This window comes from Parambassis ranga, chromosome 12 (assembly GCF_900634625.1).
Source record: "Parambassis ranga chromosome 12, fParRan2.1, whole genome shotgun sequence".
NCBI classification, from domain to species: domain Eukaryota; kingdom Metazoa; phylum Chordata; class Actinopteri; family Ambassidae; genus Parambassis; species Parambassis ranga.
The window spans coordinates 12967262-13085404 of record NC_041032.1 but is presented as its reverse complement, the minus strand read 5'-3'; the positions used below and the strand labels follow the sequence as shown (position 1 = coordinate 13085404).

General features: G+C 43.8%; 9 protein-coding genes and 2 non-coding genes across 16 annotated transcripts; 7 read left to right on the top strand and 4 right to left on the bottom strand.

Annotated features, from left to right (window-relative positions):
* The first annotated feature begins 2033 nt into the window (after window positions 1-2033).
* On the top strand, window positions 2034-10990 carry ark2ca (arkadia (RNF111) C-terminal like ring finger ubiquitin ligase 2Ca). Of its 2 annotated transcripts, XM_028418420.1 has the most exons (8): window positions 2200-2275; window positions 7832-8132; window positions 8211-8336; window positions 8452-8581; window positions 8753-8857; window positions 9038-9133; window positions 9241-9344; window positions 10321-10990. In XM_028418420.1, exons 1-8 carry the CDS (start codon window positions 2215-2217, stop codon window positions 10436-10438), a joined length of 1041 nt encoding a protein of 346 aa, XP_028274221.1. In that variant the 5' UTR covers window positions 2200-2214; the 3' UTR covers window positions 10439-10990. The 2 variants fall into 2 exon arrangements, 1 of the variants encoding a protein (XP_028274221.1); XR_003671494.1 differs by lacking the exons at window positions 7832-8132; window positions 8211-8336; window positions 8452-8581; ... (2 more) ...; window positions 9241-9344; window positions 10321-10990 and adding an exon at window positions 3219-4408 and having other exon boundaries at window positions 2034-2275.
* Window positions 10991-14837: 3847 nt separating this feature from the next.
* Window positions 14838-33602, bottom strand: loxhd1a (lipoxygenase homology PLAT domains 1a). Its single transcript, XM_028418205.1, has 42 exons — window positions 32900-33602; window positions 31228-31342; window positions 31097-31108; window positions 29763-29843; window positions 28882-29066; window positions 28263-28361; window positions 28001-28149; window positions 27793-27916; window positions 27427-27677; window positions 27212-27347; window positions 26979-27139; window positions 26809-26895; window positions 26433-26568; window positions 26195-26349; window positions 25953-26113; window positions 25270-25346; window positions 24991-25187; window positions 24694-24886; window positions 24460-24620; window positions 24052-24388; window positions 23791-23942; window positions 23366-23499; window positions 23035-23183; window positions 22846-22950; window positions 22643-22771; window positions 22373-22540; window positions 22106-22287; window positions 21883-21999; window positions 21551-21713; window positions 21224-21378; window positions 20915-21124; window positions 20704-20830; window positions 20401-20609; window positions 20133-20318; window positions 19769-19896; window positions 19349-19466; window positions 18043-18220; window positions 16299-16484; window positions 16035-16205; window positions 15804-15942; window positions 15392-15547; window positions 14838-15318 (listed from the first exon to the last, which is right to left on the bottom strand). The coding sequence occupies exons 1-42, from the start codon at window positions 33600-33602 to the stop codon at window positions 14838-14840; spliced, it is 7263 nt and encodes a 2420-aa protein (XP_028274006.1).
* A 1235-nt stretch (window positions 33603-34837) lies between these two features.
* st8sia5 (ST8 alpha-N-acetyl-neuraminide alpha-2,8-sialyltransferase 5) lies at window positions 34838-46730 on the bottom strand. Of its 2 annotated transcripts, XM_028417815.1 has the most exons (9): window positions 46048-46730; window positions 41748-41855; window positions 41381-41476; window positions 39054-39146; window positions 37445-37531; window positions 37222-37366; window positions 37011-37123; window positions 36691-36783; window positions 34838-36618 (listed from the first exon to the last, which is right to left on the bottom strand). In XM_028417815.1, the coding sequence occupies exons 1-9, from the start codon at window positions 46191-46193 to the stop codon at window positions 36156-36158; spliced, it is 1344 nt and encodes a 447-aa protein (XP_028273616.1). In that variant the 5' UTR covers window positions 46194-46730; the 3' UTR covers window positions 34838-36155. The 2 variants fall into 2 exon arrangements, with proteins under 2 accessions (XP_028273616.1, XP_028273617.1); XM_028417816.1 differs by lacking the exon at window positions 41381-41476.
* A 1807-nt stretch (window positions 46731-48537) lies between these two features.
* rpl37 (ribosomal protein L37) lies at window positions 48538-50768 on the top strand. The gene is made up of 4 exons (XM_028417910.1): window positions 48538-48631; window positions 49381-49516; window positions 49723-49807; window positions 50656-50768. The coding sequence occupies exons 1-4, from the start codon at window positions 48629-48631 to the stop codon at window positions 50723-50725; spliced, it is 294 nt and encodes a 97-aa protein (XP_028273711.1). The 5' UTR covers window positions 48538-48628; the 3' UTR covers window positions 50726-50768.
* LOC114444268 (small nucleolar RNA SNORD72) lies at window positions 49227-49306 on the top strand. Its single transcript, XR_003671544.1, has one exon. It is a non-coding gene; the product is annotated as a small nucleolar RNA SNORD72 (small nucleolar RNA).
* On the top strand, window positions 50190-50269 carry LOC114444267 (small nucleolar RNA SNORD72). The gene has a single exon (XR_003671543.1). It is a non-coding gene; the product is annotated as a small nucleolar RNA SNORD72 (small nucleolar RNA).
* Window positions 50769-52688: 1920 nt separating the features above from the next.
* pdcl (phosducin-like) lies at window positions 52689-62297 on the top strand. The gene is made up of 14 exons (XM_028418519.1): window positions 52689-52896; window positions 53020-53103; window positions 54917-55033; window positions 56117-56257; window positions 56342-56485; window positions 56776-56957; window positions 57036-57119; window positions 57194-57440; window positions 57533-57819; window positions 58003-58150; window positions 58356-58715; window positions 60587-60769; window positions 60866-61047; window positions 61272-62297. The coding sequence occupies exons 1-14, from the start codon at window positions 52890-52892 to the stop codon at window positions 61833-61835; spliced, it is 2730 nt and encodes a 909-aa protein (XP_028274320.1). The 5' UTR covers window positions 52689-52889; the 3' UTR covers window positions 61836-62297.
* A 2351-nt stretch (window positions 62298-64648) lies between these two features.
* Window positions 64649-66394, bottom strand: rpl28 (ribosomal protein L28). The gene is made up of 5 exons (XM_028418030.1): window positions 66345-66394; window positions 65775-65862; window positions 65381-65504; window positions 64925-65043; window positions 64649-64784 (listed from the first exon to the last, which is right to left on the bottom strand). The coding sequence occupies exons 2-5, from the start codon at window positions 65853-65855 to the stop codon at window positions 64695-64697; spliced, it is 414 nt and encodes a 137-aa protein (XP_028273831.1). The 5' UTR covers window positions 65856-65862; window positions 66345-66394; the 3' UTR covers window positions 64649-64694.
* A 249-nt stretch (window positions 66395-66643) lies between these two features.
* LOC114443390 (uncharacterized) lies at window positions 66644-69559 on the top strand. The gene is made up of 6 exons (XM_028417346.1): window positions 66644-67027; window positions 67111-67225; window positions 67379-67491; window positions 67589-67688; window positions 67866-67978; window positions 68091-69559. The coding sequence occupies exons 1-6, from the start codon at window positions 66937-66939 to the stop codon at window positions 68198-68200; spliced, it is 642 nt and encodes a 213-aa protein (XP_028273147.1). The 5' UTR covers window positions 66644-66936; the 3' UTR covers window positions 68201-69559.
* A 584-nt stretch (window positions 69560-70143) lies between these two features.
* On the bottom strand, window positions 70144-83192 carry sec16a (SEC16 homolog A, endoplasmic reticulum export factor). 4 transcript variants are annotated; one of them, XM_028417345.1, is made up of 32 exons: window positions 83107-83192; window positions 79441-81732; window positions 78325-78843; window positions 78038-78189; window positions 77815-77903; window positions 77544-77667; window positions 77229-77427; window positions 76913-77093; window positions 76699-76841; window positions 76546-76607; window positions 76327-76465; window positions 75987-76229; window positions 75806-75903; window positions 75634-75715; window positions 75432-75549; window positions 75225-75336; window positions 75044-75149; window positions 74793-74933; window positions 74601-74714; window positions 74223-74424; window positions 73682-74139; window positions 73533-73577; window positions 73177-73341; window positions 73003-73083; window positions 72784-72840; window positions 72563-72683; window positions 72332-72469; window positions 72163-72245; window positions 71969-72040; window positions 71538-71597; window positions 70380-70436; window positions 70144-70297 (listed from the first exon to the last, which is right to left on the bottom strand). In XM_028417345.1, exons 2-32 carry the CDS (start codon window positions 81658-81660, stop codon window positions 70223-70225), a joined length of 6456 nt encoding a protein of 2151 aa, XP_028273146.1. In that variant the 5' UTR covers window positions 81661-81732; window positions 83107-83192; the 3' UTR covers window positions 70144-70222. The 4 variants fall into 4 exon arrangements, with proteins under 4 accessions (XP_028273146.1, XP_028273143.1, XP_028273144.1 ...); XM_028417342.1 differs by having other exon boundaries at window positions 78325-81732; XM_028417343.1 differs by having other exon boundaries at window positions 78325-81732; window positions 83066-83165.
* Window positions 83193-96699: 13507 nt separating this feature from the next.
* On the top strand, window positions 96700-117677 carry notch1a (notch receptor 1a). Its single transcript, XM_028417644.1, has 34 exons — window positions 96700-96939; window positions 98005-98086; window positions 103923-104185; window positions 104275-104613; window positions 105393-105515; window positions 105604-105837; window positions 105928-106083; window positions 106164-106349; window positions 106435-106548; window positions 107089-107202; window positions 107285-107518; window positions 107602-107712; window positions 108914-109106; window positions 109194-109339; window positions 109429-109542; window positions 110082-110201; window positions 110293-110445; window positions 110545-110773; window positions 110859-111060; window positions 111151-111304; window positions 111405-111589; window positions 111714-111846; window positions 111935-112192; window positions 112282-112394; window positions 112486-113057; window positions 113147-113587; window positions 113677-113822; window positions 113918-114128; window positions 114225-114309; window positions 114403-114565; window positions 114687-114985; window positions 115070-115217; window positions 115308-115405; window positions 115508-117677. Exons 1-34 carry the CDS (start codon window positions 96882-96884, stop codon window positions 116744-116746), a joined length of 7416 nt encoding a protein of 2471 aa, XP_028273445.1. The 5' UTR covers window positions 96700-96881; the 3' UTR covers window positions 116747-117677.
* The last annotated feature ends 466 nt before the right edge of the window (window positions 117678-118143 follow it).

Here is a 118143-nt window from a genome sequence, read left to right as displayed (position 1 = left end):
CTTTTCACCCTCGGGGCAGAACATCAGCTGTATGCTAATTTTTACAGGGCAGTGGTGGCCTCACACACACACACACAGAGCAGTGAATGTGCTGTCTCACTCTCTTAAGTAATGAGGGTTCTCCGTCGTGCGGATGTCTTTTTTTAGTCTGAATGACGCCACTTTGGATTCTGTGTTACACATGTGCAGCTTCAGGCTGATCCAAATGGCAGTGAATTTGTTAATGACCGGAGGGCTTTGCAAAAATAACATGTGCTAGAAGAATGCAAATATACTACTAGTAATAAAGTGATAGTTGTGAGTAAATAGATGTGATTACATTAGCTTGGCCTGCTGTGACAGTGAAGCATAATAAAAGGCTCTGTGTGTTTCTCTGCAGGCATAAAGCAGTAGATGGTGGGAACTAGAAAATGTGGACATATTGGACTTTGTGACCCCCTCAGCCTCCCCAGGCCCATCTGTTCCTTCATCCTTCAGGCTTAACACTAAGGGCTCATATGGGTTTTCAGGACAAAGGGTTTTCTACATTTCTGCTGTATAATGAAAGGAATTATGATGAGGATTTAATAATGATCAGTGTAACGGATTATTCAGCTAAATGTCTTGGTTGACTGGTGGCACTACTTAGTAAGAGACATCTGTGACTTATGGTAGAAAAAGATATGCATAAATTATGATTTAATTTATATTAAGGAAGGATAAATTGAACTTATTTGAATATTTTGTGATGAATAAACCCACTCACAGCATCTCCTTTATACTTGGTATTTTCTTTTAGGGGGAAGTCAACCTATGTTTTTGTTTACAGGTCATTGGGAGGAACACCAGAAAGGTCACTAAGCTTCTCTGTGGCTTCAGAGCAAGGCCATAAGCTTTAAAACAACCAGAAAAGAAATGGCTCACCTCTTAATTTTTTATAAACCTGCATAAAGTATTCAAACCACATAAATTGTAGTGGGTCAAGATAAAAGAGTTGTTCCATACTTTCATCACTAGAGGGAACACTGAGTAATAATACCTGCTGAGGGCTCCAAATCAGCCAGAGGATGCTGAGGAAATGATGCAGGGAAGACTTACAGGAGGTGTCAGACAGAAGGAAAGGATTGCAGAGGCCTGCGTCAACATATGAAGCGGGGGCAGCCGGTCTCCTGCCTGCAGCAGACACACTTAGAAGATCTCACCAGATTCACCTGAAATACACAGAAGCACTAGCTCTTCATTTGCAGCACAGCACTTCATAAAACCATGCAGATACAGGTTCATGATAGATATCAGAAAACAAGATCTGTGCACAGCGTAGAACTTAATGAAGCCGGACTGCAGCTAGATGCTAAATAGTTCACCCCTCAACAATAGAGTGTTATAACTGATAGTATAACAGTCACAGAGGGCTTTTATCTGCTTTGAATACTTTCAGTTTAGGTGTATTTTGGAGATATTTTTTTTAAAGCTACAGTGCAGGATCTTTGTCTCCCCCTTCTGGCAGTAAGGGTACTTTCATAAATCTGAACTAGGCTACGCTCGCATTACAAGCCACTAATATGGATCGTGATCATATTACACAGCCATAACTCAGATATCCAATTTAGGACCACATCCTGAAGTGGCGCCAAGACTGAATTAAAGATCTGGATTGATGATAGTGTAATCAAATTACAAATTAGCCTCTAGGATTGAGATAATCCCATATCTCAGGGGTTTCTGTTAGTGGCTGTAAGTCTCAGAGAATGACCTATTAGCTGCTTGTTTTATATATTATATATTTCAATGCACAGTGTGGACATGTCACAACAGACACCAGATATGGAACTACATGGATTACAGAGATGTACCAGATTCTAGCAGCATTGGTAACACTGGTGTTTCTGTTTAAATATAGCACATGAACACTTCCTCCTCTGCTGTTTACAAATCAGGCATGATGGTGATAATAGCTTAGTACGGCACCTCCTGATCCAGGCTCAAGGATCCGGTCACGGAGGGGGCGGTGCTGCCTAAGCATACAGACATCTCCGCCCCGGCGCTTATCCCATTGGTGGATCCAGGTGCCAAAGCCAGAGGGTCCTGCTCGGAGGGATCCGGTGATTGGTTGCTGGGATCCGTGTGTGAAAGCAGCGCAGCCTGTGCGTTTGAATGTGCTGGGGGACTGGAGGGGATCAGTTCCATGGACCATCTGTCTCACTGGCTGCGCACACAACAAAGAAAGGACCCAGGATGGTGTTAGTACACGTTGGATATCTGGTTCTCCCCGTCTTCGGCTCAGTTAGAAATAGAGGTATGACTATTAGCTTTGTGTTGTTTCATCCTAACCCTAACAACTGTCTCGGCGTTTCTTCTTCTTCCTCTTCTTCTTTTTTTTTTTTTAAATGTCCACAGATGATGTAAACAGAGCTGACACCTGCTAGCTAAAAAGCGACCATACAACCATACAACATTAGCCGTCTTTGCTAGCTTTAGCTTTAGACGTTAATTCAGCCGAACCGACACCGGTTAAAACGTACCTAGTGTGAGTAAAGACAGTTAATCTTCAGGAAGCCGTGGAGGTGTTGTGTTTTTTAGGGTGTTTTCCGGGCCCGTTAACTGCACCGAATGACTGCAGCTGTCAAATGGCAGCCCTGCTTTTTCCTTTTATATCCCTCAGCGGCTAACGCGGACCGTGTGTCTGCTTCATCTGCTCCGTGTTTACCAGCGTGTCACCGCTACTACAACTACTATACAGCCTGAACAAAACCAGCAGATTAATACCAGCAACAATTTTTATTAGCCAATTACATCCGTAACTTTAATCATACATTTGGCAAAAAGCACGCAAAGAAGCGAGCGTTTGTAGCTCCAGTGTGACAGGCTCCTTTGTGTGGCTCCTTCTTTTAACCTAAAAGCTGCTTCTATTTAAAATAGGATGATTATACATCAGGAAATTAAGAATATGGCTGGATATGTTGTAAATGTGCGAGAAAATGGTGGCATTATTATTCCCCTTTAAAAAAAAAAAATCCAAATTTTTCTGCATCAGTGAGAAAATATAGTTAAATTTGGCAATAATAACAATAACATCATCCTCCTCCAACACTGCAGAAAGGCTACCTGTGTTGATTATGTAATAATAATAATATAATAATAATAATAGTAAAAGTAGTCATTTGATTGTTAAAACTACCTGCAGTAGCACCAATGATTTCATTGTGCTTTTATTTGTGTTCTTTTTTCTTGTTCCATAGTATCGAGGCTGGCTCTACATTCCGCATTTCTCAGACCTTTGTCCCCCTCCATTGTGTAGCTAACGATCATCTGCTGCTGTCTGCCGTAGCCTCTGCCTGTTCTCTGCATCTAGCTGTATTGTGAACCCCTTCTTCCTCATTTCCTCTTTCCATCTGAAGACGACATTGGCATTAAAAACCGAGTTCCCACTCATACCGTATCCTTCTGTGTAACAGACTAAAGAATAACACTCTCTGTAGAAAAACAGTTTGTCTTTATTTAAACTGTCATGTTGCTCTTTAGTGAATAACCCATTGTAGCGTTAGCCTTTACTACAGACTGCCATTGTGATTCTTCCCATTCAGTGTGGATAGACTACATTCTGCTGTAAATTTCTGTAAAGTGGATACGTTTTGATCCTCCCCTCCATTCGATCACAGCCAGGCTTGATCGAACTTTATTGATTACTGTCTTCATCTCCCCCCCTTTCCGTTCGCAAAGGTGTATTGTAAAAGCCTTTGTCGTCAATATTCACATCCAATTGGCCTACACATGCACGACTGGAATCACAGTAATCTGTGTGATGTTTTTGTTGTCACCTGTAATTGGTCCACTGCACCTGTTTACAGTGGCGTCCAAACTGCTAATCATAATCCTGTCCATGTGTCAAAGCCAAAATCGATTTTTCACAACAAATTGGCGAAGACGTACCTCTAACTCATTTTGCCATCTTTTTTTGAAAACAATCATGCACAGCCCCCTTTCAAAATCTTTCCTCCAGAATGCTATCCATTTTACAGGGATGTGTATATCCTGCACTGCTGTAGAACTCCTTCTAGAATCAAAATGTCTTTTTTATTCTTTGGTTGTGGTTTTTTCTACCTTATGTTCTTGTATTAGATCCTAATGCATGGTCATTTTATACTTTTGTTTTCTCCACATTGAACAGCAGATTCCAATGTAATCTTTGTGTAGAGATGTCCCTGCTGTACTGAAATGTGCTGTAAGCATACACATCTACTCATTGGATGCTGCTTCTGTTCTGTTAACCCTACAGAGAGCATGGTCAGGCCTCGCCTTTGGTCTTTATTTGCATGGTATTATTATGGTTATGTAGGCTATTTTTTTACCCTTATTATTATTATTACTATTATCACACAGTGCCACACATACTAATATTTTCCAATAAAGACTGTAGTTTTCTTCCTAACCTTCAGTGTGCTTTTTGCTGATTTTCCATGTGTTCCTCCCCCTCCTCCCTCCACACTGTGCTGTCACTGAGACGGTCCCCCTCTCACTCTATATGTGCTCTCATTTCTCAGCTGTCTTTGACAGACTTTCTTCAAACTTGCTGCTCTGCTTCCTTTGGAGTTGGGTCAATCAAATTTTCTATCCATTTACAGAAAACAAAGCATGTTTATACCAAAACACACCACCAGCATTAATACTTCCTGTCATTTCCTCCTATTTTCATACACTATTTATAAAACAAAAACCTCCCTCAAATCCACTCATTGGTGTTCGTTGGTGTTCAGTTAGTCATATATGTGATGAGGTCAGGTTTCAGAGTGTTTTTTACCGATTAAACCAGAGAGCAGAATAAATAGGCAATGAATCAATGTACTTCAAAACATCGATGCAAAAATAATATCAAAGTCCTAACACATGGTTTAAATGATGATGATGATGATCATGGTCTGAAGGTGCATCATGATATTGGCCAAGGTACCAAATTTGAATTGTATATTAATTAAACCACTAGGATGTTGTGCAGACGGTGCACGTTTGCCTGTGTGTTATCTACTCGCTCTCTTTGTGATCAGTCAGAGAATAGGATCAATACCACTCTTCTGTCTGTATGAAAGTAGCCAGTTAGCTTAGCACAACAGCTGTAACAAAAGAAAAAAAAGGCTTTGTCCAGCTGTAGCCACACTTACTCCTATCAACACTCACTAAGGGACTTAATGTTTTTGCTTGTAAAATTACAATAACATGTAGTAGTTGCACTTTATATTTTATGACTAAAAGCATAGTCTGTTGTCTGTAAAACACACATGCTAATTAATTAACAGTGTTTGTGTACTAAGCTAAGCTAACAGGCTGTAGAGAGCTGCTGTCCCTGCTGCTGCTGCTGCCCCCTTTACTGGACGTCCATAAAACCTTCTGGAAAAAGTATGTAGGCTCGTCAGCAATGAGCAACTGACCATTTTAAAATGTGTCTCAGGTTAAAGAGAGTTATTCATATGACTAAACATGTCCTGCATGCTAACTTTTACAGCTAGCTGCAGGTCTCAAGTTTCATTGTGCAGTGTAACACAAGACTAACTGGTATAAAAATTGACAAATATATGTGTTATTTTATGGCACAAATCAAACAGCTCATATTCTTTCCAACGTTTAAGAGTTTAGGATGTCTTGGATTCAGGATTCATTATGACTAAACTGAGTTCGGTTCACCTCACACTGCAGGTGCAGATAATGTTTTAGTGCCAACAAACAGTGTTGAATGTGTCAGGCTTTCCTTCATATGTGCTATTTTACTCTGTCTTTAAACACAGCATTAAAAGCCAGTTATAGAAGTTTGAAAATGGGACGTTTGCCACGACACGCAGCGCAGGATCTCCGGTATCAGAAGCGTTTATGTGCACATTTTAAATATACACTCGGAAAGAGAGCCTTACATCTGTTCACAACGTCTGAAATAGTTGGAGTTATTTATGTGCAGACACTAAGGTGTGCCTGAGACGCAGCCCTGTAAGCTTGGCAAGTTCCTCCACCAACTGCAACAACAGATTTAAATAACTCAGCAGCTGCATAATGCATATGTTGCTCCACCGTAGCTGTGCTGGCACAAGGTGATATCTTCCATTCTTTTTTTTTGTTTATATTCTCCCTTTGACTGTGTTTATGTCAGCAGGTGTGGTCACATGATGGACAACCACCAGACAGGCAGAGGCCAGGATTATGTTAGAGAGGAGGTGTGATTTGTAAAGCTGCACTGATGGAAGCAGGAAGGGGGGGAGGCAAGGGGGGGGGGGGGGGTGGGGGGTGAGGGAGAGATAGAGAGAGAGAGAGAGGTTTCATGTCAGACTGCTGCAGTTGCAGGTGGGCGGGGCTTACAGGCTGTCACTCACACAGGGACACCGTGCCGCAGCCACGCGGTGGGGGAGGGGCTGTCTGTGCAGCAGCTCAGGGGTGAAGTGAGTGAGTGTGTGTGTGGGGGGGGGGGGGGGGGTGGATGCATGGGTGGGGGTCTGTTCTGCACCAATCAGGCATTTTATCCCTGTAAGTCATGCAGAGATGCAACAATAACAACATCACGGCTGTTCTTGCTTGCTGCTCTGCAGTGTGTCAAATATTAACGTCAGGACTCTGTGCTGGGAAAGAGCTCTGAGACAAATCATTTGATTTTTACCCAGTGTTCAGACACACACGGTCCCGTCTTACCAGGTCACAGACGCCATACAAAACTGATTTACAGCCTTTTACCGATCCAAACCACCAGTCTGCCATTTCTGCTCTACTTCCCCGGCCAAATGTTGTTTTCAGTTTGCTCGTGGCTTTCTGGGTTCACTGGTTTTCTGTGTCCCAAGGCTATATAAAAGCAAATATGTCATCTCTGCAATAATGAAAAGTATAATTTGACATTCTGGGAAAAATTGGCTTAGCAAAGACTGAATCCAAAGATGACAAAACCCACCCTCCTTTAATAGTGAAGCTCAGTTATTAATTTATTTATAATTATTTCTTACAAGACAGAAATGGAATATTAGGATATATTTTTCACTGTGGTTCTCTGTTAAAAAATCATACATAACAACATATATAAAATATCCTTAGCTGTGTTTCCACAGAAAAACCTGTTTTTACCTGAAATTATTCAACCAAGTGAGCTTAAATATTTCACAAACAGCCATCTTCCCACCCTGGACACACAATATAAACAGGTTTTTACTCTTGAAACAGTCACTTAAATGCAAAGCAGCACTCTATCCAGCCTGCGGATGCTGCTGTCTGCTGCAGAAAGCTGTAATGGGAAGTTGAATGTTTGTCCCCACCTCACCTCATTTCTCTGAGTAATTTGTATTGATTGTTTAATGCAAGTCAACACTGAGGTGATAAAGTGGTACTGCTCTACAATCAGTCTCTGATAGGAAGGGTAGAAGTGGAAGTATAATCTTCTGAGCCCACCATTTATGCTGTGGTGTGTGTGGAGTGTTTTTACAGTTGAATGTGTGTTCCTTAACAGCAGACATACATCATGTAGACTCCAAATCTGAGGCTGATTAGCGACGGAGCACAGGCAGTCGTTGCTGCTGTAGATCTTCTTGGAATTTAACACCTCAGGCTGTTTCCTGCTGGCTGCACTATGGCAAGTGGAGAAGCAGGCCATTGGGTGCAATCTGTCCATGGTACTCCACGGGGGTCTGAGTGTGTGTGTCATCCATCTGCTGTTTTGTCTGTCTTGTCTCTTCCTGTGTCTCTCCCATCATCATTTCCTCTCTGTGTGATTGGTCACTGTGTGTATGTGAAAGCCAGGAAGACACAGATTTGTCTCATGTGTGTTGTTAGTGTTTGTCTGTTTAATATAAAATGTGGCTCAGTGCTGATCGCTTGCACTTATTTCCCGTAGGAGCGCACTTCACCAGGCATCAGCACAGCCATGCTACCTCTTGTCGACACTTTCACCTGGGCGCTCCCCAGGCACCCATCTCAGCTGAGTTCCCTCTAGGACATGCCAGCCAGCCCCCGCAGACGGGCCTGGCCACCCACCTGCCGCCCGCACATCATCCGCCCCTCACTGGCCTGCCTGCACCCCCTCAGTTCCAGGATGTGCCGGGGCCTTCATTCCTACCTCAGGCCTTACACCAGCAATACCTCATCCAGCAGCAGCTCCTTGAAGCGCAGCATCGCAGGATTCTCCCACACTCCAGGTAGTAATGATAACACACACCTACAAACACAGATGCAACAGATGCACAGATAACAAAATTATGTATCTGTAATTGCAGAAGAACCCAGGATCGTATTCCCCTGAACCCTCACCGGCTGCGTTCAGGCTATGAGTACTCCCCTCCCCTCCATGTTCCTCAACCAATGACACAGCAGCCACGGTACCTGGCCGAAGGCACTGACTGGTGAGTCACAGTTGGAGATTAACGAGTGGCCTGAAGAGTTGGGAAATTATCCTTTTTATCTCTGCACCCATCTGTCCGTCTGTCACATTTAGACACATGCATGTGTTTTCTGCAGGGATCTCAGTGTAGACGCTGGCCTCCCTCACCATCAGTACCAGCTGCAGCAGCTTCCGCAGCACTATCAGCATTACCTGGCTTCCCCACGGATGCATCACTTCCCCCGAAACACGTCCTCTGCGCAAGTGGTATGTCAGTCAGAGGCTGTGCTATCCTGAATTTTGATAATGATACTGTTACACAATAAATAGGGACAAAGCCAGATTTTTAAGAATCTGCAGAGTTCTGCCCATTGTTGGTCAAGTTTTCCAGTAAAATTCATTTGTAAATAAATAATTGTATTTTAATCATTTTTCAAGGTTGTGCATGAAATCCGAAACTACCCGTACCCCCAGCTGCACCTGCTGGCACTGCAAAGTCTGAATCCTTCGAGGCACGCCACTGCTGTTCGAGAGAGTTACGAGGTAAATTATTAAACCTTGGAATGTCTTACACTGTCACTGGGCCTTCCTGTCTGTCTCTAATTCACCTCATGTTTTTTAGAGCAGCTTTCTGCAGCTTACATGGTCTTCATCAGCAGCAGATGTGTGTGTGTGTGTGATTTGTTGTTGTTTTCATCCACTCATCCTTGACTGTCTCTGCAGGAGCTGCTGCAGCTAGAGGACCGGCTGGGGAGTGTCAGCAGAGGAGCCGTCCAGACAACTATAGAGAGATTTACCTTTCCACACAAATACAAGAAGGTAGGACAGAACACAAGAGAAACAAAACAAAGACAGGCTGGACATGTATTGATCACACACTTCACCTTTTTATGACCCTACCTCCATGTAATCTGACCTGTCAACAGAGAAAGCCCCTGCAGCTGAAGATTGGGGAGGAGGAGGAGGAAACAGATGTGGATGAGAAATGCACCATCTGTTTGTCCATGCTGGAGGATGGTGAGGACGTCAGGTGAGAAAAGATTTGCAACCCTAGAAAATGTTGATGTTGGGAAATACAATTAAGATAAGAAGGTTGATGCGGCAAGTGTGCAATATATATGAAACTGAGTAAATCAGGTAGCACAATCATTCATTTGCTCATTGATTACGATGCTATAAGAGTAAAAAATACACTTTGCAGAGGACTGCATCTTCAAGCTGAACAGTTGCTAGGCAACTAGGGAGACTCCAGGAAATTCATGGCAATGACACAGTAAAACATTCCTATTATTTACACACTTAGAAATATCAATGGGTGGTGATGTAGTGTAACGTCCTCTAGAGGTGCCCAGATATGAAGTCCCATAAACTGAAGTTCCTCTATAGGACCTGTTTGAGGGCAGACCTCCATGTAAGAATGTCCAACTTTACAGGAGAAGGAAACATGTTTACAGTTTAAATAATTTCCCCTTTCATTACAACTGCACTGGGATGTCATCTGCCAGCCTCAGCTCCACTTGTCCTCCACCTCTTTGCCTATTTTTGGATTAGCTCAGTTAGCTGAATTCCCCTCACTAAGCTGCCAAAAAACCAATAGGTCCCAGAGGATTCCTCCATCTTTACATGCAGACCATGGTTCACACCTGTTTTTTTGTGCTAAGCTAAGCTAACCAGTGGCTAATTCTATATTAATGCACAGTTTTTAAACGATATGTCAAAATCTGGATCTGCTCCTACAAACACTGGCTCATACACATGGACTCCAAACTGAGTTGGGGAGTGTGTCTCAGGGAATTTGAGCTCTGTGCCCTGGGATGAGTGAAGCGGGTCAGTTTGCAGCATATGGAGTCTCAGCTGTCTGAGAGGCGTGTGGGACTGATGACTCAACAGAAGTTTTCTTCAGATGCCTGAATGAACAGAATTAGGAGTTACGTGATTGTCCGCAGTGGGAGAATCGTGTGAACCAACACTGACTCCATATATTCCTCTGTCTCCTTGTCCTTTAGGAGATTACCCTGCATGCACCTCTTCCACCAGGGCTGTGTGGACCAATGGCTGGCCACCAGCAGGAAGTGTCCAATCTGTCGAGTTGACATCGAAACACAGCTGAACCCCGACAGCTGATGAGATTCGACCCCTTTCGTGATTCAATCACCCTTGTGAGGTTTCTGCTTACTTCCACCCCGGCTTGCCGGCCCCTCCACCCCTCCACCCACCCCCCCCCCCCCTCTCCTCTTGTTGGGTGCTTTGCCAAATGTCTCCAGACTTCATGTGACATCACCAACCTTCTGACTCACGCTTTACTGAGCCAAGCCAGGACAACTAACTGCACGAGAGGCCGCTGAGGGCTCTCTTTAGATAGAAGCACATCCTTCTGGAAGCAAAAGACACGCAAACACACACACACACATATAATACTCATGTACACAGGGTTTACTTGTAGCTTGCTGGTCGTAAGTGGGGTGTTGTTGCTGTTGTGGTGTTGTTCTGTAGGTAGCCCCGGGCTGTGTAGCATGTCCTCAAAGCCATGACTTAAATGTCCTGAGAGTGGAAAAATGCATAACCCTACACTGAGCTGGCTACTTCTCTCTCTACTCTTTCTCTCTCTCTTTCTATATATATATATATATATATATATATATATATTTCCTCTTTCGTCAATCAAAATGAATATTCTGCCACATTAGAAAAGCTTAACAGAAACTAAATGCTCTGATGCCATGTTTACCTAAAGATCATTTGTGGTTGTAGTAGAGTAGCAGTAACCAACAAGTGATATCTGGTGCACTGCCGCCTTCTCCGGTGCCAAGCACCAGTTAGCTGAGTGTTTTAATTCTATCATGCAGCTTTTGACATTTTTGCAATACGGTTGTACATTTACCTTGGGTTGGTGTAATGTGAGTAGGCCTCTTTCACTGCTGTGGACGCACAGTGACTTGAGTTGTGTTTAAAATTTGAAAAAAAAAAACAAAAAAAATACTTAGAAAGTGTTTTACCAAAATGCATTTTTTTTGTCTCAGTGTAGCTTGAATCTGCACACAGGTTTCATGTGGTGTGCGATTGTGTGTGTGTGTGTGTGTGTGCGAGTGTGTGTGAGACGTAAAGAATGTGTCTAACAAAGGTGTGGATGTTGATCATGCAAATATGATGTTTGAGGTAACACCTAGACTTTAACTCGCTGTAGGTTATTAGCATGGCCACTGGAGTGCTTATACAACACAAAGCCAAAAAAAGAAAAAAAAAGAAAAAGTTAAAGGGATGGAAAAAAGGAAAGTATCGTGCACTGCAGAGTGAGGTGGGCGGATGAAGCCACTCTGGAACCTGCATGTTCCTGTCGGTGCAGGGCGAGTGGCAGAACATGTACTAAAAACATGCATGTTTAGTTGTGAACTTGGGCTGTTAGCTTTGGTAGCGATATTTAAAAAAGGTACAGAAGCGCCTGTGCATGACTTAGTTAATCTGAGCTGTGACTATCTTCTCAACACTAACTAACAAACAAACAAACAAACAAAAAAAAGTCAGTCAGTGGTTGCTCCCCTGACTCGTAGCCTGTGTTCATCCTGTCCCCTTTGGTGGCAACGATGGGATCCTCTTTTTTGATGTTTACCTTATTGCCTAAAGAACAAGCACATGTGACAATAGTTATAGCAACAAGAGTTTTTCCTTGGTAATTGCGTTTGCGTTGGTTTATATTTAGGAGTAGATTCATGCAGTGTTTCAGCTGAGAGAGGAGCTTGCGTATTGATCTTGTGTTATTTGTGTGACAGACCTCCCCTCGTGGTTGCTATGCTGGTTGCTATGCTGTATTGCTAGAACATGTAGAACGTCGTGCGACGGAGGCAGCCTCTCTCTCACAGTGCACACAGACTCGAGACGACACAACAGCAGGAAAAAACATTCAGGCTGTTAAAACTCGACTCCTTCACACCACCTCTCTCTCTTTTTTTTCTATTTTTTTAACCCTTTGTGTCAGATTTAGCTCCACTGAGCTGTGTGTCAAAGGATGCCTTTAGGACTGTCCTCTGCACTGTGATAGTAAAAGGATAAGACTCGGCCCTGAGGATCTTTGAACCTCGTGGGCGGAGGATCAATTCGAAAAGGATTACTTCTCCTTGTCTTGTGCACTGCCAGTGTTGACACTGCCTCCTCCTGTAGTGGAGTCATCTGTGATGAAGTTTTCATAGTTTACACAGGGTGTTGTCAGTTGAGATGCCTTAAGTATTTAACAATCATAATTTATTACTAACTGTAGATATTGTGGGTATGTATTTAATTTTATATAGTTTTTTTTGTTTGTTTTCTGGGGTGGGCGGGTGACTGAATCATAATTTATTTATTTAGAAATAACACAAAAACGCTATGAAAAAAAAACTATTACCTCATTTTTGCATTGTTTTAAATGGGAATGCTTTGCATGCAGTTGTATTTTTTTGGAACACTAAAAGAAAAAAAATATATATATATCCCTGCTGTTTGATCTCCACAAGCTGGCTGTGCGATGTTTACTGTCCAAGGCTGAGCTACTGAGCCTGCTCTCTCTCTCTCTCACTGTCTCTCTCTCTGTCTCTCTCTCTGTCTCTCTCTCTGTCTCTCTCTCTCTCATGTGGTGCTGTGGATCTTGGTTACATTCCATTCAATGCAATTTCTCTGATCCCCCATGCTGTGATGTAGTGGTCAAACTGCAATGAAGTGAACTGGTTTTAGTTTGTGACTTCTTCCTTTTTTTTCCGTTTTGCACTCACTTGTTTTAAATAATGGGAACCCTCTCACTGGCAAAAAAAAAAAAATGTAGATTTTAGATGATTGAAACTAACCGGCGTCGTATTTTTTTACGCTCTGCGTCTCACACTGCACTCTGGGTCTTAATGAAGCATGTTCGACGTGACCTTTAATTTTCATCTTTTTTTTTTTGTAGATGTAAGCATAACAAGTGCCTCGCTTTAAGTGTTAGGAGATATTTCCATATTACTGAACCATTAACAGCAACAATCATGAAGCCACCATGCCTTATTGGTTGCATAATCAATTAAAGGAACGGGACATGAAGGAGCTAATATTAGACAGCCGTCTATAAAAGCCATTACACACACACACACACACGAGTCAAACGGTCCAAAGTAGCTGCTGTGATTATTGTGGAAATAGTTCTGACAATAAAGAGGCATGTTCCACTGTGGGCTTTTACTACAGTATTCTCTTTTCTCTTCATTTTCTCTGCTGTGTTTGATTTTTTTTGCTGTCTTCTCTCCAAATCTATCCTCTTGTTTCCTTTCACTGTCTCAAAAAGGAAGGCGAGGATTTTAAAGCACAACCTTTTTCTAAAAAACAAAACAAAACAAAATGCATGTTTTCTCAGGTTTCAATAGAGTCTCAATGGTTAAATAGTATATGGTGAAAATATATACAAAGAGTATAACAGAAAAAAAATATTAATTTTGTTGCTGCTTGAATCTGAAAATCACAACTGAAGAGAAAATATCCCAAACAGTGCCAGTGAAAGGGCTGCCGCCATCCTCGTATGAAAATATGCTGTTTTAGCTGTGACTGCGCAATGTTTTTCAATATAGGATATTTTATCTGAAAATAGAACTATTTATCATTAATATTAAAGCAATAGCGCATTAATGGTGATGAGTGTGTTGACGAAGAAATGGATGAGCATATTGTGGGTAAATGTTAGATTCACATGTGGTGGAATTTTGTACTTTATTTATTATTACTAATAATAATAATACTGATCTCAAAAGTTGCATTGCTAAACCCAAACTGATTCTGTTTTTTTTTTAATTTAATTTCATGGCTTGTATATTATCCTTTTATATGTGCTCTTTTTGTAATAAACCAGATAAAATTGAGATTTTTGTGTTATTATTTTGGTCTCTCAGCGACTTGTCAATGCTCTTTTTTTAGTATTTGCATTTGTTTCTACTAAAATGTAACCATTTTCACATCATTTTGCACATGTAGCTACAAGTAAAATGAAGTCAGAGGAGAAAGCAGATAGTATAGAGTTCTATAGACGGCATGTTGTGAGTGGATGCCCCGCTCTGCCGGAGAACTTTGACTGACTTTAAATGTCATCTTCCGGTGCCTCCAAGTGAGAAGAAATGCTATAAGTCCTTTATCTACACCATGCTAAAATGCTTGTGTCGAATGTTGCTTTGTCATTGAAACAACTTTCACACAACTCATAAATTCTTTGATCCATTTCGGGTATAAAATGCAATAAATGTTTAAAAAGAATGCTTTTGAAGTCAGACAGGTTTGAAAACTGTCATTCCGAGTATTACAAAGGACTTTAATCTTTTATAAAAAACCTCTATTATAACAAAACATCAAAACAAACCATCCCTGACATATGAAATGTAAAAAGAATGGCACATCCTTTTTGTATCTAAAAAAAAAAAAGTAAAAATCTGTCTCAGTTCCTGAGCGTTACAACTCACCAGAAGCAGAATCTTTTTGGTCAGTCTGTTTAAAAATAAGGGAGATGTGTCTGCAGTGGGAGTTTTTAGGGTTAACGTCAGTATTTTGGGTAGAGGACTCTGGCGATCTTCCCATCGGCCCTCTTTGTGTCGAGCCACTTCCCACAGAGGAAGATGGTGGTGACACCATTGGCCGTGTTGGTGACTTCCACCCGATCGAGCAGCCAGCCGGGGCTGATGCCGGAGTTGTCGTGCTCCACTCGAACTTTCTGCAGCTCTCCCATGTCCAGCATTTCAAGTAAGAAGCGGTCCGTCTGCTCACGTTCGAAAAGGTTCCGAAACTTTTGCCGCAGCTGCCGGCGGCCTGAGTCTCCATTGGAGCCATAGATAGTGATGAAAACGTTGGCATCTGTTCCAGCACCCTTCTCGTCACCAGTGATGACGATGATCTCGTACTTCACGGGCACCAGGCTTCGAGCTTTACTGGCAAAGCTCTCGATGGTCTTTGTGCACTCAAAGGTCAGGAAATCATCGCGCTTAGGGGAGAGGGGGATGTGGGCGTTGCAACTGAAGATGTATCTGGAACGAGGAAGAAGTCTCACGTTTTATCCAAATGATTTAAGTATGGTGAAAAAACAGGATAAAGTCTTACTTGTTTCCCAGTTCCTTCTCAGTCACACCAACCTCCTCCACATGCCAGTGAACCTCCCCCTTCACTTTCTTCCCATCCTTGGGTGTGTGACCCAGGCAGATCCCGGCGATATCGCCCAGGTTCTTGGAGGAAAACTCAAACCTATCAACGTTTCCCCTGAAAAGAAAACTCTAAGTGAGTAGCTATTCTCCTAAATTGGCTCACATACTTTAAATTCATGTCAGTGCCAATTTGTTCGGTGTCAGGCTGTCATGTCACGATACTCAAGTGCAGCATTGGTCTGAGCTCGCTTGGTGGGATTATCATGATAAGTGTAAGGGGGAGAACTAGAGGGAGAAAACACACTTTTCCCTGAGCTTTGTCATGCAAACAAGCTGCAGCTGATGGAGTTAATTGTGCAACAAGTACCTACCGCAAAAACCTCTTCTTCTTCGAGGAGTTCTCCATTACAAATTCTTTTGATCGGCCCTTCTTCCCCTCCAGTACAATCCAGGCGTTTTCTTTGGTTTCAGCTTGATCTGTGTCTCCAGTTGTGACACAAATTTCATACTCTTTCAGAGCAAAAACAGACGCGGTTAATCATCTCAGCAGCACCATTCCCACGCAGTAATATAATCATACACAAAAATTTACAAAGCCTTACTGGTTTTCTCATCGAGGTCTAAGTAGTCATTGTTAGCGCAGGCTAGCTCCCTCATTATCTGTCCGTCATCTTCATTCTTGGCCAGCCAGCGGTCGCAGGGAAAACGAAACGTTTTGTCCATGATCTCATCCTTCACATCGACGTACTCTAAGTGCCATCCAGGAGCAGGACCTGGGAGAGCAGGATCAGAAGAAAAGAGTGATGCAGAAACCTAATCTCAGACCTAATCTCACTGTCCTTCATCATGTTGTGTTCATCTCTGACCTGTGTTGTCATGCCACACTCGCACTTTGGAGAGCTCTCCCAGACTGAGGATGTCAGAGAAGCGGAATGAGTCCACCTGCTTGCGTTCAAACTTGTTGGACTTGCTGGACTCTTTCAGCGCCAGTGTCCCCGTGTCTCCGTTCTCTCCAAAAATGATGATCCACACTTTGGCATCGGTGCCAGCCCCTGAGGAGACGAGACACAGAGATGAGAGAGTCGCCCATTAAATCAGATCAGATCCAGTACAACGCTTGTCTGCAGCACACTTTCAGTGTCTTCACTTTAATTTTTTTGCTGTCACCTTTAAATAATTATTGTAATATATGTACTTTTCTACATGCTCTTCATACCTCACAGGTTCCAGAGGACCCCATTACCTTTTGCACAGCATCAGCTGTATATAATACTATTTGCATCTTTGTGCTTCAATGTGTGTGTGTGTCAGCCTGGCTCATTATTCCATCCAGAGCCTCAGCGGCGGTGCAGGGCTACATCTTAGCTTGCGGTAACTGCCGGGGGCAGAGAGCTGGTCTTTGAAGTCGGCTCAGACTTCTCGCCACGCTATCGTATTGATCAGCGGCGCTATACTGAGCTGCAGAAAAATGCAGCATGAAGTAAAGATGGAGGGCTTCTGAAGAGGAATCCTTTCATTAGGGTGTGGGTGATAGAATGTGAATTATTCCACCGGATAAACCCCTGCACAAGGATGGGTCAAATGAGGATGAGGACACTGAGGTTTTGGATGGGATGACAGAAATACAATGCACTGCTCTGGTGTTAAGGTCCCCTAATAAAAAAAAAAAAAAGAAGAAAAGGGGCTAAAGACACCGAGTGTTCTACATTCAGGATACCTTCAAGTGCATCTTTCTGAAAATGAACAGCCTCAAACCAAACCAGACACATTTGACAGAGAGAGCCGGAGGACTGATCAAAGAGGATGTGTGCACAGACCGAGCACCCCCTGATCTGACCTCATGCTGACCCTGCTGTAGGCATTGACTTAAAAGGGCCTCCTCTGTTAACTGAGTTTGAACCTCTCAGTACCTTTTCCTTACGAGTTTGATCATAACATAGAAGGTGTCACTAAAGATCAACGTTTCATGTGTCCAACCTTGAGCTCGGAAAGATTTGAGCTCTTAAAGCTGAGTATCAGGATTTTAAATAAGTGCTTTTTTGCTTTCAGCTTTTTATTACTGAATGATTTCAGATCATCAGGGCTCTAAAAGGGCTGTGATGATGATGATGATGATGATGATGATGATGATGATGAGGGATTGCAATTATAAAAGCTTTTAAAGGTAGGGTAGGAGATTTTGAAAACTCAGTGAGAGTCAGCCAGATTTGGAAAGTAAACACACGCCCCTTTCTCTCGGAGCTCACCCCGAAGCCACGCCTCCCAATCACATGGACGTGCATTACCTGAAGACGAGCTGAGGTCTGTGACTTCGGCCATTATGCACGTACCGCTCTGGTGCATGCAGAGCAGGAAGAGAGTGACAACCAGACAATACTCCGCGCAGGGTCCACCCGGAGGATTGGCTGATGTTTTTAGCGTTTTATAGCTTCCACAGATTCATATTCTTCGTTTTAATGTGAAACTGCCGAACTAATCGGTTGCTATCGGATTGTAAAGAGAAGAAGTTACACTAATTTAACAAAAAGTGCATCAGAATGAAATCTCCTACCCTACCTTTAAGAGTTCAAACTCAAAACAAAATTATGCCTTCAGCTCAAGAGGACCTACCGGCAACATCGCTGGTCTTAACCTGGATGATATAGGTTGTGATCTCCACCATCGTCTCGCCATCCACCACAGCAGCCATCTCACAGATCATGGTCCTCTTGGGTCCACGTGTCCTGGACAGCCACTCCTCATAGGTGAATACTGACACTTCCTCTGTGGTCAGGTTACGCGTGATCACCTGGAGACATAGAGTTAGCTCGGTAATAGGACTCTGAAATCTAAGCCAAACACCATGACAGTACATCTGATAATTGACATATTTCAGCTGACATAAATGTCAACCTGCCGTCGCTGCAGGTCAGGGAATCATCAGCAGCAGCCATTATCTGCACACCAAGCCTGCGAAGTCTGTTTTTGTTCAGCCGAGCTCGGCTCAGGCACTCACACTTTGTATCAGCTCTCCATTCTGCATATTTATTTGGGCAGATTACTATGCTGGCAGCCTGCCCAGTGCACTGTTGTGTCCATTTCAATACACAGGCCCCGGCTATCCATAAAGGCAGCATGTCTGCTTGTGATGCCGAACACACAAGGCTCTGTGCGGGGTCAAGCCAAGGAGATGTTCACAGTTGCCGAGTCCCAGGCACGGACAGACAGGGCTCGGTATTGTTCCTGACTGCTGTGCTGCTCTGCAGGCATGGTGTCTTTACCAGAGAAGACATTTGCATAGGAAATGTGTTCTGTTTTATCAGAGCTCAGGGCCCGACACTTCAGACTGAATTTGGAGGTGGGCAGTGATGCTGTCCTCACAGGGTCATTTTAAGCTGAAGCTCTCTGTTTGGTGCAGAAATACACATAAACGTGTATAAGGTTTGTGTGTGTGTGTGTGTTTGTGTGTTATGCTACAACAGCATGATGAATAAAATGGGTCAATATGTTCACTCCAGGAGTTCTGGAACCGGTTGCGTGTGTGTGTTGGTCTTTGTGGGTGGGTGAATCATTGACCATCCTCCTGCATGCAGGGCTGTGTGTGTGTGTGTGTGTGTGTGTGTGATATAACAAATTGAGTGATCCTGTGACCTACAGCATACAGTGGTGCCAAGATAAAAACACAATCCTGTGACTGCTTTGTGTTATTGATTTCGCAAGAAGCTAGCAATTACTCCTCTGCTTTTTATGCTGCTGGTTTGATGTTTTATAGATGAGATACGTGGTTTCTTCTTTATCACCAAATATACCTGAATAAAGAAATCGGCCTGTTCTTTAGATCCGAATGTTTACATCTCTTTCCTGTAGGTTTAGCATGTAAATACATGCTGAGTGTACGTGTTATCTATGTGCACGAGGTCGGGTAAGGTGAGCTGACCTTGTCAAGAAACCAGTCTGGTCGGCTGCCGGAGCCATCGATGCGGAGCCTCATTTTCCTCAGTGGGGCGATGTCATCGATCTCCATGTTGAAAGTGTCTTCCTGACCTCGCTCGAACCTGGAGACAGAATTATGCTTTATGTGATCATAGTGACTCTTGGCCACTAAAGTCTACTGCTAATTTGACAAATGAAACCACATGGTGCTCCTAAAATCCTCTGAACATGTACCCTAACCAAGGCAGGATATAGCACCACAACAGCAGAGACACTCTGCTGAGATAATGATCACGTCCACAAGAAGCGTGAGATCACGGTGACCTCGCCATTATTGTGGAGCCTGGAGTCTAAATGAAGTTTTGCACCTCGTTTCTGAAGCTGTTACACTCACAGGAACTGGACAGACAGCATGTGTGCTTACCTGTCCTCATTCTTCTGCAGCAGCATCTCCTCTGTGCTGCCGTTAGCCCCAAACACAGACAGGAAGATGTTTGTGTCTGTTCCTGCGTTCTGCACATCTCCCGTCACCACTGTCACCTCGTAAATAATCTGAAGGTGAAAAGGTGAGACAGTCAGAGGATGCTTGATCACTAATGGATTAAAGATATCTGATCTGCAGCGGTGTTAAGTGATGATTTAGAGAATCATCACATTAAAATATTTTTATGTAAATGAGTGTAATAAAAATTCATCATTATCACTGCTCAGCTTTGATTTGATGTAGCTGTGATGTGCGTCGTCTGCCATATGGCTCTGATTGCTCTGACTTGTCCTCATTTACATACCTTCTGAGAGATAGAAATGGCTTCTGCATCCAGCACATTGAATACTCGAGCAGTTAACCCATCTCCTCGATCTTTGGCCAGCCAGCACTTACAAGCAAATATATATTTGACCCCTTTGGTTGGCACAGCAACAGACAGCTCATCAACCAGCCAGCAGCTCTCCGGAGTGGCCCCATCATGGCCGAGCTGCAGGAAAGGAGAGAAACAATCACTTCAAGCAGCGTGGGTGTATTTTACTGAAACTCTAAAAGCTTCACCCCTGACTCACCTCAACCTTTTTGATCTCCCCCACATCTGAACCATGAGACTCGAAGCTCTCCAGAGAGCCGGCCTCAAAGCCCTTCCTCCCGTCCGGCATGTCCAGCCACAGCCTCTCTGTCTGTGTGTGATTGGCCCCGATAATGATCATGTAAGCCCTGCTGGTGGTGCTCGCATCTCGCTCCAGTCCAGTGCAGATGGTGATGTGGTACGGTATGACTGCAAATGGTGAGCCGGCACAGCACTTATTAAAGCATCTGATTATGTAATTAATGAACATCCACAGATCATTCTGAGGAGTTCTTTCTCTTACTGGGCAGCTCGATTTTTTCCTCCTCCTTCTTCTTCTTCTTTTTGTTCATGTTACTGTCGACACTCTTCACTGTCAGTGCAGAGTTCTTCTTTTTACTGTTTAGGCCTTCTCGGACGCCTTCATAACCCTAAAAGAAACACCCACAATCCATCTCCCTAAAGATCTGTGCACTTCATAGAGCCTAATGAAAATGTTGGCATCATGTTTTTACCTTGACATAGAAGACTCTCTTGATGCGTCTGTCCTCCCTCTTCCTGGACAGCCATCGTTCACATAAGAAGAGGAAAACCTCCTCAGTGTCAGCATCAACCACCTCCACTTGATCCAAGTACCAGTCCGGGTTCATCATGCTGTTATCATGGCAGACTTTTATCTTGAAAACCTGACCAAGGTCCACTGACTCTATTGTAAACTTGTCCACCTGGAAGATAAAACAAAGAGGAAACAACATGAACATGATTATTTATTATTATTATTATTATTTATGGTGTGAAGATTGTTTGTTCATCTTCTGTCCTACCGATCCGCGTTCAAACTTGTTGCTGTTTGTCTCTGACTTGCTCAGTTTTCTCTCCCCAGTGTCACCCAGGTCCCCGTAAATCGTGAGGAAGACGTTGGCATCGGTCCCGGCTCCGTACACGTCTCCTGTCATCACTGACACTTTGTATGTGTGAGCTGCAGTGGGGATGGTGATGATGGCAGACAATCACACGGCGGACCAGAAAATAGATTGGAGAAAGAAAGAAAAAAAGCTATTTTGTGCTGTCATAACAGAGACTCACAGCAAGCACACATTCCTTGCCAATCACTGAGAATATTAGTGTGTCTAATAATGAATCTAACGTACTCTCTAAGGCATCCTCCACCTCCACTTCATTCACTTTCAGGCTTCCATCTCGTGAAAGTTTCTCCGTGATGATGTCAGAGGGCACCAGCTCTCTCACTGTCTCTCCATCATCCTCTGACTTGGCAAGCCAGCGCTCACAGGGGAAGATGACGGTTTCTGAACCCTACAAAGAGACAGAGAGGCGGTCAGTGTGTTTGTGTATGGAGAGTTGGAACTTAACCCCACAGAGCAGCAGTGCTATAATTTATCTATGAAGGGAACGTCTCCACCTACTGACCAGAAATAGAGTTACTACATGATGTGAGGGCCTGAGATCCATGCCTAACTTGTACCTTTCCCTTCCTGAGCAGACGTCTGATCTCCACCCGGTCCAGATGCCAGCCTGGGTTGACCCCACGGTTGTCATGGCCGATACGGATCTTCTCAATCACATCTCCCACATCTTCAAGCTGCAGAAAACAAGGGAGTGCTGATACAACACGTAAATGTAAAACACACATGTGGCTTTGCCGCTGTGGGTCCCCTCTACTGTGCATTCCTTTTTTTTTTTTTTACCTCAACTATAAACATGTCCTCAGCTCCCCTCTCGAAGTACATCCTCCTCTCCCTCTTGTTGACACAAAGACTCTTCTGCTGGGTGCACACTGCGTCTCTCCCATACAGGACAATGAAGACATCTGCGTCAGTACCGGCTCCAAACACGTCACTCGTGAAGGTTTTAATCTCATAAGGAACAACTATTAAATAAATAAATAAAACAAATCAATTGATTGGAAATCTAAATCACAAAGTGATGCAGGTCACATTGCAGAAGTGATTTACATGGTGTGTATAACTCTGTCTCGAGACTATTAGGGAAAAGATCCCTGACGATGGCTCCGTCATCCTCCCCTCTGTCCAACCAGCGGCCGCAGGGGAAGCGCAGCTTCTGCCCCAGAGACTGAGCATCAATCTCCACCCAGTCAAGAAACCAGCCTGCGGATCCTCCTCCTTAAACATGAACACAAAGGATGCAGTCACACATGTGCACGTATTATGAGTGTTTAACACACACGCAGGGATGGAGGGGGTGGGTGAGGGATTCTCATGTACCACAGTTATCATGTCCAATGCGTAGCTTTTTCAGAGGTCCGATGTCCACAGCCTCCACGGTGAACTCATCGATCAGACCCCGCTCAAACTTGTTCTTATGAGTCTTTGACGCCTTCAAGGTAATTATCCCTGCAGGTGTACACAACACAGACTCATTTAAACACACAAACAGACCAACTTAACTCAACGGTCTGTAGCGTTACCTGTGTCATCCTTGCTGCCGTACATGATCATGAACACATTAGCATCAGTTCCTGCGTACTTCTTGTCACCAGTTTTTATCCTCACTGTGTAAGTTGTTGACATGGCTGCAACAAAACCAGAATAACTTTTACGTTTTAGCTGTGTTTTAAAGCATCTGTGGTTTATTTATTGATTTTTTTTGGCCCCACCTTTTTGCTCCAGACCAAGTGTAGCTTCTGAGTCGTCTTCATCATCATCCCCCTTCTTCATAAAGGCCTCGTCCACAGGAACCAGCTCTCTGGCAAGCTGTCCGTCATCCTCATCAACAGCCAGCCAGCGCTTGCAAGGAAAAAAGTACCTAAAGCACAATGTGAAGAGTGCTAGTACCGTTTCACACCACACAGTGGAGCTCACAGACATTTTATGTGCAAAGATCTTCTCCACTATGTTTGATGTTGCGGATGTGTGTCATCAAAATAAACCTTTAAAAAAAAAAATAATTCACTAAAACATATGAGTGATTTAATCTCCATGACTCACGTGGTGTCGTCTTTGTTGTCAACAATCTCCACTCTGTCCAGGAACCAGCCGGCACTGGCCTGGCTGTTGTCATGTCTGATCCTCAGCTTCTTCAAGACGCCCAGGTCCACTGCTGTGATGTCGAAAACGTCCTCCTGGGTCACAAACACACAAACACACGGGGTGACGGCAGGTCAATAAATGTCACGTGTTAGCAGTCCCTGAGAACTTCATTATTTATTCATTTGATCTTCATTTAACCTGCAAGGCTGCTGCCATCGAACATTTGCCTGACGAGAGGATTAGCAAGGATACAGTGTCAAAGATAACCATCTTGACAATGTGAGCAAACCAAACAAAGTCATCTACAGTACATTATGAACTGTGATAAATAATGGCTTCCTTTAACAGAAAAGTTCATGTTAACGCTCTGTGTTCAGCTCTACCTGCCCCTTCTCAAACTTGTTTATCTTGTTGGACTTCTTGAGTTTTCGTTCCCCTGTGTCGCCCGTCTCTCCGTAGATGTTGATGTACACGTTGGCATCAGTCCCCGCTCCCCACATGGTCCCAGTGAACACGTGAACCTCATATGAGTTCACTAGTAAGAAAACACAGTAGGCCATCAGTCACATTATAATAATATAATATAATAATATAATGGCATGCCATGCATACATAAACATATGTTTAAGTCAACACATGCTTACTCTCAAGGTCTTCATTGTTCTCAGTCAGCAACTCAACCACAATCTCCTTGTCCTCCTCGTCTCTGGCGAGCCAGCGGTTACAGTTAAACATGAAGGTCTCCACCACCTCCTGCAGCTCCTCTATGATCTCCACCTCCTCCTCCTCGTCTTTCTTCTTCTTCTTTTTGTCCTTCTTCTTGTCTTTCTTGGCCGACTCCTCTTTCTTCACCTCAACCTGCACCATGGCCATCGTCAGACGCTTGATGTCCACTGTCTCCAGGAACCAGCCGTCTCCGATGCCACTCCCGTCATGATAGATGCGGATCTTGTAGATCTTGCCAACATCCTGAGCTTCAATCTGTTGGGGGGAGGACACAAGTGTTAAACCAGGAACCTCAGTCTGCAGGAGGCATAAAGGTAAATACAGACCTTGAAGATCTCAGTGGTGCCACGTTCAAAATTGTTGGAGCGACTCTTCAGGGCGAGCACTTCAGTTTTTCCTTCATCTCCGTAGATCTGACAGAAGACATTGGCATTGGTCCCACCTGCGCGTACATCACCTGTGACCACTGTGACTTCATAGTTGATCACTGTTACAGAGAAGACATGGCAGCATTATAAGGAAACATGTGGAAGTATACTGTTCAAATTTCTGTCACTTACATTTTTCCATGTCCAAGATCTCACTGGGATAGATCTCCACCTCCACTTTTCCATCTGCCTCATCCTTGCAGAGCCAGCGGTGGCTCGGGAACATGTACTGCATCCCATGAACTGGCACAGAAATCTGCACACTGTCCAGAAACCATCCAGCCCGCAGGCCCTCGTTTGTGTGTCCGATCAGAAGACGGTTGATCTGCCAAAAACAAGAATAAGAAAACAACAAATACAATAGTGGTAATAATTAGTAATAATAATAGTAATAGTAGTAATAATTCCTGTTTTCTGGTAAGAACTTACCTGTCCAATGTCAAAGGTCTCAAGGGTGAAGATGTCAGTGCGTCCAGTCTCAAAGTAGTTCCTCAGGTCATTGTCAGAGACGGCCAGTATCACCTTATCAGTGTCGCCCTTCTCCCCGTACAGCTTGACAAACACTTTGGAGTCAGAGCTGGCCCCGTTCACACTGCCTGTCTTTATGGCTATGTGGTAGCTGACATCTAAAGGACAAGTAAGGATTTAATTTAATGATGTATGCAAGAGAAAATCTTGGATTAAAAAAAAGAGTCTTTATGCACTCACTAAAGAGACGCACGCCTTCTCCAGCTGGAACCAACTCACGCACAATCTGTCCATCATCTTCATTACGGTCCAACCACCTGGAGGAAAAACAGTGTAAAAACTGACACACAAAAAGAGGCACACCCCTGCCCCACCTGCAGTAAGAATTGTTATTCACTTCAATAGATACAGAGGTGTCATGAGATTCAGGCCTACACCGAGAAAAAACGCTTTTAAATTTAAAGTACCGTCTTTGATTTCCAGGGTCACCACGAACCTCAAAATGAAATAACAGAACAGAATATATGCAGAAAACGTGACAGTACAAAGCCTGTAAACAAAGTAATTGCATGTTCTACATCGTTTCTACACAGGAAGCTACCAAACCATTTAGAGACAGACAGGAAAAGCCTCTTTCCAGAAGTAACACTGCACCCCAGGCCTGTGGTTTGGCTCCAGTTTCAGAGGGAGAGAGCTGGCTGGCCGCATGTATTTAGTGTCCATTTGTAATGGCACACTCATCCATCAGCTGCCTAACTACTTAAACACATGCCACTGGAGAACTAGTGAACATAAGCGAGGCCAATTTACATCACTTAAGAGGGTTGTAGAGCTGTCCACTAGGAGGTTTGAGACTAAAACTGGAGGTTGGAAATATTTTCTAGCATGTTTCCAGAAATGTTATTTGTGGATTATTGTCTTGCCTGAAACATGGGAACTCAATGGCCATACTTTCTGGCTGGCCCTCTTCTCTGACCATCACCTTATCCAGGAACCAACCACAGCCTCCACCGCGGCCGTCATGACCCACACGGACCCGGCGCACCTGGCCCAAGGTCACGGACTCAATGAGAAACTCATCATGCTGAGAGGAGACAGAGAGACAGCTGCTTACAGGACAGTTCAATAAAAACAATATTAGCATTTGATTCCACTTTGCACTCACGTTTCCCTTTTCAAACTTGTTGACGTTGTTTTTGCTCATAAACATGAGCCTCTCCCCCGTGTCACCCAGGTCACCGATGATATTGAGGAAGACGCTGGCGTCGGTGCCACTGCCGCTGACGTTGCCGGTGCAGATGGTGACACGGTACTTTATCACTGAGAAAAACACACACTTTACACACAGCAGCTTCAGAACATGGAGTCTGAAAATGTGTGTGTGTGTTTAATGTGTTTCTTACAGGGCAGCGGCTCCTCGATGAGATCTCCTGTAGCCGAAAGCTCTCTGACAATCTCATTATCATCTTCATTGATGTCCAGCCAGCGGCCACATTCAAATGAATATTTCTCCATGGTTAGTGTCTTGAGTAAAGTGACCTGCAGAGAGTCAAAGCTCAGCGCATGCACATCTTTATCTGAATCTCTACCTTATGATCAAATAAAGACTGCTAGGTTAGTGGAAACATTAATACGGCAGAAACTCATCAACATGATTTAGAAGTGTTCACAGGCATTGCCCTTCGCAGTGAGAGACCATTACCTCACAGCTCAGAGGTGACACTATACAACAGAATTAGCAGCTTTCACTGACAAACCAGACAGAGCAATGAGCTTCACCTTTGCTAAATGCCAGCCAGCGAACGGATGCCTCTTCTCATGCCAGATACGCAGTTTCAGCAGTCTTCCTATGTCCGCCATTTCAATCTATGCAACATACAGAACAAAGATGTGATCAAAATTTGATTGAGAAATAGAAGAAGCTGTAATGATGTGCAGACGATAATTACCATGAATTTATCAAGCTGCCCCTGTTCAAAGCTGTCAGAGTTGTTTTCCAGTTTGATCTCCTCAGACTTGCCCTTCTCTCCATAGATCTGCAGGAACACCTGAGCGTCTGTACCTGCCCCCTTCACATCGGATGTCCAGATCCACAGGGACCATGGGTACTCTGGAGCAGGTGTAAATATAACGTGACTTAATGCGTTATTGTGTGATTAATCATCATTACTGAGTCACCCACTTTTGTGTTTTTTCTGCCTGAGAGAGACCATCTCATACAGCTCCCTCTCAATCAGACCGTCCCCCTCGTCCTCGTCCAGCCACATCCCACAGGGGAATGTCTGCTCTATGCCAGTGAAGGGACAGTATATCACGACCTGCAGGAGGAAGTGGATGCTTGTTGAGTCGAGTAACGCTTTGAGAATCACTCTGTAACTGATAAGAAGCGCTTCATACCTTTTCACAGTACCATCCGGCACCAACGGCACCGTTGTCGTGCCCGATGGTGACCCTGCTCAGAGGGCTGATGAGTTCACAAATCTCCACGTTGAAAATGTCAATGAGACCACGCTCGAATGCACCACCCTCCAGGAAGATTTTGCCGCTGTTTTTTAAGCCCTTGGCACCATGCATAACCATGTGGATCTTAGAGTTGGTCCCTGCACCTCTGACATTTCCAGTCATCACTTGCACATTGTAGATGATGCCTGAGTAGATTCAAAAAGATAAAGATAAGATGTTCTGAACTGAGATGTTATTCCTTTTTGCAGCTGTGGCTAGAATTAACACCAGAGAGAGGAGCTGCTGAGTGTCTTTTCTCACCCATTGGCTGCATGGATCCCACCAACACGTCCCTCTGTATTTTCCCATCACATTCGTCCATCGCAAACCAGCGATTAACTGGGAACTCATATACTTCTTTGTTGCCCATGTCATCTATCATCACCTGCAGAGAGACGATAAGAGCGTTCTTATACTATGTCCACATGTGTCATGATTAAATGTGCACATATGTGCTGGTTGCACATGCCTTATCCAGAAACCATCCAGCTGATGAGCCTCTGTTGTTGTGGCCGATGGTGATTTTCCTCAGCCTTCCAAGGTTGGGGGCTTCTATGGTGAACTTGTCCTCTGACCCGCGTTCAAAGTTGTCTTTGTCACTGTCTAGCCGTCTTTCTCCTTTAAATTGAGAATTACATATTAAAATCACAAATGCCGAACATTTGCTGGTTCCAGCATCAAAACTGTGAGAATTTACCACTTCATACAACTCAAAGCTTCAAAAATCTTACCTGTGTCGCCATTTTCTCCAAAGATATTTAGAAAGACGTCTGCATCAGTGCCACTTCCCTTCATGTCGGCAGTGAACACACTCACTATATATTTATTCACTGCAAAACATTGGAAATAAAACACTTCTGTAAAGGCCAAAGGGTAAAAACAGCTGATTGTGTGACCATATTTACACAGACCTGCCCCGGGCTCATTAGGAAGGCTCTTTCCTAATCCACCCTCAGATAGATTCCAAGTTAAAAATTCATAACACTGTGTGTGTGTGTGTGTGTGTGTGTGCGTGTGAGTCACAGCTTGATATTAGTCTAACCACTCCCTCACAGCACACACGGGCTCACGTCTTTACCCGAGCCTCGGCTCCACAGTGCTCTGCCTGATTGACTGCAGGTGCTTCAGTTACACCATGAAACTTTAGGACAATCTGTAGACCAGCAGGAATCAGTAGTACTGGACAGACACATGCTGCTAACTCGGACAGTTCAGGACAGTCAGGATTAGAACTCTGTCCCATAGCTGTTGGTGCATTGTTATGTTGACTTCTCTAAAATGTGATGATGTTTTTGGAACAATAATCTATGTTAGTTTTAACCTCCATAAACCTTTGGGGGCGTGACGTACATTTTGGGACGTCCATGGGGTTCATGCTGCCCAGCAAGTCCCTCACGATCAAGTTGTCGGCCTCCTCCCGACTCAGCCAGTTGCTGCAGGCGAAATAGAAGCGCAGATGGGGCCGGTTCATGTCGGTCACCACCACCCTGTCCAAGAACCAGCTGGCGCTCATCCCTGTGTTATCATGCTCAATTCTAGGGGAAGTCAACAGAGGCAGAGTCGGGGCATGACATGAGTTCACCCTGCAGGTAATCTCAAATGAGCTTGTCACATCACTAATGTCTTTTTTTTTTTTTTACATAGAGGCTGGATCAAATGATAACACACATGAGCAGATAAAACTGTATACTGCAACAAGGAAGGGAGATATCTTGATAAGTCTTCTCTTACTTTTTAGGACCTGAAAGATGAGTGAAAATATTCAAAAACAACTCTCCACTTAGGACGGCTTTGTTATTGTTATTTCTAAGAATGATTGAGCAGCTGTTGTGCCTGAATGTCAACAGATCCATCTCCATAACAGCTGAGAAAACTGTCGCCCCACCATGACTCTGAGATGACCGTGCTGGTTGTGTTCAGCAAAAACTATCAAAAACTCTCTCGAAGCCCTCCTCTTATTTTAGAAACCACTTTTTAAAAGGTATATTCAGCACAGCTGCTTCGTGTCACTGCTCATGTCTGTTGGCTGTGATGTAACTCCAGTGTAAGACACTAACTCCCAACAACAGATGGAGCTTAACCTTCTGTCACTGGATGAAATCCTTTGATGGCCAGCGGGGCAGCTGGAAGGGAAGTGAGAAAGGTTCGTGTGGGATCCTCTCTGTAAGCTGCAGTTATCCTGTGTGAGGTGTATGAACTGTGTGGCTGTGCATACAGTGGATTATTAGTACCTGAGTTTGTTTATAGGTCCCACGTTGTGTGTTTTGACTCGGAAAACGTCGGTTTTATTCTTCTCAAATGCTGTCCGGCTTCTGTTAATTGTGAAAAAAAATATATATCAGAATTTGTGAGGAAGATGCAATAAGCACATTCGGCTGCTTTTAGAGGATCTCTAGATTTTAGGGTGCCCTGGTGGTCTGGTGGTATAATCTGAAACCTTCCTGAGGCTTAGCCACTTCATTGCTCCCTCCTCCTGTTCTTCTTCTACCCCTCACAGAGATGGATGAGCACACCAGACCCACTCCGTGAATCAGACACCCTCCTTTTCCATTAACAGATACCTGCCTTTGTGTCTGACCCACATCTCCATCTGTCCCCTCCTGTCTCCCTGCAATATTCAACCCACAGACAATGCCACGGCTCACATAATCACGGTGTTTTATGCTGGAATAAAATGCTGAGAGTGAAATACTGTCCAGCACACATGAGTACATGCCCTCATTCTCCGTGTTCAATCACCTGCAAGAGATTGACGGGGGAGACATTGATTATGTGAAATGCAAACCCACTGCAAACTTTGGAATTCATGCAATGTGATATTATTACACTGAATTTCCAAAGAGTTGCATTTTTAATCTGCCTCGACTGAGCAGTCGAGGCAAATATGCCTGGAGACATAGTAGCAACCCTCCCTTACCTGTATCATGTTGTAGTTTCAATCAGCCATGACACAATACAGGCAGGACCTAATGTATATCGGAGTAAGGTGAAACTCCTTACTGCTGTATGCATCTTGTTATAATATGATATGACAACTCATTATGTCATCAGCTGAGCAACAGTCACGCAGCATGCAGATGCTGAATGCGAGGCATGTTGCTGCAGTCTGAAGCGGATGAATGAGACCACCACGAGGTGTGGGTGACACGATCCTGAGTGGCTGACAATAAGGTGGTATATCCTAGACGCTGTGCAGGTAATCCTATCTGTCAATCAATGTGTGCCGAGATAAAGGGAGCCTGCTGCTGATAAGATCCCCCGAGAGTCATTTGATCATCCACAGAAATGACATCGTGGTCTTCTTTCATTTGTCTCAAAATGGAAAAGAAGACCGGCCATGTCACACAGTTCCTCCTTACTCCAGATATTCTGTGTCCAAGACTTTAACTGTATAGAAGAGAGATTCCTGCAACATGGCTGCATGTTTGTTATGGTCTGACGGTTCATTTCCTTATTTAAATCAGTCATGCTGATGCAAATTGCTGAGGAATTCTCTGGTATACAGTGATACATACACAACTCAACACAATCATATACATCCTTTTGCAGATTGATTAGTAAATACCTCTTTTCTGTGCTGAAGGATCAGAGAAGAAACAAGAGGAGTTAATGAAAAAGTTAATGACCTAGAGAATGCTGTTATATTATATACATATTTATCAATCACATTCATTGATATCCACTTCTTAAACTCACTTGCTTGCCAGGTGAACCTTGGGCGTGACGCCAAAGTCTCCAAAAAGTGTAACAAACACATTAGCATCCGTCCCAGCTCCTTTTACATCACCAGTGACAGTGACTACCTCATACACTGGAGGACACAGGGAGAGAGAGACCGGAGGGTTAGATACACCCAATACAGGAGCTCATTTCAGGAATAAAACTTGATCAAAGAGACAAACACCAAGTCACATCCTCGGACTGTGTCCGATAATCTATAAACATTAGAGAGCATTGAGTTTCCTTCCATGCACAGTTGCCAGGGAATTCAATGCGCCGAATCTGCAGAGAATCCATGTCTGGCATCATACAGCAGCCAAAGCTCGCTCACATTTCACAAATGTGTCTCTCTGAGTAAGCCACTGAATGCATGAGGAGGTAAATAGGACGAAGACTCAGCCGCCTGTAAAACCTGACACAGTTTGTTATAAGGTGTTTACACAGCAGCAAAGTAAAGGGAGTTTTAATACTTTTGTTTTATGTGTCAACATTACATCTTCAGAGATTAGTGCATACACTATATATTTATATATATAGTATACAATAGTAATTTGATAGTTATTTCATGATAACATTATGTAACAGTGAGCATTATGCAGTTTAAATCTGAATTTGGGGTCCATTTTCTTACAGATGTGGAGCCTGTTTTAAGGACTTTAAGGGTAAATTATATGGACAAACATTAATAAAGGAGTTCAATTCATAAAGGACAGAACATGGAGCACAGGATTAGAAGAAGAAATATAAGCAGGCTGGAGACAGATGACAGAAAAGATAACCTGAAAACCTCCAGGAGGGATTGAAAGGAGAAGCAGAGACCTGATAAAGAGCAATTTGACCAAAGTCAGTCCAACGGAGACACATATACCTAATTAACAGTGAGCAGAGCTATTAAAACCAGATTAAAGTGAAAGAGAGACACCTGATAAAATCAGAGAGACAGTGGCCTGGTAAAACTGAGCCTTGATAAACTCTGTGGAGTGTCAGAGAGCAGAGAGGTCCACTGAGGACGACAAAGATATAGGCACGCTCTACTTGGCCTCACACTCATTTTGGCACATAAACAAATTATTGGATTCATAATCTTAAATCAAACATTGATTTTGCAGCTGTATCTGGACATTTAGATTGACAGGATGATAATCCCAAAATCTGCTGGGGCCATCTGAAGGTGCATAAAAGGCTCTGACAGACCTCATCATGCCCACACTGTGTAGACGCCAAAACCACAACAGGTGCTCATATGGATGATAATCAGAGGATATTCACATCAAGAATACATCAAGAATACAAAACTGAGATCCTCTGGTCTCTGTTAAAAGAAGCTCCTCTGGCTCCCAGCCCTGCCTCTGGCCCGGACTGTGATCCCTGGCCCTGGGACTGGGACTGCACCCAGCACCTGTCTGCCCCTGAGCCTCTGTTTGGCTCCATTCATGTGGAACATAACTGAGCTTTCACCCAGACTAATCACAGAGGGATTCCCCAGGCGGCCCAGCTCAGGGCTGAGGGGACCCGTGTGCTGACCTGTGGTACCCAGCAGGTGTAATGTACTGTATATATATTGTATGTCGAGGGGGGGATGAGGCTTACCTACTTCAATGACAGCATGTGAGGCTCCCCTGTCCACACTACAGTGTCATGCCCTTACCTTTCTTTTTGTAGTACTCGTCTTCATATCCATCAGAGGAGTCCGTGTGGTAGTTGAGCAGCTCGTCCTGGTAAATCGCTGCATAGTCCACCTGTTTGCTTTTCGATTTTTTACCCTTTTTCTTCTTATCTTCATCACTGTCAGCTGATCCTTTCTTTGCCTTCTTCTTCTTCTTTTTCTTTGAGTCCTCCTCTTCCTCCTGCTCTTCAATTAAAGGCTCCTCATCATCATTGCTGTGAGATTTCTTCTTTTTCTTGCCTTTAGACTTTTTATCCTTGGACCCCATCTCCTCCTCTCCTTCTGCGGAGGATTTCTTCTTCTTTTTCTTCTTCTCCTCCTTGACTCCCTCAGTCACTTCCTCTTTGAGCTTCTCCTTTTTGGGATTAGTGGTGGGATCATTGTTGTTCTGCTCTCCTTCTTCTCCATCTTTACCTTCAATCACAGCACCAGCTTCATCGTCTGGTTTCTTTTTCTTCTTTTTTACCTTTTCGCCTTCTTTTTTGGTCTTCTCTCTCTCGGGGGCCTCCGGATTCTCGGAGCTCTTGGGGCTCTTGTGTTTCTTGCGGCTCTTCTCTTTTTTTGAGGTGTCCCCGCGGGACACACTGGTGCTCCTCTCTTTTAACTTTGGCTCAGTTTCCTCCACTTCGTCATCAACTTCTTCGGTTTCTTCTGAAGCTGTGGATTTTTTCTGTTTCACCGGCATCTTTTATTCATCCACAACTTTGGCCTTTAGTTTCGTAAGTGCTGCCTTGAGTTTCTAACAGTGTAAGACAATTCATTTGACCCTTGGCTGCAGAGCAGTTTGTAGGATCATTGAGTTTGGAGCAGCCCGGGTGTGCACAGCTGAGGATGCAGTGACTCAGGACACACTGCATGGAGGGACGGCTGCCTGGACGCCCCCCCCCCCTCTCCTCTCCTCTCCTTCCCTCACACAAACCCCACCCAACCTGGGCAGTATATGGTCAACCAACAAACACACTACTCATGAAAAATTAGTGTCACCTCAGCAGTCACGTGACTCATGGGAGAAAGCCCTGTGAAAAAGGAGCCTTGCACAGAGAACTTATCCTCTCTGCCACGGCACTCTCCATTATTCATGGTGTCAGGATCGCTTTACGGGCCGGGGGCGTCTCGCTTTTACCTGCACCTCACACACAGACAGACACACACACGCTCTTACAACTGCTTCTCTTTGTTTATAGTGACTAGATCGCATTCACAGTTCCTGAGAGAAAGAATCTCATGAGTGGCAACAACCCGACTGCGTCTCATTCATGTAGCAAAGATTCATTCTGTGAAGCGCAACTTCACATTTTAGGAAACATGTTGTGCACTGTAGGATGTAAAGCTACAATAAGTAGCTTTTGTTTCAAGACTTAAATCATCTTATGTATCAAACATATTGTCCTGCAGTTAATTACTTTTCAACATCTCCTCTGCCCATTTTTCCTGCAGACCCATCACATATCTGCACCTGACTTTATGCCAAATCATCCCATTAGCTTTATTGCTGCCACCTGACACCTGATCATGTAGGCATCAGGGTGAAGGGCAGAGTTTGGTCATATTGATCTTTCACCATCAGATTACTTAGCCTGTGGATGATAGTAGAGTCAAACCTCATTTGACTCAAGAGAAATCAGCCCTCCGACATAAAACAGAGCTTACAGGTGAACATTGGTGTCCATATTTGAGAGGTGAATTGTTACCTGGGACAGCAGTCTGTTTTCTTAAAGATCAACATGTAGCAGTGTAAAAATACTTTGTCATCAAATAAAGAAAAGAAAGTTCCATAAACATCCAGCTGAGAAAATCCAAACAAGTTTATTTACAAACACAGTTCTGGTATAAAGAATGATCCAGAGTCAGATAAGAAGCACTGTGTTACATATTTACTTCCTTTCAGCACACAGACCAATTCCAGTCCTTTCCCACTCATCAATCAGTGCTGACAACTGCAGTGAAGCTAAAACCTTTTTGGTGTACACAACTGCTGAACTTAAATCTAATTAAAACACCCAAAGACTCTATGTAAAGAAAAAAAATCATTAGCAATGAATCCGTCTGAAAGTATGAATTAAAAGTCTCTTTTCTTTCAGTGTACAACAAAATAAAGTGAAACGCACAATCCTTTCAGGAGTGCAAACTGAAAGCTCACAGTTCAGAGTGGAAGGTGAAACGATACAGCAGTGATGAAAGTGTCATAGCACTTCACAGAGGGGCAGCAACCGTCACATCTTTCTGTGAAAAGGTCCGTGCGTACATCTCCAAAAGCACTGTGAGCTTCAGTAGAGGTGTGTAAACATATTTCAGTGATCATTGAAGCAGGCACACACAAAGCCAAGTACAGAGTCATGCAGATTATTACATGGTTGTGAATGAAAGCTTAGAGGGAGACATTCCAATAGAATATAAGCTTAGCAGGTCTTAAATGTCCTTTAATTTAATAGAGAAACTGAGATTTGAGAGTAATGTGTTTGCAAATGAGCAAAACACGCAGGTGAATATCATACAGAGGGGTATGATACCTCATAAGGCAATATGGCTTAAGACATGAATGACGGCGAGAGGCTGGGTTGTTCAGCAGTGCTTCACAAACTGGAGATGGTGTCATTGGGAAATATATTCAGGAAAAGGAAAAAAAAAAGTCTTGCCTCTAATCAGAAAACCGCTTCAGCAGAGGATTATTTTTAAATGGGAGAAAGTGGGCCGCTGAAAACAGGCCATTTCAAAAGTGTGTTAAAATATTCACCCACTGAATCTGGTGGTGAATAGGAAATAGATTACAAAAGTAGACAACTGCATGTTCCGTTTTTTCTTTAAATAGTAGCTCAATATCAAGGTTCAGGCTTTGTTTTACACAAACATTAAAAGCTGCCACACCCACAGAGTGTCTGAGAGAAAGAGAAGAAGAAGAAGAAGAAGAAGAAGGACAGTGAGAGAGGTGAGGATGAGGGGGCACAAAGACACCCACTGCAGCCCCGTTTCAGCGTAAATATCTGTGCGGTTGAATAGAAAACAATACCTCTGTACAGCAGAGCCACTAGAAAACTTCACAGAAACAACATCACTATGAAGACCACTGTTCACATTAAAAACAAGCATCCTATGTTTGAAGTGTCCCAGATTAACCCTAGTGTTTTGACTGGCTGTTGAAAAGAATGACGTGTTGGCAAATAAAGTGAGTAGTCATCAGCATAAGAGCATATAAGTGTGTGTTCTCTGTAGGCCGACTGAAAGAAACCCTGCCGAGGGATCACCTGCACGGCCCTGTGTGCACGTTAAGGATCCCACGTGTGTGCATGTGAATGAAGTTGAAGATTTCATGAGGCATTGCGTGAAAGCCGGGCCGCGGCTTGACGTTGTCGTAGTAGTGGTGAGTGATGAAGATGCCAGAGGGGTTCATGGGAAAGGCCCAGAAACCATAAAGGTGGACCTCCTCGCACATCTCCAAGGCGGCGGTGACGAGCATCAAGCCGCTGCTGAGGCGCTTGGCCCGGACGCCCTGCACAGCCCAGAAGCGCTGCACGTTCAGCAGGTACTGCGGGTGGAAGAAGAAGACGCCCCTCTGGGAATCGAAGTCATCCAGCATGTACTTGACTCTGAACGACACGTCGGTGTTGCGGGTGTTGTAGAAGGCAGGTAGCACCACAGAGGAGTTCTCGTAATTCTGCAGGACTTCATAAAACGGTCGCCGCCATTTCTCCAACTTCTGGAATCTGCAGAGAAAGTGAAACATAAGAACAGGAGAAGCAGAAACAGGTTCTGGCTCAGACTCGTATTTACAGTACCTCTCAGTGATGATGCTCGGATTTATTGTCACCAGATCTGTTTTAGTGCCGACATCTGCAGAGTACTTCTCATTTATGGGCGGTATGTTGCACCTGCAGAGGAAGACGATAAAAGTTTACCTTTTTTTGTAAAACAGACGAGCTGGTGATGTAATGAAGGGCTGCACCAGGATCATATATAAGGAACAATCTGCCATGTTTGTAGCAGTAAATTATATTTGTGGTTAAGACTCTTCCTCAGGATGAAGGAGGAGCTCAGGGGTATCACATATGATCATTGTGCAGCCCTCACACAACAAAAACTGAAAGATACCGTGTACCTAAAAACAAAATCTGCAGAGTCTATTTCCTTTCCACATTTGCTGTTCTTGATGATACCGCCATTTCCAATGACAGCACACTTCTTGTACTGTGATTTGGAATATGGCATATCCTGTATAAAACAGACACAAGTCAGAGAGAAGGGCTCATTAAAGCAAAACGACCGCCCAATGTGTGAAAAAAAGGACAGAAAAAAGGAGATGGACTCACATCTGGGAACATCTTAAAGACCTCTGTGGTAATGGGAAGGATTCCACTGGTGTCCACCTCGTACCTCAGCTTGGTCCCTGCAGGAGTGTTCCTCTTGGTGGTGAACAGAAAGGAAGGAGCATTACAGCAGCGAGACAGCGACATCCTACAAGGAAGACGTGGAAGAAGGAGTCAATACAGAACCAACTCTTCTTTTTACACACACACACACAGATGAACTTACTTAAAGTTGCTAGTCTCTTCCTTGTTCTGATCCCACCTACACACCTGCAGGTTTCGCCACCTCTCAAAGAGCTCTGAGGTTTTCACCCTGGCAGATGGAGCGCAGAAGAAGGCTGTGTTTTCACATTAACTCAAAAAAAACAAGCTGTAACTGCAGCCATTCCTCTGTGATAACAACAGATTTAGACTTGTTAGCAGGAAGACAGCGGCTTCATCGAGAATGTCTGTAAATAGCTGTCCTTGAGTTGACATTTTTTCTTCTGAGATGATTGGGTGAAGTGATTTGCTCTGGGAGGCAGCCATAATTCTGCTGGCTGGCAGAGTGACAGCAGCTGTTCTAAGCCACAGTCAGGCGGCCTCTTCATCAGGCGCCTAGGATGAGTCTGACGCTAATGTTTGTCAGCCGGAGGGACATGGCATGCATAAGGTCACTGGACAATGTTCATATTCATAGGAAGGGAAAGATGCTGCTCGGATTGCTGTGAGCACAGCCGGATCATCGATGAGTGTAATGAATCTGGCCAGAGCAGCATGATAAAAATTTTCTATTTATAGTGTGCTGTGGTGAAAGTGACAATAAAAAGATGAGAGCAACAACTTGGCTGTAAAGTGCTTCCAATATAATGGACGTGATGATGCGTTTGCAAGAATTTGAGCATTACTTTCGTTCACTTTTAGATCATAGTCCTGTCACAGACATCAGAGGGAAATAAACCATTTATGGGCTCTAACCCATGTATGGTTTCATCATTAATTCACCTCCTTACCCAGACTGTTTTTGGGAAATGTGTGCAGCAGAATGCATCATGACCCGACAAACTGAACTCCATAATCACTATAAATAATTAAAAAGAAACTTCAAATTCAAGGTTTGCTGTATCTGTCCCTGTCTGCACCACCCGCAGTCATGAGTGTCATCACAGAGCTTATCTATACTTCTTGTTGTTTGTGTTGTTAGTCACACTGTGTGTGTGTGTGTGTGTGTGTGTCAGTGGCTGAAGGGAGGCAGTGTTTGTTGACTTTTATGATCCCATTATGATTCCTCCAGTATCGTTGTGTTTACATGTGTGCTTTTGAGAGAACTGTCCCAATAACTGTTGGGTTGGTACAAACATTCATGTTTACCTCGAGATAAAGTGTACAATACTATACTTGTACTGTTCAGGTCCTGTTTTATTAGCATTAGTGGTGCTTATATTTTGCTAATCAGCAAATGTTAGCCAATGAACACTGGTGGTTTGTGGGACTTGTCCACCAACTGTAACCCTGGCTGTATGTTGCTGCAACACCTGCAGTTCTTTAAAGGTAGGGTAGGAGATTTCATTCTGATGCACTTTTTGTTAAATTAGTGCAACTTCTCTTTACAATCCGATAGCAACCGATTAATTCGGCAGTTTCGCATTAAAAAGAAGAATATTAATCATCTGTGGAAGCTATAAAATGCTAAAACCCTGCCGCAGAGTATTGGCTGGTCATCCCTCCCTCATCGCTTCATTTTTCTCCATGTTTAAATACACACTAACACATTAACATGCCAGATGTTGGCGTTAGCATTTAGCTTGTTGTATTCACATCAATTTAAAAAAAAGAAATCCTCAGTGAACACTCACATTGTCAGGACTTTGACATCCATAATCTCCTGTCTGAGCTCCCTGCATGCAGTGGAGTTGTAGTCAAATGTTCCATCATAATTTTCCAGATACCTGGAGGGATAAACACAGTCATCCTCTGCCTACACCACTTCACACACGCACACAAGAGAATTAACAGCAAACTGTGGAGATAAAATGCAGAATACATACTTAACAGTGTTTCTGTAAGGACACAATAAAGTACAACATAATTCATATTTACTTGGAAATGCCTAGGATTGGACTTTATGACATAATAGAATATCAGTGTAGCATTGTGGGATGACAAATGACAGAAGTGATGTGACTGACGTTAGGCGTCACAAACAGGGTAGTAACATGTTAACTGGACACTTGCACCAGATTCTGTAACATCTTAGTCTAAATCAATGTGATAAAATAATAACACCTCTCACATTTTAACTGGTTATGATGACAGCTTGTGTTTGGTCACACTGGTGTGTAAACGTGCTGTGTTTTTGTCGGGGTTAATTCCAGTGCTTGGCTTGTTAAAATGGTGGATATGAGCATGAGAGTGTCAGTGCTTCGGTGCTGTGTCGGCTGTAATAAGGTGACATTTGGATTTTTGGTAACACTGTAAACATGAACACATACATCATGCAAACAAGTACTCATAACATGGAGGTCATAACAAGCAGGATTTCATATTTTTTATTAGCTAGAACTAAGGACTACTTTACACTGAGATGACAACAGCAACACAGAAATACATAAAGTTATGATTTCAGTAATCTGAGTGTGGAAAATGTGGGAGGATTTAGCCCTTATATTAGCCTGCGTGTGTTTTAGAGCACAGCTATTTTATAGGCTGAATTTGAATGAATGACCTTTAATGGTTACTGGTCTGTTTTTAAAACCAATTAGATGCTTTTTGATTTGATTATTGTGAACATAAAATGATTTTAAAGTAGCCTAAAGGTCGATTTCACAGCCTGGCCCTACAGGATTAGCTTGTAATTAGCACTTCTGCTGCTCAGTTATATGTTTTTGCTTTATGGATTGTCTAATTTAGTTTATATTCATAAAGACTAATCACTTTTTATATAGAAGAAATGGTTTTTGGCTGTCTTTGGTTCAGCTGCAGAGGAGGTTAGATAAGAAGAAATGATGCCAAATGTCTCAGTTGTAAAGAGTCTCGCCCCCAGAGAGCGGCTCTGTTTAACCCTGATCCAGAATGTTCCTGTTCGTTTTGGAGGGCCACAGAACTGACAGTGTCATCTCAGTCTATACATAAACTATATGAACCTCTAGTGTTTACATTTTGGAGGGCACTTTGTAGTGTATTGTGCAATTTGTTAGAATGGATCGGTCAGGTGTTAAATGGAGTTTTGAAAGATGGAGAAAATTGCAATACATTACCTGTGGCTGTGAAGGAACATGAGATGAGTTTTAAAATGAAAATAATACAACAAAATGATGTTGATAAAAGAACAAGCCATACAATGAAGGGATGCATTAAAAAGCAACAAGATGCTGGGATGAAACTGTACAAAGAATTAACGATGAAACTGGTTGTCTACATCCACCTGATGATGCAGTGTATTTCTGAGAGGAGCGCCTGTCTTGATTTGGGCTGCTGGTTCTTGTTTTAGCTAAGATGATGAAACCTTTGCAAGTGTTCTCTGTTCAGTACTTCACGAGATGACTTGACGTCTCTCGTGGTTGTCTGAGATTAACTGTACAATGCTGGTTCAGGACCAATCCAGGATGAGAACCAGCATTTTGATCACAGATACGAGCTTTTAGAGGGGAACGAATCTGGCACGTTCCTGACGTCTTGTAACAGGGAAAAGGTAAAGTGGACAAAGGAGGCGGGGGAGGAGGGGTAACTCCAGGTCGCATAAAGAGACAATGCAGATGTGAGAAGGGGGAGATAGGTAGGGGGGGGCGGGAGCAGAGAGACGTGGCATAAACACAGAGCTGTGCAGAACACATGAGACACAGGTTGAGGAGGACAAGGCATTAGGAAATGGGTGCTGGATGGGGACACAGAGGAGAAGCCAGTACATCAACAGGAGACCGTGGGTGGTTCAACCAGCTTCTGGAGGGGGGGGGGGGGCGAGAAGTGGGGTGGTGGGAGTAGTGGTGGTGGTGGTGGTGGTGGGGAGGGGTTCAGGGGTCTGAGGGTTTGAGGTGGACGGGATCAGACAACATGCAAGAGCAGATCTGAAGTGCAACCACCACTTAAAAAAATATGACAGTATACCTTTCAAACTAATGAAAAAGAAAAGAGGCATTCTTGGGTTTCTGTGAAAAATACTAGAAATGCCTTCAGACTGGCCTACCTTTGAGGGCGTTTTTTTTTCTTCTTAATATCGGATAGGCAGGGTGTGACTATAACGGAGATCTGTGAATCTGGCTGAAAATTCTGACGGAAACATCTGTCAACATGCAGACAGGTTAAGTTAGAGTTAAATGTGATGTAGTAGTCCACCCCCTGCTAACTTCCTAAAGCTACACATGTGATCAGAGGAAAAAAAAGTGTACATGTGCTGCGGCATCTAAGGACAAGACCCATGGGCGTTATCAGCGGCCCAGTCCACACATGCAGGGCTGGGTCGTCAGCTATGTGTTTCTCTTTCACTCTAGCTTTCTTCTCTCACACTCTCTTTTCTCAGAGGTGTTGTGCAGTCAGTCACGTTGGAAAAGTACCTTTTCCTTCCATTTCTGGCAGGCTTCAGAGATCCATCATCCGAGAAATTAACGGGACCGGTCCAATTTCCTGTCTCGTCCCCTTTGAGTCGGCTAAACTGTTGCGCACTAGTAAGAAAATGAGTCAGTTTATTCGGGATTTATTGTCCTTGTTCTGCAAACACAAACACTGCCACGCCCATCACAGAAAGTTCATACACACACATACACAGATACATTAAAGGGGGCACCAGCTTTCGGGCTCAAGAAAAACAGTGTGACATTAAAACATGGTTAGAATGGATTTTTTTATTTTTTCATAGTTAATGACACCATGATTTGAATGGTTAATTTATGCTCTGCTGGGCTGATGCCACTATCCTGAGTGTGATTCAAACATTCACACTCTGCAATATTGGCTTGCACAAGTGTTAGACTTGTAAGTCAATGTATTAAAGTCACAGTGATTTAAGGGAGGAACAATAATGGGTGCCAGTTTGCTGCGAATGTCAAATTATATCTGAGGAGGAGATGCCAACGGATTTGCCAAGCGTGCTGTCGATGCTAAAGCTGCCACTGTGGACCATCTTTCAAGCCTGATATTACTGATAAAAGGTAATGATCTGTTCATCCCTCCTGTCTGTTCTGGTGATGGTAGGTTTCCAGACTAACATCATGCCATACTTCAGAGGTACTACAGTTATCAGATTAGCCTCTATTAGCCTCAAACAGTGTCTACAATTGATTAGAGGGATGCTAGTCACACAATCTCTTCTACCCTGGAAAGAATCCATTCTTGGAAACTGTTTATTTGTGATTGGATTAACCAATCAAACAAATCAACCTAAAACATGGCTGCATCTGCCGGTGGTTCCATGCAGTCTGAGCTGATTGATCTGCACCGAGTCGGTTCAGATTGTAGACTGTAAACATTATTGCACGACTGAGCAGTATGGATCCTAAAAGCCATGATACCTCCATTGTTAAATTCACAGTGAACTGTCAGAGGAGGCCATTTGGTGCAGCTAATTCTAGAGACATCTACGGTAATCCAAATGGAGCCGTGCTTCGGGTGAGATTCCATCAAGTTTGTTTCCTTCTAAGTGGCTTTCAGCTACAATCCAATTGACTCCAATTGAAAAAGCCAGGCACAGATATGTGTTTTGCTTTTAGTATTTTTCCTAAAACACCCTGTACCTTCTAGCAGAACTCACTCACAGGGTGATATTGTCTCCGGTTGAATGGTTACTGCTGGTGTAAAAGCATCAGAATGGTGCATGCGGCGTTCACCCGGTGAAACAGTACATTTCTTGTTAAGGCTCTGCAGCACAGAGGGGTATCCAGCTGTTTTTAGAGGAACTTCAAAAGACAATGAATAGACTTTTGTTCCCAACTTTAAAAAAATGCATGTGCATTTTTGCACAGACTAATCACTTTCCATACATCCAACCATCCGTGGGCGCCTTCTCCTATTAGCTGACTGATTATTATACAAGTAGTCATACTATGTGACTCACTTCTGTGAGTGCTCTGTGGGTGTTGTGTGCTAATTTCATTTTCTGGGTGCATTATGTGATGGAGCATTTATCATCTGAGGCTCATGTTGATGCAGATCTGCAGGCACATCTGAGTGCCACTTGCAGCATCTCCAAAAACACTCTGCAAACCTGAGTGCCTCGCTTCAGGATGTGCGCCTGAAAAAAGGGACGAAAGCTAATCAAAGCAGCACAATGTGAAACCATTATCTAATCAAAGCCCCGTGCCCACTGAGGCCAATCAGAAACACACACTGGGATGATCAATATCATTTTCAGATTATACTAAGCCGATATTTTCCAGTATTGCAGCCACCATCAATAAAAGCCACAATCTGATGTCTGACTCACAGATTGGTTTAAAATCAAACATTAAAAGCCGGGTTGACTCAGTTATGACCACAGTTCAGAGGCATTAGTAGACAAACAACAACAAAAGGTTGCTCTGCAGCACAAATGTGCACTGATCCTATCCTCAGGCATGGCCTCCATTAGGACTGAGAGGTAGGACAGACTCTTATGTGTGCTATTGGATTCTGCTTTTTTAGGGCAGGACAGGAACATTGATCCATGGAGTGCTGTCTGTCCGGGAGACTTTCCTCTAATGATTAAGAGTGGCCATTAGTTTACAGTAGTGTAAATCGCTCCTGTAATTATCATCCAATCCAATGGCCATAATCAGCAGTATGTAGACACCCTCTACATCCACCCTTGTGAGATAGATAATGATGAATACAATCACATCCATTAGGTGTTGGAGCCATAATTATGGCAGAGACAAAGAAATGGCAATTTTGTGAGCTTGATAAATGAGGAATGTGCTGCTGTGTTACATAATGCATCCAGAAAGGTTCATAAACCGAGCATGATCATCGCCAATGATGCTTTGACAGCTAATAACTATCCATTTATATCTTTTAATCAAGCAAACATGTCACATTTGTGCTTCTAAATGTGCATTCTTGCACTGTACACTTTCATCTGTTTTCCTTAAAGGTAGTGACAGTGAGTGTGCAGCTCATTTTTCGATGGTTACTAACCAGTCCTGGCCTCCCTGGTGACTTTGATGCTGCTTTTTCTAGCTAAAGTAGCCTATTTTTAGACATCACACAGAGTTGAAAGTCTTCCTCCACAGAAGTGTGTCACTCATTGTGTTCATGCTTAAACGCCCCACTGCAGGCACCTGCACAGCCATCTTACAATCCTAAACAGCTCCATCCTGCTGTCAGTGGAGACAGGCGAGTGACTTGATTTATGTGACACCATGATGTGGCCCCGGTTGGAAAGTCCATCTCAGTCCATTTCATGGCCAGATTTATCAAGTACTACAATGTCCTCAATGCTGTTTGACTCTAATTAGTGTCCTCGTGCCCTTTGGCCATCTGAGATGGACGTATACACAAAGTAAGCTGGACTGAGAGTGATGATACGTCTAAACTGTTTCTCCCTGAGCTTTCACTCCGGCACCCAAATGTCTCCTCTGCAGCTTCTCTGCTTTCCTTTCTGTGCCGCCCTAACAGTGTGGTAATCATCCTGCCAACATGTTGTCAGACCTGGGTGTGGTTAGACCCATGTGGACTTCTGATTGTTGATGCTTGGGGAGCTATCATAAGATGACGTCTTCTCTCTCTCTCTGCCTCACACTCACTCACACACACACACACATTTATTTTATCCCTCCCTGTCTCCCCCACTTGCACTGAGGTGTGTGTGCAGACAGACTGTAGCAAAATGGCTGCCGCTGAGCCCACTGGTTTCTGTTGTGTGTCTTGTTTCCTCCTTCTCTCCTAGGCTGAGCGCTAGGAGTAAAAGTCAGGGCAAAAAGAGGTGTGTGTGTGTGTGTGTGTGTGTGTGGGTCTGAATTCATGCATCTCACTGCAGAGGTCAGAATGCAATGAATCCACATTGAGTATCATTAGACCAGCCCAGCAGGGTGGCAGGGGAGGGGTTAGCTGTGGGGGAGCTTTCAGATTGCAGCACATGTATGTTTCCTGTGAAGTAAGCATACATGTGCTGTCTGTATGGGTATTTTTCCTCATTTTTGGAGTGAGAGTTGGTGCTCTTCATTTTTTTTTAAACCAACTAAAGATCAAATATCCCAGCTTCTCAGCATCTGCTCGTCTCACGCTGAAATTTGCTCAGAATATAAAGAAAACAAGTGGATCTAAGCAGGGTTCAGCTGCAGAGGTATTATAAAACTCTGCAGTGGCTCTGTGTGCACAGTCTGGTGAAGATGATTTATTTAACAAGGACCAATGAGAAATACACATCATCTTTAACATGTTGTTATCTGTCAGCTCCGGTAGTAAGGTTTTTGGGTGCAGTGTGATAATCGGATGCCTCTGTAAGATGTAGGACTAGGACCAGTCGAGAGGAAAAAAATCAAATAAAGATCTTTGGGAAAAGAAAGGGAAAACATTACCATACACAGCTGGAACACTGTGTATGGTATGAATGTGATGCTTCATTTTCAGAAAATATCAAAAAAAGAAATCCAATGGAAATTGTTTCACTGGAAAAAAAGATGGATGGTTAATTGCTATTGTTCTTTTCAGCCACTAAAGCTTGTTTACCCCCCACACCCCCACCCCACCCCCCATGCGTCCTGACATCTGTATCATCCAACCCCACAGTTTTTCAGTTTATTACTCATATTTTACCTCTCAGCATTCAGTCATTTATATTTATAAGACATGCTTCTTTGTGTTTATTATCATTACAGTGTGTTACAAATAGCAGGACCTGCGCTATAATTGACCAATAGGAGAGAAACAATCAGCACTTACCTCTTAATGTAGTTTTTTCCATAGAGAATCTGTTGCAAAAGTGTGACGAGTCCAAATGCGCAAATGAATATGAAACAAAGAGACCTATTGCCGAGTATGTCTTTACCCGACGAAGGGTCGGAGTATCCCATCTTTCGGCGCAGCATCCAGGGCTTGACGGTGACACCCGTTTAGGTGTCTCTCTCCGCTGCATTCAGGGCCAGGATAGCAGGTGCCTCGTACCCGCTGGACTGGACATTGTCCATCACCTGGTTTTTTAGGCTGTTTTGGTGCTCTCTGACCACAACATCATTGGTGGTTGAGGATGCACATCACTATTTCATAAATATAGATTTCAATAGGAGTTAATGTGTGTAAATTTTGCGCCCAAATCCGATTTGATTCCTTTCCTTTCCTTCCTTTGCAAACGAACGCAGGAAGAAAAACGTGAAATATCCCCAGAGAAATCTCTCTACTCGCCTCGTCGAGGTGCAGTCGCTCGGTCGGATGCAAGCATCGCAGATTTTTTCCCCCCCCCTTAAAAAAAAATAACGCGCTCAAACGGCTGCTAGTCTACAATTAATCCCGGAATATGTGCAAATGCATCGATGTTAAAGGCTGTTTCTTTTCTATAAATTAGCAACGGAATCTAGACAGGATCAAATAAACACGCATCATCTCAAATCTGAGCAAAGCTGCGTGACTGAAATGTAGAGGAGGAGGAGGAGGAGGAGTTGGAGGATGCGCCTTTTCTCAGCCCTGGCTGCCGGGGGCGCGCCGCGCTTCATTCAGATGCTCCTTACTCAGCCAAAACCCAAGGTCATGGTCTGTTTTTCAAGGATGCACCTGCGCAGGCACCGCATCTGCAGACAGTCAAAGCACCTGGCCCCCCTATAGGCTGGTACAGGTTATAGGCTCGGCCATAGGTTCCTTTAGAGTGGATATCTTGGATGCAGTTCTTCTAATGTGGTTGTTTGCGCTGCTCCTGGCTCCAGTAGCTGATTGTATTTGCCTCTGAAATGATCTTTGGAGTAATGGGGAAAATAATTGCACCAATCACTGCCTCTAAGTGCCATTGATTTCTATCAGAGTCCACTTCAGCTGCTGCTGGCGCATGTCGTTAGAGTCCATCTGGTGCAGCTTGGGTTTGTTTTAACAGTGAAAACAGCAGAGTTGTAGGTGGATGTGTGAAGAGCGGCCTCCAACCAAACCAAGGATGCCAAATTCATCCAGAACTTTTACAGTCATTTACAACCAGTCGCTGTGAGGCTGCTTCCTTATGATGATTTATTCTACAGCATGAATGACATGATAATCATATTGACAGTAAAATATCTTTTTATTCCTCAACCTGCTCTCTGGTTCAGTTCAAGTCGTGCACAGTAAAAAAAACATTTCAAAATGTTTTGTAGTTTTCTAAACAGTTACTGTTGTTTAGCACACTTTCCCTGTTTTGTTTAATTATGGACTATAACTTGTCAAATTAATTTTGGGCAATTGCATCTTTTGTGTTGTGTTGTGCATGTGTTGTCTTGGTCTAGCACATTTTATGTAACATAAACATAAACAGATCTGAACTTTTTGTTACGATTTTGTTTTTTACAGTGTATTGCCAAAAGTACAGCCAAAACAACCCTTTTGCGAGCCAAGGCCTGCAGCTCTTCCAGTTCAGTGGAGGATATATGTAGGCGACTGTATTCCCTCCAGATCCACTATGCTCTGGGTCTGTCCTGGGGGTCCACCCATGTTGGACTTACCCCGAAACATAGATGAATGTCTGAAAAATGGCAGACATCTGAGCTCCTTTCTCAATCTGTGCCCCCAGTGCATCATATCTTTTATTATCTTTTCTTTTCTTTGTTTTTTTTTCTTTTATTTATTATCTTTTATTATAAATCATGAATTAATTTCGTATACATCACATCTAAGGACTAGGTTAAAACCTACCCAACTAGTATCAAATACACACAGCAGTACTGGCGTGAAGGCTTGAAAGTAGGCTAGTTTTCTATTTCAGTACTGCCCCCTTGTGTGGATTTATGCACCAATTACTGCAATAAATTTAGCTGGAGTCAGTTAATTAAGCTTATTTGGTTGGTATAGCAACATGGAAGCCTCTTCTGCCTCAGTGCAGCAAAACAGGAGTACTGGTTCAAACACATTTTAAGCTCATAGTGCCTTTATTTTTTTTACATGTTGTGATATAGTTCAATGTATCAGATTTTTTTTAGGAAGCAACACCCATATTTTTTCAATCAAATCTTCAATCAAATTTTTCTATAAACACCTGAATTGTTCAAAAAATAATGTTACACTGTTGTGAAAATACAGATTTGAATTAAAAAAAACAATAACACACATAGAGATGTTGAATTAAAATTAAATCTCAACCACAGATAATCTTTTTAATACACCCAATTTAAGTTTAAGGGAACTATATATAAATAACTATATCAATTTCACCTCTCATTTATGATTTTTGGTGCCATTATTAACGCTTCGCGGGGACACATTTGTGTGTAACACAGGAGGCAGCACGGATGTAATTTGACGCGACGCAAAACCCTCTTCCGGCCTCTTTTCCCTTAGCCACTGGACGAAAATGGTAAGAAGCAACCCCGGCAGAAAGAAATCTCTTAACATCTGCTTTAAGTGTGGTTTATTTGATAAAGCGTTTTGGTGTTTCTCTGTCGGATAATCATCGTTGCCACTTAGATGAATTATTTTTAAGATGGAGCTTTATTTTAATAAAATTGACGTTGATCATGTCTCACCCATCCTGCATCTATTAGCTGCTGTTAGCATAGAAGTCCCGCGTATCAAACGTGGCTTTCTTAGGCAAGGACGTACCGTACAACGTCAGCTTTACCGAAAACGCTTTCTGTTAAACGTTTAATTTACGAGACTAAACTTATATATGTTATATAGCATGTAAGCGTATTCGTTAGCCAAACGGCTAGCTAGATTTCCCCGTAGCATGTAGCATAGCTGACCGGTCTCTCCATGTATTGACTGTTAACTGTAGCACAGTGTGCTAATTCTGCATTTTGGGTTATGTAACTGAGTATTTATAAAGATTTGTTTGCGGTGCTGTCAACAGCAGGCATCTGAGTAATTCTGCTAAATGAAACAACAAGGTTGTTTGTTGCTGCATCCCTCACATGCAGCATGAAGCAGTGTTAGCCACCACCTGAGCTCAAGTCTTGTCAGTGATGTTTCAAAACACAAATGTCTGAACAAATGACTTACTGTGATTCATTCTTTTTAGCTGAGACAAGACTACCAGGGCCATAATGTAGACTGCATGCGTATTTGTCAGTTTTTTTTTTTAATTCTTGATTTCTCGCCACTCAGACCAAGGGAACATCATCTTTTGGTAAGCGCCGGAACAAGACGCACACCCTGTGCCGTCGCTGTGGGTCCAAAGCTTACCACCTGCAGAAGTCCTCCTGCGGCAAGTGTGGCTACCCTGAGAAGCGCAAGAGAAAGTGTAAGTGTCTCAAAGTGATGTTTTCATTGCAGGGCACTGTCCTTAGTTTTAAATTATTCCATTGGAAGGAATTCGAAGGCTTTGAAGTAAATACAATAACAAAAGTGTCTGGGTAGTTTAATAGTCTACAGTTAAATAATAATGCTAGGATGATGTTTGGTAGTGCTGATGTGACTGCGCAGGTTTTCACAATATTTGCTTTGCAGACAACTGGAGCGCTAAGGCCAAGAGGAGGAACACCACTGGAACTGGCCGTCTGAGACACCTGAAGGTCGTCTACCGCAGATTCAGGTGAGATATGCTAATGTGAAATACTCGGCTATGACCATAGATGGGCCTCTTGTTACGTCGTTCTGCAAAGAGAACATGCAAGCTGATTATATGATAGTGTAATTATCAGTGTTGTTGGTTGTGGTTTGTGTACGCACAAATATTTTCAACAAGTGTTTACGTCAACTAAAGATGTCATTGCTGAAGTACTTAAAGGATATTTGAAGTGAAAACGCTGAACTCTAAATCTTTTTGCCAGGATACTATAAACACACTGCTCTGAACTAAATGTGCCTGGTAATATGAGCCACTGATAATGCAGTTGGGCCCAAACTAGAAGATTTTTTTTGTAACCTGCTGAGGTTATTGCAGTAACCAGCCTGTTATCCTGACTTGTCAACGTTGCTTACCAGTGATGGTTTTAAAAAAAATGTCTGAACAAATGATCTCACTGTGATATCAGCATATTCTCTGAGGTAAGCTTCATTGCAAGGCAAGGATCAGTCCAGGTACTGCCCAGGCTAGCTTTGTATTAAACATCTAAGTAGCCCTGAATCATAATTCATTGAAAATGCCCATTAACTCCATTTTTCATTGCTATTTCCTCTGAATGACATTTTCACTGAAAGCACTGTAAACATTATAACTTTCTGTGACTTGCTGTTTATTCATCTGTGTAAACAAGCTCAGTAGAAATATTTATAGTTTAGAATTAGTCATCAAGTTTCTACCAGGCCAGTTTGATAACCAGCCTTTAACTGACAGCATTACGTTAAAGATCCAAGATGTGTGTGTTTTTGTGACTTTTCTGTAGGATTATCTCTGAGTCACATACATCAGCATCATTTTGTTTTTCTTTTATTTCCCAGGAATGGTTTCCGGGAAGGTACCACCCCCAAGCCCAGACGTGCTGCAGTGGCAGCCTCCAGCTCATCCTAAAAGACACATTTTTGGTTAAATAAATGTGACGTTAAAAACAGGAGTTTCAGTTGTATTTCTTGATCTTTTAATCATCTATCTCTCAAAGACAAATGCCATGATTTATATTGTCAACAAGATAAAATACTCAGTGATGTTATTTCTGCTTCGTTCATTTGTATAAACCTGCAGTAAAAAAGTTTGGGATGTTCTGTTGAAAGGAAGAAGCCAAACCTGAAATAAAAGGTTTTCAGAAGATTCTGTGTTGGAAGATGTTCTGGTTTAAATATGAGCTGTATATTATAAATTCAGTTCTCACACATTTGAAGGCCCTCTTACTAATAACGCTATTATACAAAAGTGCTCATAACAGTTTTACTGGCAATGATAACTTTCCTGCTGTGTAGCAGTGGGAAGGTTTATATTAGGAATATGTTTTTGTCTAGCTTGTGATGCAAATATGTTTTTAGACCAAAGCATCTGAGTGCTTAACCATTCATTGAAGCCAACAGCTGAACAGCAAAATGCATAAACACACAAGCAGTGAAATATAAGTTGTATATGAGCAGCTTCTGTGTTAGCTCATGAACATACCGGTACCTTCATTTAGTGCAGCTGGAGGATAAATGATCTTCTGTGGCTTCAAAACGTCCCCAACAACAAAACTAGTCTAAATATTTATCAGAAGCCAAACAATGATGAGATTTCTCAGATGATGCCTGCAAGAGAGTTCGTTTACAAATTTGTCATAAGATTTAATTTTAGTGTTACACAGACGAGTGAAGAAAACCAGCAGTCAGCGGTGGTGGTCGTGTCAAAGTTCACGTTGATCACCTTCCCACTAACAGAGATTTGATATCTGCATCATAAGATGTGGGTGTGAAATACCACAGAAAATACTCGGAGGTTTTTAGCACCGTGTTTTCTTTTCATTCCAGTATTGTGTATAAACAAATATTTTATCTGTGTGAGCATCTGGAAAGCTATTCAGCAGCAGAGGGAGTGTGGCTTCACTCAGATAAACCTGGACGGTTTTTCTCAACATTCCTGTTGATACTGAAGCAGGGTTTCTCCTGTAATACTCCACCTTTCTGAGACCGCTGTGCTGGTTTGATGCAGTTCTCACATGCATGTCCACAGCTCGTCTCTTTAATTTTCTATATTAATAAGTTGGCTACAAGCGAAGAAAAAAAAACATGTAACAGCAATAAGTCCTTTAATTCCTTCAAAGTGATGGTAGCACCAGGTGCAGCAGAGGCTCCCAGGCCTCCCTGTTCACACAGCAGGCTGTGTACGAGAGTCATCTACAGGGAGAACTGCCCATTACACACTCAGATGTTCTCATATAAATGGAAATCAGATCGTGTCTGAGAGGCACTTTAGTCACTTCCCCTGACCTTTCCAGGTTTCCATGATGCCTCCATTATGTGCAGACATTATATTGCACTGATCATCAGAGGATGGATCATTTTATATTTGAGAAATCGATCAGTTATTAATAAACAAATGAGAACAAAATAATTCATAATTTGGACTATTACTCATTTGGAGTCAAAACCTCAGCTTACTTACCTTGGTATGTAACCACTTTTAAAAATGAAGGCTTAACTGTCATATTAATTATGTATTGTGGAGGTTGATTATACGTTTCTCCATGCAAACAAGCCATGTGGAGGTATGATTAATATTAGCTGGCTGCACTTCATTTAATTGTGACTCAACAATTCCTGTAAGTCTCTAGCATCAGTTCAGTGAGTTTCAACTGTAACTACAACATTTCACACAAAAAATAAAATAATTAACATAAACCACATGCAGACCACTTAATACATTTATATAATTGTTGTCTTGTGTTTATTTGTTGTATCACATCCTGCAGCCAGCAGGAGGCAATAGAGAACTGAAAACTCTGGACTTGGCAGAAGTCCCCGTCCCACTTTCCCTTTTCCCATCTGATGGAAGGTGAAAGCTGCAGTGCGGCGGGGCTGCAGCATTCACACACAGGAGTCAACCTGTTGAACAGACCGGTCCTCTCGCTGTCATCGTCTCTGTGGGTGAGTGTCAACAGCTGCAGCTCCTCTTCTCAGCTCTGAAGCAACGTGTGTTACCTGCAGGAGGATTAATGCACTTTTTCCCTGTTGTTTTCTGAATTGGAATGAAATTCTCCTGAAGTGAGGCTGCTGTAATGAGAAGTAAGTAAGTCTGCCTGATTGTAGCCCCTGTTTGTGCCTCTCATTCGTGGGGGTGGGGTGGAGCGCAGGCTGGGACCATGACTGCTTTGTTTTCAATCTGTCTGACACAAACTGTGGTTGAAGCCTCTGTCCTAGGATCGGTGTGTGCTCTTCTCTTGCTGTTGCGGGAGCCTGTGTGCCGCGGTGATGAGGTTACCTCCAGCACAGGTAGGTCACTTTGAACCTGTAAGTAGTCATGTCAGGTGTGTGTTGTACTCACTAATCCCTGTGGTTTTTTATCATGGCATACTAAGCAGACATTCCTGTAACCTTGATAAGAAAGACAGGCCCTGGCAGGCTGGCTCCTGGTACATGACATCATTTGTTAGTATAAAAGCCTATTAGGGGTCATGCATACCACTTTATCTTACTTCTAAAGCTCACCGTAAGATGAAAAAAAAACAGTATGGGGGGTCCTGAGGTTGGAGTTTTCACGTGCACCCACCTCTTTCCTTTAAATTAAAGCTGAAGAATCAGTGCATTATTATCTTTAGTTCCCTTAGAGATAGTTTATTTTATAACTCAGCACTATTTTTTTAGAATGGTTGTAGGTTAGTTTTTCTTGTGCTGAAGACCCCTGAACAGATTTTTCCTGCCTGACCTGTGCAGCTAGTCCCACCCACCCCTTTTTACACACATCAGGCATCTTGCCCTGAGGCGAAATGTATCAGCTGTGACACCTACCTCACCCTGATCATCCTGATTTCAGCTTTTATGCAGCGCCAAGTTGCAGCAGCAGTCTGGTATTCAAAACGAGTTAGTGTCCCCGTACACTGTTGACTCAGTCTCACAGATCCTTTCCTAAAAGTTTAAATGCTGTAGATAAGGTCTGTGTAGTTTACATAGCTGTGAGTGTGCTCTAGGGAAACAAAAGGACGGGAAGATTGCAGGCATGTCTCCGCATGTGCTGGGGGACGGAAACATACCTTCTGTGAACCGTGATGGGTTTCTTCAGAGGAGCATGGATGATCTCCACAGCTTATCAAACATCTGCAGTGTTGTACTCTGACTTTATCCAAGAAATGATCTTGTTGTTATCCAAGATAAACCCTGCAGTGCAGGAATGTCTAATATCTCTTCATCTGTCATCACAGCTTGACTTTACAGCCTTCATTTTCGGAAACCCTGAAACTAGCATGTTGAGGCATGACTGCTGTCTTGTCATTAGACACCCCTCCTCCTCCTCCTCCTCCTCCTCCTCCTCCTGCTCTGAAGGAACAAAGGCCCTTATCTGTTTGTTCCCAAACTGTGAACAACTAGAAATATACTGACAAAAGCTCAATGATGCAACTCATAGACTGAGTAGGGTAGCTAGCTTAGCATAAAGACTGTACCCAGCTGCTTGCCCATAAAAAGTTCACATTAAGTTCATACAAAAACTGCTCATCCTTTTATGTCTTAAGATTAAGATTGTTGTGGAGAGGGTGGGAGGGATTGTCCATGATTGACAGCAGTTTAGCCAGCACTCTTTCCCTCGCCGCCTCCTCCAGGTTGGCAAACTTAAAGCCAACAACAGCCCCTGCCTTTTTGATGAGTTTGTCCAGTCTGTTGGCATCCTTTGCTTTAATGCCTGATCCCCAGCACACCACAGCAAAGAAGATGGTGCGCGCCATGACAGACTGGTAGAACATGTGGAGCATCCTGCTGCATACATTGAAGAACTGTTAGACTGTTTATTGGTCGTGACAGTTGCCAGGTAACCAGAAGCGACTGTCACTGTGGCTGGTTTGGAAAAGACCTGGAGTGCAAGAACATGTGGAAAACAGCAGATTGTTGCTAAAACAAACAAAATGTAAAAGTGTGAATTTCAGGTCTATGTCGAGCTAACATGCAGCTGGCTGCAGATTTACACAGATCTGTCTGGCGCAAAGTAGAAAAGCGCAGAGGTTTAAGATCTTTGATGGTTGAGATCTTCTACAAGAGTTCCTGTAATGTGCACCAATTGGTGTTTTACATGAGTTTCTCTTCTGGTTTTCCACAGTGAACCCATGCTGTTACTTCCCCTGTCAGCACTTGGGTGTGTGTGTTCGCTACAGCGAGGACAAGTATGAGTGTGACTGCACTCGCACCGGCTACTATGGAGAAAACTGCACAGTCCGTAAGTCCAGGCGTCTTTAACTTCTCCTCATCCCCTCCTCCTTTATTTGCACTTTTCAAAGATTCAAGATTGAAAGATTTATTTTCAATTCACTCTATGTGTGGAATATACAGATACAGATCTGTGTTGTGCCTTCTTGTTTTGAGGAATTTGAAAGAAGAAAAAAAACAGAGGGGGTCAGACAGACCAGGGAGAGGGTCAGACAGGTTATGAAACTGTTTCATGTTGTTGTTGTTAAACCAGGAAATAGTGCAACATAGCTCCTGGCCCACAGAAGTAAAATGTCTTGCCCAGACCCAAATATTTGTAAAAACAGCTTGTAAGAACAGCTGGATCCGGGCTGTCTCTGCTCATATCTTGTGACTGAACCACCTACTGCCTCTGCTGGCCTGCTTCTCAAAGAATCCTCATAGTCAGTGGCTGACAGTTGCGTAATCCAGATGAAGACGATGGAAAGACAACCAAAGGCACACAGGAAAACTGGGATTGAGTGATAACACATATTTTCATTTCTTACATAAGGTTTGACAGATAAAGACGCGGGGCTCTAGGGTCAGCTGTAAATTTTCTTTATGGAGCCCCAGGCTACTAGTCTTACATTCCTTAGCCAATGATGTGTGCATGTTTATTTCTGCTGTAATCTTTTGGCATTTTAAGATTAAGATTAAGATTAAGATTAAGATTTATAGGGATTAACTCACATTTGGAGCCAGCTTCGAGGGGTCATTTGTGGAACTGCACTTCTGCTTTGTCTTCATTTCTCAGCTTAGTAGTTTGCCACATGTATAATTTAACATGTCTTAAAGCTGACGCACAGTGAGCCTGCAGTTTTTGAGCATGGGAGCAGCCTCGCCATTGGAGCTGGAATTTTCCTTCTAGTTTAACTCCTCTTGGTGAAATGAAAGAATCCAGAGATGTGGGTGTTCAGAGGTCTAAACCCTGGCTGTGAAAGCAAGACATAGCTTGCACAGAGTCCAGTTTTATGACATAATTGCTATGTGGAGTGATTTCCACTCTAAAACCCCCAGCTGCCCCCCACTGCCAATAAAAAAACAAAAGTTGCTTTTTTTGTGTGGTCTCCAGCCGAGTTCTGGACCCGGGCACGTCAGTTCCTCAAGCCCCGTCCAGATGTGGTGCATTACATTCTCACCCATTTCCAGTGGCTGTGGGACATCATCAACTGCACCTTCCTACGGGACGTCCTCATGCGGCTGGTTTTAACAGGTTCAGGCACTTCCTCCTCCAAAGAACTCATTCAGCTCTTTGTTGTGTTCACTAGTATCTGATTACACCTTTTTTCTTCAACAGTGAGATCCAATTTAATACCCCACCCTCCAACCTACAACTCAAAATATGGCTACCTCAGCTGGGAATCCTACTATAATCTTAGCTACTACACCAGGGTCCTGCCACCAGTGCCGGAGGACTGTCCAACACCTATGGGAGTCAAAGGTTAGCATGAACCCTTCTTTTAACCTCAGGACAAATGTTTCTTCTAAAACACAATGAAAAATGACTTTTGTACTTGGTGTCTTTGAAACACTGGATCAGATCCAGATAAAGCTGCAGTCACACGCCTGCACTGTAATGACCTTGAAGACTTCAGAGGCGCAGTGTGATGTGTTAACTGTATCAGTGCTGTTTTCATTGACGCACTGCTTCGGTATTATGACTCGAGGTGTGGCATATCTGTGTTTTTTTTTTCCCCTTTGTGTCATGTCGGATGTGCTGTTTCTGTTCAGGCAAGGCAGGCCTGCCTGACCCTGAGCTGCTGGTGGAGAGGCTTCTGAAGAGAAGGACGTTCAGACCTGACCCCCAAGGGACCAACCTCATGTTCGCCTTCTTTGCGCAGCACTTCACCCACCAGTTCTTTAAGACCTACAACCGCATGGGCCTGGGATACACTAAGGCTTTAGCACATGGGGTTAGTACAGAGCTTTACAGGTGATGGTTATTGTTACCATTGGAAGGAGCCATTTTTTTTATCCTGTGCTTCATACAGGTGGATGCAGGGCACATTTATGGAGACAATCTGAAACGTCAGCTGAATCTCAGACTTCTCAAAAATGGAAAACTCAAATATCAGGTACGACATGTTGTTTAGGGTTAAACAAACATAAACATGCAGCTGTCCTTATTCACTCCCCCGCCTCCCACCAGTTGATCAATGGAGAGATGTACCCTCCCACTGTTGCCAATGCAGCTGTGAAGATGAGCTACCCTCCAGGCACTCCCAAAGAGAATCAGCTAGCGATCGGACAGGAAGTGTTTGGACTTCTTCCTGGTTTGGGTCTGTACGCTACGCTGTGGCTGAGGGAGCACAACCGAGTGTGTGACATCCTGAAAGCGGAACATCCCACCTGGGATGATGAACAGCTTTTCCAGACCACGCGGCTCATCATCATCGGTGATCTGGACACACTCCGCTGTCCTGTTTTTTTAAACTGTTGAGTTGTGTGTGTCAGTGTGTTATTCTGATCTGTTTTGTGTTTCTCTCAGGTGAGACAATACGTATAGTGATCGAGGACTATGTGCAGCACCTCAGTGGATACTTGCTGCGGCTGAAGTTTGATCCCACCCTGCTGTTTAACTCTCAGTTCCAGTACGGAAACCGCATCGCTCTGGAATTCAGCCAGCTCTACCACTGGCACCCACTGATGCCTGACAGCTTTTTTATAAATGGGGATGAGCTGGCATACACACAGTTCATTTTCAACACATCCGTCCTCACACACTATGGGGTAGAGAAGCTGGTAGATGCCTTCACTCGGCAAGCCGCCGGCCAGGTAACACACCAGAGAGGCCCCCCCCCTCTCCCACACACACACACACATTTACAAATTCATGTACTAGTTTCTTCAGGTTGTTGCAAGCACGTCAAACTGCATTCCTCGATGACACCGAGTTAACCTGCACACGGATGTAACAAAACTATAATCAATATTTAGTTCCATGTCTTTGTCCTGCAGATCGGTGGAGGCTACAACATCAATGCTGTTGTGACCAAAGTAGCTGTGGGGACAATAAAAGAGTCCCGACAGCTCCGCCTGCAGCCTTTCAACGAGTACAGAAAGCGTTTTAACCTCGAGCCATACACATCATTCAGACAGTTTACAGGTGAGATCTGTTCGCTGCCCACACAACATGAAGTGATTTACAGTTTTTACATGTTTGTGTGAATGGCTGAACGCACATTCTTGGAATAAATGCCATCTGCTCTGCTTCCTAAAGACTATTCTCCAAGTCAGTTCCAATCGTGTAATGTCAATAAAAAGACATGAGTGCTGCAGTACTGATACTTTTTAATTGTTGTATTTTACAGATAATGAGGAGATAGCTCGAGAGCTTGAAGAGTTCTACGGCGACATTGACGCTCTTGAATTTTATCCAGGGTTGATGTTAGAGAAAACACGAGCAGGTGCCATATTTGGAGAGAGCATGGTAGAGATGGGTGCACCTTTCTCCCTTAAAGGCCTCCTGGGAAACCCTATATGCTCTCCAGAATACTGGAAGCCCAGCACCTTTGGAGGAAAAGTCGGCTTTGACATAGTGAACACAGCCTCACTGAAGAAGCTAGTCTGTCTGAACACCAGGACGTGTCCTCATGTGGCATTTAATGTACCAGCAAAGGAGAAATCCCAACCGGGCAATGATGGCAGTAAAGTACAGACTGATGAGCTATGACAGCAGTTGGTGTATGTAACAAAGGTGGCTGCTAAAAATGTTAAAATGTTTAAAAAAAAGAACCTTGTTTGAACAGCACTGGAGAAAAACAGAACTATCAAAGTCACATGTGATTCTTGTTAAATGTGTCAGCTGAAGTACTATCAAAATGTATGTTTACACTGTCTTGTAATAAAGGAATTACTGTCTGTACATTTATTTTTGAGAGGTTACTGCAATGCAATATACACGCTTACTGAAATAAAACTACAGACACACAGTTGGTTATTGTAGACTCTGTACTGGCCATTGTTCTGTACCTCTTGTGAGTATTTCCCGCATGTTCTTTCCTTGCATCCTGTGTTTCCTTTGGCTTCAAGACTGAATTCTGACTCAGCTGAAAAGACTCAGCCAATAGCTACAACCTGTGTAGGTTTTTTTCCACAAGTTTCACAGTGAGGCGTAAAACCACACCAATCTCGAGGTTACCTCGTAGCTTAGAAGTGTTATAAAGTAGGCTATATAGTATAATATATATTAGATATTATTAATATATATTAGTATATATAGCCCATATATAGGATTATTCATGGTCATAAAAAACAATAATCTGAGGACATCTTTTGTCAAGATCTGTGCTATGCTAAGCTATTTCCTGCACCTTTAGTGAAAATATTTAAAAGAAAGGAGAAAACCATAAAGTTAAAGTAACTTTAACTTGACACATGTGGTGCTGCCCGCGTTGGATACAGCCACAGCACTAGTAAGCATGGACCATAGTACATTTTATGGTTTTATTGCACTCTAGTGGTGCAAGTGAAAACTGCACAGAAACACTTCCGGCATCTTCACCACAGATTCCATACGTAACAGTTGTTGCATTTAAGTGCGCTCCGTAAAGTCCCGTTTCCCTGCGAGTTTATCACACTGTCGCATATTGATAACTTAGAACGTCAAAAAATATATATGTTTTCTTCTAGAATGTCCACGTCTTATTCATATGTTGAATCAAGTTAAATATCTATTTACTGTTTTTTTTAATAGTGGCGGCATCACCGTTTATTTAGAATCTATCACGGGTCTTGTGGGAGTGGCTTGCGGAGGCTAAACTAGCAGCAGATTAGCAGGGGAGCGAACAGTGGGAGCTGGTGACATTTTACGTGGCAGCAAGTGATAAAATTAAGGTAAGCAACCAAATAATTTACAGTAAATTATATATTGTACAATATATTAAATGGCCGTCGACTTGAATGCAGCGTCATATCTCCTAATTGATACAGGAAGTCACCGTAAGAACACTAGCTAACTTGCTCAGTTGGCTAAAGCTAACCTAGCTCACTTTCTAATCGCACCTGCTGTGTCGGCCTGTGTCCTACTTGCATAAACAAGCTAATTGGATTCTCTAATTCCTTTGGTATCAATCCACCTGAGGAAACGACAGTGACACCCAAGAACCGTCTCCTAACGACAGGTAGCTGTGTTAGCTAACATCGCCGGAGATCTGTTTTGTTAATATGTCATGCGTGTAGGCCATCGCTCCGTGCTCATGTTTACATGCATCGGATACTTTTTACACCAAGAACAAAGAAAAGAACTGCTGCACACTGTGTGAGGGATTTGTCTACCCTCATGTCTTTCCATCTGTGCCCATAGGCAGACTTATATACGGATCAGTGCATCATAAAAGGTCCCTCAGCCTATGTTTAAAACTGGCACACTTACCATAAGCTGTGTATATGTCCTATTTTAAACATAAGCGCTTTCTGTCTGACCTGTGACAGCTTGGGTGGCTCTCACTCTGGCAGGATTATTGTTATTCAGTGCTTAATCAAACACAATGCAGGGTTTATGTTATAGTGGTGTTGTGTGTTTTATGCTTCCCACAGTGAGGCGTTGCCATGACTACTTTGGATGACAAGATACTTGGGGAGAAGCTGCAGTACTACTACAGCAGCAGCGAAGATGAGGGCAGTGACAATGAGGACGAAGATGGGGAGGGCAAGACCATACGGGATGCCAGTGTCAATGAACCTGAGATAGACTACAGTGCAGACGGGACCGCTGTCAACACAGGTACCATAAATACAGATGCACACACTGGTATAAACAAATATGTAACATAACAATATAAAAATAATTACTATAATGACAGTGGATATTCTATCTCAGGACCAAAGGGTGTGATCAATGACTGGAGGAAGTACAAGCAGCTAGAGGTGGAGCAGAAACAGGAGCAGAAGAATGAGATGGAAAGGCTGATCAAGAAGCTATCAATGACCTGCCGCTCCGACCTCGACCTGGAAAAAGACAAAGAGAAACAGAAAGAGCTCCAGGAAAAACTCAAAGGCAAAGTATGTTGAATGGCAAATAAAAAATACTGTAAACTGGGAAATAAAAGACCCTCTTCTATTGTTTATACCTCCTGGCAGTACACGAGCGACTGACTTCTTAATGTGGATTATTTCGAGTATTTGCTAACCTAAACAAGATGTTTCCTTACTGTATATTTAATAGTTTGAAATATGATGATACCCAAATGCATAATTGTGTATTTTCTTCTGTGTCTGCTTCACAGATGACCATGCAGGAGTACAACATGCTCCAAGAAGGACAGGATGATGAAGACTTCCTGCAGCATTACCGTATGCAGCGCATTGAAGAGATGCGGCGGCAGCTCTGCCGTGGCAAACGCTTTGAACAAGTCCATGAGCTCACCAGTGGAGAGGACTTCCTTGAAGCTCTAGATAAAGAGGATAAAAGCACGTTGGTTATGATCCACATCTACGAGCCAGAAGTCCCGGGCTGCGAGGCCATGCGCGGCAGCCTGATGTGTCTTGCTCAGGAGTACCCACTGGTCAAGTTCTGCAGTGTACGCAGCTCAGCCATCAGCACCAGCGCACTGTTCAGAGACAGTGCACTGCCTGCTCTGCTCGTTTACAAAGGAGGGGACCTGATCGGCAACTTTGTGCGGCTCACAGACCAGCTCGGGGAAGACTTCTTCGCTGTCGACGTGGAGGCTCTGCTGCAGGAGTATGGCCTGCTGCCCGAGAAGCCGCCCATTGTCACAAAGACGGTACGCAATGGAGCCATTATACAGACCACTGTGAGTGACGAGGACTCTGACCTTGACATAGACTAGAGCCATAATACCTATAATGCTTTATATGCTTGGGAAATGTATATGCATTCTGCATGGAGTATAGATGATTTATATGTATGTGGACCCCCTGTAGTGATGAAGGACTGAGCCAGGACCGATATGTTACCACTCACAATGCAACATACAACCAGCATTGAACCAAAAGTAAAGGCACATGCAGACACATCATCATATCATTCCATAGAGAACATTATTAGGAGTAAATACTAATGTGATTGCCATGATATACATAAGTTGAGCTGTGACTGTAAACTATTTATTTGTTGTGTTAGGAAACATTTCCTTGTTTTGTGTTTGTTTTTTTTCTCCACTGTATTCTGTGCATTTCACTCTGCAGGATATAAAACCTTCTGTCCAAACTGACCTTTAGTTAATTTTATAACTTTTATATGTGCTGTACCATTTCAGATAGCGGGAACAATAAACTGCAAAGTGTTTGGACTCATTGCATGTCCAGTTTTTATTTATCACAGTTATACAAGGAAAGCTGAGACCACAGTAATCAATATTTTTGGCTAAAGTACTGACACCGGTTATCAACAGTTCCTCTTAGCTTTACAGACCAGTTAATCCTCTGCCCTGTTAACCCTGATGACAGATGGATATACATACAAGGTACAAACAGCGAACCCACAATGTCGGAAATAAACTACAATTTTAGAAATTTCTTTTAGCAGAACAAAAACCTGATCATAAATATATATAAATTAATAAAGTTTTAATGTTTGCTTTTTCAAAGTCAACAAGTCAATTTAGTAGCTGAATTTCTCATAATTGTAATTATAGAAACACTTGATGGTCTAATACAGATTGGTAGGTCAACTCTTCCAATCCTGTCGGCTCAATAACTCACTCTGACCAGTAAAAGCCAGAGCAAGGGGGATGGGACTGATCACTGTCAGCACCCAGCGTCAATATCAGCACCCAATGTTCAGATTAAATTACACAACACAATTGTCCTCCCTGACCATGATACACACAGGGGCTAATGTAGCCTACAGACAGCTCATCAGCAGCAGGGTGAGGCATGATAACACCAGCAGCAAGAGGGCTGTTTCTTCATGAAGGGGAGTAGAAGAGTTGTGCAGGTCATGTCCACAAAAGACGTGTTCCAGCAGTAGATGTGTTTCTGCATTGATGTCTGCAGGGAAAGGAGAAAATCAGCCACATTATTACCTTACGCAGGGGAGAATGCAGGTCTGTGAGGTCACTGAAACATACCGTGTTCTGACCATTCATCCAGCAGATGCTGAACCTCCTCACTGTGGTGGTCATGGTTGTCATGGTGGTCTGGCTCTGTATTAAAAAAACACACACACACAGACTGGATAAGTTCATATTTCCTGCAGCTTGTGGTTAATGCATGAAAAAGATAAATGATAAAAAGTGGGTGGATCAAATGCAAAGACAATAAAGTCATAGTAATAATGCTGAGCTTGAATGAAGGCAGCAGGGGGAGGATTAAAATGACACAACACAAACAAAGGAAACAGCTGTTTTGACCTTGAAAGGTGCTCCTGGCTCACATAATACATCCTATATCCAGTATTCATTTTTGCCAGTTCATGCATTTACTTTGTCCATATCAGGGAATATTTAATACAATCATTTTGTACTTTAAAAGTAGAAGAAATGAACTAAATCATGAGGCTGGACTTCATATTCTTAGCTGAGGTTTTTTAAAATATGCAAAACAGGATGAATGGCAAGCTGTCCTTGTATTTACACTAATGAGTACCATTTGAGTGATGCCACAGCATCCGTTTGAGCTCCCTGAGGGCCTGGGTGAGGTTCTCCAGCTGGTCATGAAGGTGGATATTCTCCTCTATCAGAGCATGGATTGTATCCTGTAGTTCAAAGCACTGACTTTCCAGTACAAGCAGAGTCAGGGGCACGAAGAGAAGGTTCGGTCCTCTCATAGCGACTGCCTGCACACAGCCTCAGTTACATCTTCACACACGTCCAGCCATCCTGTCGATGTGACAGTGGCGTACTTCACTGCAGGAAAGACCGGTGCAGGATACTCTACCAGCTTAAGCTCAAAAGAGATGGTGTGGTGGGGAGGGGTGACAACTGTTAGCTCTTTCTTTCCAAAGCCATGGGTGGAAAGCTGCCAGTGGGCTGCTTTAAAATCTATCAATTTTTTCCTGCATCAGTGACCACAGCAGCAGAGGCCCAGTTTGCTTGAATATGATCTTCGTCAAATGAAAATGATACATTTCCTACATGAACAATGTTTACAGGCATAGACGTCTGTGTTTACTCCTTCAGGGATTCATGCAAAACGCTGTAAAATCTGGGCTCAAACGAATAGGACGTCCTGAATGAGAGCAGAGCTAATCAATACAGTCCCAACACCCTCCTGGCATTTAATTATTTGCAGCTCATCTCTGCCACGTTGTACATGTTAACATTTAACTGGGGTAACAACTAGGCAGTGAGCCTCAGAGGACGAGCCGGAACAATGTGAGATTCAAATATAGAACACACATCTGCACATTAAGTCCCTAAAAAAACTAAACTCAACTACCAAACTTTGATCTGATGCTGCAGATTAAGATTAGGAAACCCTTTATTTGTTCCACTACAGGGAAATTACGTGTGGACTACAAAGATGGAAATAGGTCAGTAAAACTAAGCACCCACTTACTGACCCATTTCTGGTTCCAACAAAACAGAAAGGAATTCTGTATCTCTGTAAATTGAGGCATCTCACCTGCAAAATCTTGTACAGAAAAAACACCAGCTGTAATAAAAAGTCCTATTTCAAGTAAAGACTCAGAACAATGTAGTGTTTTTTGCAAACAAAAAGTTTATTTATTTATCATGTGTATCACTTTATGCTGTCTTGGTAGCCCTGGTGCGCTTCTTTTTGACCACCACAGGCTTCTGGCTCTTCAGAATAGCACTTGCACGACGCAGGGCAGCCTAAAAGAAAAAAAATTACACTTGAATTATATTCCTGAAACTTCCAAAGGATAGATTGATAGATACTTTATTGATCCCTAGGGACATCTCAAAGTGTCACACTAACCAACACTATGCATAAAAATACAAATTAAACTCACCATGCGCAGGTCCTTCCTGTAGTTGTTCTTGCGAATGATGTGCCTCAGGCTGTTAAGGGTGGCACGGGAGTTCTTGTTGATGGTGATCTTCTCATATGAGGTGGCAGGTTTGTGCTGGCCTGTTGAAGAGGAAATCACATAAGCATTTCAACATATGCACAGAGCCGGAAACAAAAATAAAACAGAATTACTCTACATTTCTCTGTAAATGCAGTGCACCGTGCTGCACCGAGTCACAGTTCAGTGTCAAGATAACCTGATGTTCCCCCAAATTCAAAGAATGCACAGTTTAAATTCTAGCATTTTAAGCATGAAGTCCTTATCAAATAAGTGGGAAATGAGGCATACTGGTTGAGGAGCATGAAAACTTTTCATCAAGAGGACAAATGTAGTTTCTTGAATTCAGTATTTACATTTGAAAGGATGTACCATTTGACAGGAGCATTAGATATTTACCTCTACGCTTCTTCAGCACCACGACCACACCCTTGCCATCAGCTGCTGGCTGAACACCCACAGTCTTCTTGTGCACCAATCCATTGTAGCGGAAAGAGTTCCTGGACTTCAGGTTGTTGGGCTCCTGTTATATAAATAAGTGGGGAAAAAACATGCTGTCACACAATCATGACTCTGCAACTCATGCATCTATCTAAAGGTTTAGTTCCAAAGTGACCCTTCTAACGTTAACAAAGTTCTTAAAGATTTTATCCAAGTTTAGAGAGGACTTCTTTGTCTTTGTGTGGTGCTCTGCTGACCCCTTAACATTACTTAATGGACGTGCATGTTATGCTTAATTTGGTGACTTCAGAAGTGTGATTCCTCATGTCTAGGCTCTCAGCAGTGTACTCACAGTGCTGTAGGTCTGTCCGTTCCTCTTGACGAGGAAGCTGGAGCAGTTCCTGATGATCATCCACTGCAAATGGGACGACATGATGAACCTAGACAAAGGAAAGACGAAAGTGTTGATTAAATACCTTACAGGACAGCTGAACGCTCATTTTAACATCCGAATGACAAGCGCTATATCTACCATGATATAAACGCTAGCATGTTAGCTAGGCATGCTTGCCAAGATTAATGATTTGAAAAGACACCGATTCAAATATGTAAGGCAGCGAAAAACGCAGCATTTTAAGTGACAGCGTTGTTATTTACAAAACACGCCGATAGATTTTAGCAGTTTGTTAGCTTAGCAGTTCAGCCCGGGGGAGCGACGGAGCACGATGAGGCCTAATCGCTGCGATGTACTTACAAGTGTATCTTTATATTTATACACAAAATAGACACTTTTACGGTCTGGTATGATATGTAACAATAAATATATTACTAATACCTTACTATATGATTGTAAAATCAATTTGAAGTAGAAAACAAATCTATTTTAGTGACCGGCTATTAGCAGCCGAAGCGACCACGTTACCTTTTAGCAGAGGAAAAGGACCAGAGAGAGCGGAAACCGCTTTACGGTACCTCTGTCACAGATTCCTGCGCGCTCAAACCTACCTTTTGTGGAACCGTTTTGATCTAAACTACAAGTTATACATATAAATACTTTAATTTAAAATATGCATTATCTTTATGCATTTATCTTTAATGACGTGCTTTGATACATTACGGCGATGCTGCCTAATTATGACTCCGGTTTTACCGGGTACTAGTTATTTGCTACAGTGCGGAGGAACATATTCTTTGCTGTGCATGAAAAACCGACGTCATCGACGTGCGCCCATGTTTACAGACACCCGTCGGAGATTATGCATGAAATATATCTTCTCCTTTTAAACGCGGAATACAAAAGGGTTTTCGAATTAAACTAAACCTAAAACATAGCGAAAGCCTGAAGTTTGTGTGCTGATTTTACGAAGTATTTTGTCGATATATTCCTTTCATGAATGGAGGATGTGAACACAAAAAAGTTGCCAGAGAAAGTCATCTGGAATTTTGCTCTTTTGAAATTACAAGCTGGTTTAACATGGCAAGTGGAATCAATGTTTTAATGTCAGAAGCCAGGCATGGATGAAGAAGAAGACCTGGAGACAGTTGGTGAACAACTGTACGGTCTGATTTACCCCAAACACAAAGAAAATGCTGGAAAGCTCACAGGTAAAGTGTTCCTTCGTGATATTAAATGTGAGGTGTTTAGGGGTTGTCATCAAAGTTCTCTTCCATGCCTTTGTGTTTTTCAGGTATGTTACTGGAACTGCCGGGTCCCGTCCTGAGTCAGATGCTGCAGGATGAGGCCATGCTCACTGCAGCCTTGGATAGAGCCTTTAGAGCCCTGCAGATGGCACAGGCGCCCAGGTACAGAGATGAGCAGGGGGTAGCAGTCTTATTTGATGTGCAAGAGATTGCTAGATGTTAAACAAGAAGTTCCTATAGGAAGTTCCTCAACCCATGTTGTATTATTTTATCTTTTCAGATTCTATATTCATATGTCACTACACTTCTTTTCAGTGAAATAACATGCAAGGATGAGGATGATGTGTCTGTGTCGTCTGACTCTTTGGGAGAGCAGCTGTTTGAGCTTGTGGATGTTTACAACACTGGCCACTCACAAAAAATTACAGGTCACTATCACTATCAAATTCAACATTATAATTTAACGTTAGAGTTTAATGGATGTGGAACTGATATTGTAAGTAATCCTCCCTTGTTCCTCCATAGGAATGCTTCTTGAGCAGCACAAAGATGCAGTTTTAAACCTTCTTTCAGACCCCAAACTGCTGGAAGAGCAGGTGGCCCTCGCCCTGAAGTCACTGACAGAGTATGTAGCTAATTAACACTCGAAGAATATAATCTTATATATACTCATATCTATATATAAACCCTAAATGTACATTTTTATATTACCATTCTATGTTCATGTTAAATGCACATAGTAAAATATTACATATGTACCCCAGGACCTTTCTTAATAAAAAATGTTCCTGGTTTTCTTCAGGCTGAACGTGGAGGAGACAGACATCAGTGATTCATCAGAAGCTGACGACATTGGAGAAAAGCTGTTCTTACTAGTGGAGGGGATGGATCCATTACATGCAAATGATATTACAGGTGACATGATTTTATAAATACTAAAGTAAGTGATGTAAATGTTTGGAAGTACAAATTGTAGATAAAGACTGACAAGTCATAAGACTGAATGTATCCCTGCATCTGTATGTAGGCATGCTGCTGGAAATGGAGCCGGCTGCTGTGCAACAGCTGCTTAGTGACCACACGATGCTGGAGGTGGCTGTTCAGAAGGCACAAGCGGCACTGGATACTCCGAACTGAGCTTCTTCTCTTCCAACAGAAGAGAACGACACTGCACAGAATAACAATTACTTTAATGAACTCAGATAATATATACTGCTGGGAGGAGCTAGGAGATGTTCTGGAAGATATTGTTAATACAAGTTACCTGTTTCCCAATAAAACCCCTTTGTTTTAATTGCTGTAAGTCGACCAACTGTAAATAACAAAACAGCCTCTGTCAAGCTGAAGAAAGAGGGTTGACGTTTGCTCGCTTTGCTAAAATCTGGTTGTCTTTCCCAGATAAATTAATTAAACATGTGCCAGTGTCTGCTGAACAATATTCATCCATCAATATTACTACATCTGGGGGCCAAAACCCCACAGGATGGCCAAATGTTTACAGAAGACAAAGTTTTGTTCCAGGTAATTGCTAAAATATACATAGGCAGCCATTATGCTGTAACCTTTTGCACATTTGTAATGTTAGTGTGTAAATGTACTGACTGATATGTGGGGATTTTGTTAAAACTCACACCTGCAATTCCCTCTTATTATCATAGATGGCACCACAGATAACAAAGCTTCTAGTTAAAATCTCCTTAAATGTTCCTCGGCTACTTAAAAGCCTCTTGGCCATATAATAAATTTGGCTGAGGGCATTAAAAATGTTTTTTTCCTCTGGTTATGACAGATGGAACTTTCCTCAGTCACTATAAAAATGAATAAAACCAATAGACAGCCTGTTCAAAGTGCTACAGAGCGCAAAAAATAACTTTATTACTATTTGTTTCTACCTTTTATATTTGCAATTTTATGTCAAGAATTTTACATGAGGAATTCTTAAAATATCAGGGAGAACAACAGCTCTGAAACAAAAGGGGGACCTTTTAAATGGTATTTAACTGATGTCTACAAAAATTACTGAAGCAAAAACATCTGGGAGGACAAATGAATTAAATACCACATCAGTGAATTAAAATGACAATAAGTGCTTAGAGTACAGTTATCTGCAAGTTCACAATTTAGAGAAAGATTTATTTGTCTGCAGAAGCGGCCAATACAAATGATCAGAATTGGGAGTCCTGGAATCTAATCAATCATAAATGCATGTTGTCAAAGCCTATCAGAAAAACATTAGTTGCTCTCTCCACACACACACACACACACACTTTTATGCCTACAGCTCATAAATACAATCAATCTGATATACAAATATTTGGATAGATTCATTTTTAGACATTTAAAATGCAGTTTTAATCCTGCTATTCTGAACATTGCCCCCTATAATTCGATCATGTTTGAATCTTGAGCTCATCTTGGACGAAAAACCCTGACGCATCTTTAAACGTGAACAACAAGGTGGGCAGGAGGATATTTAAATAAATATCTGAAACAAGCAACACTGCACAATTTCTCTTTCCTGTGTCATCTAACATGCTTCCTTTACTGAAGGGCGACGGGAAAACAAAGCACGGTTGACATGATTCTTGCACAAAATGCTATCTCCAGTTGACAAAGGAACGCAGAGAAGCTGCATCAATACAATATGAACTATAAAAGGTGCTGCTTCCTTTTTGTGCATCACACGTACAATCACACAGACATTTGGACTTTAGACAAGAAAGGGAACCTAAAACAGGATGTGATCTTTCCATTAGCACTGTTATAGCTGAGGAGAAGCTGGGCAGCTTTAGAGGTGCAATGTATTTATTGTACACTAAATTATGCCTACGTGAACATACAGTCTGAATGCATCCACAGGTAAGAGTGTAAGAATCTATGATACAGTTGTCTGGTTTCTGTTTGGATGCAGAAATAAGCCCTTCAAGGAAACACCACCCCTGTTAAAACTCACCATTGAACTAAAGAAAGAAAAAAAAAAACAGTGGATTAAGCTGTTGGGACGAAGACAGACACAGGAGACGGTGATTATGCTCTTTTTAGGGAGCAGGCAATAAGAACAGTCCTTAAGACAGAGAGCAGTATGTCCATGTGCTTCATTTACTTCCAGATTGAATCTATTCAACAAGTCTGATACACAATCTCTCTGTGGGGCGACGTTTACTTCATCACAGGGTACTGGCGCTGACCGCCCAAGCGGCCAGAGCGTACTCCGCCTCCTGACGGTGCACTAGTCTGGGAACAAACAAAGAAAGAATTAAAATGGGATATAAAAATATGACAGCTACTTTACAAGAGTGTGTTTTTAAGTTCATACCTGTGCAAACTGAGCAGGGTTATAAAAGGTGACTCCTCCAATGGGTGCAGGATTACTCTGGATAAGAAGAAGCAGAGTTACTACAGTGTGCAGTGTTCTGGTACCGTTACTGACAGGAGAGGAGGAGACTAGGAAGACACAGAAGGGTTGGACAGTAGCCAAGTAAAGATGGACAAACAAAGACGACTATGATCCACAGTGAGGCAGTGTTGCAAACCACTGTTACACTTATTTTAGTAGCCATGCAAGCTTTATGGCAGGTTAGTGAAGCAGTGAATAACAAGCAAGGAGTGGGGTCCTGTGACACTCCAGCACACTTCAGACTGAGCTAATTTTGATCAATATTTGTATATATTTGATGTTAATCCATCCAACCAATACTGAGATAATTCACTCAAAATCACAAATGGCAACATCATGGTGGAGTAAAGGCTGATTTATACATCTGCGTGGAATAGACGGTGTACCCCCACGTAGATCTCTGCGGTGACACAGAGCCCTACGTGATGTGCACCTCCGAAAAAAAATGTAACGACGCGGCAAGGCGACGCAAACAGCAAGCGCTGTGATTGGCCGGCTTGGTGGCGGCAGCAACGCATTTCCACTATTTTGGACTAGGCGCACCTGTGCCGACAAAAAACTTCTTGTTAAAGACGTACGCGGTTATGGACGATAAGGATATTAAAAAAAAAGAAAAAACAAACAAGATTAGCTATCGTTCGGTCGCCATTGTTCACTGAAACAGGAAGTGGCGAAAGCTAAACAATTAACGAAAGACTTTGAAGAACGAATCCCGCCTCTACCGCTCTAGCGGTGAATTGCACCGTGACAAGGAAACCGGCGTTTGGAGCATCTTCGACGATTCGACGCAGAAGTAGAAACCAGGCTTAAAAAAGCAAAAGTCAAGTTTGCAAAAAATATCTGTATTTGTTGACACCCCAATTTACAGTCACACTGTTAGAAGCTTTTAGTTGTAATTTGTTGACAAGAAACGAAGCTATTAACTATTAATGCTAGAGGCAGCAGGCAGGTGAGTATGCAGACATTGGTGGCAAAGCTTCAGGTGGAAGGGATGAAGTGTGCTGCTGGTGATGTGGTGAGCTTAGTGAGGAAAGGGTCGGGGTGAATGTGGACCATTCGAGGCCCCGCTAGAGGTACCTGGTTTAAATGCTGACTCACTTCGCGTGATAAAGAACTCATTGAGCTAGAACGTGAGAGCTAAAAACAGCAGAGGGGAAACAAACAGTAGACACAAACACACAAACCAGAAACCCATATTAATCATCTCCCATGCACTGGATTAGATCAGGTTCTGCTTTCCACCAGTTTAGAATGAAAATGAATAAATCAGCGTTAGAAAATTATGGTTCTTGGAAAAAAAATACATGGAAAACTTTTGTTATATAAGGCATTTAGCATGATTATGATGAAAGACTTCAAAGTTGACATGCAAGCATTCTCCTGTTCCTTCATTTTACATTTGTTTAAGTCATAGCAAACTGCACAAGCTGGCCGTTAGCTGTTGAGCAGCATCACAATTCAGTGGTGGCGTGATAATAGCTACCTAACTGAGATGAGACTTGTCTTACCTCTCCGGACTGTGAGCCATCAGGCACAGGAGGACCTTCAGGGGCAGGCGGTAACAACGTTGGGTTGAACATCTAAATCAAATACAACCAAGGAGATGATGGATGAGTGCTTTAGCTTTGTACTTTATGTTTAGAAGTGAAGGTGTGATAAACTTAATGACAGGGGATATTTATAAATAGTAATTTTTAGATACCTGTGGAGCCGTGCTGGTGTTCGGTGAATTCTGCTCCTGATTTCCACCTTCAGTGCCCTCCAGAGGTTGTTGATCGTCAGGAGCTGCGCCAGGGAAATAGAAAAATATTTAATTACTTCAATCTACCTTTAATTAAACTCCTATTTTTTTTTCAATAAATAACACACACCTGAACTAGGCACAAACAGGTTAGCTGGCATAGCCATTGGTGCCAAAGGAGCAAAGATGTCTGCAGGGGCAGGGGCCAGTCCACCTGGTTTTGATGTCTTACTGGGGTTCAGAACATCCACATATCTGCTCTTAGTGCCTGAGAAGAACAGAAAATACACCGAAGTGGGTCTTCAAGGTGAAGCATGGTGTTTGTATAGCCAACAGCCATAGTGTATGACCCTTTTCTCACCTGCCTTCCTGGAGAACATGTTGAGAGGACGACCACTACTTGGGGGTGCAGCAGGGCCTCCAGGGCCAGGCATCGGAGCCATCTTAGGGAAGCCAGAGGGTGGTGGTGGAGGAGGTTTACTCTATAAGATTAAAATAGAACCTCCTCAGAATGGGTCAACATTTCAGGCTTGCTGAAAATAATTATTCTGACTTGTAGACCAAATTTAAACCATAACTGACCTCCTCTTCGGGCTCATTTAGGTCAACCCATCTCTGCTTCTTTTCATCCCACACAATCTGACAATTAAAATCACAGTACTCTCGTTAGTACTGGTCAAATAACAAATGATGAAGAAATAAGATGTACCCATTTAGAATACTAAGAACATTAAAGAATTCCCCGTCAGGGATGAATAAAGGAATTTTTATTCAGATTCTAATTTAGGAGCAACAATTTACAGATTTGTTTTTGTCATCTGGCAAGTGAGCCTCATTCTTCCCCTTCCTATAGAGCCACGTCAGCCAGCCACCACCACCGCCCTGTGTGTAGGGGGAAAAAAAAGAAAAATATGCAGCACTGAGCGTTGCAGGTGTGCCACCTGAAGGTCTGAAAGGATTTGTGTAAATATGAACCTTTTTGGGAGAGTCTTTCCTGACTTTCTTGGCCTCTTCTTTAAAGGGCTGTTCGGGAATAGAGGGAGGAGGTGGGGAGACCTGCTTCACAGCCGAGTTGCTCCGCTCTCTGCCAACAGAGTGACTGGACGACTCGGAGACAGTGCGCGAGCGGCGTCCTGATGGCTACAAAACAGAAGATTCTGGTAAGTCTAAAAATATACATGCTTATAGGGATCACATTTGCCTTTTGACTGGCAACTATAAGCTGCAAAGCCTGATAAACAATGCCTTTTTTCCAATGAAAATAGTGTTAATACAAACAGCACTACACAGATTAAACTGAAGAATGTGTTGGCCATAATACACAAACACACCATAGACATTGAAGATTGTGAGGCAGTCCGTGATCTTCCAGGACCCTGCAGCATCACAAAGACAATGTAGTTAGAATTTAAGGAAGCATTAACAAAAAAAAGTGTCTAACTGAATAGTGAAAATGCAAAAAAAGGCATTATATGCTGACCATGAGAGCCATGTGGTCATAGAAGTCGTTCCGAGGTGTGATGGAGCTTCTGGGAGGGGAGGATGATATCGGTTGACTAGGCTGCATCTCTGGTGGGGCCTCTAACTGCTGCTCGAAATGTGGCATATGCCCAGGAGAGGGGGGCATTTGCTGAGGCATCGGAGGAGGCGGGTGGTTCATCTGCACGGGAGAATGCGGCATCTGAGGGTGCATATGTGGTGACATTTGGCCCATTTGTGGAGGGGGACACTGCTGCTGATGTGCTCCTGGATACATCTCTGATGGCTGAGTTTGAGGCTGGAAGGGGGGAGGATTGAAGCCAGGATCCTGCAGAGGATAACCAGAGATGGGGATCTGCCCTGGTGGTCCAGTGGGTGGTACAGGGTAGAACTGAGGGACATCACTGGGAGGCAAGAGCTGAGAAGGTGCCATTCCATCTTGGAGGATAGAAGTGGGAGCTGAAAGAAAGAACAAACGGATCAGGATCTACTGGATTTTTAATTTCAAAGCTACAAGTTTAATCTCCTCTACAAACACACACCTGGAGGCATCAGTTGTACTCCTTGAGGTGAAGGACCAGGTAGTAATGAGCTCATTAGTGGGTTGTCAGGGGTTGGGCCCTCCATCCCCAATGGCATGTTGTAAGGCTCAGGAGGACTTGGCTGGTCCAAGTCAGAGCTGGGACTGCTGCAGTCAAACTGTGTAGGAGTTGTTCTGTCTGCATTGTATGTAATCACACCTGTCTAAAAAATAAAACACACATGCATCACATCAAATCTCAAATCTTATAAACTTTAACACAAACAAATCAAAAAATATTTGAATAAGTGACTAATTCATTGCTTGCCGCACACACACTCATTTTTAGTGTGCACCTAGGAATTCAGCATGACTACAAAAACCATTTCTTCCTTCTCACCTTGATCTGTCCATCAAGCTGTCTGAGATGAATCAGCCATTCAGGCTCAATGAACAACTCCTGCTCTGGCTTCTCCTTCAGTTGCGGATCAAAGAATCGCAACTTTTCACACATCTGTCAACAAAGGCACACAATGTCACAATGCAAAATAAATGCCACACATTTTTATAGACACTTTGGATGAATGCATACCTGGATGAGCTGGCTGATAAAAACAGGAGAGTAGTAGGAAGGCTGCATGAGGACAGTTTTTGAGATGACTTCACAGTAGTGGAAAGCCTGAGCACTCAGGCCCGTCTCAGCCAAACGGCATGCATAGATCAGCTTAAACACCTAATAATAAAGAGCAGAAAATACTTTTATTTTTCCACTAATAGTCCACATAGAATAGCAAGTAACACATTACGTTTTATTAGTAATTTGATGAAACAATAAAAATCTACCTGAAAATTGGGCAGCGAACACGGCTGGGAACCCAGAGATTGAGCATACTCATAGGCCTCAGTTCTCTGGATTGCTTCATTGGTTGCAAATTGGTAAAAGGGAAAACTGAAGAGACAAAGATAAAGTTGGTTAGTTTCCTGAAAACTAATATCGCACTGTGTTTGTGCTTCATTAGCTAACCTGTGGTTGGAGCCAATCAGAACCATCTTGGTGCTCTTCTTTGTGAAAACTCCCAGACCAACTTGAGCCATCAAATAACAGAAGTGTGCAGCATCGATCAGTCCCTTAGATGCTGTGACAAATCAAAACAAGTGTGTGTTGTGGTTAAAAGTACCAATGCTGTTTTGTTCAGTACTGCTGGTTAGTGGATTTCTGAAACTATCCTACCGAGAGTGTCGCCCATGGTGGTGATTGTTCGAGTATCAAGGTCCAGGGTGTGTGTGAGGTTTGACAGCACCATGGCCAGGTGAGGCCGCCAGTCACCCCACTTCTCCTCTCCACAGCACTGAAGGTAAATAAGAGAAGTGCCCTGTGTTACGGCTTTTTTGGAATAATATGATTAAAGACCGATGAATGAAGCAGTGCTTACAGTGGCTGATGCAGGCATTCTTCCTGACATCAGCTGGTAAACTGTCTGGAGTGGATCGTTGATGGGCAGACTGTTGGCAAATCTACACCACACAGACCAAACAATGTGTCAAATAATTGCACAATAAAGGAGCACCGAAGCTGATAAGTTGCAGCCTTTTATATTTCCTTACCTTGTCATGACACGTGCATGTGTTCTGTTGTCCATCTTACTGGCCAATAGCAGGGCATGGCCCCAAAGACCTCCCTTCATGGCTGCCTCTAATGCATCCTATTTCACAGAAAAACATGTACATATGGCAAATCTCACCAGTGTAAATTTATTGACTATAATAAACGTATTGTGTGTCTTACTTTCTTGCGGCCAAACAGTAGCAGCTCCCTGAAGCGTTCCGTTTCCTTGCCAACATTTTCTGGCACAGTCATGAAAGTGTCTGATAGAAGGGATAATGGTCCAGCACCCGGCTCTTCCTCAGCCCGTGCCAGCGGCTCATTGTTAAAGTCAATCAAGTTGGCCTCATTGGGACACTTTCCCGGTAGCCAGACAGAGCGATGTTCCTTTAGCAAGAGGTCAGCTATGTCTGTGCCCACAACAGTCTTAGAAAAAAAAAAAAGAGTTTGACAGTATGAACATTGTTCTACACAAGTATTTTGGCTTTTAGTTTTGTCTCACAGATGCTCCGTTATATCTCACCCCATTCTGTCTACACAGCAACATGATGAAGTCCCAGAGCAGGCGGGCAGAGTCCCTGTCCAAGAGGTTGTTGTCACGCGAACACTCCAATGCTTTGTTCTGGGAGAACTTTATAACATCCACCTTATGGGTCTCTTCCCTGAAGGCACAACGTAACATGTGAGACAGGAAGGCGCTGACTGTTAATAATCATGGAAAAAGAGGGCAGAACACACTTACTTAACAAGAGGCCCAGGGAACGTTCGTAGTTCTGCCTGATCTGGTGTATCCTGCAGCATGGTCTGAAAAAAACATTTATTATTAACGTAATACACATAATTATTAACATATTAGGACATGAGATGTGTGTGTCTGTGTGTTCAAAAAATGCACCTCTAAGTTGTGGATATCAACGAGAGCAGGCTGTCCAGCTGAGGGGAGATTGGGCAGAACCTGGACCAGATGACCACCAGGTCCAAAGCGGGCACAGCGGTGAGGGATGGTGAACTTCTCTGGGGTTGCAGGACGAGGAGGAGCTAGAGAGAAAAAGTAATGTTGAGCAGCTGACAGAGAAGAATTGATGACATTATATGGCTTGCACACTTACGCTGTTCGGGGGCAACCCAGGTGCTGTCTGCTGTGTTAGTAGGGTAGAAGTACTGGCTGTAGTTCTGAGAGGCATCAGTCTGGTTTGGGTACTGCCCATAGGAAAAGTCTGCACCCACTGTGGACAATGTGGGGTCATATACTGCTGACACCAAGTCAGGCTGGCTCCTGTACACCTGGCTCTGCAAAAGAAAGAGTCATCAAAGTGTTTCTTTCCAGGAATACCCAGAAAGGAGCACCACAGCTCTAAAATTTGTTCCATGATGCCTTATTCTTTGATGTGCGGTACTGTGTTTAAGCCAGATTATTGCTTTTACCTGTTGTGATCGTGAGCTGAAGCTGCTTCGTCTGCTGTGGTGGCTGTGTGAGCTGTGCACACTGTGTGCCGACTGCTCACTGTGGACGCTGCGACGGTCAAAGTCATCACCATACATGTCTCCTCGACGACGGTAGTCATCATCAAAACTGGCATCATAACCAGGATAATACCGCCACTGATCGTCATAGCCATCTTTCCTGAGTGGATAATAGAGCACTTTGAATCACACGGCACACAAAACTGCCTCTTGTGACACCTGAAGTTGTCTTTTAAATCAAATTCACTGATACATGCTTTTTTTTTTTATTTATACCTGGCAGGATACATGTGTTGATTATAGTAGTTGTCTTTGGCTCTGTAGGCGTCATCATAATTAGCCCAGTAGGACTGATCGTAGTATCCCCTGTATCTTGGATCATACTGTCCATAGTTGTATCCTTATCAAACAGAGAGAGATTTATACATATGAGATATATTTCCTGAGACACTGACTTTTGTAAATTATCTTGCACATACATTTGAAAGGGAACAAGAGGGGAAATATGTTCATATTCACATAAACAATGTACAACTGTTTGTCATACCTGTGTAATCATAGTGCTTGGAATAATCTGCATAATAGTCACTATAGGCACTTCGGTGTGCTCTGTGGTAATCTTCAGGATAACCTTGCCTTTGGGAAAAGCAAATAAAAGCAGAGCTTTACAGGTCAAGTAGTAGAGCTTAAGTAATTTTCACCAAACTCCCCACAAATGATTATTTGTATGTAGTGCACCTTGTGAGAGGGACAGAAAAAGTTTCAGTAACCTGGATGATGGTCTGTCCGAGTACTGGCTGGTCCTAGAGTTGGGTCGGTCTGGTTGCGGCTCTCTATACTGGTAGTTTGGATCACCATATTGTGCAGCCTGCCCCTCATATCTGCCGTACCAAGGATCTGCTCCTCTCCTGTATGGGCCATCCTTGGAAATAAAAGCAAATAATTGATCTCTGCTTATACTTTTACGTTTCTTGACAACAGATTAGGAACATGTTACAAAAGAAAGTGGCAGATCAATATTCACATGGTAGGACAGAAAAGAGAACTTTGCACTTACTTGATAATAGGTTCTGTGATCCCCCACTGGAGGGGGGTACTGGCCCGGAGGATAAGGTGCTCTGCTATCTGGGTATTCTCCATAATTACCATAATAGCCACCATACACCTGCCCTGGACCAGGGGGAGGGGGCCCATAGCCATGGCTGCCTGCAGAGGAGGGTGGTCGAGGTGGCTCTGCAGAGGCTGGGTGGGAAGCATCCGGAGGTACTGGTCCATGAGGTCCTGGGGGGTATGCAGCAATAGGAGGAGGAGCAGTCCCTACAGGAGGTTCCGGTGCTGGAGTTGGATACTGACCACGAGAAGGTGGTGCTCCACTGGTAGGAACAGCAGGAGCATCCTTCTGTCCCTGCAGTGCAGCTTGAGATTCTGTTGTCTTAGGAGGTTCGGTTTGGGGCTGCTGGGTGTTTGCAGCTGTCTGGGAGGGTGCTGGCAGTACCTGTGGGACAGTTGAAGACACTGTGGTCTGGGCAGAGGCATTTGCTTCCACTCTTGCCCCCTGTTGAGCATCTTTGGTGACCTGTAGGTAAAATCCATTACTAGGTTGTGGAGACTCATGTAGAGAGGATGGATGAGCAGGTGCTTGGCTTTGGGCTTGTGATTGGTGCATAGAAAAATCAAGCAGTTCATAATTTGAAGGCTGATTATGATTAGAGACAGGAGTAGTCACAAGAGAAGATTGTGGATTAAGTTGGAGAGCAGGGTGGCTGTCTCCACCCAATGATTGGCCCCTTGCAAGAGGAGGATGAACAGGCTGAGATGGCGGTGGAGCTGTGATTTCTGATGTTGGTGCTACTGTGTGGTCTCGGGTCAGATTGAGCGGACCTTGGTTAGAAGCTGGAGAACTGAAACTCGTGGTTCCAGAAGCAAAGAGTGGATTTTGATTAGACGTTACTGGAAGTGGTTGGGAAGTACTGGCACCCTGCCCCTGTGCAATAGATTTTACAGGTGGAGCAGTTTCTCTAGGGTGAGTTTCTTGAGCTGGGGTACTGGGGGGAATCACACTGTAATTGGAAACTGGCGGAGCAATTAAAATAGGCTGGTGGAGCGAGCCAGCCACAAGGAGAGACGCATAACCCAGGTTGCTCTGAGAGTCAGCTGGTTCTGCCTCACTCACCTTTGGTGGGTTCTCTAGGTTTTCAGAGTGCGAACTTGGCTGAATCCTGTTGGGGGCCTGCAGGTCGAGTGGGCCATCCTCTGGAGGCTGGATGACGTCAGCACTGGGCTCTCGCAAAGGGGCAAGAACTGTAGGGGCAGCAGGGGCGAGGAGGATGTTAGCGCCCAAGCTGGCAGGATCATTCTGAGCCCACAGGGTTGTAGCAGGGCTCTCACAGGGCCGATTGGCACCAAAAGCACGGGATGAAGGTCGAGAGTGAGAATGAACCACTGGGTGCATCTGCTGTGATGCACCACCTGTTGCCCCAACAGGGAGGGGGTGTCCTGGGCCATAAATATTTTCCATATTATCTGGTGGCTGTTCCATGTTTCCAGGTGTACAATCTGCACTCCCTTCTGCTACCATTTTAGCCCTATCAACCTCGACCGGACGGACCCCAACACCATGTGAACGCACAGGTTCAAAAGAGCTGTTAGCACTGGCCTGAAATATACCTGTGGGTTTAGGGGGGCTGGGTGTGGGTGGCCACATCTGCTCCACAGCGCTCTGTTGTGCACCCATATCACCAGCTGGAGAAGTGTCAATCTGCTCAAAGTAGCCTCCAGTGGCAGCAGGCAGACTAGCGTCATCTGTTAGACGTGGACTTTCCTGCTGAATGAAGGTCCCTACTACTCCCTGCTGCCGACGAGAGCCAGTTCCACTTCCATGGCTCATATTGCTATAGTTGGATGACACACTGGCAGATCTCATTGGCCTTGGAATTGAATCAGGAGTCTCCAGGTTAGGCCCAGTTTCAAACTGGTCAACTCCAAGGGATACAGTAGCAGTAGGGCTGCTGTGGGTTTCACTTGGTAATACTTCCTGGTTGGGGACACACTCCAAATTCTCTACATGGTCAAACTGGGAATCAGGTGGCTTCTGGGTATTTACCTGTGATGGATGAGTACCATCATTCATATAAGGTACATGTGCATTATCTTGAAGGGAAGCTCCTTGGTAATCCAAAGAAATTTCTGCTTGGCCACTGTGGGCTTGTGGGTTGCTGTGATGCTGAAAAGATCCTGCAATACCATTCACAGCCTTATTTCTCTCCTCAGTCAATGTTTCCTCATTTTCCACATCGTCTTTAAAGAACATAGACAGTGTACCAGACTCCTGAGAGTAAGGGACTGGGACAGAGCTAGGTGCAGGTCCAGTGTTGGACGCAAGTGGAGATCCAGCAGGTTCAGGAGGAGGATGGCCTATGCCAGCCCCCATTTGGTGGTAGCCTGAGTCCTGTGGAGGTTGATTAAACAATGGGTCATGGGGGGCAGAGCTCTGACTGAAGTAATTCTGGCTTTGGAAATGGGAATTATGTTGCTGGGGTCCATTTGGGTCTGGCCACTGAGAATGAGGTGATTTTGCAGGGTTTTGTGGTGGAAAAGGAGCCTGATTCAGGGGGTGTCCAGGCAGAGTTAGAGGCGTAGGTGCACTATGATGAGGTGATGGACTGTGAGAGGGATACATCTGAGTTTGTGGAGGTATATTAAAAGGCTGTGGTGGAGGGTCATTGGTAGGCTGAAAATAGTTTTGAACCGATGGGGGTCGACTGCCATGATCATGGGCCCACTGGGAAGAGGAGCTTGTGGGTGGCAGTGGCTGAAACGGTGCAGTTAGAGTAGGAAACTGTCCTTGAAATTCCTGGTTAAAAGGCATCTGGCTGGGTGTTGGGGCAGCTGCCACAGGTAGTGACTCTGTGGACATGGATGGTATCTGTTCTCTTGAATTAAAATACCCCTGTTCAGTATGTGAGGATGCATATCCTCCAGAACTTGGTGGTGGGAAAACACCAGGGGGCGGTGTACTGTGAGTGTTGAAGAGGGGCACACCTGGCAGAGAGGATGGTGGAGCACCAGGAAGAGCAGCAGCAACATCCTCCAGTGTTTGCGGTTGTGGTGGCAGCCCTGAGCCTGGTTGAGAGTACATGGCATTAGGTGGAGTTTGCACAGTTGGAGGGTTGCTGTTAGGTATTGTAGGGAGACCACCTGCAGCCATAGGAGGAGGACCTCTACCAAAAGCAAAAGGGTCTGTCATCGGTTGGGTGGCAGGCGGCATTGTTGCAGCAGCTGCTGCTGCTGCTGCTGCTGCATGCTTGTGAGGCCTTGTCCTGCGGAACATATTGGGCCCAGAAGGGGGAGGACCAGATGCTCCTGGAGGTCCAGTCCTAGGAGGGGGCTGCATGTCTGCAGAGCTAACAGGTCCGAAGACCAGGTCACTCCAATAGTAATCACTGAAAGGACGAGTCCGGCTTAGCTGGTTAGAGTAAGAAGAGAACAAGGTGTTAGCGAAAAGCTACACATGGACTTACCACACCTTTATTTGTGTTTTAGTCTATGGTTCCATTACAACAAACTTGACAACGTGGCAATTTCTACATCAGCTCTAAGATGCTTGGGCAAATAAAATACACACAGAGTAACATAACTGAATGACTGCTATTCATAATAGTTTTAAGTACATCCAAGCTGAGTCAGATGATTTGTCAACCACTTAATGCTTACTTTGCTCAAACAACAATGATCATCTTAACATGTTTGTAAGTCTGAAAAACAATATTAATTACAGGAATATCTGCATAGCTTAGCAACTTATTAACCTTCTTTTGCAATGAGATTATACTGAATATGTCTGCTTCTAGAAACAACTAGCAAGACAGCTGATTGCATTTGTATTTGCTTCTGCTTTTGTTAACTATGAAAACAAATCTAAACAAGAACTGCATTTGTTCCAAATTGTTCCATTAACAGATATTTGAGAAATGTTCTTGGTTTAATGGACGGTACACCTGAACATACTACAAACACAATACCCCCCTGCCCTGATTGCTCTCTGTTTGAGCTAACTGTCAGTTGGACGCTCAAGGAAGCTAACTCAGCCTGACAGTGAGCATTTGAAATATTAGAACCAGGCACACGCAAACGTAGAAGTCAAGCTGTCTCAAATCAGCTGTACTGACCGTGATCCCTATTCTGTCAAGCTCCGGGGTTATAAATTCATCAATAGCCGTTACCACATCGCAAGCTAGCGTTGACGCCGCAGACCTGCCTAACTTACAAAAGTCACAAAGTTAAGCACCAAACTGAGGGAATGAACTATCGAATTCCATCCAGCATCTGACGATATTTGTAATATGATCGATGTGTAGCTCACTTTGGTCTGGCACGACGTTAAGTTACACATTAAGCTGCCTAAGAGGAAAGGTCCAGAGTGCTTCGCTCAAGAGCTAACGGGAACGCTACATTGCTCTACATGTCTTAAATGCCATATGTAGCAAAACACAAATATCTAAAGTCGTTTGATTGTGTCCAAAAATGTCATTATTTTTAAAGACAACACAAAGACGTATCATTTTCGTACACATTCTGCACTGACTGGGACACACAGTGATAAGTTACAGATCGCTGGCCACTCGTCGAGCTTATTTAACAGGTTCACTGCCTGGTCAGCTAGCGTTAGCATTGCTGCTCAGTTAGCAATGGTGGCTAGCTAGCCTGCACTAACTGTAGGGTAACAGTTTAATTCCTGCTACAGATACAACGTTTGCTTGTGTAGAATGTTGTTAATGATTATATAAATTCACTCTTACCGGATGTAGGAAATGTGTAAAGAATATGAATAAATTCTTACAAATATGCGGGACAGTGAGTCTGACACACCGCCACCATCTTCAATGAACACATCCTACTAGGCTACGTGTACAAGCAGCGTCACGGGCCAAACAACTGTTGTGTCACAACGGGGCGGGGCTTATTAAAGGTACCGTTTATGTATTTATTATAATCAATTTACTCAAAGCAACAGCTGGTAAATCGATTTACGTTAATGTAATTCAAGTAAACCACCGGAAGAAATACATTGTCAGTAAAAATGGAACCAAATTGGAACTTCCACATTTTAATAAAAATATTGCTCATTAAGTGTCCCTAAAAATATTGACTTTAGGATACATTTATAATGTTAACAAAATAAATATTCTTCACTGACTCACGTAATAATGAAACAATAGCTTGATATGTTCATATTACATATTCAAATTAAACATTTACAAAGTTGATTATTATGTATTTTAACAGGTTGTTAAATACCTATTTTACATACAGAAGTAAACGCTTATTTTTTCCGATTCTGGGTTCCCAGGGGGAAATTGCTTGCATTCCAGGTGCTCCATGTATACTCAAAAAACAGGTTAGAAATATAAAATAAGGTAAAATAGTAAGAGCAGAATAAAAATAAAACCTAATAAAATTCTAAACATTAATAAACATTCAAGTTAAATCCAGGCAAGTGAAGACTTATAGTCATATATAATACAACTTATATTGTTTTTTTATTTGTTCTGCACACAGTATATTTTTTTATTATACTGTGTGCAGAAAAAATTTGTCTACAATAAATCCAATATGGATATAATTACAAGACAGTGTGTTAGATTGTCTGATCTCAGAGGGAGGAGTTGTACAGTTTTATGGCCACAGGAAGGAATGACCTCCTGTGGCGCTCAGTGGTGCATTTAGGAGGGATCAGTCTGGCACTGAAAGTACTCCTACACCTCAGCAGCCTGTGGTGGAGAGGATGGAAGCTGTTCTCCAGGATCCCCTGGAGCTTAGACAGCATCCTTCTGTCTGACACTGCTGTCAGGGAATCCAGCTCCACCCCCACAACATCACCGGCCCTTCTGATCAGTTTATTGAGTCTGTTTGTGTCCACTGTTTTCGGTCTGCTGCCCCAGCACACAACAGCAAACAAAATGGCACTGGCAACCACAGACTCATAAAAAATCCTCAGCATAGTCCGACAGATGAGACCTCCTCAGAAAATAGGGCTCTGGCCCTTCTTGTGGAGGGCTTCAGTGTTTTTAGTCCAGTCAAGTTTATTGTCCAACACAACTCCCAGGTATTTGTAATCCTCAACAATGTCCACACTCTGCCCACCGATGGAAACTGGAGCCGCGTGTGTCTTGGTCCTCCTCAGGTCCACAACCAGCTCCCTTGTCTTTGCCACATTGAGCAGCAGATGGTTCTGCTCACACCATGTGTCCACCACAGTCTTGTACTCAGACTCTGCACCTTTGCTGATACATCCCACTATGGCAGAGTCATCAGAAAACTACTGAAGATGACATGACTCTATCTGGTAGCTGAAGTCAGAGGTGTAGAGCGTGAAGAGGAAGGGAGAGAGGACTGTCCCTTGTGGGACAGTGGTTATATGTTGTATGTACACACTAATTACTAAGGCAAATTCCTAGTATGTGAAACCTCTTCACTTACATGGCAATAAACACAATTCCCATTCTGAATCTGATTATAATACCAAATTGTAACAATGTGGACAAGCAATGTGTCCACCAGAGGGCACTGTAGTATCATCTAACCCAGTGGCTCATTGAAGGTGGGACATGCCTTGAAAACAAAGTAGAAAACCTAGATGTTCTTTTTCTATTATAGTTTCACTTCTTTGCTAGTTAAGGTCATGAAAACTTTAACATGTTACATTGTAAGTTGGTTATAGTTACTGTAAGGCACGAGGTCTAGCAGTGTATTCAAACGGGTGAACCCAATTTAAGGTAAACCACTGGCTGCTAATTAAATAATTTAGGAATACAGGGGTATCAGTTTGGTGTTTGGTGGAGACGTGAAACATGTTTTATTTGGAATGTACTGCAGGGTTGCTGTCATTGTGTTTTCTAGATAACCCTCTAGCACTTACGTGACATGTAAATGGAAAAGTCCACCTTTAAAAGTTGTGGTCAAATAACACAAATGAGAGAAACCACACGTTCTCACTGCCAAGTTCACTAACACCCACTCCTCTACTTTCGCTCAGACTTGTCAACCGAAACCTACCCTCCCACTAGACTGTGTCAGGAGGCGACGGGCCATTGGGCAGGTTGGAACAGACTTATACACCTAAAACCTCCTGGCATGTACTCACAGTGCAGGAAAAGTGTGTATCCTGAGATTCACCTGTGCAAAGACCTTAAGTGCTGATAATGGAGTTAGCAAGTTTTTTTTTTGGTGCACATAAAATGCTAAATGTCTAATCACATGCATATACAGACTTGTTTCCTTGTAGGTGTTATGTTACAGTCACTTGTCTTCTCACACACTCCACAGACCCACCAACCACACACATCCCTTCTCATTTCATGTTTTAGTTTCACTAGTCTAAATGTGAAGCAACCCGTTTTATCACCACTGTCATACAAAGATACAAAGTGACAATAAAACTAAATAAAAAATGTTCATACAAAGGGCAAACACCCCAAAAAAGAGAACAGAGAATACATTTTACATTAAATTAAATTTATGTCATAATGAAGTTGAATTTAAAAAGCATCTGTACATCCTTTCACATCATCCTCTGCCGCTGTCACTGCCAGAGCTACATACTGATTGTGGCACTGACACTGTTAGTCCTCAGAGACTCTATATACCCTGTCATTAAGGCCATGTTTGTAGGAGAGTGGTTAATGTTTGGTTAACCACGGTCTAAACTCCTGATATCAACCTGAGACCTGTGGTCTGTTCCCAGGGTCTCCAGATAATAGCTCTGCAGTGAGTTCATCCTTGCTGAAGCATGTATGCTTGTATTCAGCTGCCGTGTTTGGCAGGTGTGTGATGACTCAGATAGGAGCTATAAGCACTGAGTAGGAAGATAACCAATATTTAGGTCCAGGGTCCCCATCCTCCATCTTTGTTTATCTCTCTTTCTCTCTCTCATCACACACAAACACAGCTTTTGTAGGGTGATAGAAAAGATTACATGGGCAGGTGTGGGCCTGGGTTTATTCTCCAAGATGAAGGATGATAGAACGTCACCTATCAGAGCATCTCTCACATCCCTCGAAAAATGAAGCACTGTTCTGGTCTAAGCTAAGACTCCACTTTTCCACATTTGCACAAAAACACTGTTCAAAGAGGAATTTAAATAAAACGGCATATCGTCAGAAGGTAGAAACTGAAAGTAACCTATAACAATAGTGTTGTATTCTCAATGTGCAATGTCAGTTTTATTTATATAACACATTTATAAGGGCATCGCCCACCCAAGTGCTTTACATTAAAATACATAAAATAAAATCAAACTAATAAAATACATAAAAGAGAAGATACAATAAAAAATACAATAAAACAAAGATACAATCATAAAACATAAAATTCCCAAGAGCTGCAAAAACTCAGGCAAAGGCCAAGGTGAACAAGTGAGACTTAAAGGTAGGGTAGGAGATTTCATTCTGATGCACTTTTTGTTAAATTAGTGTAACTTCTCTTCACAATCCGATAACAACCAATTAGTTCGGCAGTTTCGCTTTAAAACGAAGAATATTAATCATCTGTGGAAGCTATAAAATGCTAAAAAATTCAGCCAATCCTGCGAGGCGCCCCTGCGTGTATAGTTGGCTGGTTGTCACTCTCTTCCTGCACCAGAGAGGTACGTGCATGATGGCCGAAGTCACAGACTGGTTGGAAGGCTTGGCTTCGGGGTGAGCTCCGAGAGAAAGGGGTGTGTGTTTACTTTCAAAATCTGGCTGACTCTCACTGAGTTTTCAATATCTCCTACCCTACCTTTAAGTAGATATTTAAAAGTGACGGGGCCATTTGCCAACCGCACGGCTAGAGGCAGAGCATTCCACAGAGTGGGAGCCACAACTGAGAAGGCCTCCAGAGCCATTTGGTTAGCAGACCTAAGAGCTCTGGAGGGCCGATGCACTACCAGGAGGTCTGATAAATAATCAGTTGCCAGCCCATGCAAGCACTTAAAAACAAATAAAAGAATCTTAAAATCTATTCTATGCTTCACCGGTAGCCAGTGAAGTGAGGAAAGCACTGGCGTGATGTGCTTGCGCTTTTTTTGTCCCAGTGAGAAGGCGAGCCGCTGCGTTTTGGACCAGCTGCAGACGCTGAAGCTCTGACTGTCCAATTCCAATGTAGAGGGAGTTACAGTAGTCTAAGCGAGAAGTAATAAAAGCATGGATGACTTTCTCTTAGTCACTCTGACTAAGGTATGGCTTTACCTTAGCAATAAGCCTTAGTTGAAAGAAACTAGACTTGACCACTGAGCTCACCTGCTTGTCTACTTTAAAAGCACCATCTATAATCATTAACAGATACACCAAAACCTCTTCAGTAACTGTGTGCCAGCACCCACAAAAACCTCCAGTAGTGTGCTTGTAGCACAGAAGTATTGATCAGTCAGCAGCCAACAGGCTCTACAGCTCTTGAAAACACCACCAGATAGGGGCGTTGTTGTTTAGGTGATTAAGCACAAAGCAAAGGTGTATTCAAGCCTTCATAATTTTTTTGTATGTGTGGTAGAGTACATTATTGAGTGTGTATGTTGTGTGAAATGAAATGACAGCTTGAAGGGCACTTATCAGATTAGCCCTGTATCACATTCAACCATAAATTAGGATTCAATTACAAATTATGGATAATTTTGTTTTCCTGTTGATTAAAGTGAGAGTTATGGGAGGAGAGATTAGAGGTGGAAAGTAATGTTTTTACAAGTGGAAGATGGATTGTTTTACAAGCAGCAGAGGGAGAGACTGAAGGTGGGAGGGGCAGGCAGAAGAAGTGGGGGAGTGTAGACGTCACATCTGTTCCTGCCACTCCCTTGGGGGCCACAGGAGCATGGGAACCTTCACCAGCTCCAATGTTTGCAACAGGCTTTTAAAAGTGTGTTTCATTTATCACTTTAAAAGGTAGAGGTCGGGTTTCTTTGCATAAGAAGATGAACACTATATCTAGTTGTGAGACGAAATAATCTCAGCATGGTTAGGCTTTGGAAAATAAAAGCATCTGTCATCAGTATTTCATGCATGTGGTGTGTTCAGTCTGTGTAAATACATTCAATAAAAGTATCTCTGGCTTCCTGTCTGCGGCTTGCGTCCCGCAGCAGTTTGCCAAGAAGGGTTTTAAGTTTCCCTCACTGTCATACACCATGTTGCCCCCCCAGAATGGTGACCACCACACTTTAATAAGCCATTTCACAGGGGTCAATTCTCCTTTCTCCACGGCGTCAGCTGGGTTGCCCCATTCACCCTCTTCACCCTTTCCTCACCCATGCTCCCCCTTTGGCATGTGTTCAGCCCAGCGTTGTTTACTGGACTGAGCATTTAGAAGGGTTAGCGTTTCACCATGGCAGCTGTTGGCACCATGTGCCTCCCCCTCAGGCGGCTGGCCGACGGCACGCAGGCCACTGCTTCACACACCCTCCAGCATCCCCCAGAGGACCCCACCGACTCCTTCCTCGCGCCCCTTCGCTTGGCCTTGGTCAAGCACAGTAGCCTTGATCGGGTATCAGATACCAGTTTAATGCACATACATGGTTCTGGCTTTAATTGATGGCTCCCAATTGGAACTCTAAACGTGGCTTGAGCCTGGAAACGTGAATTCAGTGTCAACAAGGAGCATCTATGTGTGTCAAATATGTGCAGACTTTGTTCATTCCAGGACAACAGCGACTGTCATGTCTGTCACTGGTGGGATTAATGGCTTCTGCCACTTCATTTTCCATGTCACCTCTCTCATTGATTGGTTACACAACTGTAACCTCTAGTGAAACTCAAAGAAAAAAAAACTCAATGTATAGTACATCTTACATTTACACATCTTAAAGGTAGGGTAGGAGATTTTAAAAACTCAGTAAGAGTCAAAAGTAAACACATGCCCCTTTCTCTTGGAGCTCACCCTGAAGCCACGCCTTCCAATCACATGGACGCGCATTACCTGAAGACGAGCTGCGGTCTGTGACTTTGGCCATCATGCACGTACCTCTCTGGTGCACGCAGAGCAGCAAGAGAGTGACAACCAGCCAATACTCCACGCAGGGTCTACCTGGAGGATTGGCTGATGTTTTTAGTGTTTTATAGCTTCCACAGATGATTCATATTCTTCGTTTTCTTCGGATTGTAAAAAGAGAAGTTACACTAATTTAGCAAAAAGTGCATTAAATTGAAATCTCCTACCCTACCTTTAATGGACACATGAACTTCTTTAAACCTCCACAAAGTTGTCTACAGGAGCAGCAATGAATGTCATTAAGACAGAGCTCATAATTTATCTTGAGAAAGAGGTTGGTCTGTAGCTCATAAATCAGGTGCTAGATGAGTTCAAATCTATGGCTGCCATCACTGCTGTGGGCCGGGAAGCTTGTTGATTTATTCCCTTAGCTGCTAGGTCTCACTCACAGTTTTTGGTCTTCAGCTGTACTCGACTTGACTTAGAAAACAGGGGCCATAGCACAGATTTGTCTCTGCTTAAAAAGGTGATTGAAGTCACAGAGGGGTTACAAATTGCCTCAGATTTCAGATTTTCCTTTGACAGGCCAAAACTGCTTCTGAGGAGTCTTCACAGCAGAAGTCATGTCAAAGTATGGACAGATGATGAAATGAAAATGAAGATACAAGACGGATGAATGGAAAGAACAAGATGTAGAGTGAAAATAAGAAAGTATGTCACTTGTCTCTGTGACATTTAGTAGTGGCAATCTGCTAATCAGCCTTTAAACCAGTCAGCAATTTCTGGCAGATGGATTCCAGACCTTCTGCTGTGATTCAAGGTGAATTACACACCAGTATCTTAAATATAAACCTACTTGAGGACATACTTTGAGATCCTAACATGTTAGTGCTGTCATGCTTTCAGATACACCATCATGATTGCATCTCTGTGACTGGCAGATGGCTGTGTTTTTGGAGAGACAGGGGAGATTGTGAATGTTGGTAATCTTGTCCCACCCTGCCCCAGAGCCTAGAGAGTCTTGGGAGAGTGGTGTAGAGAAGCAAGGTCAGGGTGACAGTTGTCAGACCCCCATCCATACCATTTGGATGGAAAGTGATACCGCGGACAGCTGAGGCCACTTCTGTCACTCTCTGGGTTAATTTGGAGTGTCTTAACATTCACTTTACTCTGGACGGATTTGTAATGAACGTGGAAGTGTGGGGTAAATGGAAATCTCAGCATCTGCGTCTGCTTTCCCTGTCTCACACACATGCACACACGCAGTCACCACCTCGAGGCCACAGTACAAATTCCTGAGGTTGTCTTGCAACCACAGAGTCATGCGATGCCCATAACTCTTTCAATCATAATCAACGGGCCACGGCATGACACGTTGCATGCATCCCACCCTACCCAACCACTTCTAAGGCCTGAATTGTTATTAGAGCCCCTTTGGTGAATGGTATCCTGCTTTTCCACAGACTCACTGCATATCAGGTGGGCTCAAAATAAAGAGATGGAAAATGGAATGCTGGAATGAGGCTATCTGGTCACCAGATATTTCATCTCTAAATGCGACCCAACAACTTCCACAGATGCCCTCCGTGTCCCATTTGAAGGATCCCTGACGTCCAGTTTTGAGGGACATTTAAGCAGCAGTCATCTTGTCATGCTAACATTAGTATTTGCTTAAAGATAGGGTAGGAGATTTTGAAAACCACGCCTCCCAATCACATGGACGCGCATTACCTGAAGACGAGCTGCGTTCCGGTACTTCGGCCATCATGCACGTACCTCTCTGGTGCACGCAGAGCAGGAAGAGAGAGACAACCAGCCAATACTCCGTGCAGGGTCCCCCGGGAGGATTGGCTGATGTTTTTAGCGTTTTATAGCTTCCACAGATGATTCATATTCTTCGTTTTAAAGCGAAACTGCTGAACTAATCGGTTACACTAATTTAACAAAAGGTGCATCAGAATGAAATCTCCTACCCTACCTTTAAAGCACTGCTGTGAAAGATCTGCCATGTCTGGTGTGTTCATTCTCAGTTTTACTACTACCTCAAGTAACTTAGATAATACATCTGAAGCTGCAGCTTGTTTACAGCCTCCCTGTTTGTGTCTTGCCCTGTTGGACCTTGCTGTTGTTCTGTGTCCAGATCTTTGTGTTCTGACATTCTGCTGGGTTCACTTGGTCTGTTCACACAGCATCAACTCTCTCTCTCTCTCTCTCTCTCTCTCTTTGTGTGTACCACCAACACTTGGCTTTCCCTCAGAGAGAAAGCATACTGGTATCCATTAGTGTCCATTAGTACCAGCATCAGTGATGTATGCAAAAGGATGGGAGGATCATTATTCATTGTCACTGCTCTCCAGAGAGTGGGACAAACATTTGATTAGTTATGACAGAGAAGAAAAGTACGACTACACTCTTTCAGGGCTAATATACAGTCCAGCTGTGCCTCAAGTAAACCATTCTTACTATAATATACACTACAGAGGTTATTGTGGAATGCTTTCCAATTCCCTTGTCTTTGTGTGCATGTGAATTCATAAATTCAAACACATATGCTTGCCAAAAACCTATTAAAGTTAAGACATTGTGCAGGGCCTGGTCTCTGAACCCCACTTGTCTTTGGAACCATTGAAGAGAGGAGAATAATAACGACATGGTGGTGGTGGTGGAAGCAGGGATGAAGGGGCGGGGGGTGTGGGGGGGGCTGAAACATCTCCTAAAGTCTTTCTTGCCTCTTGTTTACATTCCACACCCCCAAAAGCCTCCAGCATCTAATCTCATCAGTAAATTTCCTGGTTGAACAAATCTCTGCTCATATTCTCACTCTTTGTGTTCATGTGCCGACACACACACACACACAGACAGCTGATTGTCTTATGTTTAATCCTGAATCAGGCATTGGTTCACATGTCCTCTTCTCTGGATGAGCAGCACGTCTTCAGGAAATGCATGCAGAGGTCATACTTTCACTTCTCTCTGTGTTGACTTCTCTTTTGTTTCAGCTGTCTGACTTTCACCTTCATATTCTCATTATTTCTCTGCATAAAATCAGCTGGCAGACACGTCACCGGTAACATCACGTGACTTCTGAAAAAGACTACAGGAAGTAGTCGAAACATGTCAAGGTAAAAACACTGATAAAAAAGAATACTTGTAATGCTATAAAAAATGAAGACCAAATGAATCTTGTTGAAATATTATCTGTTTCAAGTCTAAGTCGAGTCTCAAGTCATGAAAACCAAGTCAAAGTCAAGTCGAGTCTTTTATTAGTGTTAGTCAAGCAAGTCTCAAGTCCTCAAATTTACGTATGGAGTCTGACTCGAGTCAAGTCATGTGACTCGAGTCCCCCACCTCTGCAAGAGACACACACTAACACTAACATGTTGGTCAGAGAGAGACCTCAATATGTGGATATTACTGTAAAGTCTGGGCAGACAGACAGGAGGACAGAAAGACAGGGACTGCTATGTCATGCTTGTAAACAGAACATAGACTTCCCACTGTGCGACCCTGACCCATTCGTGCAGCTATTAAGGTTCGGATCAGTGGGCCTGTAAAGACCAACTGCCTGGCCTGCTGCACTGCTCCAGTCCTCAGCCAAGGCAGTGTCCCTCTTTAGAGACTGTGAATGTCTGCTTATCGGAGCAGCAAATCTAATTTATGTTCTTTTTTGGTGTTTTGCTGATACAGGTGATTTTATAAATCTGGGCCTGTGTGGTACAGTACACTTGAATAGTCTATCTTTGTGAGGACCAGTTGGCATTTTGGACCCTGACTTGAAATGAGGATGTCCTAAAGTCACCCGCTCAATTTGGGACAAACATTTAAACCCCTCAACACTTACCATGTTAAATACATGGCAGTCAAGAGGACACAAATGACTTTTCATGCTTCCTTTATAAGTACTTTAACCTGTTGGTGGGACCATTCCGCCTTGTTAAATGTGATTAATGTTCCAAAATTGTGTGTGTTTGCAACACACTTAAAGTCTACATGTGTCACACAACCAGACCATTTGACAAAAGAATGTGTGAAGATTTGTTGCAGAATGTTGTCTCTGGTGTGTTCAAGTACACCTTTTTGGTCTGTTAGGTGACACCACAGTTAGCCTTCGTATCTTCCGGTTCTTTGATGTTGGTTTAGTGTTTTTTTTTTTAGCCTTTAAGAAACACTAGCGGGTCTGTGTCCTTGTCTTTCTGCAGCTGTCCTTTCTGTTACAGGGTTGTGAATTAGAGCCCATTTCCTGGACTGTTCTCACTCTCCGGGCTGTTTAGCTGGGGGAAGGACTACAAAAACAAAAACTGTGTTGTAGGTAGGTGTCGGTCCCGTGCTGTCTATGTAGACAATACCTAACATGTCTACATGGACATGGGACCGACACCTTCCTGCTTTCCTTTGTCCTTCAACAATTGTCAGCACAAAAGACCTTATCTTATCTTATCTCTTCTCCATTTTAATGTCTAAAGTCTGTCCTAATATTTCCACCAGAAGCCTAATTTAGTAGATAATAGTAAAGCTGTAATAGTGACCTTATGCTGTCACCTCGATATTGGGCCTGCCTTCATGTGCAGACCTGCCACTGGGCATGGTGCAGATGTGGCAAAGTGCTTGATCTCCTAACACTCTTCTCATTGCTAAGTGTCTGGGCATGTTTAACATTAGCATAACTTATGTGTGAGCTAAAAACTGAATGAAGAGGCCATCAGAAGAAGGTGATAATTGGGACACCTGAGGACCTCTGTTCTCTGATCCTGGACTGTAATCCTTCTGAGAGACACAAACAGAGGCTCCACACCACAGGGGAGGGGAGGGGGGGAGGCAGTGTTCCTCTCGATAAAGTGATGTGATTTTTCCAATCACTCATCAGCAACTAATTAACAATGGGATTGTTTTGCTGCAAACAGCAGCCAAATCAGTCAGAGCCCTTCAGTAAATGGTAAATCAGACCGGCAGAGACAAAGGTGTGAACTACTTTCAGATACAGTAGATTAGGCCAAAAGTCTTTGTTTCCAAGAGCATTGTTTTTAGTTGTATATTGTGTGATTAGTTTGTATAAAATCTTGGTAAAAAAAATCTTTATCTTTGCTTTTAAGTTCTTAAACAAAACAGTTTATGTATTAACTGTACTTTTTGATCGATTTTCTAATGCATTTTTGTTTTTTTTTTTTAGAAAGTTGCTATTTAAACAAAACCTTTAGTTACAAACTACACTCACTAAATGAAGAACTGCAATTTTAAACCAGTATATGTTACTGTGCAGTAAGGATAACTCTGCTGGATTCTATCTGCAGGAAGGAAGTGATGAGATTTTTCTCTTGTGTCTTTTTTCAGACTAAGGTGCAACAGGTTGGATCTGAACCAAGAGTAACATCTCCAGCTCTGGTCAGGCTTTAAGGTCTGATAGTAGGATGACATCATGTAGACCTTGTCAAAAAAGGAGCTGCTTTTTTATCACACCTCCGGCCTCACTACATTCCTGCTCCCACAGAAGGAAGGAAAGGGAGTCAGATCTGGAGCTGAGCCCACTCTCTTGAGCTCTGAGCTGCCAGGGTTCATACTGCAGAGGGCAGTCGCATTTATATTTAATCTCAAAGAAATTAGTGTTTTCTTGCACTTTGTGCTGACCTCACTACATTTTGTTTCTATATTAAGCTTTGATATAGTTTGTTTTCTTTGCTTTTGGTCTTCCCCTCTTCAACCTTGTGAATCCATTACAGAGCATGTTCTCATGGCCTCAAATTTTAGCCCCAAACAAACAAGCATCCAGAGTCAGAGAGAGACCCGTATATAAACAGGAGCTCTGATTTCAAGGCAGATAAAAAGCCAGTGCTTCTGAAAATTCAGCACTTTATAATTTAAAGGACAAAATACACCTTTCACTCTGTGTGGAGAAGATGCAGGAGGGCAAGTGTTAACACTGCAGCCACGGCTGTGGCTGAGCGTGTGCCTGGTAGATTTGACGTTTCTCACGGTGGGTCAGGTGTTTTGCTACTATCGCCCTGCATGTCCGCGCACATCTCCTTTATTTCATACATCCAACAGATTCCCTCAGCACTTCACATTTATTTTTTGTGTTATGTAATACATTTGTAGATGATTACTCACACCCCCTCCTTGTTTCTCCCAGTGTTTCCCACACTGCACGCACCTCAAGAGACCTAGCCCCTTTTGGCAATGGTCCATTTGGCAGTCACACCAACAGAAGGACCAGCATGTGCGTGGGTTTCATAATAAAATAATCTTTGCCCTGGGGTGCTGAAACTCTGCAGCTACTCCTTGACAGTTTCACTTGCCCCGAGAGAGAAGGAAAAAAAAGGAATAATTAGAATCTGGTGTAGACATGTGCTCTCACTGTCAGTGCAATGCTGCATGTTGTAACTGAAACACTATGAAATAGTGTTGTTTGCACTGATCATGACCACTCATGTGCACAGAACAAGGAGGATGTAGGCAGTTAGCTTTGGTGTGAAACTGAAACTGCACCAAGAACTGAAAAGTATCATTATTTCATGTGGTTTGAACTCAGAATATCACATTTCAATGAGACGGAAAAGAATTGGGATTCCTAACATGTTGAAAAGTTGGTGGCCTGAGGTAGATGGGAAATGAGTTTCACCGCTCCTTTTACGTGTGTGTGCAGCTGAACTTAGCACTATATGTTAAAACTAAACCTGTCACAATCTTGGCAGCACAGACTCCAGGCCACTCAGGTGTTTATGCCAATACATCATTTAAACAGGTGAGCTGTATGTATGTTTGTACCGGGCAGTAAAGTGGAGCATTTTAACATGTTTTTTTTTTTTTTTTTTTTTGGCACTTTCAGATCCTGCTTTATTTTTTTTAAGTCATGGAGGTTTACAGTTCATTCAGGAATCACTCCACCACAGAGTTGCGAAGAAAACAATTCTGCCAGTAGGGGGAGAAGTTCTACCCTGCTACCTTAGGTAAAATGTTATATATGTTATATGTTTAGCAAAAGTAACAAAAAGTAAAATGCAGGGGGAAAAAGTCATCAGCATCATGGGATGTTTAAAACTGTTGCACATACATGAGTAATTTCCTTAGTTTTAGATTTCACAGCTCATGATTCTGTTGATTCATTCATTTAAAAAAAATTAAATTAACTTGACCCCATGTAGCACTCACCTACCTTTTAGTTGTATTTAAATTCAACCCTGTAGTATTTGGCCCAGGTGGATATATTGGGCATAATAATGCAGAATCATAAAAAATTGCAATACTTTGCTCGGATTGGCTGCAGATAATTAAATATAAATACTCCTAAGCTTTACAATAAAATAGTGCCTGGAAGCACTCTCATACTAACTCCAGCAGACATTGAGGTGGATGTGAGTACGAGCAGAGAGGGAGGAAGCTTTAATTTGGTCTGAGGAGGAGGAGGAGGGGGGAGGAGGAGGAAGAGAGGGGCAGTGGGAGGAACTTGTAGACTTGCCTCTAGATTTCATTGAGAACTCGGAAAGCAGCAGGTTAACATCTATGAACTGATTCCCGTTGAAGACTTTCCTTTCTCTCTGTTGGATTTACCTTTTTCCCCATTTATCCACTGAGGATATTTATTTCAAGCCAACATCTGGAGTATCAAACTGGGGATCTATGCGAACCCAACGCGGGAGTCACCGACATTTGTGAAGTTGAAGAGGAGGAATGTATCGTTTCTTTGTGAAACTAACATTTCTGATTCCAGCAATCGTCATTTCACAAGGTAAAGTGTCCAAAATGAGTGAGTTGCATTAGGAGAGAAAACTGACTGAGACTCAGGAGGGAAAGTTAAATAGGTCCTAATTAAAGTTACTTTTTGGAGAAGGTGGTGAGAAAAAGACGCCGCGGCTTCAAGTTTGTTGTATTAGCAGCTTTAAAGAAGTCTGAAGGATTAGAAAAGGTTCTTTCTTAAAAAAGAAAAAGTTAGTTAGAAAGTTACTAAAGTTGCTTTTGTAACTTTTTTATTCGTGGGGACGAAATCACAACAAGTGAAGGAGCCAGAAGCTGCGGTGCGCTTGGCTGCTGCTCTCCAGAGGTGGATATTGTGGACAAGTTTGCGCATCAGACCAGCCATAGCCTAAGTTTTGGAACTTTTGGGACATGCTTTTACCAGATTTTGTTCTTTAATCACGTTTATTTAAAGGTAGATGTGTGTGTGTTTAAAACTTTTCTCTATTGTTCTGAGGGCCGGTTTTAAATAACCTTTGGAGATAATGGAAGTTGGTGCGTGCGTTGAAGCAAGGGGATGAGGGGGGCAGTGTAGTTGGGGGAGGGAGGGCACCTTTTGTCTGCCCGTGTGGGAGAGTGTTGTGAGGGGGGTGGGTGTGGGGGGTGGAGGAGCTGCTGTTGTTCCCGTCTGCCGGTAAACAATGCCCGAGGAGAGTGTTTTATGGCTCGTGCTGGACTCTGATTTCTTTTGTTCCGCTCCTGAGCCCCGCAGCTGCTGCGCTCTCTTTGCGCAGAAAAAAAGCGTGCGCTCCCAAAGCCACGCACCACGCGCCCTGGCCTCACCAGTGTCCACAACAGGCTTCCCAATATCCCCCACGGACACTTGTGTAACAAATCAATTAAAAGAGCAGGATGTGCAAGCGCTTGTGTGCATTAAATTCCTGTGAATTAATATGATTAAAAAACTCACTCTCAAAATTTCACCAATAATTCCAACTCAGCATAATCCTCATTAATCCCAGCAGGGCAGGCTTCACTTCACTTACATTGTGCACACTGTGAGAGTTCTCCTTTTCTCCTTTTGAGGGTGTGTTTTAATATTTTTCGTGCACCTCCACAGGTCTAAAATGCTCCCTGCCCACTGAGTCGTGCCTGAATGGAGGAAGATGTGAAGCTGCCTCCAATGGAAACGGAGAATGCAAGTAAGTAAAAGCGGCACCAGCATCTTGATGCACCAGATTCTGCAAAATGTAACATGTAGAGTAATGCTGTCTTTCTTGGAATCTGTGAGGTCGTATCAGTGCAGTGTGGGGTAATTCTGGTACTTAAAAGTGCTTTTTGGTGAAAGGGAAAAGGGGCCACACATTCCCCCCTTTTCATTCCGGCCTTTGAGCAGGCCCTGTGCCCAGCAACCAGAGAGGCCCTTGAGTTTCTTGTGGGCTGCTGTGCTCTTGTAGCCCTGCAGGAGCTCTGAGCACACATTCTCTTAAAAAATACTTTAAAAGAAGTGGAGAAATTAAAAAAAAAGAGCAGAGACAGGGGTAATAGCACAAAAGCCTTCCAATTCCAACCCCCACCCACCCACACACAGCATCAGCAGCAGCCTCTGATAATGAATGCAAGACCCCTTCGCCAGCAAAGTGAGAGGACGCGTCCAGTCCTAAATCTTGTTTTTCTGCTCTTTCATGGGCGACAGCTGGGGCTCGCCCGCCGCCCGTCACCCATTGTCCTGCAGTCAGAATAATGCTGTGTGACTAATCTGAGTGGGGCTTCCCATCATGCCACAGCCAGCCCAAACACCACAACACACACACCAAACTCCTGCCATAACCCCCCTTCACTCCACCCCCCCCCCCCCCCCCCCCCTCCAAAAGGCTTGTCTCCTTCATTCTGAATGGAACCCCCCTCTTCACTCCACCCCCCACCTTACTTGCTTGTGATCTCCATTTGAAAGCCAGATGGCTGTGAAATGTAATTGGATTGGATGTCGAGAGAGTGAGATTAATTGGAATAAAGTGCAGAAATTTGAAGGCAAACAAGTGGGAACAGACTGAGAGGCAGATTGTGGGCTTGTTTGTTTAAACTATGGATTGATGTTAGGATGAGACATTTAATATGCTAACATATTCCTCTTAGCTGACCTCGGTGTGAGCTCGCTAATTTAATCTTGTGCAGAATGACAAAATATATGAGGGTGTCAGTTTTCATCTGTGGACAGTCACTAGGCAGACACAGATGTGTTTTTTAAAGGTTGCATTGTACATTTCCAGTTGTGGCACAATTTTTTTCCCTCCAGCTCAGAGGTGGCCTGGTTTACCCTCAGGGCATGTGGTCATGGCAGGCGCTTCTCTCCTCTGGTGGGACAAGAGGGAGGAAGCTATTGAAAAGCTTCTAGCCCAGGGCTGCCAATTCACAATCTCCACACACACACGGACCTCTGCACGTGTGCACACACTGGCATAGAGGAACTCTCCCTCCGCCACCCCCACAAAGCTTGTATTGTGGCCCCCAATCTCTGCTGAGTCCAATTAAAAACAGACAGGATAAGAGCATCACTTCACCCACCCGCGCTCTCGCTTCATCCTTCCTCATTAATCATTCATCCCTGCCAAGCCAAGCACCCTCAGAATCTCCCAGGGTGCACTGGGAGATACAGAGGTCAGAGTGTAGCGTCTGTAGCAGGGGGATGGTTTTAAACACCATTTGAACTTTTGTGCCGCTTGGCAAATTTTCACTTTGATTCAGTCTCCATGACATGAGGGGAAAGTCCAGCATTGACCCAGTAGGGCTGAGCTGAGTCCCGTTACAAGATGTGATGGCTTCAAACCCACTTGTATGAGCTATAGAAGTTACCAGTGAGTCACGATCTGCATTGTGGTTTTATGCAACTGCATGTGAGCATATGGTGACATAGATTTGAGTGGTAAGATAGCTTTAAATCCTCTTTCCCACAAGGGTGAGAGTGAAATCACATGCTGGCATAGAGAACAAGGTTAGGCTTGGTGTAAACTGTGGTAATCAGATGTCTGAGACTGGCTCATACGGATTGAGTTTAGATAAAATTGGCATTCTGGCAGAGAGGACGTTTCCCCTCTTATTTTAAAGCTTTAAATCTTTCTGGTTTGGACTGGGTTCCTTCTTTTGTTTTCCAGTTACCTATAGCTGCCCTACAAGGTGACATTGCAGATAATATCTTAATGTCTTAATTCATGACTTATATACTGTACCAAGAAAACTGACAAATGGCTTTCACAGGAAGTGAAAGTAAAATTAGCTTTGTGGTCGTCTAAGCAGGTCTTTTACTGTGTAGTTCAGAACTGTTTAGTTTGATTTAGGTGGCAGATGCTGTTTTATTCAAAAATATGTGACAATCACTAATGTTTTATGTGTAAAAACAAGCATTAGAGGGCAGAATTTGACTATAACTCACATATAACTATGCTTGAGATATTTGAAATACTAAAAATAGCAGCTTTAATCATCGAAAGTGAAAACTTTCAACTTGATTAAAGGTCACACTTTGGTGGGAAATCTTGTAAGTACGTAAACTGTTGCGGCGCACATTGTGCCACTCGGAAACAACAAGCGTCCTCAATGGGGAAGCTTTCTGTGATTATTCTGTGAATTGAGAGGTTATCTGAAGGTCTGGGGCTTCCTGTTTCCCATGGTGGTTCAGTCGTCTCGTTATGTAGGCAGCTCAGAAGCATGCAAGGGGCATAGCATAGAGTGAGTCAAATTTAGTTTCCAGTTGTGAGATAGTAATGAGGTCATAGCAAGGTTGAGAGGTTGTTGCCCTCCACCCCTCCCACTCGCATGACTGGCTGAGTGTTGATGCTGCTTTGCTGAAATAGACACTGTTTTGGTCAGAGGTAGCTGTTTAAAATAAACCCCGAACATCTCAACTGTCTCCCTGCGTGTCTCAAATACTGCAAAGACGTCTGAACAGGAATAGAAACGAAAAGAGAAAAAATGATTGAAATTCTTGGTTCAAGTGGTTCAAGTGATCATACCTCTCTGACCTTGCATGGAACTGTGTGCTATTGCATATTGATGATAAAGTATCTCGCCTGTTATCATCCAGCAGCACTAAAGAGATGTTACACTCTCCTTCAAGGAATGCTGCTCTTCATTTGTCCTCCTATAGGATTACCAGGCACATCTCTGTGAAGGCTCAGCTCCGTGTGGGCTTAAGTGAGTCAGGAGCATACAAGTACATGACGGGGTTAAGTGTGCCTGCTGGTGTTGGGTTTTTATTGGGGTTTAAGCTTTACCGGGCTTAAGGCTGCCACTCCCCTGGTTGGGGCCCATTCTCTAGATGCCTGAGCCTCTGATGCAGCGCTGAGCATCAGAGGGAAAAGGTTTACTGTCACACTCTCACTAGGGCTGCACATTCAGTGCTGGTGTGGTCTCTCAGAGTCAACTGATCTAGAGATCCTCAAAGTAGGGCTATCAAAGCTGCACTGTCAGAGCAGGCAGATAAGAGGCTATTTCACTCTAGTGGGTGCTGAAAGTTCACATCCACCTGCACAGGCTGTAAAAAAAACTCATCTGGTAGGTCAATATACATATGAGTGGAAATGTTACTAGGAAATAGTTAGCCTGACTTGCCTCTTATGTCACCATAAAAGTTAGTATTTCTTGTGATCAGATGTTGTTGTTGTTGTTTTACCCACTTGAATCTGAGTACTCCGGGCTAGAGGTTATCTGCTCTCACTGATAAGCATCACAAGAAGTAAAGTGGCAGGCAGGTGTTTTCACTTGGAGGTGGGATGTTGGTGAGTGAGCACAGTCAAGTTATGGCGAACATGAAAGTGATCTGACCGTCGTTAGTCAAGCAGGTGCTCAGTTCGTGTCAGTCTGAAAGATCCTCATAAACCCGGCAGACCTTTCAGAGAGTGAGGCAAGAAATAGTTTCACTACAAACACCATAATATATTTAGAACTCTCCTTTTCCCACATTTACGCAGCAATTCATATACATATGAGTCCATGCAACACATGGACTCCATGTTCCTCTCTCTGGTAGTCTGCTGTCAGTCCTTTTTAGTTCAGTGAGCAACTCCGATCCAGAACATTTTTCATTTTCTGTATCTAAGCTGCATTTTTCTCATTTTTGTCTTACTAACAGATGTGAACCCCAGGGGTCAGATCTTGGCTAATGATTAGACACATTCAAGGGAACATACACTAACCAGACAGAATGAAAGAGATGAAAGGGCAGAAACAAATATGAGAGGGACAGAATGAAGTGATGGTGTAATACTTTCATAAGCAGCAAAAGGGGAAAGCAACAAGAGCACTTCTGCACCCTTACTGTATGCCGCCCTCTGTGATTTCACATAACATTTTCCACAGCGGTGGTATTTCCACCTCACAGTCAGGCTGGTTTTGTGTCAGAGGATAAAGTCACCCCCAGAGTGACAGATGGTAGATCAGGCCCAGCAGGGAGAGAGGAGAGAGGGGAGAGAAGGCAAAAGAGGCCGTCCCACAGTCACAAAAGCAGTCAGGTCAGAGGTCGGGGAAGCATCTGCTCCGGCCTGAGGGGACATTGCATCGCTGGGAGAGACCTGTTGCCGTGGTGTGTGCTGCTTGTCTTTTCAGCATGTGTGGGTGGATCTTTATCTTGCATTGGGCTTACTTCAGGACAAAGAGGATCTATTACACTTAGTTAGTGTGGGGTGACACACACACACACGCACACACACACACACACACTTTAGCTTCATTATACTGAGTGAGATTTTTACACTTAAACATTGAATTCTCTTTATGGTGAAGTGAAACAGGAGGCATGGAAACTTCAAAGATGCCCCAAATGCTTTTACAATCTTCTGCCAATTGCGACTGTCTGGGCTCCCTGTGGTGGCACACAGGTCCTGTGACTGGTCTCACCTAACTAAGTCAACAACACAGTTTTCAGCAGTCCCTTGCGACATAAGGGGGAATGCTGTAAAAAGCAAACTGCTAGGGCCTATAAAAAGTCACTCCATAGGAGAGAAAGACAAGACAAAAAAGAGCTTTAAAAAGCTGCATGTGAGCAGAAGTACCTATAAAACTAGAGGGTTGTATAACAGGGGAAATTAAAGGGGAAACAGGTAAGGAAGTGAGGATTTAAGAATGGTGCAATGGTAGAGCAGAGTTGAGGAGACAGAAGTTGCAACAGCTGACTTCACATGGGTTCTTTATGTCCCTGGAGGAGAGGTTGGCTTGTCAGCACCCCCATCTGAGAAGGGGACCGAGGGGAGGAGGAGGGATAAAGCAAAAGGAGGAGGAGAAAGGAGGATGGGGGGAGGAGGAGGAGTCCTGTCCAACAGCTGCCTTCATTAACATGCGCACCTGCTCCCTCTGGAGATACTCAGAGGCCAACAGATGCCCTCCCTTGCACATAAACACTCACACACTTATGTGCACAACTGCACACTGCTGCACAAGCCCCAATTCAAACATAAACACTTTTCTTGCTCACATTAAATGCTTCTTCACATGACAGATGGGACTGTTAGGTACAAGCTGCATGCCAAATGAGCAGCATGGCTATTCTTCATCTTTGTGCAACTTCTAACCTGAGTTTTATGTTTCACTGATCAGCTAGTTTAAGCTGTGTGGCTGTCCTTGGTCTGGATGGAAGGGAAGCAGCCGAGGGCTTAAGGGCCTGAATGCAGAGCTTCATATGGTACATCCATAGGCGGCACAGTCCCCTTGATCTCTTTAGTCATTCAGGATGAGTGTGGACAGCGTGGGGGTGAAAGGTAGATGGGAACAGGCTCCTAGGGCTAGACTATTTTCTGGTGTCTGTTGTCCCAGCAGAATGTGTTTTCAAGGTTCTGAGGGAGTCTAATCCAGAGAGACACACTAGAACAACATGCTGTCCCGCTGCAGTGGGACTCTGCTGGGCGGGAAACTTTCAGTCCCCCACCCCCCTTTTCCTCCCCACGCCTATTATTCCCTTTTGTTTGGATAGTTGTTCCCATGATTTGAACAAAAAAAAATCCTGGTTTTCTAATCATGGCTGCACCCCATCCTTATTTCTTTTCCCAGATGCCCCAGTGACTATGTAGGTAATCGGTGCCAGTATCCAAGCCCCTGCAGTCCTTCGCCATGCCGCAACGGTGGCGAATGTCGTGCTGTTTCCCATGGCAACACGTTTGATTTCCGCTGCGTGTGTCGCCTGGGTTTCACTGACCGGCTATGCCTGACACCGACAAACCACGCCTGCATGAGCTCCCCCTGTCGCAATGGAGGAACGTGTGACCTCATTACACTCTCTGTCTACCGCTGCCATTGCCCACCTGGGTGGTCAGGTATGTAAACAACTTTATGAGTACTATTGCCCTGTCCTTCATTCACCATGAACCATAATGATTAACTCTGTTATACTGTTATTTTCAAGGCAAAACATGCCAGCTTGCCAACCCCTGTGCTTCCAACCCATGTGCAAACGGCGGCCAGTGCTCTGCCTTTGATTCCACCTACATCTGCACCTGCCCGCCCACCTTCCACGGTCAGACCTGCAAGCAGGACGTCAACGAGTGTGCCCAGACTCCTTCTCCCTGTCATAATGGTGGCGTGTGTGTGAATGAGGTTGGCTCATACCACTGCCGCTGCCCTCAAGAGTTCACTGGCCAGCACTGTGAGACCCCTTACATGCCATGCAGCCCCTCGCCATGCCAGAACGGAGGCACTTGCGTTCAGAAGGGAGACACCACTTATGACTGCAGCTGCCTACCAGGTAACACACAAGAATGTATCTACGCACTAATTAGCAAAATAAAGCTCTTTCTATTGACATACAGAGTTGGCATAAGGGTAGTGTAGCAACAACAACATTCACTTTTGTTTTCCTGTTACATCAGTTGACCCAAAAAACAGTCTGTTGTTGTAGTAAAATCTGATCCCACCCCCGACCCCCGACCCCCCATCCTCCCTCCCTGCCAGCCTCCACTGGCAGGATGCAGTCACACAGACGTTTCCTTCTGATATCCCAGAGACACACATATACACATAAACGTATAGATATAACACACCCTATTCTTGAGGTCACAGACACACAAAAATATCTTGTTTGTCAGCCAGTCTGTCTGCCATCTTTGTTGTGTGGGTAAGCATTGCTGTAGAGAAACCTTTCCCCTCCACACCAGTTCACTTCACGCTGTTTAGATATGCAGATGAATGAGGGATATTGCTGGGCTGTGTGTTAAAGTTTAATCCATGCTGCGTGTGTCTCGTGGGTGTCTGCGCTGGAATGCGTTTAGATAGTGAGGCTGGACAGACACCTGCTGAGCCGTGGGTTGATTGTTAATCAGGCTATAAAAACTCCCACTCCAACCTTTTGCTGTTTGGAGAGGAGACAAGCTGCACTGTCAACTACAGGGCATTAAAACAATCTGCCACGAGGACATTGAGAGCTTATCGTGCATGGTGATAACAAGAGGAAGGAAAAAAATCTGATCATTAACCAAGCTTTTGCTGTATCGCTCCTAATTTTGACATATTTTTTTCTCCCATCAGGCTTCACAGGTCCACATTGTGAGCACAACATCGATGACTGTCCAGGCCATAACTGTCAGAATGGTGGTGTATGTGTGGATGGGGTGAACACCTATAACTGCCAGTGCCCACCTCATTACACAGGTGACCTTTCACTGTGAGCTAAAAAAAAATGTATTCACAAAATGTACCTTAAAGTGTGCTAATGCTCCTATTCTGTGAATTCTTTCAGGTCAGTACTGCACAGAAAACGTGGACGAATGTGAGCTGATGCCCAACGCATGTCAGAATGGAGGGACATGCCACGACACACACGGCAGCTATCACTGCGTCTGCGTCAACGGGTGGACAGGTGACGACTGTAGCGAGAACATCGACGATTGTGCCAGTGCAGCATGTTACCATGGTGCAACTTGCCATGACCGCGTAGCATCGTTCTTTTGCGAGTGTCCTCATGGACGCACAGGTACGACGATCTCTGACCTGTCCTCATATCCTGCACAGACAGATCATGGTGTTAATCAAGAGATTAAATGTGACACGTTGGTGCTTGCAGGTTTGTTGTGCCACCTTGATGATGCTTGCATTAGCAACCCGTGTCAGAAGGGCTCCAACTGTGACACCAACCCAGTCAATGGCAAGGCTATATGCACCTGTCCCCCAGGTTACACCGGGTCAGCCTGCAACCTCGACATTGACGAGTGCTCACTGGGTGAGTTACGAATCAAGCTTTATTTATATAGTTTCAACTCTTCACAGATATATTTTAAACATACACCTTTAATGTTTTAGGTGCCAACCCTTGTGAGCATGGTGGCCGCTGCCTCAACACCAAAGGCTCCTTCCAGTGTAAGTGTCTCCAAGGATACGAGGGACCTCGCTGCGAGATGGATGTGAATGAGTGCATGTCCAATCCTTGCCATAATGATGCCACCTGCCTGGACCAGATCGGAGGGTTCCACTGCATCTGTATGCCAGGTAAGGTCTTTAATTAGCAAGGGGAAAAAAGGAAGGGTTAAACCCGCTAAATACTTATATCTAACTGGTTTATCTCACATTTCAGGTTATGAGGGTGTGTTCTGCCACATCAATACAGATGAGTGTGCCAGCCAACCTTGTCTCAATAACGGCAAGTGTGTTGACAAGATCAACTCCTTCCACTGCGAGTGTCCCAAAGGTGAGAAAATCTCTGAGAAATAATGGAGTAAAAGAGATAATATAGGTCTTATTTAAACTATTTTTGGTCAAACAATGGAAATGGAAAGGAGGCCATAAAAAGTGGATCATTAACCTATCTGTCAATGAGTATAGCATGCATGGTTCACAGATTGGATGTCAATGATTCACTTCTTCTAATAATGCCGCTGATGTGGATCAGGCTGTGGAGTCATTAGCATATTTGGCGGGCATGAGAGTTTGTATTAGAGCTTAGCGCCAAAACTGGGAGCAGGGGATTGGTTTATAGCCGGTAAGCTGGAGGCTATTGTGTTGTAGTTTGAAAAAGAGATTTCGTTGCACAGTAAGAGCATAAAAAGGAGGGTGGGGGTGGAGAGAGTGGACTTTTCAGTGTCCTGCGGCCCTACTTCAGATGCAAATTAGTTTTTGAAAACTGTGCACACTGTACTGGAGATTTGATCTACAGAAAATTCAGAAAGTTCAGCTATTTTTGTGTTATATGAAGAGAATTTAAAATTTGTGCTTTCAATATTTCCTGCAGGTTTTTCAGGGAATCTTTGTCAGGTTGATATTGACGAATGCGCAAGCACCCCGTGCAAGAACGGAGCCAAATGTACAGATGGACCCAACAAGTACACGTGTGAATGTGCTGAAGGTTTGTCAGACTAAACTTTCTTCTAATGTAATATTTATTCCTTTTGTGTTGCAGTTGTTAACTCTTTCTTCTTGCTGATCAGGTTACACAGGCCAGCACTGTGAGATCGACATCAATGAGTGCTACTCTGATCCCTGCCACTACGGCACCTGTAAGGACGGCCTCGCTTCTTTCACCTGCTATTGCCGCCCAGGTTACACCGGCCGCCTGTGCGAAACTAACATCAATGAGTGTCTAAGCCAGCCCTGTAAGAACGGTGGCACTTGTCAGGATAGGGAGAACTCCTATATATGTTCCTGCCCTAAAGGCACAGCAGGTGAGGCCTCAGCTACCCCTACGTGACTCTGTGGATGAAAATGTTCACACTTTTACTCATATTTTTTACTGTTCAATCTGCAGGTTTCAACTGTGAGGTGAATCTAGATGACTGTAAGAGCAAACCTTGTGACTACGGGAAGTGCATCGACAAAATCAATGGCTACGAGTGTGCGTGTGAGCCTGGATACACAGGTGAGCACTGGGTGGAGTTTACAGGTGCAGGGGGACGGTCCCCTGAGCTTTGGGAGGGGCAAGTAGGACAGGTGGCTGGCGGGTCCACTCCTGTGGAACAATGGTGTCAGATTGCCTGTGTGGGATGGGTGGTGGGTGGTGGTGGGGGTTAGAGAAAGAAACGCAGCCCCCAACCTGATACATGCACAAACACACACACACAAAGCACTAACTTTGTTTGCCATTTGAAAAGACTGTGACGTGGGGCCTGGAAAGAGTCAGTAAGGTGATACTTTAAAAGGGAAAGAGGCTGGCCTTTAATCACAGATCTGAGGCTTATTAGTGTGTAACTGCACGACAAACCCCACTGATAACTCAGATTGATATGTTTTTACTTCTTGCACATGTCTACCTGTGATCCTCTAAAAAACACACAACGTATCTGAACAAGTGGACCACTCATGTCTTCCTCCCTGTCAAAGCCCAACAGAGCCGGTTCCGACTGGATGTGTGATTATGCTAAAAAGAGGGCAGTAAGGGAGGAACAAGTGTGTGTGTGTGCAGGCTGCTGTGCCACCCCCCCCCCTCACCCCCACCCTAGCTTTTTGTGCTGATGGGGTGAGTGTGGAGGGCACGGCAGGATGAGACACAGAGGGACAGAGGGCTATTGTAACTGAAGATCAGGCAGTTGGGCCCTCCCCTCCTGATTGATGAAGAGCAGAGGAGGAGGGAGCTGGGTAGTAGATCAGAGGGGGGGTTTAATTGTTACTCGGCCGTGTGTGAAATGGGTCTGGCCTTCTGTCCCTGTAAACAGCCCTGGGTGAGGTTAGCTCTCCCTGGATTGGGGGTTGTGTATATGTGTGTGTGTGTGTGTGTGTGAAGAGGGAGAGTAGCTTCAGCCCCCCCCCCCTTCTCCCCTGGCAGCACCTCCAGCTGAAACTCCTTCTGCCTATTCAACAGGGCCCCATTCAATCAATGGCGGGGACGTAAAAGGGCCTCCAGGGGCCACCAGGCTAGGCACACATTGGAGCTGCTACAGCTTCTGCTTGTTCTCTCACTATTGTCTAAAAGCTACACAGTGCACCTAAGCACCTAATACTACAGCAGAGAGCAAAGTGTCCAGCTGTTGCCCATGATGGCTGGTGTAGACATTTATCACTTCACACCTTTCAAGAAAAACATTTGCTGCTCTGTTTTAAAGTTGTATTTTATTGCCTTGCAGGAGCAATGTGTAACATCAATATTGACGACTGTGCCATCAATCCCTGTCACAACGGGGGCACATGTGTTGACGGCATCAACAGCTTCACCTGCCTCTGCCCGGAGGGCTACAACGACGCCACCTGTTTGTCGCAGGTGGACGAGTGTGGCAGCAACCCCTGCATCCACGGCCGATGCCAAGACCTCATCAATGGGTGAGCACAGATCTAAATTTTAAAAACAAATGAGCAGATGTGAGTCCACCACAACAACACCCACCTGTCTTTATATTTCTCCTGCAGCTACAAATGTACCTGTGATGCCGGCTGGAGCGGCCCAAACTGTGACATTAATAACAACGAGTGCGAGTCCAACCCATGCATGAATGGGGGAACCTGCAAAGACATGACCAGTGGATACCACTGCACATGCAGAGCCGGCTTCACTGGTCAGTTAAAGACCTTTTTTTCTGCTGAAAGATGTTGTCTTGTTGGCTTCTATCTAACCCACGTGTGTTCTTTAATCCTGCTGCTATAGGACCTAACTGTCAAACTAACATCAACGAGTGTGCCTCCAACCCCTGCTTAAACCAGGGCACCTGCATTGATGATGTGGCTGGATACAAGTGCAACTGTTTGCTGCCTTACACTGGTATGACACGTAGCGCCTTATCTTTCACTTTCACCTTGGTCGTTACTTTAGAAACCTGCTGTGTCAGCTGTAAAAATGTAAAGATATTCTTCCTGTTTCCACACAAAAAAGTTTATCCTATCCTATCTGGTGTTGTTTTAGAAAACATTACCCAGCAGCTACTAGCAGGGAAGTCTGTTTTTGGCGTCTTTCGAGTGGAAAGATCTGCTTGTCAGCTTTGCAAGGATAACAAGAGTGTGTGTGTTTTGGAATACCAAGCCACAGTGGCTAATATAAGCTGGAGAACTCGACACTGCTCCAGGCTCCTATTCCCACTTCCACCACGTCCTGTTTCCTGTCTGTGATCACACAATGGCAGGAAACAGGAAGGCCCTTCCTGTTTGGCTAAGTGGTCATGGAAATGGATAAGGAAGTGGAATGGAAACTGGGATTTAGAAGTTGATGTCACTCTACAAAGTGCTTGAAATTTAATTGATAATGATTTGGTGACTTTGAGTTGGCTACTTATGTCTTAACACTGATGTTTTCTCTGCTACCAGGGAACAACTGTGAGATCCTGCTTGCCCCCTGCAGCCCCAGACCCTGTAAAAATGGTGGGATGTGTAGAGAGTCTGAAGACTACCAGAGCTTCTCCTGCATTTGCCCTGAAGGATGGCAAGGTATACATCCACCCGTCTCTTTCTGCTTCGTCTGTTTCATGTGTAATCTGTCTTTCCAGTGGATCATTTCTTCGTTTTTCTTCATCTCCAGGTCAAACATGTGAGATCGATATCAATGAATGTGTGAAAAGCCCTTGCCGCAATGGTGCTCTTTGCCATAACACTATGGGCGGCTACCACTGCAAGTGCCAGCCGGGTTACACTGGGCAGAAGTGTGAAACCGACATTGATGACTGCAAACCAAGTAAGGAAGAGATCAGAAGCTTTTTAAGTTCCCATGTTGTCTGTGATTGAAAACATCACCAGTGAATGGTCGCCTTACTTCTTTATTTGTGTGTTTCAGATCCCTGCAGTAATGGTGGTCTGTGCCGCGACGGTATCAACACTTTCACATGTACCTGCCTGCCCGGGTTTCGTGGAGGCAGATGTGAGCAAGACATAAATGAGTGTGAGAGCAACCCTTGCAAGAATGGGGCCAATTGCACCGACTGTGTTAACAGCTACACCTGCACCTGCCCACCTGGCTTCAGCGGCATCAACTGTGAGATCAACACCAACGACTGCACTGACAGGTAGCTCATCTGATCGAAACTATGGTTCAGCTCTATGTAATAAACCCAGTTATGTTTTATCTAATTGTTTTTTTTGTTTCTGCAGTTCTTGCTTTAATGGCGGCACCTGTGTGGATGGAATCAACGCCTTCACCTGCCTGTGTTTACCAGGATTTACAGGCAGCTATTGCCAGTATGATATCAACGAATGTGACTCAAAGCCATGTCTCAATGGCGGGTCTTGTCTTGACAGTTATGGGACGTACAAGTGCACCTGTCCTCATGGTTACACAGGAGTCAACTGTCAGGTAGGCAGAGATTTTCACCTTGTACTGCTCTCGTGTACAACCTCTCTTTATGGCATTTATCTATAATTTCCTTTTATTTTGTCCTATCAGAATCTTGTGCGCTGGTGTGACTCTTCCCCCTGTAAAAATGGAGGTACATGCTGGCAGCAGGGATCCTCTTACACCTGCCAGTGTCAGACTGGGTGGACTGGCCTCTACTGTGACATCCCCAGTGTATCCTGTGAGGTTGCAGCCAAACAGCAAGGTATGTTCATCTCCAGCATGTGCTTTAAGTTTTTTTTTTTTTGGAATATTAAAGTCATCAGTGTGATTTTTGTAACTCCTTCATTTGTCTTTGATTGCAGGTGTTGAAGTGGCTCACCTGTGCAGGAATTCAGGCCAGTGTCTGGATGCTGGAAACACACATTACTGCCGCTGCCAGGCTGGATACACTGGAAGTTACTGCCAGGAACAGGTGGACGAGTGTTCACCCAATCCCTGCCAAAATGGAGCCAGCTGTACAGATTATTTGGGAGGTTACAGCTGTGAGGTAGGAGATATCAGAAATTGACATACTGAAATTAAATAATATAAAATTGATATTTTTCTGGTAACACAGTAAATTTGAAATAATGTGATAATTAAAATTTTTAAAAATGTGCTTTTTTTCTTAGTGTCTTCCTGGCTACCACGGTGTGAACTGCTCTAAAGAAATCAATGAGTGTCAGTCTCAGCCTTGCCAGAATGGCGGCACCTGCATCGACCTCATCAACACATACAAGTGCTCCTGTCCCAGAGGAACACAAGGTACACATCTGCATCTCAGATATATTTAATTGACCAAGATAAATATGGTGTTCGCATTGTTTAACCCAGCTGTTCTGCCGTTTCCCAGGTGTCCACTGTGAGATTAATCTGGATGACTGCAACCCTTTCAGCGACCCGCTCACTAATGAGCCCAAGTGCTTCAACAACGGCAAATGTGTGGACCGCATCGGAGGCTATCAGTGTGTGTGCCCGCCAGGCTACGTAGGGGAGCGCTGTGAAGGTGATGTCAATGAGTGTCTGTCTGACCCCTGTGACCCCAGAGGATCCTACAACTGCATCCAGCTCACCAACAGCTACCGCTGCGAATGTCGTACAGGATATACAGGTACGGACGTGAACTCTGCAGCAAGACTAGAACAGTCTGTGAATGTTCCTAAGAGTGCCTGATGCATGGTTTTTGCTTCTGTCCTGCAGGTCAGCGTTGTGACAAAGTGTTTGATGGCTGCAAAGGAAGGCCCTGCAGGAATGGAGGGACATGTGCTGTTGCTAGTAACACACCTCATGGCTTCATCTGCAAATGTCCACCTGTGAGTGCAGCCCTAACAGCTACTTCCTGCTGCAAGTATTTTTCAAGAATGAAAAAAAACAATCCTAAACTGTCCATTTCTCTCCCTCTAGGGCTTCACCGGCTCCTCCTGCGAATATGATTCTCGCTCCTGTGGGAATCTGAATTGCAGGAACGGTGGTACATGTGTCTCAGGCCACCTCGGCCCACGCTGCTTGTGCCCTTCAACGTTTACTGGGCCAGAGTGCCAAACCCCAACTGACAGTCTCTGCATCTCCAACCCCTGTTATAACGGCGGCACATGCCAGGTCACTCCAGACCCTCCTTTCTTCCAGTGCAGCTGCCCCAGCAATTTCAACGGCCTGCTGTGTCACATTCTGGACTACTCCTTCATTGGAGGCTTTGGCCGGGATATCACACCACCTCCAGAGGTGGAGGTGAGCTGCGAGATTCCACAGTGTGATGAGTGGGCGGGGAACCACATCTGTGACTCGCTGTGCAACAACCATGCCTGCGGCTGGGATGGAGGCGACTGCTCACTTAATTTTGATGATCCCTGGCAAAACTGCTCCGCTGCCCTACAGTGCTGGCGCTACTTCAACAACGGGAAGTGTGATGGCCAGTGTAACAGCCCTGGGTGTCTCTATGATGGCTTTGATTGCCAAGGACAGGAAGGACAGTGCAAGTAAGTGTCGAAAAAAAGTGGAGAATATGCCTTTGAAAATGTTGCCTTTGATTCGTAAAGTTAATAAAACTTTTGTTGTTTTTTTTCAGCCCTTTGTATGACCAATATTGTAAAGACCACTATGCCGACGGTCACTGTGATCAAGGCTGCAACAATGCAGAGTGTGAATGGGACGGTCTGGACTGTGCAAACAACATGCCAGAGAAGCTGGCCGAGGGACACTTGGTTCTGGTGGTCCACATTCCCCCAGAGCAGCTTAAAAATCGCTCCTCATCCTTCCTCAGAGAGCTCAGCAGCGTCCTCCACACTAACGTTGTGTTCCGCCGCGATGCCAAAGGGGAACCCATGATCTTCCCATACTACGGCAACGAACAGGACCTGGTGAAACATAACGTTTTGAAGCGCTCTGCAGATGGCTGGCCAGAGTGGGCTTCAATGCCGGCCAATGTTTTGGGTCAGATGAAGGAGAGTGTATCCTCTATGGTCAGCCCACGGAAACGCAGAGAGCTGGATCCCTTACAAGTCAAAGGGTAGGCACCACAGCAAGGGCACACACCCTATCTATAACATTGTAGGAAATTACTTAGATGTTAATGTTTCTGTGCATTTCTGCTTATAGGTCTATTGTTTACCTGGAGATTGACAACCGCCAGTGTTACCAGCAGTCTACCGAATGCTTCCAGAGCGCTACAGATGTGGCTGCATTCCTCGGAGCACTGGCCTCTAGTGGGAATCTCAATGTTCCCTATATTGAAGCTGTCACAAGTATGTCACCCTTATCCAGTCATGTGGTACACATATACTTACGTATACATTACATGAATCCTAAGTAAAATATGGTATTTTCTGTTTTTGAACAGGTGTGAGACCACCTCCTCCTTCAGATTTCTACCCCATGTATGTTGCCTTCCTGGGTTTGGCCGCATTGGGTTTCATCTGCCTGGGAGTCCTGGTTTCTCGTAAGCGACGACGAGAACACGGGCAGCTCTGGTTCCCTGAAGGTTTCAAAGTGTCAGAGCCAAGCAAAAAGAAACGCAGAGAGCCACTGGGAGAGGATTCAGTTGGACTGAGGTAAGTCAGAAGTATCTGCATTTTATCCTTGGCGTCAGCAGTGAATTTGTATTTGGGTTAATGTAAGTAATCTAATCCCCCTCTGCTTGTCAACAGGCCGATGAAAATCTCTGACATCAATCTTATGGATGACAATCAAAATGAATGGGACGATGACGATCCAGACTGCAGGCGCTTCAAGGTTAGACGAATAGTGATAATATTCCTGTCTGAACAACTGTCTGTTCTCACATTTGATACTGATATTAACACTGTGATATCATGTGACTTTCAGTTTGAGGAGCAGGCCATGCTGGATCTGAGTGATCACACTGACCACAGGAAATGGACACAGCAGCACCTAGACGCTGCTGACCTGCGGATTGCTTCCATCGCTCCTACGCCTCCTCAGGGAGAGACTGAGAACGACTGCATGGATGTGAATGTCAGAGGACCAGGTATGTACATTTATTCACAAATATCATATGTTTCTCTGTCCTGAAATACCTCTTAAATACCTTGGAGTCTCTTTTGAAGAATGATTTGGAACTTACTATCTTTCTCTTCCTTCATTTCCAGATGGTTTCACCCCTCTGATGATCGCTTCCTGCAGTGGTGGAGGCCTGGAGACCGGTAACAGCGAAGAGGAAGAGGATCCGTCAGCAGAAATAATCTCTGACTTCATTTGCCAAGGTGCTAACCTCCACAACCAGACAGACCGCACAGGCGAGACTGCCCTGCACCTGGCTGCCCGATATGCCCGCTCAGATGCCGCGAAACGCCTCCTGGAATCTAGCGCTGATGCAAACGTCCAGGACAACATGGGCCGCACGCCACTTCACGCCGCTGTGGCAGCTGATGCGCAGGGAGTGTTCCAGGTAACGTGTTTGTCTTTTGGACTCTTAGTTCTCTCTAGGTGTTTTATTTTTCAACAAAAATTGAACTCCTCTGTTTCCTGGCAGATTCTAATCCGAAACCGTGCCACTGATCTTGACGCTCGCATGCACGATGGAACAACGCCGCTCATCCTGGCAGCTAGATTGGCTGTTGAAGGCATGGTTGAAGAGCTTATCAACTGCCACGCTGATGCCAATGCCACTGATGATTCTGGTAGCTAACATTTTATATCCACCCACCATCTCCACACAGCCTAAAAGATGCCTCATTGTGCTGATTATAACTTTCTCTCTCGCTCTGCAGGTAAATCTGCTCTTCACTGGGCTGCAGCTGTGAACAATGTGGAGGCTGCTGTTGTGCTGCTGAAAAATGGTGCCAACAAAGACATGCAAGACAACAAGGTGTGTAAAAAAACTGTCTAAAGACACATTAAAACTGAAGTTACATTTACAGTAATGTATGTAGTGTATTAACGTTTGTTTTTGTTTGTTTGTTTGTTTTAGGAAGAGACGCCGCTTTTCCTCGCAGCCCGCGAAGGCAGCTACGAGACTGCTAAAGTTCTTCTGGAGCACTTTGCCAACCGTGAGATCACCGACCATCTTGACCAGCTACCCAGAGACATCGCCCAGGAGCGCATGCACCATGACATCGTCCGCCTCCTGGATGAGTACAACGTGGTTAGAAGTCCTGAGCTTCACAGCACCCCGCTCAGCACCTCCAGCCTCTCCCCGCCTCTCTGCTCCCCCAATGACTATCTTAGCAACCTCAAGCCCACCCTCTCCGCCAAGAAGGTCCGTAAACTTAGCTCCGGAAAAGGAGGAAAGGATGGCGGCAAAGATAATAGGCTAAAGAAAAAGAAGTCCCTGGATGGGAAGAATAACTTGCTAGACACATCAGCTGTCCTCTCTCCAGTTGATTCTCTCGAATCACCGCATGGCTACTTGTCTGATGTGGCCTCTCCTCCCATGCCCTCACCCTTCCAGCAGTCCCCACCTATGTCTCTAAATCACCTACAAGGCAACGGAGACTCCCACATGGGTCAGATGAACATAGGTAAGGATATGGGTTGCATGCCTTTCGACCCTAACCCACCTCGTCTCTCTCACATGCCTGTGTCCAGCCCCAACAGTCAGGGCACAGCATCCAGAGGCCAGTGTGACTGGGTGTCTAGGATGCACCCCAGCGTAGGCCAGCAAGGTGGCTTTGCCCAAGCGCCACCCATGGCCCACAACATATTGGGGGCTCTGCATGGCGTCAGTACAGCCACTCTGTCTCAGATAATGGGCTACCAGAACCTGCAGACCAGCCACCTTGGCTCCTCTGCTCACATGATGCAGCAGGCTCACTCACGGCAGCTCCAGCACCAGAATTCAAACTCCACCACAGCCCTTCAGCCCCTCAGCCAGAGCTTTCCGACTGTGGAGATAAATGGATCTGATATGCACCAGAACAACGGCCGCTCTGTGCAGATCCACACCGTGATGCCGCAGGAGACACAGATCCTTGGTACCCAGTTTCTTACCCCTCCCTCCCAGCATAGCTATTCAGGCCCCATGGACAACACACCCAACCACCAGCTACAGGTGCCAGATCACCCGTTTCTAACGCCCTCCCCTGGCTCGCCTGACCAGTGGTCCAGCTCGTCGCCACATTCCAACATGTCTGATTGGTCAGAAGGCATCTCCAGCCCACCCACGAGTATCCACTCGCAGATGAATCTAATCCCAGACCAGTTTAAGTAGAGACTTGTGAACACAGACCGAAATTTTGGGTGGAATAAAACTACTAAGTTCACACAGAAAGACTCAAGACTGAAGATGCTCCTTTTTTACTATGAGTTTTTATACTAATGATAAGAACAGTTCTAGTAATTTTGTATTTATTTATGTGCTTTTTTTTTGGATCTGGAAAATAAAAAGAGGCTTTTATATTTATGCTTTTTATTTTTTCTGTTTTGTTATGTATGGGAAGATTAGACCATTGAAAGGAGTGTTTATCATAAGTAAAAAAAACAGCTCCTAGATGTGTACACTGGCTATTTATTTGTGTCTTGAAATGTTCACTGGATTTATTTTAATCTTCTGGCTTTTTGCATTGCTTTATGTTTGTACAGATTTTTGTTGTCAACTTTTATAGATTATTTTAAATTTTCAGTATTAATTAATTATATTTTAACCTTCTTTGTCTTTAAGCGACACAGGTTTTGTTACTGAGCTACATTTCACTAAGTCTTATCACTGAGTCTGTGTTAGATGTCGAACAAATATAAATATATATAAATACATATAAAGTGTCATGAAGTAATAACAGAGCAAATAAGAGTACTGTTGGAGATTTTGGACCTTAAAACATAGAACAAATATCTCTGATTGGCTGAGAATGAGTTGAATTTGGGCCTATTTTCACAGAGTCTGGGCTGGTGCTGAGTGATTGATTTGTGATTATGTATGATGTGAGGACTGTTCCTTTTATTTCATATTGTATCCCAAATCAGTGATTATGGTTACCGTGTTTAACCTGTTAAGTGTTAAATTGCAGACTTGTTGTAGAATGTTACATTTGCCAGTTTTTTTGAAAAAAAAATAGTGCCAGTGTGAATTTTGTTTTTCCTAAGAAAAGCAAATGTATTTGTGAGATTTCTTGTTTAAAAAAAAGAAAAGAAACAGAAAAATGGGGACCTTTGTGTGTTTTAAAGACATCACCTGCACTTGTGTGCGGTTTATGGTGTCTAAATGTCATGTTTTATAAACTAATCCAGAAGTAAAGATGTGTTTAAGAAATGTAATTCAAAATCAATCTACATGCAAAGTTGTAGTTTGCAAAGAATTATTTCATGATTTAAAATGTTTTGTAAAAACTGTCTTGATTCAATAAAAGCTACTATTAAACTTTAAAGCATGACTGCCTTTCTTGATTTTTATTTCCTCCTCTGTGTGGCTCTGTAGCTATGAAGAAAAAGTGAAGGTAACCAGAGGAGCTGGTGTCTGGTGCCCTCTAGTGGTGATGATTGTGATTTAAGCTGAAATCACAGACCAAGATATTCACTAATTCTAAAGGTGCCTGGGGCCTGTTGCTCCCCTGAAACAAACAAAAAATGAAGTTGTCCCCATATAGTTCAAGATAAATAAATATATATATA

What these genes read in the sequence shown, in the direction of transcription:
- pdcl (XM_028418519.1), top strand. An exon ending in CTAAGGCTTTAGCACATGGG is followed by an intron (nt 56,958 to 57,035) that starts GTTAGTACAGAG and finishes TGCTTCATACAG; the next exon opens with GTGGATGCAGGGCACATTTA. An exon ending in CACGCGGCTCATCATCATCG is followed by an intron (nt 57,441 to 57,532) that starts GTGATCTGGACA and finishes TGTTTCTCTCAG; the next exon opens with GTGAGACAATACGTATAGTG.
- ark2ca (XM_028418420.1), top strand. Translation starts at nt 2,215, where the DNA reads ATGGTGTTAGTACACGTTGGATATCTGGTTCTCCCCGTCTTCGGCTCA. An exon ending in ACACGTCCTCTGCGCAAGTG is followed by an intron (nt 8,582 to 8,752) that starts GTATGTCAGTCA and finishes TCATTTTTCAAG; the next exon opens with GTTGTGCATGAAATCCGAAA. An exon ending in CTGTTCGAGAGAGTTACGAG is followed by an intron (nt 8,858 to 9,037) that starts GTAAATTATTAA and finishes CTGTCTCTGCAG; the next exon opens with GAGCTGCTGCAGCTAGAGGA.
- rpl37 (XM_028417910.1), top strand. An exon ending in TGAGAAGCGCAAGAGAAAGT is followed by an intron (nt 49,517 to 49,722) that starts GTAAGTGTCTCA and finishes TTTGCTTTGCAG; the next exon opens with ACAACTGGAGCGCTAAGGCC. An exon ending in GTCGTCTACCGCAGATTCAG is followed by an intron (nt 49,808 to 50,655) that starts GTGAGATATGCT and finishes TTTATTTCCCAG; the next exon opens with GAATGGTTTCCGGGAAGGTA.
- loxhd1a (XM_028418205.1), bottom strand. Translation starts at nt 33,602, where the DNA reads ATGCCGGTGAAACAGAAAAAATCCACAGCTTCAGAAGAAACCGAAGAA. An exon ending in CAGGCAGAAAAAACACAAAA is followed by an intron (nt 27,140 to 27,211) that starts GTGGGTGACTCA and finishes CACCTGCTCCAG; the next exon opens with AGTACCCATGGTCCCTGTGG. An exon ending in GGCAGCTTGATAAATTCATG is followed by an intron (nt 26,896 to 26,978) that starts GTAATTATCGTC and finishes TATGTTGCATAG; the next exon opens with ATTGAAATGGCGGACATAGG.
- rpl28 (XM_028418030.1), bottom strand. Translation starts at nt 65,855, where the DNA reads ATGTCGTCCCATTTGCAGTGGATGATCATCAGGAACTGCTCCAGCTTC. An exon ending in ACGGACAGACCTACAGCACT is followed by an intron (nt 65,505 to 65,774) that starts GTGAGTACACTG and finishes TTTATATAACAG; the next exon opens with GAGCCCAACAACCTGAAGTC. An exon ending in GGTGCTGAAGAAGCGTAGAG is followed by an intron (nt 65,044 to 65,380) that starts GTAAATATCTAA and finishes CCTCTTCAACAG; the next exon opens with GCCAGCACAAACCTGCCACC.
- notch1a (XM_028417644.1), top strand. Translation starts at nt 96,882, where the DNA reads ATGTATCGTTTCTTTGTGAAACTAACATTTCTGATTCCAGCAATCGTC. An exon ending in TCATCTGCAAATGTCCACCT is followed by an intron (nt 112,395 to 112,485) that starts GTGAGTGCAGCC and finishes CTCTCCCTCTAG; the next exon opens with GGCTTCACCGGCTCCTCCTG. An exon ending in AAGACATGCAAGACAACAAG is followed by an intron (nt 115,406 to 115,507) that starts GTGTGTAAAAAA and finishes TGTTTGTTTTAG; the next exon opens with GAAGAGACGCCGCTTTTCCT.
- sec16a (XM_028417342.1), bottom strand. Translation starts at nt 81,660, where the DNA reads ATGCAGCCCCCTCCTAGGACTGGACCTCCAGGAGCATCTGGTCCTCCC. An exon ending in ATGGCTCACAGTCCGGAGAG is followed by an intron (nt 71,598 to 71,968) that starts GTAAGACAAGTC and finishes TGCTGTTTTTAG; the next exon opens with CTCTCACGTTCTAGCTCAAT. An exon ending in ACCCTGCTCAGTTTGCACAG is followed by an intron (nt 70,298 to 70,379) that starts GTATGAACTTAA and finishes GTTTGTTCCCAG; the next exon opens with ACTAGTGCACCGTCAGGAGG.
- LOC114443390 (XM_028417346.1), top strand. Translation starts at nt 66,937, where the DNA reads ATGGATGAAGAAGAAGACCTGGAGACAGTTGGTGAACAACTGTACGGT. An exon ending in GCCCTGAAGTCACTGACAGA is followed by an intron (nt 67,689 to 67,865) that starts GTATGTAGCTAA and finishes GGTTTTCTTCAG; the next exon opens with GCTGAACGTGGAGGAGACAG. An exon ending in ACATGCAAATGATATTACAG is followed by an intron (nt 67,979 to 68,090) that starts GTGACATGATTT and finishes ATCTGTATGTAG; the next exon opens with GCATGCTGCTGGAAATGGAG.
- st8sia5 (XM_028417815.1), bottom strand. Translation starts at nt 46,193, where the DNA reads ATGCTGCGCCGAAAGATGGGATACTCCGACCCTTCGTCGGGTAAAGAC. An exon ending in GGAAAAAACTACATTAAGAG is followed by an intron (nt 41,856 to 46,047) that starts GTAAGTGCTGAT and finishes TTTTCTTACTAG; the next exon opens with TGCGCAACAGTTTAGCCGAC. An exon ending in GCCAGAAATGGAAGGAAAAG is followed by an intron (nt 41,477 to 41,747) that starts GTACTTTTCCAA and finishes GCATGTTGACAG; the next exon opens with ATGTTTCCGTCAGAATTTTC.